Source organism: Panulirus ornatus, chromosome 17 (assembly GCF_036320965.1).
Source record: "Panulirus ornatus isolate Po-2019 chromosome 17, ASM3632096v1, whole genome shotgun sequence".
Taxonomy (NCBI): domain Eukaryota; kingdom Metazoa; phylum Arthropoda; class Malacostraca; order Decapoda; family Palinuridae; genus Panulirus; species Panulirus ornatus.
This window is the reverse complement of record NC_092240.1, coordinates 24,227,589-24,371,767: the sequence shown is the minus strand read 5'-3', so window position 1 is coordinate 24,371,767 and position 144,179 is coordinate 24,227,589. Positions and strand designations below refer to the sequence as shown.

At 40.4% G+C, this 144,179-nt stretch overlaps 2 protein-coding genes across 9 annotated transcripts in view; one reads left to right on the top strand and one right to left on the bottom strand.

Moving 5' to 3' along the window:
- LOC139754641 (transmembrane ascorbate-dependent reductase CYB561-like) overlaps positions 1–22,877 on the top strand; it is a 316,316-nt gene extending 293,439 nt beyond the window's left edge. For all 8 annotated transcript variants that reach the window (XM_071672153.1, XM_071672155.1, XM_071672157.1 and 5 more), the window contains 3 exons: positions 1–143; positions 8,059–8,213; positions 22,496–22,877. The exon at positions 1–143 is cut by the window's left edge and continues 60 nt beyond it. In XM_071672153.1, coding sequence (XP_071528254.1) covers positions 1–143; positions 8,059–8,213; positions 22,496–22,658 — 461 coding nt within the window. In that variant the 3' untranslated portion in view covers positions 22,659–22,877. The remainder of the gene's footprint in view (positions 144–8,058; positions 8,214–22,495) is intronic.
- Positions 22,878–43,708: 20,831 nt separating this feature from the next.
- Positions 43,709–117,583, bottom strand: LOC139754640 (piRNA biogenesis protein EXD1-like). Its single transcript, XM_071672149.1, has 9 exons — positions 117,564–117,583; positions 105,880–106,249; positions 105,517–105,630; positions 91,799–91,915; positions 83,957–84,205; positions 58,019–58,294; positions 53,860–54,003; positions 46,812–46,997; positions 43,709–45,778 (listed from the first exon to the last, which is right to left on the bottom strand). Exons 2-9 carry the CDS (start codon positions 106,024–106,026, stop codon positions 45,635–45,637), a joined length of 1,377 nt encoding a protein of 458 aa, XP_071528250.1. The 5' UTR covers positions 106,027–106,249; positions 117,564–117,583; the 3' UTR covers positions 43,709–45,634.
- Between the last annotated feature and the right edge of the window lie 26,596 nt (positions 117,584–144,179).

Genomic DNA, 144,179 nt, shown 5'->3' with positions numbered 1-144,179 from the left:
TGGTGATGCAACTGGGTGCCTTCATCCTCTCCATTGTTGGATTGGTGGCTGTGTTTGACTTTCACAATAGGAGTGACATTCCCAACATGTACAGTTTGCACTCCTGGATTGGCCTTTCTACAGTTATATTATTTGCATGTCAGGTTAGTTATTTGGTTATTTGGTTACATTGAAAGGATTTGCTCATTATGTAGCATGTTATGGCAGCTTTTGTATCTACCTTTTGTGATTCATAGGATGATACTAGATTAATATGAATTATGCTGCTGCACACTCTGGAACAAGTATATTTTAGGTATTGTCAACTTGTATTTCATGGAGTTGTCATATTTTCTAAGTCTGGGAGGGTGATGAAGTTGTAGCAGTTTCCATATCATGCTCAAGCAGTAACTGATTGTGACCCATGAACTTAGAATGTATAGATAATTTCATCAAATGTTAAGGCTGAGTGTGACCATATGATTAGTACAAAATCTCCAAATGATTGATCCCTGATATCTTGCTTTTAAAGATCAAAATGAATACACAGTATTCCATTATAGGATCGTGTATCTTAACATGGCATTGATTTCACTTATATTGGCAATCATCATTTTTATCTCGGGCTTTGTTTTGTTCATGTACATCATGGCTCAAATCATGAGCCTTCATTAACTAGTCAGACTCCCAGAACCCTTACTTATATCCAGTAGACATGAATTCCAGTGTACTGTCCCTCCAAATTGGACCAGCTTCATACAGAAAGGCTTGTTAGCTGGCAGTGCAGCTCTCACCCCATACCTTTACCGTAATTTTGAGGCAGTTAGGCATGATGGTTAGTCAAATACTTGTTTTAGAATTTTTTAGATTTTGGATCAGGCCATAGACGAATTTCAGTGATCCCATACTTATGTATTGGTGTTGAATGTTTCGTTTATTTATTTACTTATTGTACTTAGTTGCTGTCTCCCGCATTAGTGAGGTAGCACAAGCAAACAAACAAAAGAATGGCCCAACCTACCCACATACACCTGCATTTACATAAATACCCACACACGCACATATACATACGTATACATTTCAACGTATACATACATATACATACACAGACATATACATATATACACGTACATATACATACTTGCTGCCTTCATCCATTCCCGTCGCCACCCGCCACACATGAAACAGCATCCCCTTCCCCCTGTGCGTGCACGAGGTAGCATTAGAAAAAGACAACAAAGGCCACATTCGTTCACACTCAGCCTCTAGCTATTATGTGTAATGCACTGAAACCACAGCTCCCTTTCCACATCCAGGCCCCATAAAACTTTCCATGGTTCACCCCAGACACTTCATATGCCCTGGTTCAATCCATTGACAGCACATCCACCCTTGTATACCACATCGTTCCAGTTCACTCTATTCCTAACATGCCTTTCACCCTCCTGTATGTTCAGGCCCCTATCGCTCAAAATCTTTTTCTTTCCATCCTTCCACCTCCAATTTAGTCTCCCACTTCTCGTTCACTCCACCTCTGACACATATATCCTCTGTCAATCTTTCCTCACTCATTCTCTCCATGTGACATTTCAATACACCCTCTTCTGCTCTCTCGACCACACTCTTTTTATTACCACACATCTCTCTCAACCTTTCATTACTTACTCGATCAAACCACCTCACACCACATATTGTCCTCAAGCATCTCATTTCCAACACATCCACCCTCCTCTGCACAACCTTATCTATAGCCCATGCCTTGCAACCATATAACATTGTTGGAACCCCTATTCTTCAAACATATCCATTTTTGCTCCGAGATTACGTTCTTGCCTTCCACACATTCTTCAATGCTCCCAGAACCTTCACCCCCTCTCCCACCCTGTGACTCATTTCCATTTCCATGGTTCCATCTGCTAAATCCACTCCCAGATATCTAAAACACTTTACTTCCTCCAGTTTTTCTCCATTCAAACTTACCTCTCAATATACTTGTCCCTCTACCCTCCTGAACCTAATAACCTTGCTCTTATTCACAATTACTCCCAGCTTTCTCCTTTCACAGACTTTCCCAAACTCAGTCACCAATTTCTGCAGTTTCTCACCCAAATCGGCCACCAGCACTGTATCATCAGTGAACAACAACTGATTCACTTCCCAAGCCCTCTTATTCACAACAGACTGCTTGCTCCTCTCTCCAAAACTCTTGCATTCACCTCCCTAACAACCCCATCCATAAACAAATTAAACAACCATGAAGACATCACACACCCTTGCCGCAAACCGACATTCACTGGGAACCAATCGCTTTCCTCTCTTCCTACTTGTACATATGCCTTATATCCTTGATAAAAACTTTTCACTGCTTCTAGCAACTTACCTCCCACACCATATTCTTAATACTTACCACAAAGCATCTCTATCAACTCATCATATCCCCTCTCCAAATCCATAAATGCTCCATACAAATCCATGTGTTTTTCCATGTATTTTTCACATACATTCTTCAGAGTAAACACCTGATCCTCACATCCTCTACCACTTCTGAAACCACACTGCTCTTCCCCAGTCTGAATGTTTGGTATGGCTCATTAACTGAAAATACTGTTTGGTTGTATTGTTTAGTTTTAGCTGATAAATGTGGTTTAATGAAAGAATTTATGGTAGTTTTCATGGATCATTACTTGTCATAGTATTATAAGACCACACTTCTCTACATCTAGTTTAATACTTTTACTTTTCTTGGTACAATACTAATTGAACTTCATTGACTTGGATACATATACACCTCAACAAAATTGTATATATTAGTAAAGGTTACTGTTATTTGAGAACCTATGCAAAGCTTTGCTTTACCCATTGCACTTATCTTTAATATTTGGGCCTCTGAGCTTAGAGTGAATACTTCTATTCACGATACCCGTGGGGTGGTTTGAAATTAAGTCTGCATTGTACCTTATACCAGGTACTTTTTCATAGACCAGGTACCTATTCGTAGACCAGCTCCAGTACAAGAGGATAACAGTGATCCTCATGGAATGACAGGGTTATATTTCCTGCGTTCTGTCATTATAGCGGATTGTTGCTGCATGAGTAATTGAAATCCTTTTATAAAGGGGTTTATGTTCCAGACAAAAAATTTCCTCATTGAATCCCATATATGAACTATATCCAAAACAGCTTACCAGCAATATACTTCACTCTTTCATGATTTAAAGTAGACTGATACAGCAGCTGTTGCCATTACACTTTTAAATCAGTTGATCTTTAATGATTCTTACTGGTAATGCTGGTGATGAGGAATAAAGGTAGGTGGTGGTTGAGTGGGATGAGGGTGAAATGAACAGTTTGTCAAGCCTTCCAGAGTAAGATTTTCCATTACAGTATGCGATATTTATGTTTGTTGATGTATTTGGCCATTATAGTACCTATGTTAATGTTTAGTGATGGGTAGATCTCACTTGTATGGCTCGTTAAGAATATGAAAACTTGGTGTTCCATTTAAGGTGAAAATTTGTGACAAGTACAGTAAGACTTCATTTTTTTTTTCTTTTTCTTTGATACCATTATGAAAGACGTTATAATTGAAAAATCTTACAATGTATTTGAATATTTCATTAGTTATTGAAAAAGATAGTAAAAAGAATATGAATTTTCTTCAAATCTGCTTTGGAAGTTTGATGTTCTGTGAATTTGTACCCAAATTTTTGGATATTGATATCATGAAGTTTCACTCTTTGAACCATTGTTCAACGTGGGTTACTTGAAATAGCTAGATTAGCTCAGCTGCTTAGCATTCCTCTTTGGCATTTGAGCGTAAATGGATAAGTGACATAGGCTGTAGAAGGTAAATTGCTGACCCGAAAAGTGACATAGGCTGTAGAAGGTAAATTGCAGACCCTTTTTACACAGCCCTAGTCTTACATAATTTCAGGGGAGATAGAAACATCACAAGAGTAGAGGCAACTACAGATTACAGAAGTTTCTTACATTAGTCTAGTCATTGCTATGGTATTGCTTTCATTTCTTTAAGGGGACAGTCAGAGAAACAGTTGCCATGAGAAGAAACGTTCATAAGAATGTGATCAGATGAACTAGGGTTGAAATTTCATTACTGTAGTGCAAGGGATTGCAGATAGCAAATGCATCTGGGGTGCTTGATAATTTGTTTCAGATCATGTATCAGTTAAGAATGGAATATGTAAGGACTTCTCTCCTTTTAGTGTACATTGAAGTGTCCTCAGTAGAGATTAAACCTCCTATCTAACAGTCAAATGAATACTACTGAACTCATCCTCATTTAGATTATATTTTGATTAAGGATGAATATGAGGAGGTATTTTATTAAGTGAAATAATTGTAATGCATGATTTATAAGTTTAGACTTATTGTAAATGAATTTTATGGAGATTTAGCTTTCATCCTGCTCACATATTTTTATGAAATGGTTTGTGGTAAATAACTGCTTCCACATTGGCATAGTGCACCAACATTGTTAAGTATACAGATATTGTTAGATAGGGATGTATTTTTTGAGCTAATGCCTAGTATGTCTATATGAATCTCCATAGTATGGTGGTTAGTATAGCAGCTCATAAGTTTAATAAGCTGGGGTTTGAATTCTGGGCAGGGAGCTGGCTAACAACCAATTCAGATGTTCATCCCCTTCTTTACAGCTGATTGATGAATAGGTACTTGGCATGAGCTGGGATGCATATTTGTTTCTGTATACAGCAGAGTATCAGGCTGAGAAGGAGCAGTTTGGTTTTAGGAGTGGTAGAGGATGTGGATCAGGTGTTCGTACCGAAGAATGTGTGTGAGAAATATTTAGAGAAAGAGAAGCATTTGAAGATGGCATTGATGGATCTGGAAAAAGCATAAGTTAGGGTTGGCTGAGATGCTTTCTGGAAGGTATTACAAATACATCGTGTGGGAGAAAAGCTATTAGAAGCATTGAGGAAGAGTTCTCAAGAAAGCAAGGCATTTTTTCAGGATTGTAAAGAGGAAGGTGAGTGGTTCCAGGTGAAGATGGGTCTCTGGAAGGTTTGTATGATGTCACCATGGCTGTTTGATTTGTTTATAGATAGGGTGGTGAGGGAGGTAAAAGAGAGAGGGTCTTGGAGAGAGAGAGAGAGAGAGAGAGAGAGAGAGAGAGAGAGAGACAGACAGACAGACAGACAGACAGACAGACAGACATGCGTTCTGTTAGGGGTAAGGAGGGTCTGGAAAGTGAGCAGTTGTTTGTTGCTGACATGGCAATGGTGGGAGAATCAAGCAGAAAACTGCAGAGGTTGTTGCCTGAGTTTTAGGGAGAAAATGTGAACAAAAGCATGTTTTTTAGGTTGAGCAGTGCAAAGAGACAGATTAGTTCATGATGTAAGTTTGAATGAAGAAAAAATGGAGAAAGTAGCATGTTGTAGATACCTGGGAGTGCACATAGTAACAAATGGAACCTTGGAAGTGGAGATAGTCACAGCATGGATGAAAAGGGGGAAATAGTTCTGTGAACATTGAGGAATATGTGAAAAGAGAGTTCACTATCTGGGATGTTGAAAATGGTTTTGTTTGAAGATATAGGAATCCCAATGATGTTTAGATGTGAGACAACTGCTATAGATGAAAATATACTTAAAGAGGGTGAATGTGTCAGGAAATGAAATGTTTGAGGACTAGATCTGATGAGGTGGGTTGATCAAGTAAGTAATGGTAATTAAGAGAGAGACAGGCAATATGAAGAGTGTGTTTGAGGGAGCTGAAGTGGGTGTACTGAAATGGTTTGGTCATATGGAGAGAATGAGGGGGAAGAGATTGACAAAGAGGTTATATGTGTCAGAAGTTTGGGGAACAAGGAGAGTGAGGAGATCAAATTGGAGATCCAAGGATGGAGTGAATGAGATTTCAAGTGATTGGAACCTGAGCATGCAGGAGGGTGAAAGGGATGCAGGGTGAATTAGAGTGAATTGGAGTGATGTGGTATGAAGGAGTCAATGTGTTTTCAGTGCTCTGAACCAGGGTATATGAAGCAGCCGGGGGAAACCATGGGAAGATCTGCTAGAATTTGGTTTTGGTGCTTTACACGACAGGTAGCGAATGGATGTGAGTGAATGGGGTCCTTTCTTCATCTGTTCCTCATGCAGGAAACAGTGAACAGAGAAAGTATTTTTTTTTCATAGCGTTTGTTTACCTCTCATTTTGAAGATGATGCTTTTTGTGTTATTACGTTGCATGCCCAGTTGGATTACTCATTTCTGAGACATCCTGTATTACTTTCTTCTTATTCTTAACTCGCCTTCTGTATTTCCTTTCTTTTTTCTGTAAGCCTTTTGGCTTGTTAAAGATCTAAAGCTTGCAGACTCATTTTGTTAGGAATGGTGCAATTAGAAAAAAAAGTGAAAAGGATAGCATTTGGAAAGCAGTTATGGATTTATATTTTAGTGTAGATGATGGGAATAACTAGTTGGGTTTTAGGAGGGAAGAAAGTGTGTAGATCAATTTTTGCACTTAGACAAGTATTGGAGAAAGTTGTAGAGGGAAGAAGTTGTATGCACCTTTTATGTATTTAGAAATTAATTGGAAGGATATTTCAAAAGTTCTGACTTCACATGGTGTGCACGGAAGATTACTTAATGAAGTTAAGATATTTTACAGTAGGAGTGTGTCTTTAAGAGAGTAATTGGATTGATTTGAATTAAGAGGAAGTGCAACAGGGTTTTGCAATAGCATTGTAATTATTAAAGGAAAATTTGATGGGGCATTGCATTAGATAAGAATAAGGAAGTGTGATTGTAATGTTGTCTTAACTGTGGAGAAACAAATCGGAAGTTGCCGCAGATGTTGTATGAGGATGCTGCTTCATTGTTTTGTAAATCAGAGGAAGAGATGGGTAGAATGGTAGTCTGGTTTGAGGTGTTTAGTAGGAGGGTGCTTAGAGTGAATGCAAGTAAAACAGGAAAGCAAGTTTTTGAAAAACAAAGAAGGTCGGTCAGATTGCAGGTCACCTTGAGCAGTTAAGGAATGGATGTTGTGGATGTATTAAGTTATTTGGGAGTGAAGTTTAGTTAGAGTGGTTGTGGGAAAGCTGTATATGGAGGTAGAGCCATGCATGGAAATAGAATTGAGGATGCTTCAAAAGCTTTGATGAATGGAAAAATTTTAAGCATAAAGTGTTCAAGAAGCTGTCATGAAGGAGTAAAAATCCTGACATTGATTTAGGGATGTGAGACTTTAGTGTAATTAGGTCTGGATAGAGAAAAGATTGGAGCAGTAGAAATGGATGATTTGCATAGGATAGTTGAAATGATTAAGAATAAAGATAAGAAGATTATGTAGTGTGAAGAAGTTGCTAGACAGGCAGAAAAAGTCTTTTTAGATAATACATCATATAGGATGCATGGTAGATGATAGATAGGCTGGCCAAGAAGGTATATTGTAGCACATGAGAGAGTACATGGAAGCAAGATAAACCTTGAAAGAGATGAATAGTCACAGTGAGAAATTTGATTATGGTTGAAGATATTTTAGTTGATGTTGGAGGAGTGATTGGGAATGAAATGCAGCTTAAGCATTTTGTTTATGAATGGGGACCATTGTCTCAGTTGACAAATCACCTTATTGTCTATGGTGATAAAGTTAGAAGGAATTATTAAAGTTTAGAAGCTCAAGTTTCACACTAATACATTAGATATGGGTTTATTTGAAGAAAAAAAAAAAGATGCAGGCTGAGCAATAGTGAGGAAACTATGTTCCTGATCCACCCCATTTAGTTGGGAATGGAGTTATGATAATAGACAGATATAAAACTTAACATGTGCTCCTGAATCAGATAATTTGAAATTGTAGTTTTGGTATAGTCCACAATGTGGAAGCTTGACATTGCATTAATCTTGGCCTATGTTTCTCTCCTTGTATATATAGTAACTGCAGTTTCTATGTTTAAAAGATTATGACTGTGCTCTACATGCTAGCTGCAGCCATTTTTTTCGTACAGGGTATATTGTATTATTGTGCACAGGATTCAGGTTAACATTGTAACAAGGAGAAAGCAGTTAATTAGGAATTAAACACATTTCTCTTTTTCAGTGGCTGGCAGGCCTTTTGACATTTCTCTTTCCTGGTTTACGTCCATCCGTACGAGCTGCATATCTACCTGTGCATCAGTTCTTTGGACTTTTCATCTTTGTCGGAGCTGTCGTTTCTTGTCTCCTAGGTCTCACCGAGAAAATCATTTTTGTGAAGTAAGTACTTTCAATTGCTTGTAGTAATGAATACTGATAACTCTGATCAACAACCAAAATGTTTCAAAAATGAAAGTACCGTATCCTTGTTACTTTTGGGTTGCTAAACATGAAAATTAAGCAAAATTTCTTGAATTAGCTTAGTTTTGGAGATAAGGGCTTGATTCCAATATGTACGATTTGCACTGGTTATAGCAGTGTGTGACTTTAGGGAAGACCTAACAGCTATAAGCTCAGGAAGTGGATCATGCAATCAGCACCCGGGTAGAGCATCACCCTACTTGTTGCATATCATTTCCTTTTGAGAAGTTGCCCAGTGCATAAGTGTCGTACTCATTTCCTCAGTCTTTTTTCATACCCTGATGTTTCTATTAGTTCTAGTTGTTGTTTCATATCCCCAAGTTTGAGTTGCAGTTGCTTAACTATTGTAATTAAAGGGCAAGCCAATTTCTTTTCACAAAAGTGATACCTTATAATACTTGCTGCTTCTTGCAGTGCCATGTACTGGTTTTCTGTAATTGCTAAATTGTACTTTTTGTTGTGTTTGTGATGTTGACTTTTGCATCACCAAAGCATGCCACAATCTTGATAATTAAGAAAGCTTACAATCTTTATTTTGGTGGTAAGGTTGGAGACCAGGAAAAGAGTTTGGCCCTACGTATGCTGTAATGCTTGTGCAGCAAACCTTTGCAGCTGATTCATGAATCACAAAAGTTGATTGATGCCTTTTGCTGTGCTCATGGTTTGGAGGGAACCAATGGATCATGTAAGTGACTTACTTCTGCTTGGTGCCTCCTTACAGTAAGGCATGGTATTTCCAGGAAAAAAGTGGACCTTAAGCAAGCTGAATGTACCATTTGCTATGTGCCTAGTGCCCCATTGTGAAGGACTTTCCATTCTGGAACCCCGAGACTGATTTTTTCCGGAATTGGAGGATGAAAAGGATCCTTAAATTTGAAAACGGGAGCCATTAAAGTCAAGAGATCTTGATTTCACACCTAATGTGATGTCAGCTAAACCATTCAGGATCCCAGAGAATAAATTAAGCAACTTTATCTTTCTGAGATTTGGAACTGTTGGAGGGTAAGACAGAACTTCTGGGCTTGAGATTGCATCAGTGGAATCTTCTTGATGAAAATGTGACAGTTTCTGTGTCTTATGCCTGGCAGAAAGATTTCAACTATAATCTTTAAGATAACTTCATTGTCTGCAGTGACGTAGATGGCCTGATGGCAGCCTTCATAATTAATCAAAAGCTTGAACAGTGGAGGTTGCTGAAAGACTCATCAGAGTTGAGTGGAAAAGCTGTTCTGCTGCACAATGGTATTGTGTTGTCAATTCCAGTTGGTCATGTAGTTCATGACAAGGAATCACATAACATGAAGCATCTTTAGACTGCTTAAACTCTAAGAAAAAAAAAAAAATATCAGCTTTGTGTTGACTTAAGAGTTGTTGCTATCTTGCTTGGACTACTAGAGGGTTACACAAGGTTTTACTGTTTCCTATGTGAATGGAACACTTGAGCATAGACTTCCCATTACAGCAATAGGGACTGGGCTTCTTGACACTTGTTGGAATCAGGAACAAAGAACATACAGTGCTTATCACTGGTAGAATCCAGCAAGATCTTGTTTGTGCCTTTATACATCAAACTGGACTTCGTGAAGAACTTTGTTAAAGCTGTGAGAGAAATTGACCTGCATTTACAGACTGCATTGAGAAATTCTGAAGGTTCAGGGAGGTTAAAATCACGGAGGGTCTTTTCATTAGTCCACAGATTGATCCATGAGCAGTGTGACCACTTTCTCAATGGTGGCAAGAAGACAGAATGGAATGCTTTCTGGCTGGAAGCAACCCAGTTTGTAGGAAATATCAAGGTTGACAACTACAAGGAACTTATGGAAAAACCTGTTGTCATCCTCTCAGAAAACAGATAGCAAAATATCTATAAAGATACATTTTCCCCATTCTCACCTATTTTTTTTTTCATTTTGGTTAAATGTGGCACAGTGAGCAATGAGCACCGCAAATTTTTTCATCAAGACATCTTGTTGGTAGAGAATTGGTACCATGGGAAATGAAGTTCAGCAATGGTAACAGATTATTGCTAGACAGTAACAAGAGACTCTTCAGGGCTTGGGTACAAGTGAAAGGCAGAGGTGTTGCATTTAATCGGGGTAAGCGAGTGACTGTACCATGTCACTAATATAGTGTTTAATACATGTAGGATGTAAAGTAGTGCTCTTTTCATGAAAGCAGTGGCCAGCTGAGTATTTTTATGGTCATTTTCAGCATCCCAAAATCTAACATAGGAAACACATCTAATTTGCAAAATCTAAAATAAGTCAAAATTTCTTGAAACAGATTTTTACTCCTTTTATAAATGCTACTGATTACAGAAAATGGCATTGATTTTTTACTTAAGCATTCTGATGGAAGAAATATACAACATAATTGCTGAAAGGGAGTTCTCTCACCAGAAATGGTTCACATCATCAAATGCTACTTTATGCCTTTTAAATACAATCAAGGAATTTTCACACAGGCAAAGCTTTTCTCCATGCTCATGTTTTTCTTGACTCATGTAACTTAGTGTTTTATTTTTTATTGTTATACTTTGTTGCTGTCTCCTGCATTAGCAAGGTAGTGTAAGGAAACTGACGAAAGAATGGCCCAACCCACCCACATACACATGTATATACATAAACGCCCACACATGCACATATACATACCTAGACAATTTAACATTTATTTTTTATTTTATATATTATTATACTTTGTTGCTGTCTCCCGCGTTAGCGAGGTAGTGCAAGGAAACAGACGAAAGAATAGCCCAACCCACCCACATACATACATATATATATATATATATATATATATATATATATATATATATATATATATATATATACATACATACATATCCACATACGCACATATACTTACCTATACATCTCAGCGTATACATATATATACACACACAGACATATACATACATATGTACACATGTACATAATTCATACTGTCTGCCCTTATTCATTCCCGTCACCACCCTGCCACACATGAAATGACGACCCCCTCCCCCCGCATGTGCGTGAGGTATCACTAGGAAAAGACAACAAAGGAAACATTCGTTTACACTCAGTCTCTAGCTGTCATTTATAATGCACCAAAACCACTGCTCCTTTTCCACATCTAGGCCCCACAAAACTTTCCATGGTTTACCCCAGATGCTTCACATGCCCTGGTTCAATCCATTGACAGCACGTCGACCCCGGTATACCACATTGTTCCAATTCACTCTATGCCTTGCGTGCCTTTCACCCTCCTGCATGTTCAGGGCCCGATCACTCAAAATCTTTTTCACTCCATCTTTTCACCTCCAATTTGGTCTCCCACTTCTCCTTGTTCCCTCCACCTCTGACACATATATCCTCTTTGTCAGTCTTTCCTCACTCATTCTCTCCATGTGACCAAGCCATTTCAAAACACCCTTTTCTGCTCTCTTAACCACACTCTTTTTATTAGCACACATCTCTCTTACCCTTTCATTACTTACTTAATCAAACCACCTCACACCACATACTGTCCTCAAACATCTCATTTCCAGCACATCCACCCTCCTCCACACAACTCTATCTATAGCCCACGCCTCGCAACCATATAACATTGTTGGAACCACTATTCCTTCAAACATACCCATTTTTGCTTTCCGAGATAACGTTCTCGCCTTCCACACATTTTTCAGTGCTCCCAGAGCTTGCACCCCCTCCATCATCATATGACTCACTTCCACTTCCATGGTTCCATCTGCTGCCAAATCCACTCCAAGATATCTAAAACACCTCACTTTCTCCAGTTTTTCTCCATTCAGACTTACGTCCCAATTGACTTGTCCCTCAACCCTTGCATTCACCTCCCTAACCACCCCATCCATAAACATTCACTTGGAACTAATCACTTCCCTATCCTCCTGCTCGTACACATGATTTACATCCTTGGTAAAAACTTTTCTATTGCTTCTAGCAACTTACCTCCCACACCATATACTCTTAAAGCCTTCCACAAAGCATCTCTATCAACCCTATCATATGCCTTCTCCAGATCCATAAATGCTACATACAAATCCATTTGTTTTTCTAATTATTTCTCACATACATTCTTCAAAGCAAACACCTGATCCACACATCCTCTACTACTTATGAAACCACACTGCTCTTCCCCAGTCTGATACTCTGTACATGCCTTTACCCTCTTAATCAATACTCTTCCTTATAATTTCCCAGGAACACTCAACAAACATATGCCTATATAATTTGAACACTCACCTTTACCCCCTTGGCCTTTGTACAGTGGCACTATACATGCATTCTGCCAATCCTCAGGCACTTTACCATGATCCATACATACATTGAATATGCTTACCAACCAGTGAACAACACAGTCACCCCATTTTTTATAAGTTCCACTGCAATACCATCCAAACCCTCCGCCTTGCCAGCTTTCATCATCCGCAAAGCTTTCACTACCTCTTGTCTGTTCACCAAACCATTCTCCCTGACCCTCTCACTTAGCACACCACCCCAACCAAAACACTATACCTGCCACTCCATCATCAAACATTCAACAGTCCTTCAAAATATTCATTCTGTCTCCTCCTTTCATCACTTGTTATTACCTCAGCATTTGCCACCTTCACCAATGTTCCCATTTGTTCTCTTGTCTTATGCACTTTATTTACCTCCTTTCAAAACATCTTTTTATTCTCCAACTCTCATTTGTCCTCTGTTTTTTCACCTCTTTCACCTTTCTCTTGACCTCCTGCCACTTTCTCTTTTACATCTCCCAGTCATTCGTACTACTTCCCTGCAAATATCGTCCAAATACCTCTCTCTTCTCTTTCACTAACAATTTAATTGTTGCATTTTAAGAGTCTTTATTATTCGCCTCATTCTTAATGGGTATTTGTCAGCTAGGGGAAAAGTATTATGAGATATTTTTAAAGGCTATTCCAGGTATATAAGTGTTTCTATATGTTATACAACAACAACAACAACAAAAAGTCTGTAAATTTTGGTATTTTCTAAGGAGTAAATACTTACTTGAGAACCTCAGTGTAAAGACTATTTCTCAGGCTGAATACAAGTAAAGGATTGAAATAATATTTGATGGTCATTAAAGTCTGATATTAAATGATTACACTATTAAAACAATTTGTCATAATTTTCCTTGTACTTACTGGGTATGTATAGGCTAAGGAAAGCATTGTTAGATATTTTCCTTGAGTATTTGAAGTGTTTCATTATGTTTTATAACTTCAAAACAAAAAGTTTCATTTGCTATTTCTGAGGATAATGGATTTGTTTGAAAACCTCAGTATAAGTACTATTGCTGATGCTGGACATGAATCTGGGTTCAAAGTATTGTTTAGAGGGCAGTCAGGCCTATAACTACATTATGTTATTTTATAAACTATTTATCATTAATTGCTATATATATGTAGGATATCTCTCAGGAAGGGAAGGCATTATGAGACATTTCTCTTGATTACAAAGGGTGAGTGTTTTGTCATACCTTGAACTATTACGTCTGATTTTTGGTATTTTTTAAGGAGATAGGTTTGCTTGAAAACTTCAATATATGGACTATTTCTGATGCTGAATATGAATCTGGGGTTGTAAAATTTTGTCAGGGTCATTAAGGCCTGTAATAAATTGTATCCATGTATCTGTATCTTTGATGCCTGTTCCCTTTGGAAACTCCCTTGAGGGTGTGGCCATGGCAAAAGTTTCTCCATAACCATTGAACTCCAGTACCACTTCTTATACTTTTGTGCCTAACCCTTAGTGGACCTCTGAAAGAGGGCAACTCTTGCTCACTGTTTTCACTGGCTCCAATTTAATATTCCCACCAACTACTATTACCAAATGTGTCTACCTAATGGACCAAGTTGACTATTCCTCCCTACTACTTCTGCATAATGTTTATAGCTAGTGCTCCTTACTAATGTTCCTACCTGCTACTTCCATCAGTGTTGCTCCTACCATTTTGCCAAAGGGTAGGATTCGTGCATTTCACTCACCACAGAAAAGTCTAGTTAGGAGGAATGAGTTGTATGTTGTTTGTCATGTGTTATGTGTGACAAGGGGAGATTGTCTGTGTGTGGATAGAATACAAGCAGTCTATGTGTGAGTGAGACAGAAAGAAAAGACAGCTGTTCAGGTCAGGAGTACAGCATGACAACCATTGAAGTTCTGGTTTACTATGCAGTTGTGATTACATTTTAAAAATCTTCATTATTTGCCATGTCAGTATTGGATGTGTCAGCTAGGGGAAGCATTTCAAGTGTTGAAGTGTTTCGTAATCTTAAGTGACCTGCAACTTATATTTTCCTTAGGGTTATAGATTTAATGAAAAACTTTAGTATTTTTTATATTTTTTGTTTTACTTAATCACTGTTTCCCGCATCAGCGAGGTAGTGCAAGTAAACAGACGAAGAATGGCCCAAGCACCCACAAACATATTTTTTTTTTTTTTTTATTATACTTTGTCGCTGTCTCCCGCGTTTGCGAGGTAGCGCAAGGAAACAGACGAAAGAAATGGCCCAACCCCCTCCCATACACATGTATATACATACGTCCACACACGCAAATATACATACCTACACAGCTTTCCATGGTTTACCCCAGACGCTTCACATGCCTTGATTCAATCCACTGACAGCACGTCAACCCCGGTATACCACATCGCTCCAATTTACTCTATTCCTTGCCCTCCTTTCACCCTCCTGCATATTCAGGCCCTGATCACACAAAATCTTTTTCACTCCATCTTTCCACCTCCAATTTGGTCTCCCTCTTCTCCTCGTTCCCTCCACCTCCGACACATATATCCTCTTGGTCAATCTTTCCTCACTCATTCTCTCCATGTGCCCAAACCACTTCAAAACACCCTCTTCTGCTCTCTCAACCACGCTCTTTTTATTTCCACACATCTCTCTTACCCTTACGTTACTCACTCGATCAAACCACCTCACACCACACATTGTCCTCAAACATCTCATTTCCAGCACATCCATCCTCCTGCGCACAACTCTATCCATAGCCCACGCCTCGCAACCATACAACATTGTTGGAACCACTATTCTTTCAAACATACCCATTTTTGCTTTCCGAGATAATGTTCTCGACTTCCACACATTCTTCAAGGCCCCCAGAATTTTCACCCCCTCCTCCACCCTATGATCCACTTCCGCTTCCATGGTTCCATCCGCTGCCAGATCCACTCCCAGATATCTAAAACACTTCACTTCCTCCAGTTTTTCTCCATTCAAACTCACCTCCCACTTGACTTGACCCTCAATCCTACAAACATTTTTTTTTTTTTTAATTTTCCAAAAGAAGGTACAGAGAAGAGGGCCAGGTGAGGATATTCCCTCAAAGGCCCAGTCCTCTGTTCTTAACGCTACCTCGCTATCGCGGGAAATGGCGAATAGTATGAAAAAAAAAAAAAAAAAAAAAATATATATATATATATATATATATATATATATATATATATATATATATATATTATCCCTGGGGATAGGGGAGAAAGAATACTTCCCACGTATTCCCTGCGTGTCGTAGAAGGCGACTAAAAGGGAAGGGAGCGGGGGGCTGGAAATCCTCCCCTCTCAATTTTTTTTTCTTTTTTATTTTCCAAAAGAAGGAACAGAGAAGGGGGCCTGGTGAGGATATTCCCTAAAAGGCCCAGTCCTCTGTTCTTAACGCTACCTCGCTAATGCGGGAAATGGCGAATAGTATGAAAGAAAAGAAAAGAAATATATATATATATATATGATATATATATATATATATATATATATATATATATATATATATATATATATATATACATAAACGCCCATATGCGTACAGTGGTAGAGGATGTGTGGATCAGGTGTTTGCTTTGAAGAATGTATGTGAGAAATACTTAGAAAAGCAAATGGATTTGTATGTAGCATTTATGGATCTGGAGAAGGCATATGATAGAGTTGATAGAGATGCTCTGTGGAAGGTATTAAGAATATATGGTGTGGGAGGCAAGTTGTTGGAAGCAGTGAAAAGTTTTTATCGAGGATGTAAGGCATGTGTACGTGTAGGAAGAGAGGAAAGTGATTGGTTCTCAGTGAATGTAGGTTTGCGGCAGGGGTGTGTGATGTCTCCATGGTTGTTTAATTTGTTTATGGATGGGGTTGTTAGGGAGGTAAATGCAAGAGTCTTGGAAAGAGGGGCAAGTATGAAGTCTGTTGGGGATGAGAGAGCTTGGGAAGTGAGTCAGTTGTTGTTCGCTGACGATACAGCGCTGGTGGCGGATTCATGTGAGAAACTGCAGAAGCTGGTGACGGAGTTTGGTAAAGTGTGTGGAAGAAGAAAGTTAAGAGTAAATGTGAATAAGAGCAAGGTTATTAGGTACAGTAGGGTTGAGGGTCAAGTCAATTGGGAGGTGAGTTTGAATGGAGAAAAACTGGAGGAAGTGAAGTGTTTTAGATATCTGGGAGTGGATCTGTCAGCGGATGGAACCATGGAAGCGGAAGTGGATCATAGGGTGGGGGAGGGGGCGAAAATTTTGGGAGCCTTGAAAAATGTGTGGAAGTCGAGAACATTATCTCGGAAAGCAAAAATGGGTATGTTTGAAGGAATAGTGGTTCCAACAATGTTGTATGGTTGCGAGGCGTGGGCTATGGATAGAGTTGTGCGCAGGAGGATGGATGTGCTGGAAATGAGATGTTTGAGGACAATGTGTGGTGTGAGGTGGTTTGATCGAGTAAGTAACGTAAGGGTAAGAGAGATGTGTGGAAATAAAAAGAGCGTGGTTGAGAGAGCAGAAGAGGGTGTTTTGAAATGCTTTGGGCACATGGAGAGAATGAGTGAGGAAAGATTGACCAAGAGGATATATGTGTCGGAGGTGGAGGGAACGAGGAGAAGAGGGAGACCAAATTGGAGGTGGAAAGATGGAGTGAAAAGGATTTTGTGTGATCGGGGCCTGAACATGCAGGAGGGTGAAAGGAGGGCAAGGAATAGAGTGAATTGGAGCGATGTGGTATACAGGGGTTGACGTGCTGTCAGTGGATTGAATCAAGGCATGTGAAGCGTCCGGGGTAAACCATGGAAAGCTGTGTAGGTATGTATATTTGCGTGTGTGGACGTGTGTATGTACATGTGTATGGGGGGGGTTGGGCCATTTCTTTCGTCTGTTTCCTTGCGCTACCTCGCAACCGCGGGAGACAGCGACGAGGTATAAAAAAAAAAAAAAAAAAACATTTCAGTGAATACATACATATACATACACAGGCATATACATATATTCACATGTACATATTCATACTTACTGCTTTCATCCATTCCCATCACCACCCTGCCACACATGAAATACATGAAATAGCCACACACACACACACACACACACACACACACACACACACACACACACACCTCCAGAGAGGTAGTGCCAGGAAAAGACAAAAAAGACCATATTCATTCACACTCAGTCTCTCGCTGTCATGTGTAATGCACCAAAACCACAGCTTAATTTATTCTCATGCTGAATATGAATCTCGTTGAAATATTTTGGATGGATCATTAAGGCCCAAAATTACATGATTACATTTTAAAAACATTTTATCATTTGCTCTGTATCAGTTGGGTATCTGTCAGCAAGAGGAACCATTATATATTTTCCATAATTTCTTCAAGGGTAGAAGTGTTTTGTTTTATCATATTACAACTGAGGGTGGGGGCAAAACATTCCCTGAAGCATTATCTATAATTTGTGGATTTTTTTTGGACAATAGATTTGATTGAAAGCCTCAGTATAAAGACTATTTCTCGTGGTGAATACAAATCTGGGACTGATGTTTAGGTGTCATTAAGGCCTGTAATGAAATGATTATATTTTTAAAATATTTTGTAATTATTCGCCTCGTCCCTATATTGAATGTGTCAGCTAGGGAAAGTATTATGAAATAATTTCAAAGATTAATTCGAGTACAGAAGCATTTCCTTAAGTTAGGTAACAGCTTTAAAACTGTTTTGGGGGGCTACAAATGCCTAGAATGATTATTACCCACAATTTTCAGTATTTTTCAGAGAACAGATTTGCTTGAAAGCCTCTCTAGAAGGACTATTTCTCATGCTGATTATGAATATAGGGTTGAAATGTTGTTTGCGGATCATTAAAGCCTGTTTTTAAATGATTATAAAAAAAAGCTCAAGGGTAAAGGGGAAGAGTGGTTTGGAATGTCTTGGGAGTAAAGTCAGGGGTTAGTGAGAGGATAAGAGCAAGGGGAGTAGCACTACTCCTGAAACAGGAGTTGTGGGAGTATGTGATAGAGTGTAAGAAAGTAAATTCTAGATTGATATGGGTAAAACTGAAAGTTGATGGAGAGAGATGGGTGATTATTGGTGCATATGCACCTGGGCATGAGAAGAAAGATCATAAGAGGCAAGTGTTTTGGGAGCAGCTGAATGAGTGTGTTAGTGGTTTTGATGCACAAGACCAGGTTATAGTGATGGGTGATTTGAATGCAAAGGTGGGTAATGTGGCAGTTGAGGGAATAATTGGTATACATGGGGTGTTCAGTGTCGTAAATGGAAATGGTGAAGAGCTTGTAGATTTATGTGCTGAAAAAGGATTGGTGATTGGGAATACCTGGTTGAAAAAGCGAGATATACATAAGTATACGTATGTAAGTAGGAGAGATGGCCAGAGAGCATTATTGGATTACTTGTTAATTGATAGGCGTGCAAAAGAGAGACTTTTGGATGTTAATGTGCTGAGAGATACAACTGGAGGGATGTCTGATCATTATCTTGTGGAGGCGAAGGTGAAGATTTTTAGGGGTTTTCAGAAAAGAAGAGAGAATGTTGGGGTGAAGAGAGTGGTGAGAGTAAGTGAGCGTGGGAAGGAGACTTGTGTGAGGAAGTACCAGGAGAGACTGAATACAGAATGGAAAAAGGTGAGAACAAAGGAGGTAAGGGGAGTTGGGGAGGAATGGGATGTATTTAGGGAAGCAGTGATGGCTTGCGCAAAAGATGCTCGTGGCATGGGAAGTGTGGGAGGTGGGTTGATTAGAAAGGGTAGTGAGTGGTGGGATAAAGAAGTAAGATTATTAGTAAAAGAGAAGAGAGAGGCGTTTGGATGATTTTTGCTGGGAAAAAATGCAAATGAGTGGGAGATGTATAAAAGAAAGAGGCAGGAGGTCAAGAGAAAGGTGCAAGAGGTGAAAAATAGGGCAAATGAGAGTTGGGGTGAGAGAGTATCATTAAATTTTAGGGAGAATAAAAAGATGTTTTGGAAGGAGGTAAATAAAGTGCGTAAGACAAGGGAGCAAATGGGAACTTCAGTGAAGGGGGCTAATGGGGAGGTGATAACAAGTAGTGGTGATGTGAGGAGATGGAGTGAGTATTTTGAAGGTTTGTTGAATGTGTTTGATGATAGAGTGGCAGATATAGGGTGTTTTGGTTGAGGCGGTGTGCAAATTGAGAGGGTTTGGGAAAATGATTTGGTAAACAGAGAAGAGGTAGTAAAAGCTTTGCGGAAGATGAAAGCCGGCAAGGCAGCAGGTTTGGATGGTATTGCAGTGGAATGTATTAAAAAAGGGGTGACTGTATTGTTGACTGGTTGGTAAGGTTATTTGATGTTTGTATGACTCATGGTGAGGTGCCTGAAGATTGGCGGAATGCGTGCATAGTGCCATTGTACAAAGGCAAAGGGGATAAGAGTGAGTGCTCAAATTACAGAGGTATAAGTTTGTTGAGTATTCCTGGTAAATTATATGGGAGGGTATTGATTGAGAGGGTGAAGGCATGTACAGAGCATCAGATTGGAGAAGAGCAGTGTGGTTTCAGAAGTGGTAGAGGATGTGTGGATCAGGTGTTTGCTTTGAAGAATGTATATGAGAAATTCTTAGAAAAGCAAATGGATTTGTATGTAGCATTTATGGATCTGGAGAAGGCATATGATAGAGTTGATAGAGATGCTCTGTGGAAGGTATTAAGAATATATGGTGTGGGAGGCAAGTTGTTAGAAGCAGCGAAAAGTTTTTATCGAGGATGTAAGGCATGTGTACGTGTAGGAAGAGAGGAAAGTGATTAATTCTCAGTGAATGTAGGTTTGCGGCAGGGGTGTGTGATGTCTCCATGGTTGTTTAGTTTGTTTATGGATGGGGTTGTTAGGGAGGTGAATGCAAGAGTTTTGGAAAGAGGGGCAAGTATGCAGTCTGTTGTGGATGAGAGAGCTTGGGAAGTGAGTCAGTTGTTTTTCGCTGATGATACAGCGCTGGTGGCTGATTCATGTAAGAAACTGCAGAAGCTGGTGACTGAGTTTGGTAAAGTGTGTGAAAGAAGAAAGTTAAGAGTAAATGTGAATAAGAGCAAGATTATTAGGTACAGTAGGGTTGAGGGTCAAGTCAATTGGGAGGTAAGTTTGAATGGAGAAAAACTGGAGGAAGTAAAGTGTTTTAGATATCTGGGAGTGGATCTGGCAGCAGATGGAACCATGGAAGCGGAAATGAGTCATAGGGTGGGGGAGGGGGCGAAAATTCTGGGAGCCTTGAAGAATGTGTGGAAGTCGAGAACATTATCTCGGAAAGCAAAAATAGGTATGTTTGAAGGAATAGTGGTTCCAACAATGTTGTATGGTTGCGAGGCGTGGGCTGTGGATAGAGTTGTGCGCAGAAGGGTGGATGTGCTGGAAATGAGATGTTTGGGGACAATATGTGGAGTGAGGTGGTTTGATCGAGTAAGTAATATAAGGGTAAGAGAGATGTGTGGAAAAAAAAGAGTGTGGTTGAGAGAGCAGAAGAGGGTGTTTTAAAATGGTTTGGTCACATGGAGAGAATGAGTGAGGAAAGATTGACCAAGAGGATGTATGTGTCAGAGGTGGAGGGAATGAGGAGAAGTGGGAGACCAAATTGGAGGTGGAAAGATGGAGTGAAAAAGATTTTGAGTGATCGGGGCCTTAACATGCAGGAGGGTGAAAGGCGTGCAAGGAATAGAGTGAATTGGAACGATGTGGTATACCGGGGTCGACGTGCTGTCAATGGATTGAACCAGGGCATGTGTAGCGTCTGGGGTAAACCATGGAAAGTTCTGTGGGGCCTGGATGTGGAAAGGGAGCTGTGGTTTCAGTGCATTATTACATGACAGCTAGAGACTGAATGTGAACGAATGGGGCCTTTGTTGTCTTTTCCTAGCGCAACCTTGCACACATGAGGGGGGAGGGCATTGTTATTTCATGTGTGGCGAGATGGCGATGGGAATGAATAAAGGCAGACAGTATGAATTATGTACATGTGTATATATGTATATGTCTGTATGTGTATATATATGTATACGTTGAGATGTATAGGTATGTATATTTGCATGTGTAGACGTGTATGTATGTATATGTGTATGTGGGTGAGTTGGGCCATTCTTTCGTCTGTTCCCTTGCGCTACCTCTCTAACGCGGGAGACAGCGACAAAGTAAAATAAATAAAATAAATATATAAAAAATAACTTTGTATTGATAGAGTATCTGTTAGCAAGGGGAAGCATTATGAGATATTTTTCATGATTATGTAGAGCATAGAAGTGTTTTATTACGTCAAATTACAATTGTAAAAAAGGTTTTTGATAAAAAAAAACTACAAGTTTTGGAATTTTGTTAAGAGAAATAGGTTTGCTTGAAAACCTCATTATAAGTACTATTCCTGGTGCTGAATAAGAATCTAGGGTTGAAATATTGTTTTGGGGTCACTAAAGCCAATGATTAAATGATTATGCTTTAAAAATCTAGTTATTATTCGCCTTGTCATTATTTTGTGTCAGCTAGCAGAAACATTGAGATTATTCAGTGGTTATTTTAAATATAGAAACATTTCATTATGTTATTTAACAACTTTGAAAGTTAAAGGTTTTTGGGCTAAAAAGTGCCCTGAATTATGAAATGTGATTTTTGGAATTTTGGGGGGGAGTAATTTATTTGCTTGAAAACCTCAAACTTAAGGATGATAGGTATTTAGTAGGGACTGAGGAATGAGGGAAGTATAATGCAGTTTTTAGAGTAATTTCTTGTGAGTATACAGGAAAATGCAGGACTGCCATTTGTTTACCTTTTAAGAATTAATGAATTGAGTAAGCAAGTCCAGTTTACACTCCATTTTATAATCAGTTACTTTTCTTCGGTTTCATTTTTGTATTGTGTGAGAATACTTTGGAATAATTGAAACTTAATATCTATTTCATTTTCCTTTACAGAATTGGTTATTCATCACTTCCCCCAGAAGGTATACTAGTGAATGTGATAGGCATGGTGCTTGTCATCTTTGGTGGACTGGTGGTTTACTTAACATCAAATCCAAAGTTCCGCCGTCAGACCACAGAGGATGAGGTCTTGCTCACGGATACTGTTCTTGAATAAGTCAGTAAGACTGATAGTTGATAAATTCAGTTATTCTCTCTGAATACATGTTAATGTACCAAGGTAAAAAAGGGCTCTGTAGGGCATGTTGTCTGTAAGCATAATAATCCATGGTTGTATACCTATTACAGTATTCAAATCTTTATTTTGTAAGGTTCTTCAGACTAAATACTCTAATGTATATAGAAAAAGACAAGAAATAAATTGCATTTGATTGCACATACCATCTCTTCTTAGTCACTGGTAGTAAATGTTTTTCCTTCACAACAAAGCATGCTTGTAGCTATCTATACATAAGAAAAAGAAAATTATATATTTTTTTACTAATTTTAATGTAAACTTCAATTTTAGTTCAAATAATATTCTTGGGTTTATTAGATTTAGTTTAAGAAAAGAAAGGCCTTAGCTTTCTGATTGTTTCTTCAGAATTTACATAATTTAGCAGTATATATGGGAGATGTAAGTATTATCTGTGTTTGAAAGGGAGAGGAAATAACATAGCCCACAACATATGGATTCAGAGAGAGTACAGTCAGTGCCAAAAGTAAAGGCTAGATCTCAAACTGATAAATTTTTTATGGTTGAGTTGCCAAAAAAGTAATGAACACTTACCATAATTAATACATTTAACCAATCTGTAGCTTGTTGAGAATGCTGTTAGCAAGATTCTTGAGTAGTCAAGAGGAAAAAATAACCCCACAGCTTCTTAATTACTGCCTCAAGCTTTGGCGTAGATGTGTCCATATCACTTAGTCGCTGCTTCACTATGGACCACAGGTTTTCACGTAGGTTTAGGTTGGGGCTATTTCCTGGCCTATCCTTGAAATAATTCATTCAGCCACAATGTGGCAGACTTAACAGTATGGCTGGGAACTCCAACCTACATAAAAAATTTGCTTTTGCACTTTCAAATTAATCACTACCATTTTTTAGTTTGACATTCTAGGATGAGCTTACTAAATCACCATCATCATAGTAGCTGAAACAGCCCCTAACCTTATGAGAAGGAGGGTGTTTTATAGCCTTTTCTGTGAACTGTTGCAGGTGCAGGTCCCTCTGATGTTTCCAGTCACATTAAATGTCAATTCGTCACTCCACAACACGGTTCTCCATGTTTCCTAGTCCCAAACGCTGTATTTCTTGCAAAATTTGTCTCGTTTATCCTTCTAGGTAGCAGTCACTACAGGTTTACACTGGACATAAAAACTGCGAAATCCCAAGTCAATGTGAGGTAACTTATGAACACTCCTTAGCAAGATGTTCAAGCAAGCTAAGATTTTTGTACTTGATTTCACATACTGTCAGGGATGGGCAAGCTTGTCTTACAATCATTTTATGGGTCCCAAATGTTAATCCTAGCCATCCAGACTTGGGAAGCAATCATTTTATGGGTTCCAAATGTTAATCCTAGCCTTACAGACTTGGGAATAGGAGCTGGTAAAATGGACTCCTCAAACTGCTTGACCGACCTTTGGGCACTTCAGTGGCAGATTCCTGTTTTCTTAGCAATATATTTTACATTATGCTCTGCTTTATATAAAACTATCACAGCAGTTATGTTCCCCTTTGTTGTAACTCTCCTTGGAATAATGGGATAGCAAAAGACCAAGGTAATTGCAGACCTATATGGAGAAAAAATACTCATCACTTAGAGACAAAGAAAACAGACTTAAGTCTCATAATTGCTAGACCCAAACATGATTATGACACATTATCACATTATTGCTAAACATATGATTAGCGTTGTCGATGCACAGCATACCGTATTACACTTGCCATGGTCTCTACAAGTGGCATGAATTGATTTCCACAATAAATAAAGCCAATGCACATATCACGCCTTAACGTTTGGCACAGAATGTATATCAGCCAGCGTGTTGTTGGTATATGCTGTTGGTTTTTAACAAAGTATATCGGATTGAAGAGTTCAGAGTGTAGATTACATAAGAAACTATAATTACTGAATTGGAAGAACAATTAATATTTGTATGAGAGCTGAGGAGAACATGGTTTGGACATAAAGAAAGGATTACTAAGAGTTATATATCTTGGGAGTGGAAGGAGCATGGAAAAAGAGGAACCAAGGAGAAAGTGAAAGGAGGGCGTAAGGCATACAAGGGATAGACTGAATTAGTTCATGTTGTTGTTTGAGATTAAACCTCCCTACAACTCAGGAGGTGTGGGCCATATGCTCTATGGCAGCCCACTGGTGGTGAGGGACCTAAGCACTGGGCCTAGGGGCTTTGACTTATCCCACCCAGCCCCCATGAGAGCCAGGCTCCCTCTGACTTAGAGCAGTGTGTTACACAGGGACCAATGTGCTGTCAGAGTGCTCAGTTAGGGAATAAGAAGCAGGGAGGGGAAAACTGCAGAAAGATATATGAGGCTTCATTGTGGTAGGGGGATCTGCTTTCAGTGCATTATACATGACAGCTAGGGAGTGGATGTGAGCAGAAGCTGGAGAGTGGATATGAGCAAATTAGGCCATCTTTTTGTCTGTTCTCAGTGCTTAACACTATTATGGTAAACAGCGATCAAGTGTGAATAAGGGGAGGATGAATACTTCCCACTTATTCCTTGCGTGTTGAAGGCAACTAAAAGGGAAGAGAGCATGAAATTCTCCCCTTCCATTATCTACTTTTCCAAAAAAAGGAACAGAGTAGGGGGCCAAGTGCCAGGTGAGGGTATTCCTAAGGCTCAGTCCACTGTTCTTAATGTTACCTTGCAAATATGGGAAATGGCAAATATGCCTGGTTTCCTGACGCTACCTTGCTGAAGCGGGAGGGGGACGATGCTGCTTCCAGTTGGTTGGGGTAGCATTAGGAATGGATGAAGGCAAGCAAGTATGAATATTTATTTATTTATTTTATGTATTTTGCTTTGTCTCTGTCTCCCGCGTTAGCGAGGTAGCGCAAGGAAACAGACGAAAGAATGGCCCAACCCGCCCACATACACATGTATATACATACATGTCCACAAACACACAATATACATACCTATACATCTCAATGTACAAATATATTTACACACACAGACATATACATATATACACATGTACATAATTCATACTGTCTGCCTTTATTTGTTCCCATCGCCACCCCGCCACACATGGAATAACAACCCCCTCCCCCCTCATGTGTGCGAGGTAGCGCTAGAAAAAACACCAAAGGCCCCATTTGTTCACACTCAGTCTCTAGCTGTCATGTAATAATGCACCGAAACCACAGCTCCCTTTCCACATCCAGGCCCCACACACTTTGCATGGTTTACCCCAGAAGCTTCACATGCCCTGGTTCAATCCATTGACAGCATGTCGACCCCGGTATACCAAATCATTCCAATTCACTCTATTCCTTGCACGCCTTTCACCCTCCTGCATGTTCAGGCCCCGATCACTCAAAATCTTTTTCACTCCATCTTTCCACCTCCAATTTGGTCTCCCACTTCTCCTCATTCCCTCCACCTCTGACACATATATCCTCTTGGTCAATCTTTCCCCACTCATTCTCTCCATGTGACCAAACCATTTCAAAACACCCTCTTCTGCTCTCTCAACCACACTCTTTTTATTTCCACACATCTCTCTCACCCTTACATTACTTGCTCGATCAAACCACCTCACACCACATATTGTCCTCAAACATCTCATTTCCAGCACATCCACCCTCCTGCGCACAACTCTATCCATAGCCCACGCCTCGCACCCATACAACATTGTTGGAGCCACTATTCCTTCAAACATACCCATTTTTGCTTTCCGAGATAATGTTCTCGACTTCCAAACATTCTTCAAGGCTCCCAGAATTTTCACCCCCTCCCCCACCCTATGGTTCACTTCCGCTTCCATGGTTCCATCCGCCGCCAGACCAACTCCCAGATATCTAAAACACTTCACTTCCTCCAGCTTTTCTCCATTCAAACTCACCTCCCAATTGACTTGACCCTCAACCCTACTGTACCTAATAACCTTGCTCTTATTCACATTTACTCTTAACTTTCTTCTTTCACACACTTTACCAAACTCAGTCACCAGCTTCTGCAGTTTCTTACATGAATCAGCCACCAGCGCTGTATCATCAGCGAACAACAACTGACTCACTTCTCAAGCTCTCTCATCCACAACAGACTGCATACTTGCCCCTCTTTCCAAAACTCTTGCATTCACCTCCCTAACAACCCCATCCATAAACAAATTAAACAACCATGGAGACATCACACACCCCTGCCGCAAACCTACATTCACTGAGAACCAATCACTTTCCTCTCTTCCTACACGTACCCATGCCTTACATCCTCGATAAAAACTTTTCACTGCTTCTAACAACTTGCCTCCCGCACCATATATTCTTAAAACCTTCCACAGAGCATCTCTATCAACTCTATCATATGCCTTCTCCAGATCCATAAATGCTACATACAAATCCATTTGTTTTTCTAAGTATTTCTTGCATACATTCTTCAAAGCAAACACCTGATATGTATATCTATATATATTACAAATAAAGTGCATATGAATGCACACCTTCATAGAATAGGGCCCATAGCCAGGCGGTTAGCATTTTCATTTTCGCCTCTTGTACAGGGGTGCCGGGTTTGATCCTGGCTGTTGGAGGTTTGTATGATCTATATATATATATATATATATATATATAGTGATGGGTGATTTGAATGCAAAGGTGAGTAATGTGGCAGTTGAGGGAATAATTGGTATACATGGGGTGTTCAGTGTTGTAAATGGAAATGGTGAAGAGCTTGTAGATTTATGTGCTGAAAAAGGACTGGTGATTGGGAATACCTGGTTTAAAAAGCGAGATATACATAAGTATACGTATGTAAGAAGGAGAGATGGCCAGAGAGCGTTATTGGATTACGTGTTAATTGACAGGCGCGCGAAAGAGAGACTTTTGGATGTTAATGTGCTGAGAGGTGCAACTGGAGGGATGTCTGATCATTATCTTGTGGAGACTAAGGTGAAGATTTGTATGGGTTTTCAGAAAAGAAGAGTGAATGTTGGGGTGAAGAGGGTGGTGAGAGTAAGTGAGCTTGGGAAGGAGACGTGTGAGGAAGTACCAGGAAATAATGAGTACAGAATGGAAAAAGGTGAGAACAATGGAAGTAAGGGGAGTGGGGGAGGAATGGGATGTATTTAGGGAATCAGTGATGGATTGTGCAAAAGATGCTTGTGGCATGAGAAGAGTGGGAGATGGGTTGATTAGAAAGGGTAGTGAGTGGTGGGATGAAGAAGTAAGATTATTAGTGAAAGAGAAGAGAGAGGCATTTGGACGATTTTTGCAGGGAAAAAATGCAATTGAGTGGGAGATGTATAAAAGAAAGAGACAGGAGGTCAAGAGAAAGGTGCAAGAGGTGAAAAAGAGGGCAAATGAGAGTTGGGGTGAGAGAGTATCATTAAATTTTAGGGAGAATAAAAAGATGTTCTGGAAGGAGGTAAAGAAAGTGTGTAAGACAAAGGAGCAAATGGGAACTTCAGTGAAGGGCGCAAATGGGGAGGTGATAACAAGTAGTGGTGATGTGAGAAGGAGATGGAGTGAGTATTTTGAAGGTTGTTGAATGTGTTTGATGATAGAGTGGCAGATATAGGGTGTTTTGGTCGAGGTGGTGTGCAAAGTGAGAGGGTTAGGGAAAATGATTTGGTAAACAGAGAAGAGGTAGTAAAAGCTTTGCGGAAGATAAAAGCCGGCAAGGCAGCAGGTTTGGATGGTATTGCAGTGGAATTTATTAAAAAAGGGGGTGACTGTATTGTTGACTGGTTGGTAAGGTTATTTAATGTATGTATGACTCATGGTGAGGTGTCTGAGGATTGGCGGAATGCGTGCATAGTGCCATTGTACAAAGGCAAAGGGGATAAGAGTGAGTGCTCAAATTACAGAGGTATAAGTTTGTTGAATATTCCTGGTAAATTATATGGGAGGGTATTGATTGAGAGGGTGAAGGCATGTACAGAGCATCAGATTGGGGAAGAGCAGTGTGGTTTCAGAAGTGGTAGAAGATGTGTGGATCAGGTGTTTGCTTTGAAGAATGTATGTGAGAAATACTCAGAAAAGCAAATGGCTTTGTATGTAGCATTTATGGATCTGGAGAAGGCATATGATAGAGTTGATAGAGATGCTCTGTGGAAGGTATTAAGAATATATGGTGTGGGAGGCAAGTTGTTAGAAGCAGTGAAAAGTTTTTATCGAGGATGTAAGGCATGTGTGCGTGTAGGAAGAGAGGAAAGTGATTGGTTCTCAGTGAATGTAGGTTTGCGGCAGGGGTGTGTGATGTCTCCATGGTTGTTTAATTTGTTTATGGATGGGGTTGTTAGGGAGGTGAATGCAAGAGTTTTGGAAAGAGGGGCAAGTATGAAGTCTGTTGTGGATGAGAGAACTTGGGAAGTGAGTCAGTTGTTGTTCGCTGATGATACAGCACTGGTGGCTGATTCATGTGAGAAACTGCAGAAGCTGGTGTCTGAGTTTGGTAAAGTGTGTGAAAGAAGAAAGTTCAGAGTAAATGTGAATAAGAGCAAGGTAATAATATTAGGTACAGTAGGGTTGAGGGTCAAGTCAATTGGGAGGTAAGTTTGAATGGAGAAAAACTGGAGGAAGTAAAGTGTTTTAGATACCTGGAGTGGATCTGGCAGCGGATGGAACCATGGAAGCAGGAAGTGAATCATAGGGTGGGGGAGGGGGTGAAAATCCTGGGAGCCTTGAAGAATGTGTGGAAGTTGAGAACATTATCTCGGAAAGCAAAAATGGGTATGTTTGAAGGAATAGTGGTTCCAACAATGTTGTATGGTTGCGAGGCGTGGGCTATGGATAAAGTTGTGCGCAGGAGGGTGGATGTGCTGGAAATGAGATGTTTGAGGACAGTGTGTGGTGTGAGAAGGTTTGATCGAGTAAGTCATGTAAGGGTAAGAGAGATGTGTGGAAATAAAAAGAGCGTGGTTGAGAGAGCAGAAGAGGAAAGATTGACCAAGAGGATATATGTGTCGGAGGTGGAGGGAACGAGGAGAAGTGGGAGACCAAATTGGAGGTGGAAAGATGGAGTGAAAAAGATTTTGTGTGATCGGGGCCTGAACATGCAGGAGGGCAACGAATAGAGTGAATTGGATCGATGTGGTATACCGGGGTTGACATGCTGTCAGTGGATTGAATCAGGGCATGTGAAGCATCTGGGGTAAACCATGGAAAGTTGTGTGGGGCCTGGATGTGGAAAGGGAGCTGTGGTTTCGGCCATTATTGCATGACAGCTAGAGACTGAGTGTGAACGAATGGGGCCTTCATTGTCTTTTCCTAGTGCTACCTCGCACACATGAGGGGGGAGGGGGATGGTATTCCATGTGTGGCGACGTGGCGATGGGAATGAATAAAGGCAGACAGTGTGAATTGTGTGCATGGGTATATATGTATGTGTCTGTATATATATGTGTACATTGAGATTTATAGGTATATATATTTGCGTGTGTGGACGTGTATGTATATACATTGTGTATGGGAGTGGATTGGGCCATTTCTTTCATCTGTTTCCTTGCGCTACCTCGCAAACGCGAGAGAAAGCGACAAAGCAAAATAATAAATAAATAAATAATAAATAAATAATAAAGTGTGTGAAAGAAGAAAGTTAAGAGTAAATGTGAATAAGAGCAAGGTTATTAGGTACAGTAGGGTTGAGGGTCAAGTCAATTGGGAGGTGAGTTTGAATGGAGAAAAACTGGAGGAAGTGAAGTGTTTTAGATATCTGGGAGTGGATCTGGCAGCGGATGGAAACATGGAAGCGGAAGTGGATCATAGGGTGGGGGAGGGGGCAAAAATTCTGGGAGCCTTGAAGAATGTGTGGAAGTCGAGAACATTATCTCGGAAAGCAAAAATGGGTATGTTTGAAGGAATAGTGGTTCCAACAATGTTGTATGGTTGCGAGGCGTGGACTATGGATAGAGTTGTGCGCAGGAGGGTGGATGTGCTGGAAATGAGATGTTTGAGGACAATGTGTGGTGTGAGGTGGTTTGATCGAGTAAGTAACGTAAGGGTAAGAGAGATGTGTGGAAATAAAAAGAGCGTGGTTGAGAGAGCAGAAGAGGGTGTTTTGAAATGGTTTGGTCACATGGAGAGAATGAGTGAGGAAAGATTGACCAAGAGGATATATGTGTCGGAGGTGGAGGGAACGAGGAGAAGAGGGAGACCAAATTGGAGGTGGAAAGATGGAGTGAAAAAGATTTTGTGTGATCGGGGCCTGAACATGCAGGAGGGTGAAAGGAGGGCAAGGAATAGAGTGAATTGGAGCGATGTGGTATACCGGGGTTGACGTGCTGTCAGTGGATTGAATCAAGGCATGTGAAGCGTCTGGGGTAAACCATGGAAAGCTGTGTAGGTATGTATATTTGCGTGTGTGGACGTATGTATATACATGTGTATGGGGGTGGGTTGGGCCATTTCTTTCGGCTGTTTCCTTGCGCTACCTCGCAAACGCGGGAGACAGCGACAAAGCAAAAAATAAAAATAAAAAAAAATATATATATATATATATATATATATATATATATATATAAATGTGTGTGGATGTAACCAAGATGTGAAAAAAGGAGAGATAGGTAGTATGTTTGAGGAAAGGAACCTGGATGTTTTGGCTCTTAGTGAAACGAAGCTCAAGGGTAAAGGGGAAGAGTGGTTTGGGAATGTCTTGGGAGTAAAGTCAGGGGTTAGTGAGAGGACAAGAGCAAGGAAAGGAGTAGCAGTACTCCTGAAACAGGAGTTGTGGGAGTATGTGATAGAATGTAAGAAAGTAAATTCTCGATTAATATGGGTAAAACTGAAAGTTGATGGAGGGAGATGGGTGTTTATTGGTGCATATGCACCTGGGCATGAGAAGAAAGATCATGAGAGGCAAGTGTTTTGGGAGCAGCTGAATGAGTGTGTTAGTGGTTTTGATGCACGAGACCGGGTTATAGTGGTGGGTGATTTGAATGCAAAGGTGAGTAACGTGGCAGTTGAGGGAATAATTGGTATACATGGGGTGTTCAGTGTTGTAAATGGAAATGGTGAAGAGCTTGTAGATTTATGTGCTGAAAAAGGACTGGTGATTGGGAATACCTGGTTTAAAAAGCGAGATATACATAAGTATACGTATGTAAGTAGGAGAGATGGCCAGAGAGCGTTATTGAATTACGTGTTAATTGACAGGCGCGCGAAAGAGAGACTTTTGGATGTTAATGTGCTGAGAGGTGCAACTGGAGGGATGTCTGATCATTATCTTGTGGAGGCTAAGGTGAAGACTTGTATGGGTTTTCAGAAAAGAAGAGTGAATGTTGGGGTGAAGAGGGTGGTGAGAGTAAGTGAGCTTGGGAAGGAGACTTGTGTGAGGAAGTACCAGGAGAGACTGAGTACAGAATGGAAAAAGGTGAGAACAATGGAAGTAAGGGGAGTGGGGGAGGAATGGGATGTATTTAGGGAATCAGTGATGGATTGCGCAAAAGATGCTTGTGGCATGAGAAGAGTGGGAGGTGGGTTGATTAGAAAGGGTAGTGAGTGGTGGGATGAAGAAGTAAGCTTATTAGTGAAAGAGAAGAGAGAGGCATTTGGACGATTTTTGCAGGGAAAAAATGCAATTGAGTGGGAGATGTATAAAAGAAAGAGACAGGAGGTCAAGAGAAAGGTGCAAGAGGTGAAAAAGAGGGCAAATGAGAGTTGGGGTGAGAGAGTATCATTAAATTTTAGGGAGGATAAAAAGATGTTCTGGAAGGAGGTAAATAAAGTGCGTAAGACAAGGGAACAAATGGGAACTTCAGTGAAGGGCTTAAATGGGGAGGTGATAACAAGTAGTGGTGATGTGAGAAGGAGATGGAGTGAGTATTTTGAAGGTTTGTTGAATGTGTTTGATGATAGAGTGGCAGATATAGGGTGTTTTGGTCGAGGTGGTGTGCAAAGTGAGAGGGTTAGGGTAAATGATTTGGTAAACAGAGAAGAGGTAGTGGGAGCTTTGCAGAAGATGAAAGCCGGCAAGGCAGCAGGTTTGGATGGTATTGCAGTGGAATTTATTAAAAAAGGGGGTGACTGTATTGTTGACTGGTTGGTAAGGTTATTTAATGTATGTATGACTCATGGTGAGGTGCCTGAGGGTTGGTGGAATGCGTGCATAGTGCCATTGTACAAAGGCAAAGGGGATAAGAGTGAGTGCTCAAATTACAGAGGTATAAGTTTGTTGAGTATTCCTGGTAAATTATATGGGAGGGTATTGATTGAGAGGGTGAAGGCATGTACAGAGCATCAGATTGGGGAAGAGCAGTGTGGTTTCAGAAGTAGTAGAGGATGTGTGGATCAGGTGTTTGCTTTGAAGAATGTATGTGAGAAATACTTAGAAAAGCAAATGGATTTGTATGTAGCATTTATGGATCTGGAGAAGGCATATGATAGAGTTGATAGAGATGCTCTGTGGAAGGTATTAAGAATACATGGTGTGGGAGGCAAGTTGTTAGAAGCAGTGAAAAGTTTTTATCGAGGATGTAAGGCATGTGTAGGTGTAGGAATAGAGGAAAGTGATTGGTTCTCAGTGAATGTAGGTTTGCAGCAGGGGTGTGTGATGTCTCCATGGTTGTTTAATTTGTTTATGGATGGGGTTGTGAGGGAGGTGAATGCAAGAATTTTGGAAAGAGGGGCAAGTATGAAGTCTGTTGGGGATGAGAGAGCTTGGGAAGTGAGTCAGTTGTTGTTCGCTGATGATACAGCGCTGGTGGCGGATTCATGTGAGAAACTGCAGAAGCTGGTGACTGAGTTTGGTAAAGTGTGTGAAAGAAGAAAGTTAAGAGTAAATATGAATAAGAGCAAGGTTATTAGGTACAGTAGGGTTGAGGGTCAAGTCAATTGGGAGGTAAGTTTGAATGGAGAAAAACTGGAGGAAGTAAAGTGTTTTAGATATCTGGGAGTGGATCTGGCAGCGGATGGAACCATGGAAGCGGAAGTGGATCATAGGGTGGGGGAGGGGGCGAAAATCCTGGGAGCCTTGAAGAATGTGTGGAAGTCGAGAACATTATCTCGGAAAGCAAAAATGGGTATGTTTGAAGGAATAGTGGTTCCAACAATGTTGTATGGTTGCGAGGCGTGGGCTATGGATAGAGTTGTGTGCAGGAGGATGGATGTGCTGGAAATGAGATGTTTGAGGTCAATGTGTGGTGTGAGGTGGTTTGATCGAGTAAGTAACGTAAGGGTAAGAGAGATGTGTGGAAATAAAAAGAGCATGGTTGAGAGAGCAGAAGAGGGTGTTTTGAAATGGTTTGGGCACATGGAGAGAATGAGTGAGGAAAGATTGACCAAGAGGATATATGTGTCGGAGGTGGAGGGAATGAGGAGAAGTGGGAGACCAAATTGGAGGTGGAAAGATGGAGTGAAAAAGATTTTGTGTGATCGGGGCCTGAACATGCAGGAGGGTGAAAGGAGGGCAAGGAATAGAGTGAATTGGATCGATGTGGTATACCGGGGTTGACGTGCTGTCAGTGGATTGAATCAGGGCATGTGAAGCGTCTGGGGTAAACCATGGAAAGCTGTGTAGGTATGTATATTTGCGTGTGTGGACATATGTATATACATGTGTATGGGGGTGGGTTGGGCCATTTCTTTCGTCTGTTTCCTTGCGCTACCTCGCAAACGCGGGAGACAGCCACAAAGCAAAAAAAAAAAAAAAAATTATATATGTGTGTGTGCGTGTTTGGGTGTTTATGCATGTGTGTATACAAGTGGATGGACCATTCTTTGTCTGTTTCCTGGCACTACCTCGCTGACGCAGGAAACAGTGATAAAGTATTAGGAATGCACATATATTTTCCCTCCTTCCTCTGTTCTTAATGCTACCTTGCTAACACGGGAAATGGCGATTATGTATGAAAAAAGTATATATTTTCATACATATTCGCCATTTCCTACGTTAGTGAGGTAGTGTTAAGGACAGAGGACTGAGCCTAAGAGGGAAAATCCTGACTTGGCTCCCTTCGTTCTTTCTTTTGGAAAAGTTAACCCCCCCCCCCCCCTTTTCCCCTTTTAGTTGCCTTTTACGACATGTAGGGAATACATGGAAAGTATCCTTCTACCCTGTTCCCAGGGATAATATGGTTTCAGAAGTGGTGGAGGATGTGTGGATCAGGTGTTTGCTTTGAAGAATGTATGAGAGAAAAACTTAGAAAAACAGATTGATTTGTATGTAGCATTTATGGATCTGGAAAAGGCATATGATAGGATTGATAGAGATGCTTTGTGAAAGATTTTAAGAGTACATGGTGTGGGAGGTAAGTTGCTAGAAGCAGTGAAAAGTTTTTACCAAGGATGCAAGGCATGTGTACGAGTAGGAAGAGAGGAAAGTGATTGGTTTTCATTGAATGTCAGTTTGTGGCAGGGGTGCATGAAGTCTCCATAGTTGTTTAATTTTTTTATGGTTGGGGTAGGTTGGTTAGGGAGGTGAATGCAAGAGTTTTGGAGAGAGAGAGAGAGAGAGAGAGAGAGAGAGGCAAGTATGCAGTCTGTTGTGGATGAGAGGGCTTGGGTAGTTGATGTTCACTGATGTTACAGTGCTGATGGTTGATTCGGGTGAGAAACTTCAGAGGTTGGTGACTGAGTGTGGTAAAGTGTGTGAAAGAAGAAAGTTGAGAGAAAATGTGAATAAGAGCAAGTTTATTAGGTTCATTAGGGTCGAGGGACAAGTTAATTGGGAGGTAAGTTTGAATGGAGAAAACTGGAGGAAGAAGTGTTTTAGATATTTGGGAGTGGACTTAGCAACAGATGGAACCATGGAAGCAGAAGTGAGTCACAGGGTGGGGGGGGAGGTGAAGTTCTGGTAGTGTTGAAGAATGTGTGGAAGGTGAGAACATTATCTCGGAAAGCTAAAATGGGTATGTTTGAAGGATAAACGGTCCAAAAACGTTATATGGTTGTAAGGCTTGGGTTGTGCGGAGGAGGGTGGATGTGCTGGAAATGAAATGTTTGAGGACAGTATGTGGTGTGAGGTGGCTTGATTGAGTAAGTAATGAAAGGGAAAGAGAGATGTGTGATAATAAAATGAGTGTGGTTGAGAGAGCAGAAGAGGGTGTGTTGAAATGGTTTGGACACGTGGAGAGAATGAGTGAGGAAAGATTGACAAAAAAAGAGGATATATGTTTCAAAGATTGAGGAAGTATGGAGAAGCAGGAGACCAAATTGGAGGTGGAATGATGGAGTGAAAAAGATTTTGAGCGATTTGGGCCTGAACATAAGGGTGTGCAAGGAATAGAGTAAATTGGAACAATGTGATATACTAGGGTTGACGTGCTGTCACTGGATTGAACCAAGGCATGTGAAGCGTCTGGGATAAACCATGGAAAGGTCTGTGGAGCCTGGATGTGGAAAGGGAACTTTGGTTTTGGTGCATTACACATGGTAGCTAGAGACTGAGTATGAATGAATGTGGCCTTTTTTGTCTTTTCTTGGTGCTACCTCACTGAAAGGAGGGTTGCTATTTTATGATGGTGACAGGAATGGATGAAGGCAGCAGGTATGAATATGTACATGTGTATATATGTATAAGTCTGTGTATGTATGCATACACTGAGATGTAGGAATGGATGAAGGCAAGCAAGTATGAATATGTACATGTGTATATATGTATATGTCTGTGTATGTATATGTATATGAGCATGTATTGGGTATATATGTATATATATGTGTATGAGTGGATGGGCCATTCTTCATCTGTTTCCTAGCACTACCTCACTGATGCGAGAAACATATATATATATATATATGGACTGAGTATTTTGAAGGTTTGTTGAATGTGTTTGATGATAGAGTGGCAGATATAGGGTTTTTTGGTCGAGGTGGTGTGCGAAGTGAGAGAGTCAGGGAGGGTGGTTTGGTAAACAGAGAAGAGGTAATGAAAGCTTTGTGGAAGATGAAAGCCGGCAAGGTGGTAGGTTGACAAAGAGGATATATGTGTCAGAAGTATGGGGGACAAGGAGAGTGAGGAGATCAAATTGGAGAACCAAGGATGGAGTGAATGAGATTTCAAGTAATTGGAACCTGAGCATGCAGGAGGGTGAAAGGGATGCAGGGTGAATTAGAGTGATGTGGTATGAAGGAGTCAATGTGTTTTCAGTGCTCTGAACCAGGGTATATGAAGCAGCCGGGGGAAACCATGGGAAGGTCTGCTAGAATTTGGTTTTGGTGCTTTACACGACAGGTAGCGAATGGATGTGAGTGAATGGGGTCCTTTCTTCATCTGTTCCTCATGCAGGAAACAGTGAACAGAGAAAGTATTTTTGTGATAGCATTTGTTTACCTCTCATTTTGAAGATGATGCTTTTTGTGTTACTACATTGCATGCCCAGTTGGATTACTCGTTTCTGAGACATCCTGTATTACTTTCTTCTTATTCTTAACTCACCTTCTGTATTTCCTTTCTTTTTTCTATAAGCCTTTTGGCTTTTTAAAGATCTAAAGCTTGCAGACTCATTTTGTTAGGAATGGTGCAATTAGAAAAAAGTGAAAAGGATAGCATTTGGAAAGCAGTTATGGATTTATATTTTAATGTAGATGATGGGAATAACAAGGTGGGTTTTAGAAGGGAAGAAAGTGTGTAGATCAATTTTTGCACTTAGACAAGTATTGGAGAAAGTTGTAGAGGGAAGAAGTTGTATGCACCTTTTATGTATTTAGAAATTAATTGGAAGGATATTTCAAAAGTTCTGACTTCATATGGTGTGCACAGAAGATTACTTAATGAAGTTAAGATATTTTACAGAAGAAGTGTGTCTTTGAGAGAGTAATTGGATTGATTTGAATAAAGAGGAAGTGCAACAGGGTTTTGCGATAGCATTGTAATTATTAAAGAAAAATTTGATGGGGCATTTGCATTTGTAAGAATAAGGAAGTGTGATTGTAATGTAGTCTTAACTGTGGAGAAACAAATCGGAAGTTGCCGCAGGTGTTGTATGAGGATGCTGCTTCATTGTTTTGTAAATCAGAGGAAGAGATGGGTAGAATGGTAGTCTGGTTTAAGGTGTTTAGTAGGAGGGTGCTGAGAGTGAATGCAAGTAAAACAAGAATGCAAGTTTTAGAAAAACAAGGAAGGTCGATCAGATTGCAGGTCACCTTGAGCAGTTAAGGAATGGATGTTGTGGATGTATTAAGTTATTTGGGAGTGAAGTTTAGTTAGAATGGTTGTGGGAAAGCTGTATATGAAGGTAGAGCCATGCATGGAAATAGAATTGAGGATGCTTCAAAAGCTTTGATGAATGGAAAAAATTTTAAGCATAAAGTGTTCAAGAAGCTGTCACGAAGGAGTAAAAATCCCAACATTGATTTAGGGATGTGAGACTTTAGTGTACGTAGGTCTGGATAGAGAAAAGATTGGAGCAGTAGAAATGGATGATTTGCATAGGATAGTTGAAATGATTAAGAATAAAGATGAGAAGATTATGTGGTGTGAAGAAGTTGCTAGACAGGCAGAAAAAGTATTTTTAGATAATACATCATATATGATGCATGGTAGATAATAGGCTGGACAAGAAGGTATATTGTAGCACATGAGAGAGTACATGGAAGCAAGATAAACCTTGAAATAGATGAATAGTCACAGTGAGAAATTTTATTATAGTTGAAGATATTTCAGTTGATGTTGGAGGAGTGGTTGGGAATGAAATGCAGCTTAAGCATTTTGTTTATATATGGGAACCATTGTCTCAGTTGACAAATCACCTTATTGTCTATGGTGATAAAGTTAGAAGCAATTATTAAAGTTTAGAAGCTCAAGTTTCACACTAATACATTAGATATGGGTTTATTTGAAGAAAAAAAAAAAGATGCAGGCTGAGCAATAGTGAGGAAACTATGTTCCTAATCCACCCCATTTAGTTTGGAATGGAGTTATGATAATAGACAGATATAAAACGTAACGTGCTCCTGAATCAGATAATTGGAAATTGTAATTTTGGTATAGTCCACAATGTGGAAGCTTGACATTGTATTAATCTTGGCCTATGTTTCTCTCCTTGTATATATACAACCAATTCAGATGTTCATCCCCTTCTTTACAGCTGGTTGATGGATAGGTACTTGGCATGAGCTGGAATGCATATTTGTGCCTCTATACAGCAGAGTATCAGGCTGAGGAGGAGCAGTTTGGTTTTAGGAGTGGTAGAGGATGTGGATCAGGTGTTTGTACTGAAGAATGTGTGTGAGAAATATTAGGTTTAGATGGTATTGCAGTGGAATTTATAAAAAAAAAAAAAAAAAGGGAGTGACTGTGTTGTTGATTGGTTGGCAAGGATATTCAGTGTAAGTATGGTTCATGGTGAAGTGCCAAAGGATTGGTGAAATGCATGCATAGTGCCATTGTACAAAGGCAAAGGGAATTAAAGGTGAATGTTCAAATTACAGAGGTATAAGTTTGTTGAGTATTCCTGGGAAATGGGAGAGTGGCAGGGTGGCAACGGGAATGGATCAAGGCAGCAAGTATGAAAATGTACGTGTATATATGTATATGTCCCAATGAGTCCACGAGGATAATGAAACACGATAAGTTCCCAAGTGCATTTTTGTGTAATAATCACATCATCAGGGGAGACACAAGAGAGAAATATAACAGTCAGTTGACATACATCAAAGAAACGACGCTAGGATGCCATTTGTAGCTTCGTCTCTTCGATGTATATCAACTGACATATTTCTCTCGTGTCTCCCCTGATGATGCGATTATTACACGAAAGTGCATTTGGGAACTTAATGTGTTTCATTTTCCCTGTGGACTCGTAGGAATATCTTGATCATGAGCAAAATTGTGATCCTTTCCAATATGTATATTTATGTATACATTGAAATGTATAGGTATGTATATATGCATGTGTGGGTATTTATGTATATAATGTGTATGTGGGTGGGTTGGGCCATGCTTTCATCTGTTTCCTTGCACTACCTCGCTAATGCAGGAGACGATGGTTAAGTATAATAAAGAAATATTATATATATATGTATAGATGATATGTTTTATTATACTTAATTGCTGTTTTCCTGCGTCAGCAAGGTAGCGCCAGAAAACAGACAAAGAATGGTCCATCCACACATATATACGTAAGAGCCCATACACACACATATACATATCAACATATACACTTGTACATATTCGTACTTGCTCGCCTTCATCCATTCCTGGCACGACCCAACCCAACAGGAAACAGCATTGCTACCCCCTGCTTCAGTGAGGTAGCGCCCAGAAAACAGATTAAAAAAGGCCATTTCCATTCACACTCAGTCTCCTGCTGTCATGTGTAATGCACCAAAACCACAGCTCCCATTTATATATATATATATATATATATATATATATATATATATATATATATATATATATATATATATATATATTATTTTATTTTATTTTACTTTGTCGCTGTCTCCCGCATTAGCGAGGTAGCGCAAGGAAACAGACGAAAGAAATGGCCCAACCCACCCACATACACATGTATATACATACACGTCCACACACGCAAATATACATACCTATACATCTCAATGTACACATATATATATACACACACAGACATATACAAATATACACATGTACATAATTCATACTGTCTGCCTTTATTTATTCCCAGCGCCACCTCGCCACACATGGAATAACAACCCCCTCCCCCCTCAGGTGTGCGAGGTAGTGCTAGGAAAAGACAACAAAGGCCCCATTCGTTCACACTCAGTCTCTAGCTGTCATGTAATAATGCACCGAAACCACAGCTCCCTTTCCACATCCAGGCCCACAAAACTTTCCATGGTTTACCCCAGACGCTTCACATGCCCTGGTTCAATCCATTGACAGCACGTCGACCCCTGTATACCACATCGTCCAATTCACTCTATTCCTTGCACGCCTTTCACCCTCCTGCATGTTCAGGCCCCGATCACTCAAAATCTTTTTCACTCCATCTTTCCACCTCCAATTTGGTCTCCCACTTCTCCTCGTTCCCTCCACCTCTGACACATATATCCTCTTGGTCAATCTTTCCTCACTCATTCTCTCCATGTGACCAAACCATTTCAAAACACCCTCTTCTGCTCTCTCAACTACACTCTTTTTATTACCATACATCTCTCTTACCCTGTTATTACTTACTCGATCAAACCACCTCACACCACATATTGTCCTCAAACATCTCATTTCCAGCACATCCACCCTCCTGCGCACAACTCTATCCATAGCCCACGCCTTGCAACCATACAACATTGTTGGAACCACTATTCCTTCAAACATACCCATTTTTGCTTTCCGAGATAATGTTCTCGACTTCCAAACATTCTTCAAAGCTCCCAAAATTTTCGCCTCCTCCCCCACCCTATGATTCACTTCCGCTGCCAGATCCACTTACAGATATATAAAACACTTTACTTCCTCCAGTTTTTCTCCATTCAAACTTACCTCCCAGTTGACTTAACCCTCAACCCTACTGTACCTAATAACCTTGCTCTTATTCACATTTACTCTTAACTTTCTTTCACACACTTTACCAAACTCAGTCACCAGCTTCTGCAGTTTCTCACATGAATCAGCCACCAGCGCTGTATCATCAGCGAACAACTGACTCACTTTTGAAACTCTCTCATCCACAACAGACTGCATACTTGCCCCTCTTTCCAAAACTCTTGCATTCACCTCCCTAACAACCCCATCCATAAACAAATTAAACAACCATGGAGATATCACACACCCCTGCCGCAAACCTACATTCACTGAGAACCAATCACTTTCCTCTCTTCCTACACGTACGCATGCCTTACATCCTCGATTAAAACTTTTCACTGCTTCTAACAACTTGTCTCCCACACCATATATTCTTAATACCTTCCACAGAGCAACTCTATCATATGTCTTCTCCAGATCCATAAATGCTACATACAAATCCATTTGTTTTTCTAAGTATTTCTCACATACATTCTTAAAAGCAAACACCTGATCCACACATCCTCTACCACTTCTGAAACCACACTGCTCTTCCCCAATCTGATGCTCTGTACATGCCTTCACCCTCTCAATCAATACCCTCCCATATAATTTACCAGGATTACTCAACAAACTTATACCTCTGTAATTTGAGCACTCACTCTTATCCCCTTTGCCTTTGTACAATGGCACTATGCAAGCATTCCGCCAATCCTCAGGCACCTCACCATGAATCATACATACATTAAATAACCTTACCAACCAGTCAACAATACAGTCACCCTCTTTTTTAATAGATTCCACTGCAATACCATCCAAACCCACTGCCTTGCCGGCTTTCATCTTCCACAAAGCTTTTACTACCTCTTCTCTGTTTACCAAATCATTTTCCCTAACCCTCTCACTTTGCACACCACCTCGACCAAAACACCCTATATCTGCCACTTTATCATCAAACACATTCAAGAAACCTTCAAAATACTCACTCCATCTCCTCACATCACCACTACTTGTTATCACCTCCCCATTAGCCCCTTTCACTGAAGTTCCCATTTGTTCCCTTGTCTTACGCACTTTATTTACCTCTTTCCAAAACATCTTTTTATTCTCCCTAAAATTTATTGATACTCTCTCACCCCAACTCTCATTTCACCTCTTGCACCTTTCTCTTGACCTCCTGCTTCTTTCTTTTATACACCTCCCACTCATTTGCATTATTTCCCTGCAAAAAACCTCTGTGTCAGAGTTGGAGGGAACGAGAAGTGGGAGACCAAATCGGAGGTGGAAAGATGGAGTGAAAAAGATTTTGAGTGATCGGGCCGAACATGCAGGAGGGTGAAAGGCGTGCAAGGAATAGAGTGAATTGGAACAATGTGGTATACCGGGGTCGACGTGCTGTCAGTGGATTGAACCAGGGCATGAGAAGCGTCTGGGGTAAACCATGGAAAGTTCTGTGGGGCCTGGATGTGGAAAGGGAGCTGTGGTTTCACTGCATTATTACATGACAGCTAGAGACTGAGTGTGAACGAATGGGGCCTTTGTTGTCTTTTCCTAGCGCTACCTTGCACACATGAGGGGGAGGGGGTTTTTATTCCATGTGTGGCGAGGTGGCAATGGGAATAAATAAAGGCAGACTATGAATTATGTACATGTGTATATATGTATATGTCTGTGTGTGTATATATATATATGTATACATTGAGATGTATAGGTATTTATATTTGCGTGTGTGGGTGGGTTGGGCCATTCTTTCGTCTGTTTCCTTGCGATACCTCACTAACGCGGGTGACAGCGACAAAGCAAAATAAATAAATACTAATGTATATTAGAAAGGATGGATTGCTATAGGTTATTATAAATTATTTTAAGCTTTTACTGGTGCTCATTTAAAGAAGTTATCAATGCAGTCAGTGTTGTAACTGCTGGAATACTGTGATGCGATGTAAGTACAGGTATTAGATATGTACCTAGTTTTATCTAAGTCATTACTCATTGTAAGTGAATAGGTAAATGCATCCATGTCTTTTGCAAGGAATATAATTTGAAAATATTTACTGGATATGTATTTCAATGGACTAACTTTTAGCAATTGCCCACAAATGTATTTGCCCTTACGGAAACTGCAAACCACTATCAGTATACCAGAAAAGATTCACCCTTATGTTATGTGAAAAGACAAATGTGAATAAGAGCAAGGTTATTAGGGACAGTAGGGATGAGGGACAAGTTAATTGGGAGGTAAGGTTGAATGGAGAAAAACTAGAAGACCAGGCAGGTGAGGCATAGTTTAAAAAGAATTACTATTTGTATAAAACATCAAGGGATTCTTTTTCTTGTCTGAGTGTGGTTCAGTATAATGACATATATGAAGGTTTGATGTATGGAAAAAGGATATGACACTTTTTCTGACTGGGCTTGCCAAATATTAATTGACCATATTTCCTTTATTGGTTTTCTATGTAATATAAAACTACAATAATTAGTTTTGTAATCCATATCATCTCTTACTGGAACTTACTATGCCATGTGTCACTGTTCATAAGGTTTAAACTTGATGGTTGGTTGGTTGGTTGGTTGGATCACCCCTTTGAACTGGATACACTTAGGAAAAAGAAATTTGCAATTTTTATTACATAGGAAATTCTATAGATTGTATTACATATTACCCCAATCAAATGTTTCACACCAGAAATTTGCAATTTTTATTACGTAGGAAATTCTATAGATTGTATTACATATTACCCCAATCAAATGTTTAACACCACATGGAACAACATTTAAGTAATCAGACTAGAGGGAAACAAAGCAAATTTCACAACATAAGTACTAGCTATACTATGTTTATTTGGGCCTGTTAAAAATTGAGTGGTAGTACAGTGTTTTGTTCAAAATCCAAAGGATTATGTCTGATATTATAAAACAAAAATGTCAAAATGTAAAAATTACATAGAAAGTATACTTCTATGAAAAACAAAAAAATGTGATTATGACTAAGTAATACCATTGGTGTTTTTGGACAATACACTGCTTCCAGGGCCCCATTCTGAGTGTAGCCATCAACTGTCACCTGTTGTTCAACTTTCACTAGACATTAGCCAACTAATTTTTCCCAGAAGTAAACAACAGTTTTTGTTTACCCTTGCTTCATAGCAATGGCTCTGATTTTACAAATAACTTCAACTTTTACAAACATACCACTCGCTATTTCTTAAGAATAATAATTAAAAAGCGAATTGTGCATGTACAAGATATTTTTGTGATGCTATTCCCAAACCTGATACACTATTTTTCACAAGCTGAGTAATTTCTACATTTGTTTCCTTGTCAATAATTACAATTTTGGCTCATGAGGATTGGCACCCCCCCTCCCCCCTAATAATCTTAACAGAGAGTTGAGACTGTTTCATGAGCAGTGGGCTCTATGCTCAGGGCCCAGTATAGAGCAAACAAGGAGTAAACGATAATGATTGTTGATTTTTAACTGTAGGCCTGAATAAACAGAGAAGAGTCATGATTACACTTCTAACAATTATATAAACCACATCCAAAGGACAACTCAGACTCTTTCAACACATATCTATATACAAATTGCAAATGTATCAAACAAAATATTTTTATTACTATCATAACTGTTTGTGTCCATTCAAATATTGTTTTTCTTAAACATATGAAATGGATGTAATTACCTTATATATATATATATATATATATGAATAAAGTGCATATGAACGCACACCTTCATAGAACATACAAACCTCCAACAGCCAGGATCGAACCTGGGACCCCTGTGCAAGAGGCAGGCATGCTAATCGCTAGGCAATGGGACTGTATAATAGGAAACAACTATTCGAAATACTGAGTACTCGAATACCCTTCGTCTCACAATGGTGAGCAACGGGGTCTATACTTGGTTGTTTCCGAACAGACGCACATAGCCAGCTGATAGCGTTTTACCGAACCTAACTGTACAACGCAGGGGTATATGAATACGAAGTTGTATATGATTACACTTCTAACAATTCTATAAACCAAATCCAAAGGACAACTCAGACTCTTTCAACACATATCTATATACAACAACTTCGTATTCATATACCTCCGCGTTGTACAGTTAGGTTCGGTAAAACGCTATCAGCTGGCTATGTGCGTCTGTTCGGAAACAACCAAGTATAGACCCCGTTGCTCACCATTGTGAGACGAAGGGTATTCGAGTACTCAGTATTTCGAATAGTTGTTTCCTATTATACAGTCCCATAGCCTAGCGGTTAGCATGTCTGCCTCTTGCACAGGGGTACCAGGTTCGATCCTGGCTGTTGGAGGTTTGTATGTTCTATGATATATATATATATATATATATATATATATATATATCCACTAAAGCGAGATGTAACATTATCTCATGTATATCCACTGAAGACAATTATTAAACTATATTACAGGTAAATAGATTTCAAGATTTTTTTTATTTTCTCCATTTTTCAGACAAAACTGGTTTGTAAAGTACTGAAATGTGAAACAGAGCTCACTTTAAAATATAATCATAAAAAGTTTTTCTTCGTGTGCGAAGCTAACTTGTATGCATTTCTTGAATAGAAAAAATGTGGATCATGTACACCAACACTATTGATAACAGAGCGGTGACCTAGCCTCTGAACTTCTGTTGGTACAACATGAGGCTCAAGCTAAAAAGGAGAGAGAGACTTTTTGAATTTCATTTAATCATCAAAAATTCATTAATTATCTAGCTATCTATCTATCTATCCCTCTGTTGCCCTCAAAGGGGTGGCCATGGCAAAAGAGGGCAACTATAGTGCAGTTTTCAGAGGCTCCTACCATCTACTTCTACTTTATGTTTCTACCTAATGCTCCAGCCTAAATGTTCCTCCTACTACTTTTATCTATTGCTCCTACCATTTTGCCATAATTCAGGGCTAGTGCATAGTCCTCACCTCAAGAAAATCTAGTTACAAAGAATGAGCTGTACAAGCTTAAGTGTTGTCGAATGTTATTTATGACAAAGAGAGATTGTATGTTTGCATAAAGAATGCCAGTAATCCACATGTGGGTGAGGCAGAAAGAAAAGACAGCTAACTGAATCAGAAGAGTGCAACCTGACAATTACTGAAGTGTTGGCTCACTAAGCTTTCCAATACCCAGGTGGGTAGTACTGGTAATACAACTCCTTGGTCACTGGCTGCATACAAACTACAGTTCTACCTTCATGTACAAGTAAGCAGCCAACCATGAAAAATGGCAACAACTACCACACCTTTTTATCCTTCACCACCATTCTTTACAAGTAATACACAAAAACATTGTTTATATAATGCCTACAGAGCTACCTAATATATTGTACATGGTTACTCGAGACAGTTCAAGGACCACTATACTATGTCTTTGGGCTTTCCATATGCTTCAAAGCATACTGCCCAGACTCCAAAAACTTTCCTACCTTTGTAACAAGCCCTAAATCTGAGTATTGAGTTAAAATTGACCAGCTAAGCTTACACCGCAGAACTAAACATACAATTAATCCTGCCTAGCAGAACGTTCTAACCAATATCTCACAGATTATAATCTGAGTATGTTATCCTTGTGCCAAACATTAATTTCTTTCTCATATCTAATGTCGTCTTAAAGATCAAAACTAATTAAACTGTTGAATGAATGTAAATTTAAATTCCAGTTTTTATATAACAAACACTCAAGACTTACATTGTTGGCAGTAATGGAGTCTTTGTCTCGTAAAGCACCTAGATATAAATTGGTGACCTGAACCAAGTCCACTAGCATCAGGTCAAGTAGCTCTAGACGTAGCTCCCGTAGATACATAACACTTCGAGCCAAGCCTTCACACAAATGAGTTGGAAGAGGACGCTCCAACCACACTGATTCATCATTCTATTGATATAATTGCTGAGGTTAATTATGGTTCTTGCATGAAAGCATTAATAATAAAAGTTGATAAGATAAAGGAAAACTACAAAAAATCAATAAACAAAAACTTATTGTGGACAAATAGTTCCAACTGCTTTACTACCAATTTTGTCTTTTACCACTGCCATTTCCTGCTTTTGTGAGGTAGTATCAGAAATAGACATACAATGGTTTCATTTGCTTACTGAAACTAGAGATCACCATACAGTCAAGCCCCAAAGACCACTCCAGGTTTTCCTTCATCACTTAATTTACCCTAGTTTAGCCTACTGAAAACACATTGCCCCTTGTGTACCACACTGCTCCTTAATGTTTAGGTCTTCTTAAGCCACCTTGGTCTCCCTCTCTCCTTTGCTTCCTACACTTCTGACATACAGATCCCTGTAATCTCTCTTTTTCACTTATCCTCTCCTACTGTCCAAACCATTTCAGGAAACCTGGTTATGTCTGTCAATCAGGATGTGCTTACTATTACATTTCACTCTTATACTGTCATTCCTTACAAAAACAACCAACCAGACACCACACCATATGTAGTCTCTCAAGTGTTTCATTTCCAACACATCCACCCCTTTCCCTGTTTTACAATCAGGGCCTAAGACTCGCATCCTATGCACCACCATCAGGACTACTATACCTTCAAACATACTTTTACCTTAACAGACACTAACCTCTCCTCCCTACATTCCTCATGGTATCTGAGCAAAGTGTAGATATCAAGGACTAAGCAAATTAAATGGTATCTGAGCAAAGTGTAGATATCAAGGACTAAGCAAATTAAAGTATAGCTAGAAAAGGAAACCAGATGTTGTTGACCATAAGTTACCTCTTTCCTCTCCAGGGTTGGGCCCCACATGGGTTTTGTGTCCTCAGCACAGCAAACAGCCTATAATCAACCCAAACGTTTATCATCCCTTCAGAGCAGGTGGATAAGTGGGTAACTGGCTTAGGCAGAGGTGTGTGCGTGTAAATACATGTAAGAGTGAAGACATGGTACATTTCTACAAGGTTAAGAGATGAGGCAACATGAGACTTAAACTATCTTCACATAACAAACAAATAGTAACCACATACATGCCAAGTGAGTATTCTGTAAGATGATACGATGAAGCAAATAATGTTCACTTTCTTAAACACCAATTATTATATTATTATTATCTTACTGTGTCGGTGTCTCCCGCGTTAGCGAGGAAGCGCAAGGAAACAGACGAAAGAATGGCCCAACCCACCCATATACACATGTATATACATACATGTCCACACACGCACATATACATACCTATACATCTCAACAAATACATATATAGACACACAAACATATACATATATACACATGTACATAATTCATACTGTCTGCCCTTATTTATTTCCATCGCCACCCTGCCACACAAAGGCCTCATTCGCTCACATTCAGTCTCTAGCTGTCATGTATAATGCACCAAAACCACAGCTCCCTTTCCACATCTAGGCCCCACAGAACTTTCCATGGTTTACCCCAGATGCTTCACATGCCCTGGTTCAATCCACTGACAGCACGCAGACCCCGGTATACCACATCGTTCCAATTCACTCTGTTCCTTGCACACCTTTCACCCTCCTGCATGTTCAGGCCCCAATCACTCAAAATCTTTTTCACTCCATCTTTCCACCTCCAATTTGGTCTCCCACTTCTCCTCGTTCCCTCCACCTCTGGCACATATATCCTCTTCGTCAATCTCTCCTCACTCATTCTCTTCATGTGACCAAACCATTTCAAAACCCTCTTCTGCTCTCTCAACCACACTCTTTTTATTACCACACATCTCTCTTACCCTTTCATTACTTACTTGATCAAATCACCTCACACTACATATTGTCCTCAAACATCTCATTTCCAACACATCCACCCTCCTTCATACAACTCTATCTATAGCCCACGCCTCGCAACCATATAACAGTTGAAACCACTATTCCTTCAAACATACCCATTTTTGCTTTTCAAGATAACGTTCTCCCCTTTCACACATTTTTCAACGCTCCCAGAACTTTCATCCCCCCCCCCATCCTATGACTCACTTCTGCTTCCATGGTTCCATCCGCTGCCAAATCCACTCCCAGATATCTAAAACACTTCACTTCCTCCAGTTTTTCTCCATTCAAAAGTACCTCCCAATTGACTTGTCCCTCAACCCTACTGTCCTAATAACCTTGCTCTTATTCACATTTACTCTCAGCTTTCTTCTTTCACACACTTTACCAATTCAGTCACCAGCTTCTGCAGTTTCTCACCTAAATCAGCCACCTGCGCTATATCATCAGCGAACAACAACTGACTCACTTCCCAAGCCCTCTCATCCACAACAGACTGCATACTTGCCCCTCTCTCCAAAACTGTTGTATTCACCTCCCTAACAACCCCATCCATAAACAAATTAAACACATCACGCACCCCTGCCGCAAACCGACATTCACTGAGAACCAATCACTTTCCTCTCTTCCTACTCGTACACATGCCTTACATCCTTGATAAAAACTTTTCACTGCTTCTAACTACTTGCCTCCCACACCATATATTCTTAATACCTTCCACAGAGCATCTCTATCAACTCTTATCAAATGCCTTCTCCAGATCCATAAATGCTACATACAAATCCATTTGCTTTTCTAAGTACTTCTCACATACATTCTTCAAAGCAAACACCTGATCCACACATCCTCTACCACTAATGAAACCACACTGCTCTTCCCCAATCTGATGTTCTGTACATGCCTTACCCTCTCAATCAATACCCTCCCATATGATTTCGAAAGAATACTCAACAAACTTATACCTCTGTAGTTTTAGCACTCACCTTTATCCCTTTTGCCTTTGTACAATGGCATTATGCAAGCATTCCGCCAATCCTCAGGCACCTCACCATGAGTCATACATACATTAAAAAACCTTACCAACCAATCAACAACACAATCACCCCCTTTTTTAATCAATTCCACTGCAATACCATCCAAACCCACTGCCTTGCCGGCTTTCATCTTCTGCAAAGCTTTTACTATCTCTTCTCTGTTTACCAAATCATTCTCCCTAACCCTCTCACTTTGCACACCACCTCGACCAAAACACCCTATATCTGCCACTCTATCATCAAACACATTCAACAAACATTCAAAATACTCACTTCATCTCCTTCTCACATCACCACTACTTGTTATCACCTCCCCATTAGCCCCCTTCACTGATGTTCACATTTGTTCCCTTGTCTTACGCACTTTATTTACCTCCTTCCAAAATATCTTTTTATTCTCCCTAAAATTTAATGATACTCTCTCACCCCAACTCTCATTTGCCCTCTTTTTCACCTTTTGCACGTTTCTGTTGACCTCCTGCCTCTTTCTTTTATACATCTCCCAGTCATTTGCATTATTTCCCTGCAAAAATCTTCCAAATGCCTCTCTCTTCTCTTTCACTATTAATCTTACTTCATCCCATCACTCACTACCCTTTCTAATCTCCCCATCTCCCACGCTTCTCATGCCAAAATCATCTTTTACGCATGCCATCACTACTTCCCTAAATACATCCCATTCCTCCCCCACTCCCCTTACGTCCTCTGTTCTCACCTTTTTCCATTCTGAACTCAGTCTCTCCTGGTACTTCCTCACACAAGTCTCCTTCCCAAGCTCACTTACTCTCACCACTCTCTTCACCCCAACATTCTCTCTTCTTTTCTGAAAACCTCTACAAATCTTCACCTTCGCCTCCACAAGATAATGATCAGACATCCCTCCAGTTGCACCTCTCAGCACACGAACATCCAAAAGTCTCTCTTTCACGCGCCTATCAATTAACACGTAATCCAATAATGCTCTCTGGCCATCTCTCCTACTAAAATACATATACTTATGTATATCTCTCTTTTTAAACCAGGTATTCCCGATCACCAGTCCTTTTTCAGTGCACAAATCTACAAGCTCTTCACCATTTCCATTTACAACAATGAACACCCCATGTACACCAATTATTCCCTCAACTGCCACATTACTCACCTTTGCATTCAAATCATCCATCACTATAACACCAATACACTACCTAATATTCTTGGGCTAAACACCATATTACAGCTTACTATTCAACACAGATATATCAGTTTTGTCATTTTTCACCTTCCCAAACACATTCAACTGTTATACAGACATAAATTGTTCATCAACCTTGTGATATCAAGCCAAACAACCAGCAAAATTAATATTTCTTACTAGTAAGGTTATCTAGTTATGAATATACTTCACTCATTAAAAAACTGAGACATGTCAAGTGAACTAAAGAGAAGAACTATGCAACCTGCAAACCTGTCAGCTCCCATGAAGCTGGCTGTGCCAGTGTTCCCTCACCGTCAATGTAACAGATTCAAACTTACCTTTGAAGGATTTGAAGGAGGGGAAGGCATTTTGAAGGAAGGCTTGAAGGACTTAGGAGATCCTACATTTATCCTAATTTCAATCCAGTGACATGGTGACACTTTGTGCCAAATTTTACCGAAAGCAAATTTATCAGTGTGTTGCCAAAAGATATGTCAAAATCAAAGCTCAGGCTCATCCATTGTAAAAGCCAAAGGTAGCAATTATGCACTTGCCCAACTTCAACTCCTTAACCAACAGGATCAATATAATTATTTCTTATTATGCCTGGACAAGGCAGACAATTTAGGAATGATAAATGAAATGGGAGCAGAACAATGACATCATATTGCTGGATGACTTAGCACATGCAGTTAATGAGCACTGCTTGCTTGCATAGTGCCATTGTACAAATGCAAAGGGGATAAGAGTGAGTGCTCAAATTACAGAGGTATAAGTTTGTTGAGTATTCCTGGGAAATTATATGGGAGGGTATTGATTGAGAGGGTGAAAGCATGTACAGAGCATCAGATTGGGGAAGAGCAGTGTGGTTTCAGAAGTGGTAGAGGATGTGTGGATCAGGTGTTTGCTTTGGAGAATGTACGTGAGAAATACTTAGAAAAACAAATGGATTTGTATGTAGCATTTATGGATCTGGAGAAGGCATATGATAGAGTTGATAGAGACGCTCTGTGGAAGGTATTAAGGATATATGGTGTGGGAGGCAAGTTGTTAGAAGCAGTGAAAAGTTTTTATCGAGGATGTAAGGCATGTCTATGTGTAGGAAGAGAGGAAAGTGATTGGTTCTCAGTGAATGTAGGTTTGCGGCAGGGGCATGTGATGTCTCCATGGTTGTTTAATTTGTTTATGGATGGGGTTGTTAGGGAGGTGAATGCAAGAGTTTTGGAAAGAGGGGCAAGTATGAAGTCTGTTGTGGATGAGAGAGCTTGGGAAGTGAGTCAGTTGTTGTTCGCTGATGATACAGCGCTGGTGGCTGATTCATGTGAGAAACTGCAGAAGCTGGTGACTGAGTTTGGTAAAGTGTGTGAAAGAAGAAAGTTGAGAGTAAATGTGAATAAGAGTAAGGTTATTAGGTACAGTAGGGTTGAGGGCAAGTCATTTGGGAGGTAAGTTTGAATGGAGAGTGGAGTGGATTTGGCAGCGGATGGAACCATGGAAGCGGAAGTGAATCATAGGGAGGGAGCGAAAATTCTGGGAGCCTTGAAGAATGTGTGGAAGTCGAGAACATTATCTCGGAAAGTAAAAATGGGTATGTTTGAAGGAATAGTGGTTCCAACAATGTTGTATGGTTGCAAGGCGTGGGCTATGGACAGAGTTGTGCGCAGGAGGGTGGATGTGCTGGAAATGAGATGTTTGAGGACAATATGTGGTGTGAGGTGGTTTGATCGAGTAAGTAATAACAGAGTAAGAGAGATGTATGGTAATAAAAAGAGTGTAGTTGAGAGAGCAGAAGAGGGTGTTTTGAAATGGTTTGGTCACATGGAGAGAATGAGTGAGGAAAGATTGACCAAGAGGATATATGTGGAGGGAACGAGGAGAAGTGGGAGACCAAATCGGAGGTGGAAAGATGGAGTGAAAAAGATTTTGAGTGATCGGGGCCTGAACATGCAGGAGGGTGAAAGGCGTGCAAGGAATAAAGTGAACTGGAACGATGTGGTATACCAGGGTCGACGTGCTGTCAATGGATTGAACCAGGGCATGTGAAGCGTCTGGGGTAAACCATGGAAAGTTCTGTGGGGCCTGGATGTGGAAAGGGAGCTGTGGTTTCAGTGCATTATTACATGACAGCTAGAGACTGAGTGTGAACGAATGGGGCCTTTGTTGTCTTTTCCTGGTGCTACCGCGCACACATGAGGGAGGAGGGTGTTGTTATTCAATGTATGGCGGGGTGGCAATGGGAATGAATAAAGGTAGACAGTATGAATTATGTACATGGGTATATATGTATATGTCTGTGTGGGTATATATATATGTATACATTGAGATGTATAGGTATGTATATTTGCGGGTGTGGACGTGTATGTATATACATGTGTATGTGGGTGGGTTGGGCCTTTCTTTCGTCTGTTTCCTTGTGCTACCTTGCTAATGCGGGAGACAGCGACAAAGCAAATAGTTTTAATTACTGTATGAAGACATGTTTATCTGTCTTGGCATCAACATGAACAAAAATGTCAAAATTTCTTGCTGGTCGTTCTGAACTAGGACTGAAAACAAAAGCCTTAAGCCCACAGTTCACTACATTGCTCAAAATTTTTTATTACTATATTGATATGGAATATGTTATATTCTGCAAAGGCTGTGAGATAATACCTTGTCCTGCTCTTTCTTGTTTCCACTCATTCAAATAACATTAGAAATCAACACAAGCTTATCATACTTACAAACTGAAGCTGAAAAGTTCAAGCATACAGAATAATGGTAAACCAACCTCTGAACATTCCTGACGGACATGAGGAAAAAACAGATGATGAGGTGACAATCCCAAATAGCGGATCAGCAAAGATGGTAACCCTGACACAAATGAAGGTACAGCACCACGATGATTCAACATGTAAATGTAAATTTCAGCAGCCTGAAAGATAAATGCTGTTTACTTCACAAAATCCGTGCATCTACAAAGGAACCTGCACAACAACAACAGAAAAATTGAATACATAGCAAGAACACTAAATTTGTACACTTCAGCAAGAAATGGAGAAAGATCTCAGGAAATGTGACAAACTGTATGCATCATTTCAATGATTTAAAATAGAAATATGTTAAAAGTTGACAAAAGGACTTCACTCTGCTTTAACAGTATGCTTGGAAAACTTCTACATACTGTTCAAAACTATCAAAAAGCATGTCATCCTCATGTGAGGGTAGATGTTGGTACAAACAAATGGAGTGATCTAAACGTTGGAGAGTACCAGAGCTGTGTAATGTCAAAATCAATGTTTCAGGTTTCTATGTATGGGGCACTTTTTGAAGTTGCTGGTGATCATGAGAGGTGAACCAAGGTGGAACACATGGAAGTAACTGCAGTTACTGTATGTGAAAAAGATATTCTTTTAGATTAATAAGGATTTTCCATGTGCATATTATGAAGTACCTCTCCCACCTGTACCCCAAAAAGTAAATTCATAAATAATGTATAAGGCCAGCAAAACCATGAAAATATCTATAAGCATTTTTGAACTTCTATATTCTGCCTGCCTTGAAGGTGTTAGCCCACAACAGTATTCTAACTGGGTGGGTATATGTGCCATGATGAACATTATCATTAGCAATGCCCCTCTTGTCTTGCATATGTATGAAATCCAGTGTGTCACTTTTCTGAAGAAGCAAAGGTTTCTCTCTCCCATGAACACTAAGATATCAAGCCATTATTACTTGAAAATCTTTTACACTGCTCATCCATTATCTGATGTGGTGTTTGTTTCTGTGTAGTACTGACTGCTGGCTTTTATTTCCAATTTCCACAAAACTTACAACTGTCATTGATACATGTTCATTAAAAAGCATTATTTTCAGTGGTACTAAAGTGTAGTTTGTGTCAGCATGTCAGAAATGAGAATCCGAAAAACTTCCTTTTGAAACAAGGCTTTTCAAAGAAAAGTGCATGATTTACATCTAATCATCACTGGTATAAATCAATCTTTCATTTTCCAATCATTCCTATTTCACACATTATGTGTGATATAAGAATGTCACAATGTCAAAGGCTTCTGCATGTTGTACGTTGCATCATATCCTCCACTTTGTCCTGGAAACCCCACATTATCAACATTACAAAGTCTGCTTCACAAAAGCTGGAGGTGTTGTAAAGATGCCATAATCATTTTTCTTGTGAACAGGGGTTTTACTTGGCAAAGTATGGAAAACTGTTCACACATCAGGAGTAGCTCATCCTCCACCTCTCTATTAATTTGAGTGGCATCAAAAGCCTTCCATCTCATTAATTCTCCTGGGATCACCTCTCTTCAGTTTTTCATTTTGTACACTGCAATGTTGCAGTACTCTTAGGATACATAAGTGGACAATGGAATGCTAAACGAAACGGCTTACATTTGCATGTAAGGAGATGCATTCGTGATGACATTTTTTTTAATTACTTCATTTATTATACTTGATTGCTATTTCTTGTGTTGGCTAGGTAGTGCCAGGAAACAGATAAAGAAAGACCTGTCCACTCATATACACATGCATATATCTTATTACTTCTTTATATTGTACCTGATCGCCATTTCTTGCATCAGCGAGGTGGCACTAGGAATAGGGGAGAAAGAATACTTCCTATGTATTCCCTGTGTGTTGTACAAGGCAATTTTTTTTTTTTTTGGGGGGGGGAGGATCCTCCCCTTCTATTTTACTTTTCCAAAAGAAGGAACAGAGATGTGGGACAAGTGAGGTAGTGCCAGGAAACAAGGGAAGAAAGGCCACATCACAGCTCACTATCCACATCCAGGCCCCCTCAAGACCTTTCGATGGTTTACCTTGGACATTTCACATATCTTAGCTCAGTCCATTGACAGCATGTTGACCCTAGTATACAACATCAGTGTATGCCTTTCACCCTCCAGCATGTTCAGGCAAAGATTGCTCTAAATCTTTTTCACTCCATCCTTCCAACTCCAATTTGGTCTCCCACTTCTCTTTGTTCCCTACTCCTACAATACATATATCCTCTTTGTCAACCTTTCCTTGCTCATTCTCTTCATATGTCCAAACCATTTCAATACATCCTCTTCTACTCTCTCCAACACACTCATTTCATCTCTCTTACCCTTTCATTACTTACTCGATCAAACCACCTCACACTACATATTGTCCTTAAACATTTCATTTCCAACACATCCTCTCTCCTCCACACAACCCTATCTATAGCCCATGCCTCACACCCATATAAATTACTGGAACTACCACTCCATCAAACATACCCATTTTTGCTCCCCAAGATAACATTCTCTCCTTCCAAACATTCTTCATCGCTCCCAGAACCTTTGACTCCTCCCCCACCCTATGACTCACTTCTGCTTCCATTGTTCCATTTGTTGCCATTCCCACTCCCACATATCGAAAACACTTCACTTTCTCCAATTTTTCTCCATTCAAAATTACATATCAACTATCTTGTTCCTAAGCCCTGCTGAACCTAACAGCCTTGCTTTTATTCACATTTACTCACACCTTTCTCCTTTCACACACTTCCAAACTCAGTCACCAACTTCTGCAGTTTCTCACTCAAATCAGCCACCAGTGCTGCATCATCAGTGAACAACAATTGAATCACTTCTCAAGCCCTCTCATCCCCAACAGACTGCATACTCACCTCTCTCCAAAACTCTTGCATTTACTTCCCTAACCACCTCATTCATAAACTAATCAAACAACCATGGGGACATCACACACCCCTGCCCCAGACCGACCTTCACTGGAACCAATCACTTTTCTCTCTTCCTCCTTGTAAACATATATGCCTTACACCCTTTATAAAAACTCACTGCTTCTAGCAGCTTACCTCCTACACCATACATTCTTAATACCTTCCACAAAGTATCTCTACCAACCTTATGATACACCTTCTCCAGAGCCACAAGTGCCACATACAAATCCATCTCTTCTAAGTATTTCATAAACATATTCTTCAAAGCAATCACCTGATCCACAAATCCTCAACCACTTCTTAAACCATGCTGCTCCTCCCTAATCTGATGATCTGTCCTTCCCCTCACCCTCTCATACCCTCTCATACAACTTACCAGGTACACTCAACAAACTTACACCTCTGTAGTTTGAATGGGTACCCATTCCATATGCCAGTCTCTGGAATAGGGAACCCTACTTTGGCAAATATATTCTTACAAAAAGGTGCAAGACAATATGCATGTGTTCAGCAGTAAGTACATACATGAAAATCAACATATGTGATTTATCCCATGTCCTCATGTGATTAGAATACCTAGATTTCACCCAAAAGGCCCGAGTTCAATTTCAAGGAATGTTATTACTTTCTAACCCTGGAGACATGGGAGAAAGAATTTTGTCCAAATATCTCCACCACTTCAGTCAAGGAGATGAGGATGGGAGGGAGAAGGAAGCTGGATGTCCTTCCTTCAAATGTTCTCACTTTCTAAAAGAAAGAAAAAAGTGGTGGCCAAGCTTGGATTTTTCCTTGAAGTACTGGAGGGAGAGAAAGGGGGAAGAATGTTGTATGCAAGGGAAGCAGGTATGGACAGGGGTAAGTAAAGACTCTTTTGCCGTGACCACTCCCTTGATGGGGATTTCCAGAAGGAACAGGTATCACATATATAAACTGATAGACTCTGTCATCTGTTCCTGATACTAATCCTTAAAGTAAGGAAAAGTGAGCAGATAAAAAGAAAGAAAAAAAAGACTGAGGTTAAGATGAAGAGATAAGCAGAACAGACTAAATAAAACAATCAAATGTACAAATTTTGAGTTAAATGGAACAAACATGCAAAAATATATCAAATGAAAGAATCAAATTCAATTCTTTATAGATACACATGACAGCTTACACAAAAATGATATACAGGATGATACACAAATGAAACACACTTTTCAAAAGAGCAAATGGAACTGACCTGAGTATCAAAGACATTGTTGAAGTTTATTTTGAACTGGTGATGCAGGAGGTCCTCAACTGCTCGGCAGTCATGTACAACTTTCATGATGGTGCTGTTCTGTATAATGTCACCTAATCCTTCTTGAAATACCTCTGAAGCTCCCATCTTGGCCATATCAAATAAGAAAATCATGGTGGAAGTAGCAACACTGATCCATGCCAATGTTCCAGTGCGACCAAGCTTCTTGCCTTCCATTCCCATTGCAATGACATTTTCAGAACAGATGAAAGATAGCTGTAATAGTAAACAATATAGAGATATAATCCTAAAAGGAGGGAAATTATGATTTACATGATATACCATTTCCCCTCCATGAAGCATGAATCAGGCACAATATTTCCTCCATGCATTCCTATCCTTCTTAACTTCTATTCACAATTCCATAGCTACACCTGTCCCTGTAACAAACTCCCAATCTTCACACCTTATTCTAAATCTATTTTCTCAGCTTCTTTTTACCTCATTCTTGTCAATTTTCTGAAGTCATCATTCCTGCATCCATTTTCTTTGTATGAAAAACCTACCTCCTAACTCCACTCAGTCAATATCTAATCATAATGTCTTTCAACAATATCAATTTCAACTCTAAATACTCTTTAGCATGCAAGACTTAATACTTCTACTCCCAGAAAGTAAATCTCCATATAATGATCTCCATACTTCTGTTATGGTAAAGACATTTTCAAGCCTGTACAGTCCAAAAAAAAATTATCTTCATGACAGGGTTTGGTGGATTTTGAAATGAACACTATGACTCCAGTTGTTTTGGTAGGGTTAGTATTAAAGATTGTGAGACAAATTTCTTAGAAATTACATTACTGTGTGAGTTTGATATAACAAAATGAAAGTAAAGAACATGATACATTTTTTAAGAAATTTATATAAATCTATATTTTAATTACAATTACCTCATGACAAATTTCTATGAAAGACTCCTGGTGTGACCCATGACCTTCCTAAAGGCTCCTGTAACCAAGGCTGCACTACTCCAAGTAGCAGGGAAATATAAACTCCTCTGGAGTGATAAGCTCTTTGATAAGATTGTACTCCCAATGATACAGCCTCAAAAAAGGTGACTTTTCATTTGTGGTGTAATCCTCTTGCTGGCACAGCCCGGTAAAACCATATATATATATATATATATATATATATATATATATATATATATATATATATATATATATATATATTATTTATTTATTTCGCTTTGTCGCTGTCTCCCGCATTTGCGAGGTAGCGCAAGGAAACAGACGAAAGAAATGGCCCAACCCACCCCCATACACATGTATATACATACACGTCCACACATGCAAATATACATACCCATACATCTCAATGTACACATATCTATACACACACAGACACATACATATATACCCATGCACACAATTCACACTGTCTGCCTTTATTCATTCCCATCGCCACCTCGCCACACATGGAATACCATCCCCCTCCCCCCTCATGTGTGCGAGGTAGCGCTAGGAAAAGACAACAAAGGCCCCATTCGTTCACACTCAGTCTCTAGCTGTCATGCAATAATGGCCGAAACCACAGCTCCCTTTCCACATCCAGGCCCCACACAACTTTCCATGGTTTACCCCAGATGCTTCACATGCCCTGATTCAATCCACTGACAGCACGTCAATCCCGGTATACCACATCGATCAAATTCACTCTCTTCCTTGCCCACCTTTCACCCTCATGCATGTTCAGGCCCCGATCACTCAAAATCATTTTCACTCCACCTTTCCACCTCCAATTTGGTCTCCCACTTCTCCTCGTTCCCTCCACCTCTGACACATATATCCTCTTGGTCAATCTTTCCTCACTCATTCTCTCCATGTGACCAAACCATTTCAAAACACCCTCTTCTGCTCTCTCAACCATACTCTTTTTATTTCCCCACATCTCTCTTACCCTTACATTACTTACTTGATCAAACCACCTCACACCACACATTGTCCTCAAACATCTCATTTCCAGCACATCCACCCTCCTGCGCACAACTCTATCCATAGCCCACGCCTCGCAACCATACAACATTGTTGGAACCACTATTCCTTCAAACATACCCATTTTTGCTTTCCGAGATAATGTTCTCGACTTCCACACATTCTTCAAGGCTCCCAGGATTTTCGCCCCCTCCCCCACCCTATGATTCACTTCCACTTCCATGGTTCCATCCGCTGCCAGATCCACTCCCAGATATCTAAAACACTTTACTTCCTCCAATTTTTCTCCATTCAAACTTACCTCCCAATTGACTTGACCCTCAACCCTACTGTACCTAATAACCTTGCTCTTATTCACATTTACTCTTAACTTTCTTCTTTCACACACTTTACCAAACTCAGTCACCAGCTTCTGCAGTTTCTCACATGAATCAGCCACCAGCGCTGTATCATCAGCGAACAATAACTGACTCACTTCCCAAGCTCTCTCATCCACAACAGACTTCATACTTGCCCCTCTTTCCAAAACTCTTGCATTCACCTCCCTAACAACCCCATCCATAAACAAATTAAACAACCATGGAGACATCACACACCCCTGCCGCAAACCTACATTCACTGAGACCCAATCACTTTCCTCTCTTCCTACACGTACACATGCCTTACATCCTCGATAAAAACTTTTCACTGCTTCTAACAACTTGCCTCCCACACCATATATTCTTAATACCTTCCACAGAGCATCTCTATCAACTCTATCATATGCCTTCTCCAGATCCATAAATGCTACATACAAATCCTTTGCTTTTCTAGGTATTTCTCACATACATTCTTCAAAGCAAACACCTGATCCACACATCCTCTACCACGTCTGAAACCACACTGCTCTTCCCCAATCTGATGCTCTGTACATGCCTTCACCCTCTCAATCTATACCCTCCCATATAATTTACCAGGAATAGTCAACAAACTTATACCTCTGTAATTTGAGCACTCACTCTTATCCCCTTTGCCTTTGTACAATGGCACTATGCACGCATTCCGCCAATCCTCAGGCACCTCACCATGAGTCATACATAAATTAAATAACCTTACCAACCAGTCAACAATACAGTCACCCCCTTTTTTAATAGATTCCACTGCAATACCATCCAAACCTGCTGCCTTGCCGGCTTTCATCTTCTGCAAAGCTCCCACTACCTCTTCTCTGTTTACCAAATCATTTTCCCTAACCCTCTCACTTTGCACACCACCTCGACCAAAACACCCTATATCTGCCACTCTATCATCAAACACATTCAACAAACCTTCAAAATACTCACTCCATCTCCTTCTCACATCACCACTACTTGTTATCACCTCCCCATTAGTGCCCTTCACTGAAGTTCCCATTTGCGCCCTTATCTTACGCACTTTATTTACCTCCTTCCAGAACATCTTTTTATTCTCCCTAAAATTTAATGATACTCTCTCACCCCAACTCTCATATATATATATATATATATATATATATATCCCTGGGGATAGGGGAGAAAGAATACTTCCCACGCATTCCTCACGTGACATAGAAGGCGACTAAAGGGGACGGGAGCGGGGGGCCAGAAGCCCTCCCCTCCTTGAATTTTAACTTTCTAAAAGGGGAAACAGAAGAAGGAGTCACGCGGAGTGCTCATCCTCCTCGAAGGCTCAGATTGGGGTGACTAAATGTGTGTGCATGTAATCAAGATGAGAAAAAAGGAGAAATAGGTAGTATGTTTGAGGAAAGTAACCTGGATGTTTTGGCTCTGAGTGAAACGAAGCTCAAGGGTAAAGGGGAAGAGTGGTTTGGGAATGTCTTGGGAGTAAGTCAGGGGTTAGTGAGAGGACAAGAGAAAGGGAAGGAGTAGCACTACTCCTGAATCAGGAGTTGTGGGAGTATGTGGTAGAGTGTAAGAAAGTAAATTCTAGATTGATATGGGTAAAACTGAAAGTTGATGGACAGAGATGGGTGATTATTGGTGCATATGCACCTAGGCATGAGAAGAAAGATCATGAGAGGCAAGTGTTCTGGGAGCAACTGAATGAGTGTGTTAGTGGTTTTGATGCACAAGACCGGGTTATAGTGATGGGTGATTTGAATGCAAAGGTGAGTAATGTATTCCTGGTAAATTATATAGGAGGGTATTGATTGAGAGAGTGAAGGCATGTACAGAGCATCAGATTGGGGAAGAGCAGTGTGGTTTCAGAAGTGGTAGAGGATGTGTGGATCAGGTGTTTGCTTTGAAGAATGTATGTGAGAAATACTTAGAAAAACAAATGGATTTGTATGTAGCATTTATGGATCTGGAGAAGGCATATGATAGAGTTGATAGAGATGCTCTGTGGAAGGTACTAAGAATATATGGTGTGGGAGGTAAGTTGTTAGAAGCAGTGAAAAGTTTTTATCGAGGATGTAAGGCATGTGTACCTGTAGGAAGATAGGAAAGTGATTGGTTCTCAGTGAATGTAGGTTTGCGGCAGGGGTGTGTGATGTCTCCATGGTTGTTTAATTTGTTTATGGATGGGGTTGTTAGGGAGGTGAATGCAAGAGTTTTGGATAGAGGGGCAAGTATGCAGTTGGTTGTGGATGAGAGAGCTTGGGAAGTGAGTCAGTTGTTGTTCGCTGATGATACAGCGCTAGTGGCTGATTCATGTAAGAAACTGCAGAAGCTGGTGACTGAGTTTGGTAAAGTGTGTGAAAGAAGAAAGTTAAGAGTAAATGTGAATAAGAGCAAGGTTATTAGGTACAGTAGGGTTGAGGGTCAAGTCAATTGGGAGGTAAGTTTGAATGGAGAAAACTGGAGGAAGTAAAGTGTTTTAGATATCTGGGAGTGGATCTGGCAGCGGATGGAACCATGGAAGCGGAAGTGAATCATAGGGTGGGGGAGGGGGCGAAAATTCTGGGAGCCTTGAAGAATGTCTGGAAGTCGAGAACATTATCTCGGAAAGCAAAAATGGGTATGTTTGAAGGAATAGTGGTCCCAACAATGTTGTATGGTTGCGAGGCGTGGGCTATGGATAGAGTTGTGCGCAGGAGGGTGGATGTGCTGGAAATGAGATGTTTGAGGACAATATGTGGTGTGAGGTGGTTTGATCGAGTAAGTAATGTAAGGGTAAGAGAGATGTGTGGAAATAAAAAGAGCGTGGTTGAGAGAGCAGAAAAGGGTGTTTTGAAATGGTTTGTGGAGAGAATGAGTGAGGAAAGATTGACCAAGAGGATATATGTGTCGGAGGTGGAGGGAACGAGGAGAAGTGGGAGACCAAATTGGAGGTGAAAAGATGGAGTGAAAAAGATTTTGTGTGATCGGGGCCTGAACATGCAGGAGGGTGAAAGGCGTTCAAGGAATAGAGTGAATTGGATCGATGTGGTATACCGGGGTTGACGCGCTGTCAGTGGATTGAATCAGGGCATGTGAAGCGTCTGGGGTAAACCATGGAAAGCTGTGATGGTATGTATATTTGCGTGTGTGGACGTATGTATATACATGTGTATGGGGGTGGGTTGGGCCATTTCTTTCGTCTGTTTCCTTGCTCTACCTCGCAAACGCGGGAGACAGCGACAAAGCAAAAATACTCATGTGTATATATATATATATATATATATTTTTTTTTTTTTTTTTTATACTTTGTCGCTGTCTCCCGCGTTTGCGAGGTAGCGCAAGGAAACAGACGAAAGAAATGGCCCAACCCCCCCCCCCCCATACACATGTACATACACACGTCCACACACGCAAATATACATACCTACACAGCTTTCCATGGTTTACCCCAGACGCTTCACATGCCTTGCTTCAATCCACTGACAGCACGTCAACCCCTGTATACCACATGACTCCAATTCACTCTATTTCCTTGCCCTCCTTTCACCCTCCTGCATGTTCAGGCCCCGATCACACAAAATCTTTTTCACTCCATCTTTCCACCTCCAATTTGGTCTCCCTCTTCTCCTCGTTCCCTCCACCTCCGACACATATATCCTCTTGGTCAATCTCTCCTCACTCATTCTCTCCATGTGCCCAAACCATTTCAAAACACCCTCTTCTGCTCTCTCGACCACGCTCTTTTTATTTCCACACATCTCTCTTACCCTTACGTTACTTACTCGATCAAACCACCTCACACCACACATTGTCCTCAAACATCTCATTTCCAGCACATCCATCCTCCTGCGCACATCTCTATCCATAGCCCACGCCTCGCAACCATACAGCATTGTTGGAACCACTATTCCCTCAAACATACCCATTTTTGCTTTCCGAGATAATGTTCTCGACTTCCACGCATTTTTCAAGGCTCCCAAAATTTTCGCCCCCTCCCCCACCCTATGATCCACTTCCGCTTCCATGGTTCCATCCGCTGACAGATCCACTCCCAGATATCTAAAACACTTCACTTCCTCCAGTTTTTCTCCATTCAAACTCACCTCCCAATTGACTTGACCCTCACCCCTACTGTACCTAATAACCTTGCTCTTATTCACATTTACTCTCAACTTTCTTCTTCCACACACTTTACCAAACTCAGTCACCAGCTTCTGCAGTTTCTCACATGAATCAGCCACCAGCGCTGTATCATCAGCGAACAACAATTGACTCACTTCCCAAGCTCTCTCATCCCCAACAGACTTCATACTTGCCCCTCTTTCCAGGACTCTTGCATTTACCTCCTTACAACCCCATCCATAAACAAATTAAACAACCATGGAGACATCACACACCCCTGCCGCAAACCTACATTCACTGAGAACCAATCACTTTCCTCTCTTCCTACACGTACACATGCCTTACATCCTCGATAAAAACTTTTCACTGCTTCTAACAACTTGCCTCCCACACCATATATTCTTAATACCTTCCACAGAGCATCTCTATCAACTCTATCATATGCCTTCTCCAGATCCATAAATGCTACATACAAATCCATTTGCTTTTCTAAGTATTTCTCACATACATTCTTCAAAGCAAACACCTGATCCACACATCCTCTACCACTTCTGAAACCGCACTGCTCTTCCCCAATCTGATGCTCTGTACATGCCTTCACCCTCTCAATCAATACCCTCCCATATAATTTACCAGGAATACTCAACAAACTTATACCTCTGTAATTTGAGCACTCACTCTTATCCCCTTTGCCTTTGTACAATGGCACTATGCACGCATTCCGCCAATCCTCAGGCACCTCACCATGAGTCATACATACATTAAATAACCTTACCAACCAGTCAACAATACAGTCACCCCCTTTCTTAATAAATTCCACTGCAATACCATCCAAACCTGCTGCCTTGCTGGCTTTCATCTTCCGCAAAGCTTTTACTACCTCTTCTCTGTTTACCAAATCATTTTCCCTAACCCTCTCACTTTGCACACCACCTCGACCAAAACACCCTATATCTGCCACTCTGTCATCAGACACATTCAACAAACCTTCAAAATACTCATTCCATCTCCTTCTCACATCACCGCTACTTGTTATCACCTCCCCATTTACGCCCTTCACTGAAGTTCCCATTTGCTCCCTTGTCTTACGCACCCTATTTACCTCCTTCCAGAACATCTTTTTATTCTCCCTAAAATTTACTGATAGTCTCTCACCCCAACTCTCATTTGCCCTTTTTTTCACCTCTTGCACCTTTCTCTTGACCTCCTGTCTCTTTCTTTTATACTTCTCCCACTCAATTGCATTTTTTCCCAGCAAAAATCGTCCAAATGCCTCTCTCTTCTCTTTCACTAATACTCTTACTTCTTCATCCCACCACTCACTACCCTTTCTAAACAGCCCACCTCCCACTCTTCTCATGCCACAAGCATCTTTTGCGCAATCCATCACTGATTCCCTAAATACATCCCATTCCTCCCCGACTCCCCTTACTTCCATTGTTCTCACCTTTTTCCATTCTGTACACAGTCTCTCCTGGTACTTCCCCACACAGGTCTCCTTCCCAAGCTCACTTACTCTCACCACCTTCTTCACCCCAACATTCACTCCTCTTTTCTGAAAACCCATACTAATCTTCACCTTAGCCTCCACAAGATAATGATCAGACATCCCTCCAGTTGCACCTCTCAGCACATTAACATCCATATATATATATATTTCTTTTTTTTTTTTTTTTTCAAACTATTCGCCATTTCTCGCGTTAGCGAGGTAGCGTTAAGAACAGAGGACTGGGCCTTTTTTGGAATATCCTCACCTGGCCCCCTCTGTTCCTTCTTTTGGAAAATTAAAAAAAAAAACGAGAGGGGAGGATTTCCAGCCCCCCGCTCCCTCCCCTTTTAGTCGCCTTCTACGACACGCAGGGAATACGTGGGAAGTATTCTTAATCCCCCATCCCCAGGGATATATATATATATATATATATATATATATATATATATATATATATATATATATATATATATATATATATATATATATATATATATATATATTCTTTTCTTTCTTTTTCTTTTAAACTATTCACCATTTCCTGCGTTAGCGAGGTAGCGTTAAGAACAGAGGACTGGGCCTTTTTTGGAATATCCTCACCTGGCCCCCTCTGTTCCTTCTTTTGGAAAATTAAAAAAAAAAACGAGAGGGGAGGATTTCCAGCCCCCCGCTCCCTCCCCTTTTAGTCGCCTTCTACGACACGCAGGGAATACGTGGGAAGTATTCTTAATCCCCCATCCCCAGGGATATATATATATATATATATATATATATATATATATATATATATATATATATATATTTTCTTTCTTCTTTTCTTTTAAACTATTCACCATTTCCTGCGTTAGCGAGGTAGCGTTAAGAACAGAGGACTGGGCCTTTTTTGGAATATCCTCACCTGGCCCCCTCTGTTCCTTCTTTTGGAAAATAAAAAAAAAAAAAAAACGAGAGAGGAGGATTTCCAGCCCCCCGCTCCCTCCCCTTTTAGTCGCCTTCTACGACATGCAGGGAATACGTGGGAAGTATTCTTAATCCCCTATCCCCAGGGATAATATATATATATATATATATATATATATATATATATATATATATATATATATATATATATATACATATATATATTATTTTTTATTTTATTATACTTTGTCGCTGTCTCCCGCGTTTGCGAGGTAGCGCAAGGAAGCAGACGAAAGAAATGGCCCAACCCCCCCCCAATACACATGTATATACATACGTCCACACACGCAAATATACATACCTACACAGCTTTCCATGGTTTACCCCAGACGCTTCACATGCCCTGATTCAATCCATTGACAGCACGTCAACCCTGGTATACCACATCGATCCAATTCATTCTATTCCTTGCCCTCCTTTCATCCTCCTGCATGTTCAGGCCTCGATCACACAAAATCTTTTTCACTCCATCTTTCCACCTCCAATTTGGTCTCCCACTTCTCCTTGTTCCCTCCACCTCCGATACATATATCCTCTTGGTCAATCTTTCCTCACTCATTCTCTCCATGTGCCCAAACCATTTCAAAACACCCTCTTCTGCTCTCTCAACCATGCACTTTTTATTTCCACACATCTCTCTTACCCTTACGTTACTTACTCGATCAAACCACCTCACACCACACACTGTCCTCAAACATCTCATTTCCAGCACATCCATCCTCCTGTGCACAACTCTATCCATAGCCCACGCCTCGCAACCATACAACATTGTTGGTACCACTATTCCTTCAAACATACCCATTTATATATATATATATATATATATATATATAGGGGATAGGGGATTAAGAATACTTCCCACGTATTCCCTGCGTGTCGTAGAAGGCGACTAAAAGGGGAGGGAGCGGGGGGGCTGGAAATCCTCCCCTCTCGTTTTTTTTTTTTTTTTTTTTTTTCAATTTTTCCAAAAGAAGGAACAGAGAATTGGGCCAGTTGAGGGTATTCCCTCAAAGGCCCAGTCCTCTGTTCTTAACGCTACCTCGCTAATGCGGGAAATGGCGAATAGTTTGAAAGAAAAAGAAAAAATATGTATATATATATATATATATATATATATATATATATATATATATATATATATATATTTTTTTTTTTTTCTTTTTTTTTGCTTTGTCGCTGTCTCCCGCGTTTGCGAGGTAGCGCAAGGAAACAGACGAAAGAAATGGCCCAACCCCCCCCATACACATGTACATACACACGTCCACACACGCAAATATACATACCTACACCGCTTTCCATGGTTTACCCCAGACGCTTCACATGCCCTGGTTCAATCCACTGACAGCACGTCAACCCCTGTATACCACATCGCTCCAATTCACTCTATTCCTTGCCCTCCTTTCACCCTCCTGCATGTTCAGGCCCCGATCACACAAAATCTTTTTCACTCCATCTTTCCACCTCCAATTTGGTCTCCCACTTCTCCTCGTTCCCTCCACCTCCGACACATATATCCTCTTGGTCAATCTTTCCTCACTCATTCTCTCCATGTGCCCAAACCATTTCAAAACACCCTCTTCTGCTCTCTCAACCACGCTCTTTTTATTTCCACACATCTCTCTTACCCTTACGTTACTTACTCGATCAAACCACCTCACACCACACATTGTCCTCAAACATCTCATTTCCAGCACATCCATCCTCCTGCGCACAACTCTATCCATAGCCCACGCCTCGCAACCATACAGCATTGTTGGAACCACTATTCCTTCAAACATACCCATTTTTGCTTTCCGAGATAATGTTCTCGACTTCCACACATTTTTCAAGGCTCCCAAAATTTTCGCCCCCTCCCCCACCCTATGATCCACTTCCGCTTCCATGGTTCCATCCGCTGACAGATCCACTCCCAGATATCTAAAACACTTCACTTCCTCCAGTTTTTCTCCATTCAAACTCACCTCCCAATTGACTTGACCCTCAACCCTACTGTACCTAATATATATAAATTACTTATATAATCATTTTATTCACAAGAAAATTTTCCAGCTTACAAGATGAACTGCCATGCAGGAATATACAATATAATGAAAACCAAGGTTAAAATGGATTGGCTAGTTTCATATATTTATCAGTCTTCCAATTCATATGGTTTAGGGTTCACTATCTTAGGTTAAACTGTTTAAACTGCTATTGAAGACCTAAAGTCCTGACACTGAAGCATGCTATTTCCCTTTACCTAAGTTCTCAAAGCATGTCATTTAAAACATAAAACGAAAACAGACAATGCTGTTAATTCCTGTTAAAGTTGTGTCATTCAATATGAAGAGTTAACATGCAACTTGTGGTTCTATTATCTCCTTTCATGATGTGGGTCCAAGCAATGAAGAAATAGCACAGTGACTTGACATATCTAAACATATCACTTCCTTGTAGATTATAAGCTTTGAAGAATCTGGCACCATTACAACATGCCCTGGAGCATCCATCTTTGCTGCAATACACCTGAGAAGGATGGGGCCATAAGGACTGTCACAGCAAATGATCCATTTGCCATTGCCACCACCATCTGAGATAACCATGGGATTAGGTAAGTTTTGGGGATAGAAACAGGATGAAAAGATACATAACTAATGTGAGTTTATGTGCCTTTCTTATGATTTATGTTACTATCTGATGTTGAAGTCTTAAGTAATTCATTTATTACTTTTGTTCTTGTTCAGCTGCACATCCCAACCAAAATACAGCAGGCAGCATTTCATACAATTGCATGGCTATCAGCCATCGAAAAAGCCAGCTCTAGGTGAAAATAATATGGAAAAGCAGTTAGAGTATGCATTAAAGCAACCTGATGTTATGTGATGAAAAGATGTCATGCGCACATGATGTCAGGACCACCAGTGTTCAGCACAAGCAAAACACAAGGTAGTATTTCTCTTTCACACATTTACCCTCTCCCTCTGTTTTTCATGGAACAGTTCTAGCTGCAATAGTCTATGTAATCATGATCTCAGATATAGATAAAAAGCAAGAAGGATTGTAGTCAGATGTTTCACAGATGACATGAGAATAATAAAGCAAGAGTGTGTGGAGGATTAAGAAAAAATTCAGAGAGATCTGAATACTATCTAAAAATGGGCAGATGAGAACTTAAGAGAATCTAATAAAGAGAAAGTTAAATATATTAGTCACAGTAAAGCTAACATTATTGCAATACCTACATAAAGAGGCCCTACAGGAAAAGAAATAGTGAAGAACACATCCAAGTTTTGGGAATAACTGTCAGTGAAAACCTTGAATTCAAGGAACAATTTGAAAGCAAAATAATTAGTGGAATGCTAGTGAGAATATTTACAAGAGACAAAAAATTATGAAAATGTTTAATGAATAGTATATAGGAAGTAAACAAGCATACTGCTTTGCTGTATGGTCACCAGTACAGCAGACTGAATTAAACAAGATGGACATAATACAGAAAAATTTCACAAGCAAGAAAAATGGATTGAAGCATATGAATCAGTATGAACAATGAAAAGAGCAGGGGCTTTACAATCTCAAATGGCAGAGGGAAATATATGACAATTTATGCTAAGCAACAGAGAGAATAAAGGACTATGTTTTGAACCTCAAAACAACCTGGTAAGTCAAAAATAATTCCTGGAAACATACCAAAAAGCATAAGACAGAAACATGAATGTTCAGCAAAGTTGGAACAATTATTTAATGTGATAGCAGGTGATTTAAGAAATTAAAATGAATCACTTGAAAAACACTCAAATGATTAGACTTGTGGTTGAAGACAATACTGGATGAACCTACAATAGATAACTATGCCAGAGAAATAGCTGCAGAAATAAATATCATTATACAACAAGCAAGACAAGTGATGATGAACCTATAATTGATAACTATGCTAAACAAATAGTTTATGAAATAAACAGTAATACACAAAAAGCAAGAAAAGTGATAGGAAGCGGGCAGGCAGTCCAGAGAAATGTCATTTGTCAATATACAAACATACAAATTGAGTGGCAAGCACAATAAGATAACCCTGCTCTGATGGTAAACTCTTCTCATAGGTGTATTTGTAGATAGGTGGGTACATTCTCTCTCTCTCTCTCTCTCTCTCTCTCTCTCTCTCTCTCTCTCTCTCTCTCTCTCTCTCTCTCTCTCTCTCTAATAATGATATCAGATACCTGATGACACTAGAATAAGCAAAATGATTGGAACAGAAACTTATCAGATGGGGATGCAAAAAGACTTACGGCACAATTTACAAAGTGGCAAAAGTGAATTGAATGATATTCAATGAAAATGAATTTGAGCAAGGTTATTAGGTACAGTAGGGTTGAGGGACAAATCAATTGGGAGGTAAGTTTGAATGGAGAAAAACTGGAGGAAGTGAAGTGTTTTAGATATCTGGGAGTGGATTTGGCAGCGGATGGAGCCATGGAAGCAGAAGTGAGTCACAGGGTGAGGGAGGGGGCGAAGGTTCTGGGAGCATTGAAGAATTTGTGGAAGGCGAGAACATTATCTCTGAAAACAAAAATGGGTATGTTTAAAGGAAGAGTGGTTCCAATATCATATGGTTGTGAGGCATGGGCTATAGATAGGGTTGTGCGGAGGAGGGTGGATGTGTTGGAAATGAACCTTCGCCCCCTCCCCCACCCTGTGACATCCATACGCTTCTAAATCCACTCCTAGATACCTAAAACACTTCGTTTCAAGTTTTTCTCCACTCAAACTTACCTCCCAGTTAACTTGTCCCTCAACCCTACTGAACCTAATTATCTTGCTCTTATTCACATTTACTTCCAGCTTTCTTCTTTCTCACACTTTACTAAACTATCACCAACTTCTGCAGTTTCCCACCCTGAATCAGCCACCAGCACTGTATTATTAGTGAACAACAACTGACTCACTTCCCAAGCCCTTTAATCCACAACAGACTGCATACTTGCCCCCTCTCCAAAACTCTTGCATTCACCTCCCTAACAACCCCATCCATAAACAAATTAAACAACCAGAGAGACATCACACACCCCTGCCGTGAACTGACGTTTACTGGGAACCAATCTCTTTCCTCTCTCCCTACTCATACACATGCCTTACATCCTTGATAAAAACTTTTCATTGCTTCTAGCAACTTGCCTCCCACACCATATATTCCATATACCTTCCACAAAGCATCTCTATCAACTCTATCATATGCCTTCTCCAGATCCATAAATGCTACATACAAATCCATCTGTTTTTCTAAGTATTTCTCATACATTCTTCAAAGCAAACACCTGATCCACACATCCTCTGCCACTTCTGAAACCACACTGCTCTTCCCCATGCTTGTGCTCCATACATGCCTTTACCCTCTCAATCAATACCCTCCCATATAATTTCCCAGGAATACTCAACAAACTTATACCTCTGTAATTTGAACACTCACCTTTATCCCCTTTGCCTTTGTACAATGGCACTATGCATGCATTCCGCCAATCCTCAGGCACTCCACCATGAACCATACACACACTGAATATCCTTACCAACCAATCAAAAATACAGTCACCCCTTTTTTAATAAATTCCAATGAAATACCATCCAAACCCGCCGCCTTGCCTGCTTTCATCTTCCGCAAAGCTTTCACTACCTCCTCTCTGTTTACCAAACTGTTTTCACTGACCCTTTCACTTCGCACACCACCAAAACACCCTATATCTGCCACTCTATCATCAAACACATATAACAAATCTTCAAAATACTCACTCCATCTCCTCACTTCACCACTACTTATCATCACCCCATTTGCCCCCTTCACCAATATTCCCATTTGTTCTCTTGTCTTATGCACTTTATTTACCTCCTTCCAAAACATCTTTTTATTCTCAATAAAATCTAATGATACTCTCTCACCTCATTTGCCCTTTTTCACCTCCTGCACCTTTCTTTCGACTTCTTGCCTCTTTCTTTTATACATCTCCCAGTCACTTGCACTACTTCCCTGCAAAAATCGTCCAAACGCCTCTCTCTTCTCTTTCACTAACAATCTTACTTCTTCATCCCACCACCCGCTACCCTTTCTAATCTGCCCACCTCCCACCTTTCTCATGCCACATGCATCTTTTGCACAAGCCATCACTGCTTCCCTATACATCCAATTCCTCCCCCACTCCCCCTTACGTCATTTGCAATCACCTTTTTCCATTCTTCACTCAATCTCTCCTGGTACTCCCTAACACAAGTCTCCTTTCCAAGTTCACTTACTCTCACCACTCTCTTCACCTCAACATTCTCTCTTCTTTTCTCAAAACCTCTACAAATCTTCACCTTCGCCTCCACAAGATAATGATCAGACATCCCTCCAGTTGCCCCGCTCAGCAACATTAACTTTTAAAAGCCTCTCTTTCACGCGCCTATCAATTAACACAAAATCCAATAATGCTCTCTGGGCATCTCTCCTACTTACATACATCTCTCTTTTTAAACCAGGTATTCCCAATCATCAGTCCCCTTTTCAGCACATAAATCTGCAAGCTCCCCACCATTTCCATTTACAAAACTGAACACCCCATGTACACCAATTATACCCTCATTACTGCCACGTTACTCACCATTGCATTCAAATCACCCATCACTATAACCCAGTCTCTTGAATCAAAGCTGCTAACACACTCACTCAGCTGCTCCCAAAACACTTGCCTCTAATGATCTTTCTTCTCATGACCCATATCACTCTAGAGTTTACTTTCTTATACTCTATCACATACTCCCATCATTCCTACTTCAGGAGTAGTGCTACTCCTTCCTTTGTTCTTGTCCCCTCAGCAACCCTTGACTTTACTCCCAAGACATTCCCAAACCACTCTTCCCCTTTACCCTTAAGCTTCGTTTCACTCAGAGCCAAAACATCAAGGTTCCTTTCCGCAAACATACTATCTATCTCTCCTTTTTTCTCATCTTGGTTACATCCACACACATTTAAACACCCCAATCTGAGCCTTCAAGGAGGATGAGCACTCCCCTCATGACTCCTTCTGTTTCCTCTTTTAAAAAGTTAAAATACAAGGAGGGGAGGGTTTCTAGCCCCCTGCCCCATCCCCTTTAGTCGCCGTTTACAACATGTGGGGAAAGCATGGGAAGGATTCTTTCTCCCCTATCCCCAGGGATAAAACCAACAAAACAATAAGTAATTCAAACATGTTATAAGACAGAATTCAGAGGCACTTCACAAGGGGATGGAACATATGGAATACCACAAATGGCTGAAAGAACTGCAACTAGATAGCCTAAAAAAAGATATATAAAAATCCCTGGGGATAGGGGATTAAGAATACTTCCCACGTTTTCCCTGCGTGTCGTAGAAGGCGACTAAAAGGGGAGGGAGCGGGGGGCTGGAAATCCTCCCCTCTCTTTTTTTTTAAATTTTCCAAAAGAAGGAACAGAGGGGGCCAGGTGAGGATATTCCAAAAAAGGCCCACTCCTCTGTTCCTAACGCTACCTCGCTACCGCGGGAAATGGCGAATAGTTTAAAAAAAAAAAAAAAAAAAAAAAAAAAAATCTATGCATGGCAAATAATAAGGTATAGAAGAAAATGTGTTAAACTTTCAAGCCTCTTGACAGGGGAAAACAGAGTTGTTAGTCTTCAAGAATACTATGGAACATACCAAAAATAAATCTGACAAAAATATATACTGCCCAGCCAGGAAGCTTGAATAATCATTCAGTGTACTGATAGGAGAAATAAGAAACATATATGGAACAACTGCTGATTAAAACTTGGCATATGGTTAAAATATGGGGATGGGAGAAAAAATATTATCCATGTATCTCCTGCACATTGTAGAAGGTGATTAAGAAGGTCAGGAGCCAGGGGCTCAAAATCTTCCCATCCCATATTACTTTCCACAAGAAGGAAGTGAGGAAAGAGCCATATGAAGATTATTTATTCTCTAAGGCTCAGTCTCTGTTCTGTGCTCTATCTCACTCATGTAGAAATGTATGTATGGCAAAAATGTATTTATGGAATGATTGAAAACAATCCAAGATAAACCAAAAATTGACAATCGTGATGCATGTGGCAGCTGGAGAAGAACAGTCTTATATATCAAGCAAGATGTTTGGTAAGCACTTCACATTAGCCATGCCATTCTGGCTAAATCTTGTCATAAGTAAACATAGGAAGCTGCTCTCTCTCCTAACTTTTTTCTGATGTTAACTTAAGAAGAAACTAGATACATCAAGCAATTGATTCCCTTAGTTTTCATGCTCTATCATAAACATATCAGAGCATATGGTGGGCAAAAAAAGCATTTATTTAAAACCTCTTTGAAAGGAATTAAAAAAATTTCAAAAACCTGTCAAATTACTAACATCAAAGGAATAATAAATATAACATGATGAATAGTTTGAGCTAAGATATCTACATTAAACAAAGAGATGAGGAAGGTAGGAACCCTCCTGCTAAACGAATGAGCATTTATCTTAAATTTTTATGAAAATGATGAAAGGAAAGATTAAAAAGTCTGATAAATTGCTAATACTAAAAAATAAACAAAGCAAAAATGGGTATGTTTGAAGGAATAGTGGTTCCAACAATGTTGTATGGTTGCGAGGCGTGGACTATGGATAGAGTTGTGCGCAGGAGGATGGATGTGCTGGAAATGAGATGTTTGAGGACAATGTGTGGTGTGAGGTGGTTTGATCGAGTAAGTAACGTAAGGGTAAGAGAGATGTGTGGAAATAAAAAGAGCGTGGTTGAGAGAGCAGAAGAGGGTGTTTTGAAATGGTTTGGTCACATGGAGAGAATGAGTGAGGAAAGATTGACCAAGAGGATATATGTGTCGGAGGTGGAGGGAACGAGGAGAAGAGGGAGACCAAATTGGAGGTGGAAAGATGGAGTGAAAAAGATTTTGTGTGATTGGGGCCTGAACATGCAGGAGGGTGAAAGGAGGGCAAGGAATAGAGTGAATTGGAGCGATGTGGTATACCGGGGTTGACGTGCTGTCAGTGGATTGAATCAAGGCATGTGAAGCGTCTGGGGTAAACCATGGAAAGCTGTGTAGGTATGTATATTTGCGTGTGTGGACGTATGTATATACATGTGTATGGGGGTGGGTTGGGCCATTTCTTTCGTCTGTTTCCTTGCGCTACCTCGCAAATGCGTGAGACAGCGACAATAAAAAAAAGAAAAAAAAAAAAAATGGTGCACAATTAGAGCTGACTACAGCAAAGAAAGAAATGTGGAAAGTGAAAGCCCCCTGACCATATGTTTGATAATAGCAAGCATTTGTTTTCCACTTGCATGAAAGTGATGAAAAATCACTGGAACCCTGTCAAATTACTATTAATAAAATAATAAATAAAACATAGTCATCAATGACTGTTAAGGTAATACAATAAAGGAAGAAAAAAAAGACAGGTGTTGGGCCCAGCAGCAAGCCTTCCTAGGAAGGAGGAGTAGACCCACCGCCTGATTCCCAGGCCTTCTACCTAACTTCTGCCTTCCTCATGCATTCCTTCACTGTATTTATCTTTGCTCTACATGTTTATCATGATTTCCTTATTTCTGTAATAACATCAGTAATTTAGCAAGACTTTTATCCAAAGCTTTTGCATCATTTTCACAAGAGAATAAAATATTTTTTTTCTTTTAAGTATGTGTAGAGAGGGGTTTCCCATTTAAATTTACATTCATATCATCCTGTCACACAATCATATTCATAATACTAATACTAATACTGAAAATAATAATAATAATAATGTTCCTACGTGTTCTGTTGTTTTTCTCACACCATTAACCTTCTTCTAAAACATTATCCATGAAGTTTACAGATACTCACTCACCTATCTCATTAGCCCCCATTTCTAACCCCTGCACCTTCCTCTTGACCTACTGCCACTCTCTTTTGTACTTCGAATTATTTGCACTTCTTCCCTGTAGGTAGTGCCCCATACACTTCTCTTTCCTCTTTCACTAACAACTTCTCTTTATCATCCCACCACACAATACCCTTTCTCACCTGCCCAACTCCTATCTTCTGCATGCCAGCACTGCTTCCATAAACATCTTCCATCCATTGCATGAAATAAAATATAGCAAGGCAGCTGGAGAAGATGGTAATGCACTCGAATTCTTAAGAAAAGGGATGACTGTATTGATGACTGGTTGGTTAGGATTTCCAAAGTATGTAAGGATCATGGTGAGGTGCCTAAGGATTGGCAGAATGCATGTATAGTGCCACTGCATAGAGGCAAAGGGTACACAGGCGTGTATTTGAATTACAGAGATTTAAGTCTGATGAGTGTACCTGGTAAGTTGTCTGAGAAAATGGTGAAGAAAGGGTGAAGGTAGGAACAATGTGATTTCAGAGGTAGTAAGGTGTGTGCAGAATAGATGTTTGCTTTAATGATTGTGTGATAAATACTTACAGAAACAAAAGGATTTGTACATGGTATCTAAAGATCTAGAGAGAACATATGATAAGGTTAACTGAGATGTCTTGTGGAAGGTTTTATGAATATATGATGTAGGAGGAAAGCTACTAAAAGCAATGAAAAGTTTTCATGTGGTATGGCATGTATGCGAGTAGGTAAAGGGGAGGGTGAGTGGTTCTATTTGAAGGTGGGTCTGCGGCAGGGGTGTGTGATGTCACAATGGCTGTTTAATTTGCTTATGGATGGGGTCATAAGGGAAATAAATACAAGGGACATGGAGAGAGGTTTGAGTATTTAGTCTGTAGGGGGGGTGAGGGGCACTGGGAATTTAGTCAGCTCTTATTTGCTGACGACACAGCGTTGGTGGCAGATTCGAGTGAGAAGCTTCAGAAGTTGGTAACTGAGTTTAGGAAAGTGCGTGAAAGGAGAAGGTTGAGGGTAAATTTGAATAAAATCAAGGTTTAAGAGTGTAGAGAGGTTAGTTGGGGTGTGAGTGAGAATGGAGAAATTTTAGAGGAAGTGGAATGTTTTAGATACCTTGGGGTGGATGCAGCAGTAAATGGAACCATGAACGTGAAAGTGTATCATAGGATGGGAAAAGGCTCTGGGAACAGCAAGGGATGTGTGGAAAAAGATATATTTATCTGGGAGGGCAAAAATGAGTATTTTCAAAAGTAATGTTTGAATGGGAAGTATGGACTATAGATAAGAATGTGCAAAAGGAGGGTGGATGTGATGGAAATGAAGTGTTTGAGGACATTACATAACATGAGGTCTGATCGAGCATATAATAAAAAGGTAGGAGAGAGGTGTGCTTTAAAGAAAAGCGTCACCGAGAGAACCAATGAGGGTGTGCTGAAATGGTTGGGACATACGGAGAGAAAGGATGAGGAGACCAAATTGGAGATGGAAGGATGAAGTGAAAAAGATTTTGAGTGCTAGAGCATATGACACAGGCAGAGAAAACCATGAAAAAGTCTGTGGGGCCTGGTTGTAGACAGAGGGCTGTCCTTTTGGTACATTACACATGAGAGATAGAGAATGGATATAAGGAATGAGGCCTTTCCTTCATCTGTTCCTGGCATTTCCTTGCCACCATGGGAAACAGCAAACTAATATAAAAAAAATCAACAATAATGATCATAATAATAATCTTTTTTCTTTCATACTTTATTGCCATTTCCCATGTTACTGAAGTAGTACCAGAAACATACAAAGAATTACCTCAATTGCTCACTTCCATTCTCTAACTGTCATCTGTAATGTACCCACACCACAGCCCTCAACAATAATAATAATAATGATCAGGAGTTGTGGGAGTATGTGATAGAGTGTAAGAAAGTAAATTCTAGATTGATATGAGTAAAACTGAAAGTTGATGGAGAGAGATGGGTGATTATTGGTGCATATGCACCTGGACATGAGAAGAAAGATCATGAGAGGCAAGTGTTTTGGAAGCACCTGAATGAGTGTGTTAGTGGTTTTGGTGCACAAGACCGGGTTATAGTGATGGGTGATTTGAATGCAAAGGTGAGTAATGTGGCAGTTGAGGGAATAATTGGTATACATGGAGTGTTCAGTGTTGTAAATGGAAATGGTGAAGAGCTTGTAGATTTATGTGCTGAAAAAGGACTGGTGATTGGGAATACCTGGTTTAAAAAGCGATATACATAAGTATACGTATGTAAGTAGGAGAGATGGCCAGAGAGCGTTATTGGATTACGTGTTAATTGATAGACGCACGAAAGAGAGACTTTTGGATGTTAATGTGCTGAGAGGTGCAGCTGGAGGGATGTCTGATCATTATCTTGTGGAGGCGAAGGTGAAGATTTGTGGGGGTTTTCAGAAAAGAATAGAGAATGTTGGGGTGAAGAGAGTAGTGAGAGTAAGTGAGCTTGGGAAGGAGACTTGTGGGAGGAAGTACCAGGAAATAATGAGTACAGAATGGAAAAAGGTGAGAACAAAGGAGGTAAGGGGAGTGGGGGAGGAATGGGATGTATTTAGGGAAGCAGTGATGGCTTGCGCAAAAGATGCTTGTGGCATGAGAAGCATGGGAGGTGGGTTGATTAGAAAAGGTAGTGAGTGGTGGGATGAAGAAGTAAGATTATTAGTGAAAGAGAAGAGAGAGGCATTTGGATGATTTTTGCTGGGAAAAAATGCAAATGAGTGGGAGAGGTATAAAAGAAAGAGGCAGAAGGTCAAGAGAAAGGTGCAAGAGGTGAAAAAGAGGGCAAATGAGAGTTGGGGTGAGAGAGTATCATAAAATTTCCGGGAGAATAAAAAGATGTTTTGGAAGGAGGTAAATAAAGTGCGTAAGACAAGGGAGCAAGTGGGAACTTCAGTGAAGGGGGCTAATGGGGAGGTGATAACAAGTAGTGGTGATATGAGGAGGAGATGGAGTGAGTACTTTGAAGGTTTGTTGAATGTGTTTGATGATAGAGTGGCAGATATAGGGTGTTTGGTCGAGGTGGTGTGCAAAGTGAGAGGGTTAGGGAAAATGATTTAGTAAATAGAGAAGAGGTAGTAAAAGCTTTACAGAAGATGAAAGCCGGCAAGGCAGCAGGTTTGGATGGTATTGCAGTGGAATTTATTAAAAAAGGGGTGACTGTATTGTTGACTGGTTTGTAAGGTTATTTGATGTATGTATGATTCATGGTGAGGTGCCTGAGGATTGGCGGAATGCTTGCATAGTGCCGTTGTACAAAGGCAAAGGGGATAAGAGTGAGTGCTCAAATTACAGAGGTATAAGTTTGTTGAGTATTCCTGGTAAATCATATGGAAGGGTATTGATTGAGAGGGTGAAGGCATGTACAGAGCATCAGATTGGGGAAGAGCAGTGTGGTTTCAGAAGTGGTAGAGGATGTGTGGATCAGGTGTTTGCTTTGAAGAATGTATGTGAGAAATACTTAGAAAAACAGATGGATTTGTATGTAGCATTTATGAATCTGGAGAAGGCATATGATAGAGTTGATAGAGATGCTCTGTGTAAGGTTTTAAGAATATATGGTGTGGGAGGCAAGTTGTTAGAAGCAGTGAAAAGTTTTTATCGAGGATGTAAGGCATGTGTACGTGTAGGAAGAGAGGAAAGTGATTGGTTCTCAGTGAATGTAGGTTTGCGGCAGGGGTGTGTGATGTCTCCATGGTTGTTTAATTTGTTTATGGATGGGGTTGTTAGGGAGGTGAATGCAAGAGTTTTGGAAAGAGGGGCAAGTATGAAGTCTGTTGTGGATGAGAGAGCTTGGGAAGTGAGTCAGTTGTTGTTCGCTGATGATACAGCACTGGTGGCTGATTCATGTAAGAAACTGCAGAAGCTGGTGACTGAGTTTGGTAAAGCGTGTGAAAGAAGAAAGTTAAGAGTAAATGTGAATAAGAGCAAGGTTATTAGGTACAGTTGGGTTGAGGGTCAAGTCAACTGGGAGGTAAGTTTGAATGGAGAAAAACTGGAGGAAGTAAAGTGTTTAAGATATCTGGGAGTGGATCTGGCAGCAGATGGAACCATGGAAGCAGAAGTGAATCATAGGGTGGGGGAGGGGGCGAAAATTCTGGGAGCCTTGAAGAATGTTTGGAAGTCGAGAACATTATCTCGGAAAGCAAAAATGTTTGAAGGAATAGTGGTTCCAACAATGTTGTATGGTTGCGAGGCGTGGGCTATGGATAGAGTTGTGCGCAGGAGGGTGGATGTGCTGGAAATGAGATGTTTGAGGACAATATGTGGTGTGAGGTGGTTTGATTGAGTAAGTAATGTAAGGGTAAGAGAGATGTGTGGAAATAAAAAGAGTGTGGTTGACAGAGCAGAAGAGGGTGTTTTGAAATGGTTTGGTCACATGGAAAGAATGAGTGAGGAAAGACTGACCAAGAGGATATATGTGGAGGGAACGAGGAGAAGTGGGAGACCAAATTGGAGGTGGAAAGATGGAGTGAAAAAGATTTTGAGTGATCGGGGCCTGAACATGCAGGAGGGTGAAAGGCGTGCAAGGAATAGAGTGAATTGGAACGATGTGGTATACCGGGGTGGACGTGCTGTCAATGGATTGAACCAGGGCATGTGAAGCGTCTGGGGTAAACCACGGAAAGTTCTGTGGGGCCTGGATGTGGAAGGGGAGCTGTGGTTTCGGTGCATTATTACATGACAGCTAGAGACTGAGTGTGAATGAATGGGGCCTTTGGTGTCCTTTCCTAGCGCTATCTCGCACACATGAGGGGGGAGGGGGTTGTTATTCCATGTGTGGTGAGGTGGCGATGGGAACAAATAAAGGCAGACAGTATGAATTATGTGCATGTGTATATATGTATATGTCTGTGTGTGTATATATATGTGTACACTGAGATGTATAGGTATGTATATTTGCGTGTGTGGACGTGTATGTATATACATGAGTATGTGGGCGGGTTGGGCCATTCTTTCGTCTGTTTCCTTGCGCTACCTCACTAACGCGGGAGACAGCGACAAAGCAAAATAATAAATAACTAAATAAATAAATAATAATAATAATAATAATAATAATAATAATAATAATAATAATAACAATAATAATAATCCTGGGAGCCTTGAAGAATGTTTGGAAGTCGAGAACATTATCTCGGAAAGCAAAAATGGGTATGTTTGAAGGAATAGTGGTTCCAACAATGTTGTATGGTTGCGAGGCGTGGGCTATGGATAGAGTTGTGCGCAGGAGGGTGGATGTGCTGGAAATGAGATGTTTGAGGACAATATGTGGTGTGAGGTGGTTTGATCGAGTAAGTAATGTAAGGGTAAGAGAGATGTGTGGAAATAAAAAGAGTGTGGTTGACAGAGCAGAAGAGGGTGTTTTGAAATGGTTTGGTCACATGGAGAGAATGAGTGAGGAAAGATTGACCAAGAGGATATATGTGGAGGGAACGAAGAGAAGTGGGAGACCAAATTGGAGGTGGAAAGATGGAGTGAAAAAGATTTTGAGTGATCGGGGCCTGAACATGCAGGAGGGTGAAAGGCGTTCAAGGAATAGAGTGAATTGGAACGATGTGGTATATCGGGGTCGACGAGCTGTCAATGGATTGAACCAGGGGATGTGAAGCATCTGGGGTAAACCAAGGAAAGTTCTGTGGGGCCTGGATGTGGAAGGGGAGCTGTGGTTTCGGTGCATTATTACATGACAGCTAGAGACTGAGTGTGAATGAATGGGGCCTTTGGTGTCCTTTCCTAGCGCTATCTTGCACACATGAGGGGGGAGGGGGTTGTTATTCCATGTGTGGTGAGGTGGCGATGGGAACAAATAAAGACAGACAGTATGAATTATGTACATGTGTATATATGTATATGTCTGCGTGTGTATATATATGTGTACATTGAGATGTATAGGTATGTATATTTGCGTGTGTGGACGTGTATGTATATACATGTGTATGTGGGCAGGTTGGGCCATTCTTTCGTCTGTTTCCTTGCACTACCTCGCTAACGCGGGAGACAGCGACAAAGCAAAATAATAAATAACTGAATAAATAATAATAATAATAATAATAATAATAATAATAATAACAATAATAATAATCCTGGGAGCCTTGAAGAATGTTTGGAAGTCGAGAACATTATCTCGGAAAGCAAAAATGGGTATGTTTGAAGGAATAGTGGTTCCAACAATGTTGTATGGTTGCAAGGCGTGGGCTATGGATAGAGTTGTGCGCAGGAGGGTGGATGTGCTGGAAATGAGATGTTTGAGGACAATATGTGGTGTGAGGTGGTTTGATCGAGTAAGTAATATAAGGGTAAGAGAGATGTGTGGAAATAAAAAGAGTGTGGTTGACAGAGCAGAAGAGGGTGTTTTGAAATGGTTTGGTCACATGGAGAGAATGCGTGAGGAAAGATTGACCAAGAGGATATATGTGGAGGGAACGAGGAGAAGTGGGAGACCAAATTGGAGGTGGAAAGATGGAGTGAAAAAGATTTTGAGTGATTGGGGCCTGAACATGCAGGAGGGTGAAAGGAGGGCAAGGAATAGAGTGAATTGGATCGATGTGGCATACCGGGGTCGACGTGCTGTCAATGGATTGAATCAGGGCATGTGAAGCGTCTGGGGTAAACCATGGAAAGTTTTGTGGGGCCTGGATGTGGAAAGGGAGCTGTGGTTTCGGGCATTATTACATGACAGCTAGAGACTGAGTGTTAACGAATGGGGCCTTTGTTGTCTTTTCCTAGCGCTACCTCGCACACATGAGGGGGAGGGGGACGTTATTCCATGTGTGGTGAGGTGGCGATGGGAATAAATAAAGGCAGACAGTATGAATTAGGTACATGTGTATATATGTATATGTCTCTGTGTGTATATATATGTGTACATTGAGATGTATAGGTATGTATATTTGCGTGTGTGGACGTGTATGTACATACATGTGTATGGGGGTGGGTTGGGCCATTTCTTTCGTCTGTTTCCTTGCGCTTCCTCACAAACATGGGAGACAGCGACAAAGCAAAATAATAATAAAAAAAAAAAAATAATAATAATAATAATAATAACAATAAATAATAATACTGAATAAATGCTGAAACCATTTCAAACAAGAGAATTGCTAATATCCACACCAGAAATTATTATATGAAGGAAATAATACTACTATAGCAACATAAACTTACTGCTTTTTTCATGGCATCATCAAGTGTATCAATCACAACCCACTTGGATGGTCGTGGAATCCTAGCTGGAGGAGGTGTTTCCTTCCTGTTATTGAGACTACTGCTATTTACAGAGATTTTTTGCTCAACTCTACCAAGAAGTACATCTTCATCCATTTCACCCTCTTCCTCGTTATGGATAACCAAGTGTGGGGGCACAATCTTCTTCATCAAAAGCTGTTTACCCCTCTGATCTTCATGGTACACATCCTTGGGAAGATAAGTTAATATAAATGAAACACAAATGGTACATTTCAGTGCATTACACATGACAACATGAGACTGAGTGTGAACGAATGTGACCTTTTTTTATCTGTTTCCCTGGCACTACCTTGCTGAAGCAGGGGGTAGAGATGCTGTTTCTTGTGGGACAGGGCAGTGCCAGGCAAGCATGAATATGTATATGTGTATATGTCTGTGTATGTGTATGTATATATATATATGTAAGCATATATCCCTGGGGATGGGAGAGAAAGAATACTACCCACGTATTCCCTGTGTGTCCTAGAAGGCGACTAAAAGGGAAGGGAGGGGGAGGGGGGCCTGGAAATCCTCCCCTCTCTTTTTAATTTTCCAAGGGAAGAAACAGAGAAGGGGGCCAAGGGAGGATATTCCCTCAAAGGCTCAGTCCTCTGTTCTTAACGCTACCTCGCTAATGCGGGAAATGGTGAATAGTATGAGAAAAAAAATATGCATATGTGTGAGTTTGGTTGTTTATGTGTGGTTTGGGAATGTCTTGGGAGTAAAGTCTGGGGTTAGTGAGAGGACAAGAACAAGGGAAGGAGTACCACTACTCCTGAAACAGGAGTGGTGGGAGTATGTGATACAGTGTAAGAAAGCAAACTCTAGATTGATATGGGTAAAACTGAAAGTGGATGGAGAGAGATGGGTAATTATTGGTGCATATGCACCTGGGCATGAGAAGAAAGATCATGAGAGGAAAGCATTTTGGGAGCAGCTGAGTGAGTGTTAGTAGTTTTGAAGAACAAGACTGGGTTATAGTGATGGGTGATTTGAATGAAAAGGTGAGTAATGTGGCACTTGAGGGAATAATTGGTATACATGGGGTGTTCAATGTTGTAAATGGTAATGGTGAAGAGCTTGTAGATTTATGTGCTGAAAACGGACTGGTGATTGGGAATACCTGGTTGAAAAAGAGAGATATACATAAGTATACGTATGGAAGAAGGAGAGATGGCCAGAGAGCGTTATTGGATTACGTGTTAATTGATAGGCGTGTGAAAGGGAGACTTTTGGATGTTAATGTGCTGAGAGGTGCAACTGGAGGGATGTCTGATCATTATCTTAAGGAGGCAAAGGTGAGGATTTGTAGAGGTTTTCAGAAAAGAAGAGAGAATATTGGGGTGAAGAGAGTGGTGAGAGTAAGTGAGCTTGGGAAGGAGACTTGTTTGAGGAAATACCAGGAGAGACTGAGAACAAAATGGAAAAAGGTGAGAACAAAGAATGCAAAGGGAGTGGGGGAGGAATGAGATGTATTTAGCGAAGCAGTGATGGCTTGTACAAAAGATGCTTGTGGTATGAGAAGCATGGGAGGTGGAGAGATTAGAAAGGGTAGTGAGTGGTGGGATGAAGAAGTAAGATTATTAGTGAAAGAGAAGAGAGAGGCATCTGGATGATTTTTGCAGGGAAATAATGCAAATGAGTGGGAGACGTATAAAAGAAAGAGGCAGAAGGTCAAGAGAAAGGTGGAAGAGGTGAAAAAGAAGGCAAATGAGAGCTGGGTGAGAGAGTATCACTAAATTTTAGGGAGAATAAAAAGACGTTTTGGAAGGAGGTAAATAAAGTGCAAAAGACAAGGGAGCAAATGAGAACATCAGTGAAGGGGGCTAATGGGGAGGTGATAACAAGTAGTGTTGATGTGAGGAGATGGAGTGAGTATTTTGAAGGTTTGTTGAATGTTTGATGATAGAGTGGAAGATATAGGGTGTTTTGGTCGAGGTGGTGTGCAAAGTGAGAGGGTTAGGGAGAATGATTTGGTAAACAGAGAAGAGGTGGTAAAACCTTTGCGGAAGCTGAAAGCCAGCAAGGCAGCGGGTTTGGATGGTATTGCAGTGTTATCTATTAAAAAAGGGGGTGACTGTATTGTTGACTGGTTGGTAAGGTTATTTAATGTATGTATGACTCATGGCGAGGTGCCTGAGGACTGGCGGAATGCTTGCATAATGCCATTGTACAAAGGCAAAGGGGATAAGAGTGAATGCTCAAATTACAGAGGTATAAGTTTGTTGAGTATTCCGGGAAATTATATGGGAGGGTATTGATTGAGAAGGTGAAGGCATGTACAGAGCATCAGACTGGGGAAGAGCAGTGTGGTTTCAGAAGTGGTAGAGGATGTGTGGACCAGGTTTTTGCTTTGAAGAATGTATGAGAAATACTTACAAAAGCAAATGGATTTGTATGTAGCATTTATGGATCTGGAGAAGGCATATGATAAGAGTTGATAGAGATGCTCTGTGGAAGGTATCAAGAATATACGGTGTGGGAGGTAAGTTGTTAGAAGCAGCGAAAAGTTTTTATCAAGGAAGTAAGGCATGTATATGTGTAGGAAGAGAGGAAAGTGGTTGGTTCTCAGTGAATGTTGGTTTGCGGCAGGGGTGCGTGATGTCTCCATGGTTTGTTTATGGATGGGATTGTTAGGGAGGTGAATGCAAGAGTTTTGGAATGAGGGGCAAGTATACAGTCTGTTGTGGATGAGAGAGCTTGGGAGGTGAGTCAGTTGTTGTTTGCTGATGATACAGCGCTGGTGGCTGATTTGGGTGAGAAACTGCAGAAGCTGGTGACTGAGTTTGGTAAAGTGTGTGAAAGAAGAAAGCTGAGAGTAAATGTGAATAAGAGCAAGGCTATTAGGTACAAGTCAATTGGGAGGTAAGTTTGAATGGAGAAAAACTGTAGGAAGTGAAGTGTATTAGATATCTGGGAGTAGATTTGGCAGCAGATGGAACCATGGAAGCGGAAGTGAATCATACGGTGGGGGAGGGGGCAAAAGTTCTGGGAGTATTGAAAAATGTGTGGAAGTCGAGAACTTCTATTAGAACCATTTGGGACCACTATTCCTTCAAACATACCCATTTTTCCTTTCCAAGATAACGTTCTTGACTTCCACACATTTTTCATCGCTCCCAGAACTTTCGCCCCCTCCCCCACCCTATGATTCACTTCCGCTTCCATGGTTCCATCTGCTGCCAAGTCCACTCCCAGGTATCTAAAGCATTTTACTTCCTCCAGTTTTTCTCCATTCAAACTTACCTCCCAATTGACTTGTCCCTCAACCCTACTGTACCTAATAACCTTTCTCTTATTCACATTTATTCTCAACTTTCTTCTTTCACACACTTTAACATACTCAGCTACCAGCTTCTGCAGTTTCTCACCCAATTCAGCCACCAGTGCTGTATCATCAGCAAACAACAACTGACTCACTTCCCAAGCTCTCTCATCCACAAAAGAATGCACACTTGCCCCTCTATTCAAAATTCTTGCATTCACCTCCCTAACAATCCCATCCATACACAAATTAAACAACCATGGAGACATCACACACCCCTACCGCAAACCAACATTCACTGAGAACCAATCACTTTCCTCTCTTCCTACACGTACACATGCCTTACATCCTCGATAAAAACTTTTCACTGCTTCTAACAACTTACCTCCCACACCATATATTCTTAATACCTTCCACAGAGCATCTTTATCAACTCTATCATATGCCTTCTCCAGATCCATAAATGCTACATATAAATCCATTTACTTTTCTAAGTATTTCTCACATACATTTTTCAAAGCAAACACCTGATCCACACATCCTCTACCACTTCTGAAACCACACCACTCTTCCCCAATCTGATGCTCTGTGCATGCCTTCACCCTCTCAATCAATACTCTCCCATATAATTTCCCAGAATACTCAACAAACTTATACCTCTGTAATTTGATCATTCACTCTTATCCCCTCTGCCTTTGTACAATGGCATTATGCAAGCATTCCGCCAGTCCTCAGACACCTCGCCATGAGTCATACATACATTAAATAACCTTACCAACCAGTCAACAATACAGTCACGCCCTTTTTTAATAAATTCCCCTGCAATACCATCTAATCCTGCTGCCTTGCTGGCTTTCATCTTCTACAAAGCTTTTACAACCTCTTTTCTGTTTACCAAATCATTCTCCCTAACCCTCTCACTTTGCACACCACCTCGACCAAAACACCCTATATCTGCCACTCTATCATCAAACGCACTCAAAAAACCTTCAAAATACTCCATTTCCTTCTCACATCCCCACTGCTTGTTATCATCTCCCCATTTGTTCCCTTCACTGATGTTCCCATTCGTTCCCTTGTCTTATGCACTCCTTCCAAAACATCTTATTATTCTCCCTAAAATTTAATGATACTCTCTAACCCAACTCTCATTTGCCCTCTTTATCACCTCTTGCACCTTTCTCTTGACCTCCTGCCTCTTTCTTTTATACATCTCCCAGTCATTTGCATTTTTTCCCTGCAAAAATCGTCCAAATGCCTCTCTCTTCTCTTTCACTAATAATCTTACTTCTTCATCCCACCACTCACTACCCTTTCTAATCTCCCCACCTCCCACACTTCTCATGCCACAAGCATCTTTTGCACAAGCCATCACTGCTTCCCTAAATACATCCCATTTCTCCCCCACTACCCTTACGTCCTTTGTTCTCACCTTTTTCCATTCTGTACTCAGTCTCTCCTGGTACTTCCTCACACAAGTCTCCTTCCCAAGCTCACTTACTCTCACCACTCTTCACCCCAGCAGTCTCTTCTTTTCTGAACACCTCTACAAATCTTCACCTTTGCCTCCTCAAGATAATGATCAGACATCCCTCCAGTTGCACCTCTCAGCACATTAACATCCAAAAGTCTCTCTTTTGTGCGCCTATCAATTAACACGTAATCCAATAATGCTCTCTGGCCATCTCTCCTTCTTCCATATGTATACTTACGTATATCTCTCTTTTTAAACCAGGTATTCCCTATCACCAGTCCTTTTTCAGCACATAAATCTACAAGCTCTTCACCATTTCAATTTACAACATTGAAACACCCCATGTATACCAATTATTCCCTCATCTGCCACATTACTCACCTTTTCATTCAAATCACCCATCACTATAACCCGGTCTTGTGCATCAAAACTACTAACACACTCACTCAACTGCTCCCAAAACACTTGCCCCTCATGATCTTTCTTCTCATGCCCAGGTGCATATGCACCAATAATCACCCATCTCTCTCCATCCACTTTCAGTTTTACCCATATCAGTCTAGAATTTACTTTCTTACACTCTATCACATACTCCCACAACTCCTGTTTCAGGAGTGGTGGTACTCCTTCCCTTGTTCTTGTCCTCTCACTAACCCCTGACTTTACTCCCAAGACATTCCAAAACACTCTTCCCCCTTACCCTTGAGCTTTGTTTCACTCAAAGCCAAAACATCCAGGTTCCTTTCCTCAAACATAGTACCTATCTCTCCTTTTTTCTCATCTTGGTTACATCCACACACATTTAGACACCCCAATCTGAGCCTTCGAGGAGGACGAGCACTCCCTGCGTGACTCCTTCTTCTGTTTCCCTCTTTAGAAAGTTAAAATACAAGGAAGGGAGGGTTTCTAGCCCCCCTCTCCCGTCCTCTTTAGTCACCTTCTACGACACGTGAGGAATGCGTGGGAAGTACTCTTTCTCCCCTATCCTCAGGGATATATATATATATATATATATATATATATATATATATATATATATATATATATATATCCCTGGGGATAGGGGAGAAAGAATACTTCCCACGTATTCCCTGCGTGTCGTAGAAGGCGACTAAAAGGGGAGGGAGCGGGTGGCTGGAAATCCTCCCCTCTCGTTTTTTTTTTAATTTTCCAAAAGAAGGAACAGAGAAGGGGGTCAGGTGAGGATATTCCCTCTAAGGCCCAGTCCTCTGTTCTTAACGCTACCTCGTTAATGCGGGAAATGGCGAATAGTATGAAAGAAAAAAAAAAAAATATATATATATATATATATATATATATATATATATATATATATATATATATATATATATATTTTTTTTTTTCATACTATTCGCTATTTCCCGCAATAGCGAGGTAGCGTTAAGAACAGAGGACTGGGCCTTTGAGGGAATATCCTCACCTGGACCTCTCCTCTGTTCCTTCTTTTGGAAAAAAAAAAAAAAAAAAAAAAAAAAAAAAACGAGAGGGGAGGATTTCCAGCCCCCCGCTCCCTTCCCTTTTAGTCGCCTTCTACGACACGCAGGGAATACGTGGGAAGTATTCTTTCTCCCCTATCCCCAGGGAAATATATATATATATATATATATATATATATATATATATGTGTATAGTGTGTGTGTGTGTGTGTGTGTGTGTGTGTGTGTGCATGGATGGGCCATTCTTCGTCTGTTTCCTGGCACTACCTCGCTGATGCAGGAAATGGCGATGAAGTATAATGAAAAATGTATGCAATGCTTCCCTAAATACCTTCCATTACTTACCTACTTTCCAAGTATCATTTATTCTCACCTTATGGCATTCCTCACACAAGATATCTTGGTATCTCTGCAAACAAATCTCTTTTCCAAGGTCACTCACTTTCACCAACCTCTTCCCATCCATGTACCTTCCTCTTCCTAAAGCCACTAAAAACTTGCCGCCACCAAAATGTGATCAAACATTCTATAAGCTGCCCCCCTCAGCACATTCACATCTAACAGCTTGTCCTCTGCATGCCTATCAATGTTAAATAATCCAGTACTAACTGTCTCACCTCTAACTCCATTCACCTAATAATAATTATATTTACGCTTCTTTTTAACCAAGCATTCTTAATCACGATTCATTGGACCATCTGCTTCCTTTTTATGTGGTTCAAGGGACTGACCCTTTTATGAAGAATAATGCCCTCTGCCATTAGGCTAGAAAGGTGATGAATTGGTTATCGGAGAAAAACATTCAACCGCTGAAGTTACCTGGAAACTCCCCAGAACTTAACCCAATCAAGAACTGCTGGAACCAAATGAAAGTTAAGCTTGCTTCCTGCAACACCTTATAAGTGCCTCACCTCATTCAGAAAAATGAAAGGGTAAGCTTGCTCCCTACAACATCTTATAAGAGCTTCACCTTATTCAGGAGATTAAGACCCTATGGATCCAAAGCATGAACCTAAAATACTTCAGGAACCTTGCCAATTCCATGCCCAGACATCAGCAGATGGTAATCAACGATAAAAAGATATAACAAAGCACTAAAATGTAAGTGTAATATCACCTTTGAAAATATATGGGGGTGGACAAGGATTTGTGCAGACAGGGTACTTACAAAATCAAATTAAGACATTCCTTTACCCGAAACCAACATCTGGGGATGTCTGTGATATGTAATGATACAGTGAAAGAGTTACTGTGCAAATGAACTACAATCATGATGTTTTATGATTATTTTAAGATTACGCATGAACCATAAAATATAAAATGATATGAAATAAGTTACTGGATAAAAAAAGATGGAGATCTCAAACATGTTATATAACTTGGCTGCATACATGTGAGGAACAAAAATTTGCAAGTAATGCATCATATATGCTGAAGGTGCCATGGCAATAAATATGACAAGGGAACTCAAGCAAAATGGAAACTGCTCAAAAGTTATAAACTGCCAAGTTTATTGGAATTTCCAAAATTTTCCTAACTTTCAGTCATCGACACCTGCAAATACAAAGTGTTGTATAAAGACAAACCTTTAACAGTCTCTGCCGGGCCTCCTTGTCTTCTCCAATCACAGAAATGTTTAGGATGTTGTGGAAGAAAACAGTCAGTAAACCAATCCTCTTTTTTCCTGTCTTTGGATTACATACCTACAAAAGAAAATATTTATCATTACTATAAAAGAAAAGTTCTTCAATTATGCAGGCGACATAAAACCGTCTCATCTTTCCATATAGTGTTTGTATTATCTATTGCATTAAAGTTTACCCCTAAACACTCCAATCACTGGTCATCACATCTGCAACTGTGCAGAAGTAAAACTAACACTCAATCAATAGATGAACTTTACAGAGTTTAATAAACATAACCGCTAACTATAGGAGGTATATGTGCTCTAATCACTGGTCATCACACCTGCAGCTGTCCAAAAGTAAAAGTAACACTCAATCAATTGATGATCAATTTTACAGAGTTTAATTAACACAAATGCTTACTATAAGAGTTATATTATCATCATACTTTGTCGCTGTCTCCCGCGTTAGTGAGGTAGCGCAAGGAAACAGATGAAAGAATGGTCCAACCCACATACACATGTATATACATACACGTCCACACACAGCACATATACATACCTATACCTCTCAACGTATACATATATATACACACACAGACATATACATATAAATACACATGTATATAATTCATTCTGTCTGCCCCTATTCATTCCCACCGCCACCCCGCCACACATGAAATGATAACCCCCTCCCCCTCCATGTGTGCGAGGCAGTGCTAGAAAAAGACAACAAAGGCTACATTTGTTCACACTCAGTCTCTAGCTGTCATGTATAATGCACCGAAACCACAGCTCCCTTTCCACATCCAGGCCCCACAAAACTTTCCAAGGTTTACCCAAGACGCTTCACATGCCCTGGTTCAATCCATTGACAGCATCTTGACCCCAGTATACCAAGATGCCTTTCACCCTCCTGCATGTTCAGGACCCGATCACTTAAAATCTTTTCCCCTCCACCTTTCCACCTCCAATTTGGTCTCCCACTTCTCCTCGTTCCCTCCACCTGACACATATATCCTCTTTGTCAATCACTCCTCACTCATTCTCTCCATGTATCTAAACCATTTCAACACACCCTCTTCTGCTCTCTCAACCACACTCATTTCATTACCAGACATCTCTCTTACCCTTTCATTACTTACTCGATCAAACCACCTTACACCACATACTGTCCTCAAACATTTCATTTCCAATACATCCACCTTCCTCCGCACAACCCTATCTATAGCCCATACCTCTTAACTATATAACATTGTTGAAACCACTATTCTTTCAAACACACCCAATTTTCCCCTCCAAGATAATGTTCTTGTCTTCCACACATTCTTCAATGCTCCCAGGACCTTCACCCTCTCTCCCACCCTGTAACTCACTTCCACTTCCATGGTTCCATCCACTGCTAATTCCACTCCCAGATATCTAAAACACTTCACTGCCTACAGTTTTTCTCCATTCAAACTTGCCTCCCAATTAACCTGCCTCTCAACCCTACTGAGCCTAGCTAGTAACTTTGCTCTTATTCACGTTTACTCTCAGCTTTCTTCTTTCACACACTTTACCAAACTCAGTCACCAACTTCAGCTGTTTCTCACCTGAATCAGCCACCAGCGCTGTATAATCAGCAAACAACAAATAACTCACTTCCCAAGCCCTCTCATCCACAACAGACTGCATACTTGCCCCTCTCTCCAAAACGTTTGCAACTTACCTCCCACACCATATACTCTTAAAACCTTCCACAAAGCATCTCTATTGACACTATCATATGTCTACTCCAGATCCATAAATGCTACATACATATTTTTCAAAGAAAACACCTGATCCACACATCCTCTACTACTTCTGAAGCCAAACTGCTCTTCCCCAATTTGATGCTCAGTACATGCCTTTACCCTCTCAATCAATACCCTCTCACATAATTGCCCAGAAATACTCAACAAACTTATACCTCTGTAATTTGAACACTCACCTTTATCCCCTTTGCCTTTGTACAATGGCACTATGCATGCATTCCACCAATCCTCAGGCACTTCACCATGATCCATACATACAATGAATATCCTTACCAACCAATCAACAACAGTCACCCCATTTTTTAATAAATTTCACTGCAATACCATCCAAACCGGCCGCCTTGCCTGCTTTCATCTCCCGCAAAGCTTTCACCACCTCTTCTCTGTTTACCAAACCATTCTCCCTGACCCTCTCACTTCACACACCACTCCACCCAACACCCTACATCTGCCACTCTATCATCAAACACATTCAACAAACCTTCAAAATTGCTCATTCCATCTCCTCTCTTCATCACTACTTGTTATTACCTCCCCATTTGCCCTTTAACCAATGTTTCCATTTTTTCTCTTGTCTTAAGCACTTTATTTACCTCCTTCCAAAACATCTTTTTATTCTCACTAAAATTCAATGATACTCTCTCACCCCAACTCTCATTTGCCCTCTTTATCACCTCTTGCACCTTTCTCTTGACCTCATGCCTCTTTCTTTTATACATCTCCCAGTCATTTGCACTACTTTCCTGCAAAAACTGTTCAAACGCCTCTCTCTTCTCTTTCACTAACAATCTTACTTCATCCCACCACTCACTACCCTTTCTAATCTGCCCACCTTTCTCATGCCACATGCATCTTTAGCATAAGCCATCACTTCTTCCCTAAATACATCCCATTCCTGCCCAACTCCCCTTACATCATTTGCTCTCACCTTTTTTCCATTCTGCACTCTATCTCTCCTGGTACTTCCTTATACAAGTCTCCTTTCCAAGTTCACTTACTCTCACCACTCTCTTCTCCCCAACATTCTCTCTTCTTTTCTGAAAACCTCTACAAATCTTCACCTTCGCCTCCACAAGATAGTGATCATACATCCCTCCAGTTGCCCCTCTCAGCACATTAACATTCAAAAGTCTCTCTATCACACACCTATCAATTAACACATAATCCAATAATGCTCTCTGGCCACCTCTCGTACTCATACAGGTATACTTATGTATATTTCTCTTTTTCAACCAGGTACTCCTATCACCAGTCCTTTTTCAGCACACAAATCCAAAAGATCTTCACCATTTCCATTTACAACACTGAACACCCCATGTACACCAATTATATCCTCAACTGCCACGTTACTCACCTTTGCATTCAAATCACCCATCACTATAACCTGGTCTCATGCATCAAAGCTGCTAACACACTTACTCAGCTGCTCCAAAAACACTTGCCTCTCATGATCTTTCTTCTCATGACCAGGTGCATAGGCCCCAATAATCACCCATCTCACTCCATTCACTTTCAGTTTTACCCATATAAATCTTGAGTTTACTTTCTTACACTCTATCACATTCCCACAACTCCTGCTTCAGGAGGAGCGCTACTCCTTCCTTTGCTCTTGTTCTCTCACCAACCCCTGACTTTACTCCCGAGACATTCCCAAACCACTCTTCCCCTTTACCCTTGAGCTTCGTTTCAATCAGAGCCAAAACATCCAGGTTCCTTTCCTCAAAAATACTACCTATCTCTCCTTTTTTCTCATCTTGGTTACATCCACACATATTCAGACACCCTAATCTGAGCCTTCGAGGAGGTTGAGCACTCCCTGCATGAGTCCTTCTTCTCTTTCCCCTTTTAATAATTTAAATAATGGGAGGGGGGTCCAGCCCCCTCTGCTCCCACCCCCTTCAGTCACTTTCTACGACACACGGAGAATACAAGGGAAGTAGTCTTTCTCCCCTATCCCCGGGGATATGTACATAAATGCCAATACACACACATACACATACATTTACATATCAAAATATACAGACATATACATATACACACCTGTACATATTCATATTTGCTTGCCTTCCTCCTCTCCTAGCACTACCCCACCACACAAGAAACAGCATCGCTACTGCCTGCTTCAGCAAGGAGGCACCAGGAAAAAAGATAAAAAGGGCCATGTTCATTCACACTCAGTCTCTAGCTTTCATGTGTAATGCAACGAAACCACAGCTCCCTATCCACATCCAGGCTCCACATACCTTTCCATGAATTATCCCAGATGTTTCACATGTCCTGGTTCAGTCCATTGACAGCACATCGACCCCAGTATACCATATCGTTTCAACTCAATCTATTCCTTGCATACCTCTCACCCTCCTGTATATTACGGCCCCGATTGCACAAAATTTTTTTCACTCCATCCTTCCACCTCCAATTTGGTCTTCCGCTTCTTGTTCCCTCCACCTCTGACACTTTGTCATCCTTTCCTCACTCATTCTCTCCATATGTCCAAAAAATATCAACAAACCCTCTTCTGCTCTCTCAACCACACTCTTTATTTCCATACATCTCTCTTAACCTTTCATTACTTACTCAATCAAACATTTTACAACACATACTGTCCTAAAACATTTCATTTCAAACACATCCACTCTTCTCCATACAGCCCTATCTACAGCCCATGCCTTGCAACCATATAATACTGTTGGAACTACTATTCTTTCAAACATACCCATTTTTACTCTCCAAGATAACATTCTCTCCTTCCACACATTCTTCATAGCTCCAAGAACATTCGCTCCCTCTCCACTCTATGACTCACTTCCGCTTCCATGGTTCCAATTGTTGCTAAATCCACTTCCAAGATACCTAAAACACTTCACTTCCTCCAATTTTGCTCCATTCAACCTTTCAACCCAATTAACTTGTCCTTCAACCCTTCTGAGCCTAATAACATTGCTCTTATTCACATTTACACTCAACTTTCTCTTTTCACACACTTTTCCAAACTCAGTCACCAACTTCTGTACTTTCTCACTTGAATCAGCCAACACCAGTGCTGTATCATCAGCAAACAACAACCGACTCACTTCCCAGGCCTTCTAATCTTTAACAGACTGCATACTTGCCCCTCTTTCCAAAACTCTTGCATTTATCTCCCTTACCATCCTCTCCATAAACAAATTAAACAACCATGGGGACATCACACACCCTGGCCTCAGACAGGCCTTCACTGGGAACCAATCACTCTCCTTTCTTCCTAATCGTACCCATACCTTACATCCTTAGTAAAAACTTTTCACTGCTTCTAGCAGCTTACCCTCCACACCATATACTCTTAAGACCCTCCACAAAGCATCTCTATCAACTCTATCATATGCCTTCTCCAGATCCATAAATGCTATATACAAATCCATCTGTTTTTCTAAGTATTTCTCACACACATTCTTCAAAGCAAACAACTGATCCACACATCCTCTACCACTTCTGAAACCACACTGCTCCTCCCCAGTATGATGCTCAGTACATGCTTTCACCCTCTCAATCAATACCCTCCCATACAATTTCCCAGGAATATTCAACAAACTTATGCCTGTGTAGTTTGAACACTCACCTTTATCCCCTTTGCCTTTGTACAACGGCACTATGCATGCATTCTGCCAATACTCATGCACTTCATCATGATCCATACATACATGGACTATCCTTACCAACCAATCAACAACACAGTCACCCCCTCTCTTACTAAATTCAACTGCAATACCATACAAACTCGCCACCTTGCCGGATTTCATCTTCCACACAGATTTCACAACTTCTCTCTTAACCAAACCATTCTCCCTGACCCTCTCACTTTGCTTACAAACCCAACCAATACACTCCACATCTGCCATTCTATCTTCAAACATATTCAACAAACCTTCAGAATACTCACTCCATTTCCTCAATTCATCAGTACCTGTTATCACCTCACCTTGCTCCGTTCACCAATGTTCCCATTTGTTCTCGTCTTATGCACATTATGTTCGTTCTAAAACATCTTTTCATTCTCCTTAAAGTTTAATGATACTCTTTCACCCCATTTGCCCTCTTTTTCAACCCTTGCATGTTCCTCTTGACCTCTTGCCACTTTCTTTTATACATCTCCCAGTCATTTGCACCCCTTTTTTGTAAGATTCATCCAAACGCCTCTCTTTTCTCTATAACTAACAGCTTTACTTCTTCATCCCATACTCACTATCCTTTCTAATCTAAATTCATCCCATTCCTCACCCACTCCCCCTCATGTCATTTGCTCTCACCTTTTGCCATTCTACACTCAATCTCTTCTGGTTCTTTTTCACACAAGTGTCCTTTCCAAGCTCACTTACTCTCACTACTCTCTTCTTCCCAACACTCTCTCTTCATTTTTGAAAACCTCTACGAATCTTCACCTCTACCACCAAAAGATAATGATCAGATCCCTCCAATTGCCCCTCTCAGCACATTAACATCCAAAAATCTCTCTTTCACATGCCTATCAATTAACACATGATCCAATAATGCCTTTTGACCATCTCTCCTCCTCGCACATGTATACTTATGTATATCTCTCTTTTTAAACCAGGTATTCCCAATCACCAGTTTTTTTCAGCACACAAATCCACAAGCTCTTCATCATTTCCATGCAAAACACTGAATACCCCATGTACACCAATCATACCCTCAAACTGCCACATTACTCACCTTTTCATTTAAATCACCCATCACTAATACCCGGCCTCATGCATCAAAGCTGCTAACACACTTGCTCAGCAGCTCCCATAGCACTTGCCTCTCATGCTCTTTCTTCTCATGACCAGGTGCATATGCATCAATAATCACCCATCTCTCTCCATGCACTTTCAGTTTTACCCACATCAATCTAGAATTTACTTTCTTACACTTTATCACACACTGCCACAACTGCTTCAGGAGTAGTGCTACTCCTTCCTTGGCTCTTGTCCTCTCAACAACCCGACTTTACTCCTAAGACTTTTCCAAGCCATTCTTCCCCTTTACCCTTGAGCTTCAATTCACTCAGAGCCAGACCATCATTTCTTTCCTCAAACATACTACGTATCTCTCCTTTCTTCTCATCTTAGTTACATCCACACACATTCAGACATCCTAATCTGAGTCTTCGAGGAGGAGCACTCCCCACTTGAGTCCTTCTTCTGCTTCCCCTTTTAGAAATTGAAATACAAGGATGAGAGGGGTTTCCAGCCCTCTGCTCCCGCCCCCTTTAGTCACCTTTTACGACACCCATGAAATATGTGGGAAATATTCTTTCTCCCCTATCCCCAGGAATAAGGGGGAGCAATATACATACAGTATTACAAAGATCAGCTTAAAAAGACAAGAACTGTCTTCCTTGCCAAACTCCATGATACTAAGCAGGATGAAAACTAAAGATTTATATTCCCTGGCTAGCATACATGAAAAAAATGGAATCAAGTACTAATGATATGTCAGCACATCAAACCCTTGTGTTCAATTTTTCTTAACATATTTCAAGAATTCATCACCATATACTCTTTTCCCATTACAACTCAAGTGCTTCCAGTCAACTTTTTTGTGGTTAATATTCTGATTGTCCAAATTTACATATCCAAGTAGGGATTGTCTTACAATCTCCCGCATCCTTCTCAATGTGTCTTTCTGATTTTGATTAAGAGTCTAATTCAATTCATAATATCTTTTCACTCATTCAAAAGTTTATTCTCAAGAGATAAATTGCCCCATTCACAATAGGATAAGGTGCCTACATAATAACTTTTCAGAAGACTGCAGTATATCAAACCAGTTATGTTATTTTTCTTATTTTTTCTCTACCTAATCACGTCTCCCACCTTAGGAAGGCACCACCGAACAAATGAGAAACAGCCTCATTTACACACATCCAGTCTCTACCTGTCATGGATAATGGACCTTAAACTGAAGCCTAACATCCACAGATAACTACATGGATTACCATGACTTCTTCATATGCCAAGATTCAGCCACTGAAAATGTGTGCCCCCATGTACCACTTCAATCCAGTTCATTCTATCTCATGCATTCCTCATGCTCCCTGAACATTCAGAGCCAAATACCCAAACCACCTTTACTGTACGTTTCCATCTCCTCAGTCTTCCACTTTCCTTTCTTCTTCCACTTCTAACTCATCTATTGTCTTAGTTAGTCTTTTTGTGCTAATCCTCTCAATATGTTTGAACCATTTCAGCACATCCTAGTTGACATTCTTTCTTTCTTTCCTGGAAGATCCAATCATGGACAAAAGCCCACACTGAGCCCACAATTTAAGTGAAATTTGATGAGGGTTAATGAGACAAGGGAAACAAGAAAAAAGGAAAAACATTTGAACAAGTCTGAAAGGATACAGAAAACCTGCCTTTTAAAATGGATCAGGTTATAGTGGTTACTAAAGACATGAGAGGCAAGGAGTTCTAAATCTTTAAAGTGTATGGCAAGAATTGAGCTTGCTACCAAAGCAAATGTGCTTCCAACTACATCTCCCTCTTATGCTGTCATTCCATGCACAATAAACCCACTTCACATCATATCTCATCCTCAGGCATTTAATTTCCAATATGTACACCCACTTCCTTTCTTCTGCATTCAGGGCCCAAGACTTACATCCATATAACACTGTATTGACTACTACACCTTCAAATATACCCACCTTTGCCCTAAATAACACTAACCTTGTGGAAGGAGAGGATTATATGAGTTTACATGAGAACTCATGTAAACCTCTCCTTCCACAAGCATCTTCACCCATTCACTGTTTTTGTTGGCTATACATGACAGCCAGTTTCTAACACCCCATGACAGAATCAGCTATACATGACACTGGATTCTCTCATATCCTCTAACACATTCAGTATGCAGGGCATACTTACTGTTCTCCATGAAAGTGCTGTCATCACTTACGGTAATCTGCATTTCATCTAACAGACTAAGTCTTCACAATACATCAGAAATACTGAGAAAGTATGAAGAGGCAGGGGTAGTGATAATTAAACAGTCTACCAGCCCTCTTTATCACACGAAAGAAATCTTTTTAGAGTCTGATGAAAAATTTTTTGGATTCCTATACTATCAACTGCCTTGGACTCTCAGATCCACAACCTGGTACAAGCAGAGGAGCTAAGAAAAGCAATTAGACAAAAAGTACAAGTGAAAAAATCAATGCAGAAAATGAAAATTAAAATTTGTGAAGTTGAGTGAATTATGGGCTAGCCCTGAGGTGATACTACCCTTCACTGGACCATACATGACCAGCCAGAGAACAACTAACCTCAACAGTAAGGACGTCCATCATCATTTCTCTCTCCAAAACTTATACATCTCAATGTATACATATATATACACACACAGACATATACATATATACACATACTAATAAAGTGCATATGAACGCGCACCTTCATAGAACATACAAACCTCCAACAGCCAGGATCGAACCTGGGACCCCTGTGCAAGAGGCAGGCATGCTAACTGCTAGGCTATGGGACTGTATGATTGGAAACAACTATTCGAAATACTAAGTACTCGAACACCCTTCGTCTCACAATGGTGAGCAATGGGGTCTATACCGGTTATTTCTGAACAGACGCACATAGCCAGCTGATAGCGTTTTACCGAACCTAACTGTACAACGTGGAGGTATATGAATACGAATAAAGTGCATATGAACGCGCACCTTCATAGAACATACAAACCTCCAACAGCCAGGATCGAACCCGGGACCCCTGTGCAAGAGGCAGGCATGCTAACCGCTAGGCTATGGGACTGTATAATTGGAAACAACTATTTGAAATACTAAGTACTCGAACACCCTTCGTCTCGCAATGGTGAGCAACGGGGTCTATACCGGTTATTTCCGAACAGACGCACATAGCCAGCTGATAGCGTTTTACCGAACCTAACTGTACAACGTGGAGGTATATGAATATGAATAAAGTGCATATGAACGCGCACCTTCATAGAACATACAAACCTCCAACAGCCAGGATCGAACCCGGGACCCCTGTGCAAGAGGCAGGCATGCTAACCGCTTAGCATTTCGAATAGTTGTTTCATATCATACAGTCCCATAGTCCTGCATAGAGTTGATAGAGATGCTCTGTGGAAGGTATTAAGAATATATGGTGTGGGAGGCAAGTTGTTAGAAGCAGGGAAAAGTTTTTATCGAGGATGTAAGGCATGTATACGTGTAGGAAGAGAGGAAAGTGATTGGTTCTCAGTGAATGTAGGTTTGCGGCAGGGGTGTGTGATGACTCCATGGTTGTTTAATTTGTTTATGGATGGGGTTGTTAGGGAGGTGAATGTAAGAGTTTTGGAAAGAGGGGCAAGTATGAAGTCTGTTGTGGATGAGAGAGCTTGGGAAGTGAGTCAGTTGTTGTTCACTGATGATACAGCGCTGGTGGCTGATTCATGTGAGAAACTGCAGAAGCTGGTGACTGAGTTTGGTAAAGTGTGTGAAAGAAGAAAGTTAAGAGTAAATGTGAATAAGAGCAAGGTTATTAGGTACAGTAGGGTTGAGGGTCAAGTCAATTGGGAGGTAAGTTTGAATGGAGAAAAACTGGAGGAAGTAAAGTGTTTTAGATATCTGGGAGTGGATCTGGCAGCGGATGGAACCATGGAAGCGGAAGTGGATCATACGGTGGGGGAGGGGGCGAAAATCTTGGGAGCCTTGAAGAATGTGTGGAAGTCGAGAACATTATCTCGGAAAGCAAAAATGGGTATGTTTGAAGGAATAGTGGTTCCAACAATGTTGTATGGTTGTGAGGCGTGGGCTATGGATAGAGTTGTGCGCAGGAGGGTGGATGTGCTGGAAACGAGATGTTTGAGGACAATGTGTGGTGTGAGGTGGTTTGATCGAGTAAGTAACGTAAGGGTAAGAGAGATGTGTGGAAATAAAAAGAGCATGGTTGAGAGAGCAGAAGAGGGTGTTTTGAAATGGTTTGGGCACATGGAGAGAATGAGTGAGAAAAGATTGACCAAGAGGATGTATGTGTCGGAGGTGGAGGGAACGAGGAGAAGTGGGAGACCAAATTGGAGGTGGAAAGATGGAGTGAAAAAGATTTTGTGTGATCGGGGCCTGAACATGCAGGAGGGTGAAAGGAGGGCAAGGAATAGAGTGAACTGGATCGATGTGGTATACCGGGGTTGACGTGCTGTCAGTGGATTGAATCAGGGCATGTGAAGCGTCTGGGGTAAACCATGGAAAGCTGTGTAGGTATGTATATTTGCGTGTGTGGACGTGTATGTATATACATGTGTATGGGGGTGGGTTGGGCCATTTCTTTCGTCTGTTTCCTTGCGCTACCTCGCAAACGCGGGAGACAGCGGCAAAAAAAAAAAATATATATATATATATATATATATTTTTTTTTTTTTTTTTTTTTTTTTTACTTTGTCGCTGTCTCCCGCATTTGCGAGGTAGCGCAAGGAAACAGACGAAAGAAATGGCCCAACCCCCCTCCCATACACATGTACATACACACGTCCACACACGCAAATATACATACCTACACAGCTTTCCATGGTTTACCCCAGATGCTTCACATGCCTTGATTCAATCCACTGACAGCACGTCAACCCCTGTATACCACATCGCTCCAGTTCACTCTATTCCTTGCCCTCCTTTCACCCTCCTGCATGTTCAGGCCCCGATCACACAAAATCTTTTTCACTCCATCTTTCCACCTCCAATTTGGTCTCCCTCTTCTCCTCGTTCCCTCCACCTCCGACACGTATATCCTCTTGGTCAATCTTTCCTCACTCATTCTCTCCATGTGCCCAAACCATTTCAAAACACCCTCTTCTGCTCTCTCAACCACGCTCTTTTTATTTCCACACATCTCTCTTACCCTTACGTTACTTACTCGATCAAACCACCTCACACCACACATTGTCCTCAAACATCTCATTTCCAGCACATCCACCCTCCTGCGCACAACTCTATCCATAGCCCACGCCTTGCAACCATATATATATGTGTGTGTGTGTGTGTGTGTGTGTGTGTGTGTGTGTGTGTGTGTGTATGAGTGGGTGGACCATTCTTCGTCTGTTTCCTTGCACTACCTCACTGACGCGGGAAACAGCTATTAAGTATAACAAATAACAATTATATAAATCATATATTTACATGTATAAAGTTGCTCAGCCAATCCTATGGTCTCTAAGAAATATGGGAGAGACAGTCAAGTAGATATATGTCTGTTATTTTCTATATGCATTGCATATTATTTTCACTGCTTAAATAATGCTTTGGGTCCAATTTGGCATACTATTTCCTTTTATGTAATATTTTGAATGTAATTTTGTTTTCTTATTATTTTGGCCTATAGTCCCTACCCCTTATTTACAAGGAAACGTGTCACGATATAGTGTGATTTCATACCACAAACTTACTTGGTTCCACCTCCTGCTATATCCCAACCCAATTGTATCAGTTTAACTGGAGAAGAACTTTAAGCTGTGAATGAGTTCAGGTATTTGGGAGTGAACTTCAGTTAAGATGGTAACAGATAAGCTTAGCTGGGAGTATAGTCCTGCAATGGATAAAAATGAATTTGCACCAAAAGCTTTGGTCACATTGAAAAGTTTGAAGTACTAGAAGCACATTAAGCTTGCATGAGGAATCACTTATTCCATTAGTGATGTATAAGAGTAAAACATGCTTATGGCTCACAAGAGGTAAAAACATAAAAGCAGTAAAGATTAATAACAAATGAATTAAAAAAATTAATCAAAAACTATGTGGTGAAAAGGAATCATCTGAAAGGCACACGGCCAAGTTTTAAGAGGGTGTGCTCTTCCAGAACACTTAGTAGATACTTAATAAGCCAAGAAGATATATGAAAGTATAGCCTGAGGGTATAAAATGAGGTAGAGAAGAGATGGGCATATGTGATGACAGAGCTGACTAAGATAAGATATTTTCTATGAAGATGCCATACAAATGTTATGGGATAGGGTGCAATGGAGCCATTTTCCATGTAAAGGTGGTGTGGACTTTGGTCTTGAGACAAATCATTTTCATGTACAAAGTTCAAGTTTAATATGAGATCACCAGAAACTGATTAAAGATGTGTATGAATGAACTGTGAGGTGGTATGCACCTGAACCAACACAAGTAGACAGGAATGGAGTTAAAGATAATAGACAGATGGATAGAGAGAGGAATGGATAGATTACCAAACAGAAAGATGGCAAACACATGGGATTTTCTTATTTCATCTCTGCTGAATAACTAGTACCCAGGATCAGTTTCTATGAAAGTCCTGGAGTTATCCAGAACCTCTCTAAAGGCTCCTGCAGCTTAAGGCTGCACTGCTTCCAGGAGCAATTAAAAGCAAACTACCTTGGAGTGAGAAATTGTTTGACAATAACACTGTACTTTTCACTCGCAGTGTAACCTAGAGCAGGTCGAGTCCTATAACACCCACATATCTATAGATGGACAAATAGACAAATAAATTGATAAGCTTAGACAGAAAAAAAAAAGATACACATACTAATAAATGCTCATAATCCAATTATGCACCTGAGTAACAAAAGTATCTGGCCTTATTCTTCTGAAATGGTAAGAATCAATCACAGCAAATAATCACTTTTCCAAGCTGCCATGCACACTTCTCATAGCCATTCAACTATGGCTTCATCTCCACTCTTTTCCATCTAATTCCCCATATCATTCATTTCCACTTCTTTTTTCAATAACAGCCCATATTTTCTTGCTAATATCTTCCTCTTCCACATACTATTTGCCAATCTAAACTGGACATGTAACAAACAGAATGAAACCACATCCATGAAAATAATGTTTTTTACCCTTTCAATCCATAACACTCATATATAGCCCTACCTTTTCTAAAGCCAGTCTTCTGCTTGATGGTAGAATATAATTGATGACACCCATGTAAGAAGCTTCTCTAGCAGTCAGCAGAATTTTCAAGCCAAGGCAATCATCTCCAAACTCCTAGATAACCATATATTATATAAATATATATATATATATATATATATATATATATATATACACACACATAAGAATTATTAACTATGAAAGCAATTACAGTAAGTTCAAAAGAAATACTAAATTTAGACCACATAAATTTCCATAAACCAATTTATTACAATTTTCACATACAATATACACAAATTCTTAAAACCACAGACAAAAAATTTAAGAGATCAACTCTTCACATACTTTAAAAATGCTACTTACTAAAATTTCTTCAATGCTAAAATTATTCTCTTCGCCTTCATTTACAGGTGTGGTAACCACTGGATGTCTAGCTGACTCTACTTTAGAGCCAAACGAGATTTGTTTTGCTGGTGAACCCTTTACAGATGACTTTGTTCTTGTAGACATAATAAGTAGCTCTGCTTAAATCTTTGATACAAATGATCTTGCCAGAGATTTTCAAGTCAGAAGATTTTCTACTAAAACTGTTGCAACTAGTTTTGGTAATATATCTTCCTTTGATGAAATAATTTGTTAACCAACTATTGGAGGTTTTTCTGACTCTAAATTTCAAAACTACGACGATGATTTCTAACTTTGTGCAGGCCTTAATTCTAGAATGAAAAAAAATCTGAAAGACAAGTTATAAAAACATTAATTACTTGATAATTATACACATCCAACAGTTTACTTATCATTATCATACATAACCTTAGGACCCCTTTTTAGGGCTCCCAAAGCTTTGAGGCTACACTACAATCAGAAGCAGGTAAATGATGGTCTCCATTCTAGTAAAAAGTTCCTTGCCTCTGCACTACTCCCTCTTTTCAACTGATAATGACAACACTGAAGGTGACTAGATCTTCCATGTAACTGAAAGCAATATTCTTTCTCCCCTTGTGGATTTGTGCTAAAAAAAAAGATTGATGGTTGGGAATAACTGGTTTAACAAGAGAGATATACATAAGTATATGTATGTGAGTAAGAGAGATGATCAAAGGGCATTATTAGATTACAGGTAAATTGATAGACATGTAAGAAAAAAGAGTCTTTTGGATGATAATGTGCTGAGAGGAGCAACTGGTGGGATGTCTGATCACTATCTTGTGCAGGAAAAGGTGAAGATTTGAAGAGGATTTCGAAAAAGAAGAGAGAATGTTTGGAGAAGAGACTGGTGAGAGTAACTGAGCCTGGAAAGGAGACTCAGGTGAGGACATACCAGGAGAGATTGAGCGTAGAATAGCAAAAGGTGAGAGCAAATGACGTGAGGGGAGTGGGTGAGGAATAATATGTATTTAGAGAAGCAGTGATGACACGTACAAGAGATGCATGTGGCATGAGAAAGATGGAAGGAGGGCAGATTTAAAAGGGTAGCCAGTGGTGAGATGAAGAAATTATGTTGTTAGTGAAAGATTGTTGTTGGGATGATACTTACAAGGAAGGAGTGCAAATGACTGGGAGATGTATAAAAGAAAGTGGCAGGAGGTCAAGAGAAAGGTACAAGGGTTTAAAAAGAGGGTAAATGAGAGTTGGGGTGAGAGAGTATCATTAAGGTTTCTGGAAGATAAAAAGATGTTTTTGACGGAGGTAAATAATGCACGTAGGAGAAGAGGACAAATGGGAACACCAGTGAAGGGGCAAGGGGGGAAGTAATAACAGGTAGTGATGAAGTAGGAAGGAGATGGGGCGAGTATTTTGAGGGTTTGTTGAATATGTTTGATGTGGTAGATGTAGGGTGTTTTGGTCAGGGTGGTTTGTGAAGCGAGAGGGTCAGGGAGAATGGTTTGGTTAAGAGAGAAGAGGTGGTGAAAGCCCTGTGGAAAATGAAATCTGGCAAGGCAGCAGGTTTGCATAGTAATAAATATGAATTCATTAAGAAATGGGGTGGCTGTGTTGCTGATTGGTTGGTAAGGACATTCAATGTATGTACGGATCATGGTGAAGTGCCTGAGGGTTGGTGGGATGCATGTATAATGCCAGTGTACAAAGGCAAAGGGGATAAAAATGAATGTTTAAACTACAGAGGCATAAGTTTGTTGAGTGTTCCCGGAAAATTGAATGGGAGGGTATTGATTGAAAGGGTGAAGATATGTACAGAGCATCAGATTGAGAAGGAGAAGTGTGGTTTCAGAAGTGGTACAGGATGTGTGGATCAGGTGTTTGCTGTGAAGAATGTGTGCGAGAAATATGTAGAAAAACATTTATGGATCTGGAATAGGCATATGATAAAGATAACAGATACTTTGTGGAAGGTCTAAAAAGCATATGGTGTGGGAGATAAGCTGCTAAAAGCAGTGAAAAGTTTCTAACAAGGACGTGATGCACGTGTACAAGTAGGAAGAGAGGAGAGTGATTAGTTCCCAGTGAAGGTCAGTTTGTGGCAGGGGTGTGTGATGTCCCCATGGTTGTTTGATTTGTTAATGGATGGGGTGGTTAGGGAGGTGAATGCAAGAGTTTTAAAGAGAGGGGCAAGTATGCAGTCTGTTGAAGACAAAAGGGCCTGGGAAGTGAGTCAGTTGTTGTTAGCCGATGATACAGCACTGGTGGCTGATTCAAGTGAGAAACTGCATAAGTTGGTGACAGAGTTTGGAAAAGTGCGTGAAAGGACAAAGCTGAGAGAAAATGTGAATAAGAGCAAAGTTACTAGGTTCAGCAGGGTTGAGAGATGAAAGTTTGAATGGAGAAAAATTGGAGGAAATACAGAGTTTTAGATATCTGGGAGTGGACTTAGCAGTGAATGGAATCATGCAAGTGGAAGTGAGTCATACGGGTGGGGGAGGGAATGAAGGTTCTGGGAGTGATGAAGAATGTGTGGAAAGAAAGAACGTTATCTCGGAAAACAAAAATGGGATGTTTGAAGGAATAGTAGTTCCAACAACACTATAAGGTTGCCAGGCATGGGCTGTAGATAGGGTTGTACTAAGGAGAATGGATGTTTTGGAAATGAAATTTTTGAAGACAATATGTGGTGTGGTGTGAGGTGGTTTGATCGAGTAAGGAATGAAAGGGTTAGAGAGATGTATGGTAACAAAAAAAAAAAAAAAGGTGTGGGTGAGACAGCTGAAGGTGTGATGAGATGTTATGGACATCAGGAGAGAATCTGTGAGGAAAGATTGACAAAGAGGATATATGTCAGAGATGGAGGGAAGAAGAAGTGGGAGACCAAACTGGAGGTGGAAGGATGTAGTGCGAGAGGCATGCAAGGAACAGAGTGAACTAGAACAATGTGATATACCAGGGTCGACATACTGTCAATGGACTGACCCAGGGCCTGTGAAACGTCTGGTGTAAACACCGGAAAGATCTGTGGGGCCTGGATGTGGACAGGGAGCTATGGTTTCAGTGTATTATTCATGAAAGCTAGAGATGGAGTCTAAATGAATGTGGCCTTTTTTGTCTGTCTTCCTGGCACTATCTCAGTGACACGGGGTGGTGACGCTGTTTCCTGTGGGGCACGGTGGCATTGAGAAAGGATGAAGGCAAGCAAATATGAACACGTACATGTGTATATATGTGTGTATGGGCATTCATGTATATATATGTGTATATGAGTGGATGGGCTGTTCTTCGTCCGCTTCTTGGCACTACCTTGCTGAAGCCGGAAATGGCTAACTAGTATAATAAATATACAGAAATCCTCCCTCCAACTTTTACTTTTCCAAAATAAGAAATAGAGAAGGGGTCAAGTGAGAATTTTCTCTATTAAGCTCAGTCCTCTGTTCTTAGTGCTTCCTCACTAACCTTGGTAATGGCGAATAGGAATGAAAATGAATATATCTTTTTTTTTGTACTTAATTGCTGTTTCCCGCGTCAGTGAGGTAGCACCAGGAAACAGACGAAGAATGGCCCAACCACCCACATACACATATGTATATAAAAATGCCCATACATGCATATATACATACATATACATTTCAATGTATACATACACAGGCATATACACATGTACATATTCATACTTGCTGCCTTCATCCATCCCAGTCACCACCCCACCCAACAGGAAAACAGCATTGCTACCTTCAGTGAGGTAGTGCAAGGAAAACAGGCAAAAAAGGCCACATTCACTCACACTCAGTCTCTAGCTATCATGTGTAATGCACTGAAACCATAGCTCCCTATCCACATCCAGGCCCAACACACATAAGTATATGTTTGCGAGTAGGAGAAATGGTTAAAGGGCATTATTAGATTGTATTAATTGACAAGCACGTAAAAAGGAGACTTGGATGTTAATGTGCTGAGAGGGGCAGCTGGTGGGATGCCTGATCACTATTCTGTGAAGGCAAAGTGAAGATTTGTAGAGGCTTTCAAAAAAGAGGAGAGAAAGTTGGGGAAAAGAAAGTGGTGAAAGTAAATGAGCCTGGAAAGGAGACTTGTGTGAAGAAATACATGAAAGATTGAGTGTAAATGGCAAAAGGTGAGAGCAAATGAAGAGAGGAGTGGGTGAGGAAAGAGATGTATTTTGGGGAGATGTATTTTGGGAAGTTATGATGGCATTTGTAAGAGATGCATGTGGCATGAGACAGGTGGGAGGTGGGCAGACTAGAAAGGGTAGTAAGTGGTGGGATGAAAAAGGAGAGTTGATAGTGAAAGAGAAAAGAGAGGCATTTGGGCAATACTTACAAAAGAGGAGTGCAAATGACTGGAAGACACATAGGAGAAAGTGGCGGAAGGTCAAGAGGCAGGTGCAAGGGTTGAAAAGGAGGGCAAATGAGAGATGGGGTGAGAGAGCATCATTACACTTCAGGGAGAATAAAAAGATGTTTTGGAAGGAGATATAACAGGCAGTGATGAAGTGAGGAAGAGATGAAGTGAGTAATTTGAAGGATTGGTGAATGTGTATGATGACAGAGAGGCAGACATAGAGTGTATTAGTTGGGGTGGTGTGCAAAGTGAGAGTTAGGGACAGTGGATTGGTGAAAAGAGAAGAGGTGGTGAAAGCCTTGGAGAAAATGAAATATGGCAAGGCGGCTGGATTAAATAACCATGGAAAAATATCTCATAATGCATCCCCTATCCGCCATACACTTGATAAATTTTTTTTTTTTTTTCATACGATTCGCCATTTCCCGCATTTGCGAGGTAGCATTAAGAACAGAGGACTGGGCCTTAGAGGGAAAATCCTCACCTGGCCCCCTTCTCTGTTCCTTCTTTTGGAAAATTAAAAAAAAACGAGAGGGGAGGATTTCCAGCCACCCGCTCCCTCCCCTTTTAGTCGCCTTCTACGACACGCAGGGAATACGTGGGAAGTATTCTTTCTCCCCTATCCCCAGGGATAACTTGATAAATACGAAACAGAAAACACGATCTTAAAATCTAATCATTAATTACTGGTCTTAATGACTCCCACACAACATTTCAACCCCAGATTTGTAATCAACATGTAAAATAGTCCTTATAGTGAGGTTTTCAAGCAAATCTACTACCCTCCAAAAAATACCCAAAATTGCAGGATAACTATTTTACTCAAAAAAACAAATCATCATCTTAAGATGTAATATAAGATAATGAAATGGTTCTATACTTGATATAAGTATAGAAAACATGTCATAATGCTTCCCCGAGCCAAAAAAACCCGATAAATATGAAAAGAATAATGAACGAATCTTCACATACTTATTTATTTCATTACACTTTGTCGCTATCTCCCACGTTAGCGAGGTAGTGCAAGGAAACAGATGAAAGAATGGCCCAACCCACCCACATACACATGTATATACATACACATCCACACACGCACATAAACATACCTATACATCTCAACGTATACATAAATATACACACATAGACATACATGTATACACATGTACATAATTCATACTGTCTGCCCTTGTTCATTCCCAGTGCCACCTCACCAGACATGAAATGACAACCACCTCCCCCTGCATGTGCGCAAGGTAGCGCTAGGAAAAGACAACAAAGGCCACATTCGTTCACACTTAGTCCCTAGCTGTCATGTATAATGCACCAAACCACAGCTCCCTTTACACATCCAGGCCCCACAAAACTTTCCATGGTTTGCCTGGCACTTCACATGCCCTGGTTCAATCCATTGACAACACATCGACCCCAGGTATAACCACATCGTTCCAATTCACTCTATTCCTTGCACGCCTTTCACCCTCCCGCATGTTCAGGCCCCGATCACTCAAAATCTTTTACGCTCCATCTTTCCACCTCCAATTTGGTCTCCCACTTCTCCTCGTTCCCTCCACCTCTGACACATATATCCTCTTGGTCAATCTTTCCTCACTCATTCTCTTCATGTGACTAAACCATTTCAAAACACCCTCTTCTGCTCTCTCAACCACACTTTTTATTACCACACATCTCTTTTACCCTTTCATTACTTACTTGATCAAACCTTCTCACACCACATATTGTCTTCAAACATCTTATTTCCAGCACATCCACCCTCCTCCACACAACTCCATCTATAGCCCATGCCTCACAACCATATAACATTGTTGGAACCACTATTCCTTCAAACATACCCATTTTTGCTTTCCAAGTTAACATTCTCGACTTCCATACATTTTTCAACGCTTCCAGAACTTTCGCCCCCTCCCCCACCCTATGATTCACTTCCGCTTCTATGGTTCCATCCGCTGCCAAATCCACTCCCAGATATCTAAAGCACTTCACTTCCTCCTGTTTTTCTCCATTCAAACTCACCTCCAAATTGACTTGTCCCTCAGCCCTACTGTACCTAATAACCTTGCTCTTAGTCACATTTACTCTCAGCTTTCTTCTTTCACACACTTTACCAAACTCATCACCAGCTTCTGCAGTTTCTCATCCAAATCAGCCACCAGCGCTGTATCATCAGCAAACAACAACTGACTCACTTCCCAAGCTCTCTCATCCACAACAGACTGCATACTTGCCCCTCTTTCCAAAACTCCTGCATTCACCTCCCTAACAACCCCATCCATAAGCAAATTAAACAGCGAAATTGACATCACGCACCCCTGTCGCAAACCAACATTCACTGAGAACCAATCACTTTCCTCTCTTCCTACTCGTTCACATACCTTACATCCTCGATAAAAACTTTTCACTGCTTCTACCAACATGCCTCCCACACCATATATTCTTAATACCTTCCACAGAGCATCTCTATCAACTTTATCATATGCCTTCTCCAGATCCATAAATGCTACATACAAATCTATTTGCTTTTCTAAGTATTTCTCACATACTTTCTTCAAAGCAAACACCTGATCCACACATCCTCTACCACTTCTGAAATCACACTGCTCTTCCCCAGTCTGATGCTCTGTAAATGCCTTCACCCTCTCAATCAACACCCTCCCATATAATTTTCCAGGAATACTCAACAAACTTATACCTCTGTAATTTGAGCACTCACTTTTATCCCCTTCACATACTATATCATTAAATTTTTGGGAGAATAAAAAGATGTTTTGGAAGGAGGTAAATAACGTGCGTAAGACAAGTGAACAAATGGGTACATCGGTGAAGGGGGCTAATGGGGAGGGAATAACAAGTGATGGTGAAGTGAGGAGACGGAGTGAGTATTTTGAAGGTTTGTTGAATGTGTGTGATGATAGAATGACAGATAGAGGGTGTTTTGGTCGACGTGGTGTACAAAGTGAAAGGGTCAGGGAGAATGGTTTGGTGAAAGAGAAGAGGTAATAAAAGCTTTGTGGAAGATGAAAGCCAGCAAGCCGGCGGGTTTGGTTGGTATTGCAGTAAAATATATTAAAAAAGGGAGTGACTGTGTTGTTGATTGGTTGGTAAGGATAGTCAATGTATGTATGGTTCATTGTGAAGTGCCTGAGAATTGGCAGAATGCATGTGTAATGCCATTGTAAAAAGGCAAAGGGGATAAAGATGAGTGTTCAAATTACAGAGGTATAAGTTTGTTGAGTATTCCTGGGAAATTATATGGGAAGGTATTGATTTAGAGGACGAAGGCATGCACAGAGCATCAGATTGGGGAAGAACAGTGTGGTTTCAGAAGTGGTAGAGGATGTGTGGATCAGGTGTTTGCTTTGAAGAATGTATGTGAGAAATACTTAGAAAAACAAATGGATTTCTTTTAGCATTTATGGATCTATAGAATGCATATGATAAGAGCTGATAGAGATGTTCTGTGGAAGGTATTCAGAGTATATGGTGTGGGAGGTAAGTTGCTAGAAGCAGTGAAAAGTTTTTATCGAGGAAGTAAGGCATGTGTATGAGTAGGAAGAGGGGAAAGTGATTGGTTCCCAGTGAATGTCGGTTTGCGGCAGGGGTGCGTGATGTTACCATGGTTGTTTAATTTGTTTATGGATGGGGTTGTTTGGGAGGTGAATGCGAGAGTTTTGGAAAGAGGGGCAAGTATGCAGTCTGTTGTGGATGAGAGGGCTTGGGAAGTCAGTCAGTTGTTGTTAGCTGATGATACAGCACTGGTGGCTGATTCAGATGAGAAACTGTAGAAGTTGGTGACTTAGTCTGGTAAAGTGGATGAAGGAAGAAAGCTGAGAGTAAATGTGAATAAGAGCAAGGTTATTAGTTCAGTAGGGTAGAGGGACAGGTCAACTGGGAGGTAAGTTAGAATGGAGAAAACTGGAAGTGAAGGGAAGTGTTTTAGATATCTGGGAGTGGATTTAGCAGCAGATGGAACCATGGAAGCAGAAGTGAGTCACAGGGTGGGGGGAGGGGGTGAAGGTTCTGGGAGCGTTGAAGAATGTGTGGAAGGCAAGAACGTTATCTCGGAGAGCAAAAATGGGTGTTTGAAGGAATAGTGGTTCCAACAATGTTATATGGTTGCGAGGCATAGGCTATAGATAGAGTTGTGTGGTGGAGGGCGGATGTGTTGGAAATGAGATGTCTGAGGACAATATATGGTGTGAGGTGGTTTAATCAAGTAAGTAATGAAAGGGTAAGAGAGATGTGTGCTAATAAAAAGTGTGTGGTTACGAGAGCAGAAGAGGGTGTATTGAAATGGTTTGGTCACATGGAGAGAATGAGTGAGGAAAGATTGACAAAGACGATATATGTGTCAAAGGTGGAGGGAACGAGGAGAAGTGGGAGACCAAATTGGAGGTGGAAGGATGGAGTGAAAAAGGTTTTAAGTGATCAGGGCCTGAACTTACAGGAGGGTGAAAGGCGTGCAAGGAATAGAATAAACTGGAATGATGTGTTATACCGGGGTTGACGTGCTGTCAATGGATTGAACCAGGGAATGTGAAGCTTCAGGGATAAACCATGGAAAGTTTTGTGGGGCCTGGATGTGGAAAGGGAGCTGTGGTTTTGGTGCATTATACATGACAACTAGAGACTGAGTGTGAACGAATGTGGCCTCTGTTGTCTTTTCCTAGCGCTACCTCGCATGCGTGTGGGATTAGTGGGGTGCCCTTTCATGTGTGGCAGGGTGATGACGGGAATGGATGAAGGCAGCAAGTATGAATATGTACATGTGTATATATGTATATGTCTCTATGTGGATAAGTTGAAACGTATAAGTATGTATATGTGCGTGTGTGGGAGTGTATGTATATACATGCATATGTGGGTGGATTGGGCCATTCTTTCATCTGTTTCCTTGCACTACCTGGCTAATGTGGGAGACAGCAACAAAGTATAATAATGAATAAAATAACATAATCATCAATTACAGGACTTAATGACCCTCAGAAAACACTTCAACCCACATGTACAGGATATAGGGAACTGGAACAATGTGCTCTCAATGTACAGAACCAAAGCCACAGGAAACCACAGAAGGTCCATGGGGTCTGATTGTGGACAGTGGGCTATGTTTTTAGTAACACCTGACAGTTAGGGAATGAATGCGAGTGAATAAGGCCTTTTCTTTATTTGTTCCAAGTGCTACCTTACTTGAATAAGGCCTTTTCTTTATTTGTTCCAAGTGCTACCTTACTAACACATGAAACAGCAAACTAGTAAAAGAAAAAGAAAAGACAGATTATACAGGCAGTGATTACTGATTTTTGGATTTTCAATACTCCTGTTTTTTTCTATCTGTTATGACCTGGTCAACTGGATAATAGTTTACTGTCTTGACAACATAATGATTGGCTGTGAATTATTAATACTGAAACCCAATCTCCTTTTTTTTTTTTCTTTTTTTGCCGCTGTCTCCCGCGTTTGCGAGGTAGCGCAAGGAAACAGACGAAAGAAATGGCCCAACCCACCCCCATACACATGTATATACATACGTCCACACACGCAAATATACGTACCTACACAGCTTTCCATGGTTCACCCCAGACGCTTCACAAGCCCTGATTCAATCCACTGACAGCACGTCAACCCCGGTATACCACATCGATCCAATTCACTCTATTCCTTGCCCTCCTTTCACCCTCCTGCATGTTCAGGCCCCAATCACACAAAATCTTTTTCACTCCATCTTTCCACCTCCAATTTGGTCTCCCACTTCTCCTCGTTCCCTTCACCTCCGACACATATATCCTCTTGGTCAATCTTTCCTCACTCATTCTCTCCATGTGCCCAAACCATTTCAAAACACCCTCTTCTGCTCTCTCAACCACGCTCTTTTTATTTCCAAACATCTCTCTTACCCTTACGTTACTTACTCGATCAAACCACCTCACACCACACATTGTCCTCAAACATCTCATTTCCAGCACATCCATCCTCCTGTGCACGACTCTATCCATAGCCCACGCCTCCCAACCATACAACATTGTTGGAACCACTATTCCTTCAAACATACCCATTTTTGCTTTCCGAGATAATGTTCTCGACTTCCACACATTCTTCAAGGCTCCCAGGATTTTCGCCCCTTCCTCCACCCTATGATCCACTTCCGCTTCCATGGTTCCATCCGCTGCCAGATCCACTCCCAGATATCTAAAACACTTTACTTCCTCCAGTTTTTCTCCATTCAAACTTACCTCCCAATTGACTTGACCCTCAACCCTACTGTACCTAATTACCTTGCTCTTATTCACATTTACTCTTAACTTTCTTCTTTCACACATTTTACCAAACTCAGTCACCAGCTTCTGCAGTTTCTCACATGAATCAGCCACCAGCGCTGTATCATCAGCAAACAACAACTGACTCACTTCCCAAGCTCTCTCATCCCAACAGACTTCATACTTGCCCCTCTTTCCAAAACTCTTGCATTTACCTCCCTAACAACCCCATCCATAAACAAATTAAACAACCATGGAGACATCACACACCCCTGCCGCAAACCTACATTCACTGAGAACCAATCACTTTCCTCTCTTCCTACACGTACACATGCCTTACATCCTCGATAAAAACTTTTCACTGCTTCTAACAACTTGCCTCCCACACCATATATTCTTAATACCTTCCACAGAGCATCTCTATCAACTCTATCATATGCCTTCTCCAGATCCACAAATGCTACATACAAATCCATTTGCTTTTCAAAGTATTTCTCACATACATTCTTCAAAGCAAACACCTGATCCATACATCCTCTACCACTTCTGAAACCACTTATGTTTTTCTAATCAGACTTCTTACCTAATGTTCAATTCCATCACAGATATCAAACAATTATGTAAGTTTCCAGTCTGTCCAATCTAGAAGATTGTGGTGCCTGAAAAACTTTACCAGGCAACAAGATAAATGATCAATACCAGAACAACATTTCTGGAAACTTTATTTCCTTAACCATATTTTTCAGCTGAATGAACAAGAAACTTTTTCACCTATATAACAGCCAAACCAAAATTCATATGCTGTACATATTTGAACATATTTTTGTGCACCACACAAGTTCTCAGCACTAGAATGTCTTGAAATGTACTTCGACCAGTGAATAAGGAAAACTAAGCATGCATTATCCTAATGTAAGCTATAGTGTACACAATTTGGAATCAGTGTATGTACATAAATGTAAACAAACACATCATACCATAGCAATATATTGACAAGCAATAACAGTGTATCTTCATCACCCAACTTACAATATTTAATCTTGCTTAGATCCTTTCACAGATGACTCTTGGAAGGCTTTGAGAATGAATAAAGCTAAAAGAATGTGTAGCAATATTACAGAAAAAATGGCACCATAAACGTTGGCTGTGGTTTCACTGTAGGAGAGGAGATCTGCAAAGATCAAAAGTTGAGCATTAATTCCCTTCCTCTTACATATTTGAATGGAAGACCAAAATATAAATGACAACTCTGACCACAAATGCATGTTCAGAAAGTGGATTATGAGAGGAGGCTGACTATTAATAAATTTGCATCTGCTGGCAACTGAAGAGAGGAAGAGAGGCAAGAGTTCAGGGAGAAGGTGAGTATGACTAATTATAATGAGGGGGCTTGAATAACAGCACATGGTGATTTGAAGACGAGAGTGAGTGATGTGGTAGTTGATGGTTTACCTTGGGAAGAAGGGTGGACAGGGTACTCACAGTGAATGAAAATGAATATGGTGAACAGCTAGTGGAATTGCATGTTAAAAAATGACCGGGCATTGTTAACACCAAGTTTAAGAAGACATACATACGTTCACTTGACTACATGGGTTACTGTTAGTGGGCACTACTGGCTTATGTACTAATTGATAAAAATCTCAAACTGGAACATACCTAAGTACACATGGTGAGTGAGCATTACTGGATCGTACTAACTGATACAAGTGCTAAAAGAGTGACTTTTAAACGTAAATGTGCTAATGGATGATAGGATGTCTGATGACTTCTTGATGGAGGTGAGAATGAAATGTTAAAAAGGCTTTAAGAAACATGGGTAGAAGGAGGGCGGTGAAAGTACACAAGTTTGGAAAAGTGGCTTAAGCAAAAAGATATCAAAAGAGATTGGTTAAAGAATAGCAAAAGGTGAAAGTAAACAAAACTACAGGAGTGGGCAACAAATAGGAGGTATTTAGGGATGCAGGGTTTAAATGTGCAAGTGAAGTGGGGGCATGCAGTAAGATGGGGGGGGGGGGGGGGGGGGGGTGAGGACATGAAATTTTTAGGAAAAAGAATGGTTTATGGGTGCTACCTACATGAAAAGAAAGAAAATAACTAGATGTAAAAGTAGAAGCAGCAGGAGGCCATGAGGAAGGTGTGGGGGATGAAAAAGGGTAAATTAGAGAAAGGGTGAGACAGAATCATCAAACTTCAGGAATAATTGAAAATGTTTTGGATGTATATGAATCATGAAGTGAACAAGAGAACAAATAGAAGCATCAGTAAAGGGAGCAAGTGGGGAAGCAGTAACAGGCAAAGATGAGGTGAAGAGGAAATGGAGTGATTATTCTGAATGTGTTAAAAGATTGTATAACATATGCAGGACACTTGGGATGTAAGTGTATGTAAAGCAGGAGTCATGGAATTGGTTTGGTAAAAGAAGAGAGGTGGTGAAAGCTTTGCAGAAGATAAATTATGGCAAAGTAGCTGGAGTGGATGTGATTACAATTCAATTTATCAAGAAAGGAGGTGTATGTATGTATTGTTGTCTGGCTAGATAACATTTTTGCTTCAAGTAATTCTCAAGGTGAAGTGCCTGAAGACTGGCAAAATGCCAGTATAGTGCCATTATATAAAGACAAAGGGAACAAAAGTGAATGTCTAAATTACAGAAATTGTAAGAAAAAGAGGCGACTGAGAGGTTGGTGAAATGAACAGAGCATCAGATTGGGAAGGAAAACTGTGGCTTCAGGAGAGGCAGAAATATGTGGAATTGGTGTCTGCTCTGCAGATTCTGCGTTGTAAAAAGATAAGAATTTGTAAATGACACTTCTGGATCTCGAGAAAGCATATGACAGGGCTGACAAAGATGTTTTGTGGATGGCGTTCCAAATATAATGTGAATGAGAAAAGCTACTAGATGCAGTAGAGTAAGGCAAGCATAAGAGAAGGAAATGAGAAAGGTGAATGGTTCCAAAAGAATATGTGACTGCAGTAATCATGTGTAACATTAACATAGCTGTTTAATGTGTAAATGGATTGGATGGTGAAGGTAAATGTGGGAGTCTTGGAGAGGGGGATGCATCTGTAGTTTGCTTAGGGTGAAGGGACCTGTGAAGCGAGTCAATCAATGTTTGCAAATGGCAAGGTTCTTCTGGTATACTCAAGTGAGAAACTGGTGTTCGAGTTTGGGAGAGTATGCGACAGGAGAAATTCCAGAGTTCATGTGAATAAAAGTAAGGTTATCAAGTTTAGCAGAGGAGACAGATTGGTTGGAAAGTGAGTTTGAATGGAGAGAAACTGATAGAAGTGGTGTTTTAGATACCTGGGAATGGACATGCTCACAGCAATTCTCATTTGCCCTCTTTTTCAATCCCTGTACCTTCCTTTTGACCTACCACTTTCTCTTGTACACCTTCCATTCACTTGCACTCTTTCTCTGTAAGTACCACCCACACACCTCTCTTTCCTCTTTCACAAGCACCTTTACTTCATCAACCCACCAGGTTTTTGGAAAAGAGGAAAGAAAAGCAGTGAGATGGGAATGGTGTACGTGAGCTTGGAAAAGTCACTTGTGTGAAGAAATACCAGGAGAGATTGAATGTAGAATGACAAAAGGTGACAGCAAATAAAAGATAAAGGAGTGAGTGAGGAATGGGAGGTACTTAAGGAAGGAGAGCTGGCATGTGCAAGAGGTCCATGGGGCATGCAAAAGGTAGGAGGTGGGCAGATTAGAAAGGGTAGAGAGTGGTGGGATGAATATGTAAAGCCGCTAGTGAAAAAGAAAATAGAGGCATTTGGGTGGCATTTATATGAAAGGACTGCAAATGATTGGGGGATGTATATAAGCAAGTGTCAGGAAGTCATAAGGAAGGTATAGGGGGTGAAAAAGAGGGCAAAAGCAAATTGGGGAGAGTGAGCATTGCTAAACTTTTGGAAGAATGAGATGTTTTAGGAGGTGATCAATAAAGTGCAACAACCAAAAAACAGCAATACTGGTGAAGGGGACAAAAAAAGAAAGTGGTAACAAGTAGTTATGAAATAAAGATATGTAATGAGTATTCTGAAAGACTGCTGAATGTGTTTGATGACAGGGTGGCAGATGTAGGGTGTTTGAGATAGGGTGGTACACAAAATGAGGGAATCATGGAGAGTGGTTTGGAGAGATGAAATAGTGAAAGCCCTTTGTAAGATGAGATGTGGCTAGGATGCTGGAGTGGATGGTATGGTAGTTGAACTTATATGGAAAAGGGGTGACTGTAACGAATTGGTTAGTAAGTTAGTTGCCTGAGGATAGGCAAAATGTATGTACAGCACTACTGTATGAAGGCAAGGGAGATAAATGTGCGTTCAAACTACAGAGGTAAAAGTCTGTTGACTGTGCCTGGTAAATTATACAAGAGGGTATTGACTGACAGTGTGAAGGTAGGTACAGTGCATCAGATTGAAGAGGAGCAGTATGGTTTCAGGAGTGGTAGGGCATGTGCAAATCAGGTGTTTGCTTTAAAGAATGTGTGCCAGAAATACCTAAAGAAACAGACTGATTTGTGTGTGGTATTTATGGATCTGGAGAAAGCATATGACAGGGTTGATAGAGATGCCATGCAGAAGGCTGTAAGAATATACGGTGTGGGAAGAAAGACACAATGCGAATGGACTCCAAGTCAAGACATACAGCCCAATAGGCACCATGTCAAGACACTGAGCCAAATAGACTCCATGACAAGACAGGAAACCAATGAACTCCATGTTAAGTTTTGGAGACCCATGGAATCTGTAGCAAAATATCTAGTCCAATGGCCTCCATGTCTTGACATGGAGTCTTATTTCACTCAACGTCTTGACACAGTGTCTAATGGACCATATGTCTTGACTTGGAGTTTGAAGTTTTATTAAGAGTGTAAGGCATGTGTACAAGTAAGAAGAAAAAAAGAGTGAATGATTCTAAGAGCATGGTTGGTCTGCAGTAGGGGTGTGCGATGTCACTATGGTTGTTCAATTTGTTATGGATGGGGAGGTGAGGGAGTTAAATGCAAGAATCTTGGAGAGAGGGGTGAGAATGCAGTCTGTAGGGATGAAAGGGTCTGGGTAGTGAGACAAACAGCACAACATGAATTACGTGAAAAAAAAAATTTTCATTTACAATAAACAGAAAATGATCTTGCAGTTAATAATCCAATCATAAAATCAACTTGCATAAATAAATTTATAAATACAATTCACTAGCATACATGCATTACGATTAAGAGCAAACAGTGCTGCTAATCACTGCTACACAAACATCTTAAATCATTTTGGGGTCACACACAAAGAGCTCCAAGTGCATATGTACTTGATATGTGAACAGCAAAACAATGGGTGTAATGGGAATTTTTTTTTTTTCTTTTTTTCTTTTTTTTTTTTAATTTTCCAGAAGAAGGAACAGAGAAGAGGTCCAGGTGAGGATATTCCCTCAAAGGCCCAGTCCTCTGTTCTTAACGCTACCTCGCTATCGCGGGAAACAGCGAATAGTATGAAAAAAAAAAAAAAAAAAAATATATATATAAAGTGTGTGGAAGAAGAAAGTTAAGAGTAAATGTGAATAAGAGCAAGGTTATTAGGTACAGTAGGGGTGAGGGTCAAGTCAATTGGGAGGTGAGTTTGAATGGAGAAAAACTGGAGGAAGTGAAGTGTTTTAGATATCTGGGAGTGGATCTGGCAGCGGATGGAACCATGGAAGCGGAAGTGGATCATAGGGTGGGGGAGGGGGCGAAAATTTTGGGAGCCTTGAAAAATGTGTGGAAGTCGAGAACATTATCTCGGAAAGCAAAAATGGGTATGTTTGAAGGAATAGTGGTTCCAACAATGTTGTATGGTTGCGAGGCGTGGGCTATGGATAGAGATGTGCGCAGGAGGATGGATGTGCTGGAAATGAGATGTTTGAGGACAATGTGTGGTGTGAGGTGGTTTGATCGAGTAAGTAACGTAAGGGTAAGAGAGATGTGTGGAAATAAAAAGAGCGTGGTTGAGAGAGCAGAAGAGGGTGTTTTGAAATGGTTTGGGCACATGGAGAGAATGAGTGAGGAAAGATTGACCAAGAGGATATATGTGTCGGAGGTGGAGGGAACGAGGAGAAGAGGGAGACCAAATTGGAGGTGGAAAGATGGAGTGAAAAAGATTTTGTGTGATCGGGGCCTGAACATGCAGGAGGGTGAAAGGAGGGCAAGGAATAGAGTGAATTGGAGCGATGTGGTATACAGGGGTTGACGTGCTGTCAGTGGATTGAATCAAGGCATGTGAAGCGTCTGGGGTAAACCATGGAAAGCTGTGTAGGTATGTGTGTTTGCGTGTGTGGACGTATGTACATGTGTATGGGGGGGGGGGCCATTTCTTTCGTCTGTTTCCTTGCGCTACCTCGCAAACGCGGGAGACAGCGACAAAGTATAAAAAAAAAAAAAATATATATATATATATTTTTTTTCATACTATTCGCCATTTCCAACGATAGCGAGGTAGCATTAAGAACAGAGGACTGGGCCTTTTTTGGAATATCCTCACCTGGCCCCCTCTGTTCCTTCTTTTGGAAAATTAAAAAAAAAACGAGAGGGGAGGATTTCCAGCCCCTTGCTCCCTCCCCTTTTAGTCGCCTTCTACGACACACAGGGAATACGTGGGAAGTATTCTTAATCCCCTATCCCAGGGATAATATATATATATATATATATATATATATATATATATATATATATATATATATATATATATATATTCTTTTTTTTTTTGCTTTGTCGCTGTCTCCCGCATTTGCAAGGTAGCGCAAGGAAACAGACGAAAGAAATGGCCCAACCCACCCCCATACACATGTATATACATACGTACACACAAGCAAATATACATACCTACACAGCTTTCCATGGTTTACCCCAGACGCTTCACATGCCCTGATTCAATCCACTGACAGCACGTCAACCCCGGTATACCACATCGATCCAATTCACTCTATTCCTTGCCCTCCTTTCATCCTCCTGCATGTTCAGGCCCCGATCACACAAAATCTTTTTCACTCCATCTTTCCACCTCCAATTTGGTCTCCCACTTCTCCTCGTTCCCTCCACCTCCGACACATATATCCTCTTGGTCAATCTTTCCTCACTCATTCTCTCCATGTGCCCAAACCATTTCAAAACACCCTCTTCTGCTCTCTCAACCACGCTCTTTTTATTTCCACACATCTCTCTTACCCTTACATTACTTACTCGATCAAACCACCTCACACCACATATTGTTCTCAAACATCTCATTTCCAGCACATCCACCCTCCTGCGCACAACTCTATCCATAGCCCACGCCTCGTAACCATACAACATTGTTGGAACCACTATTCCTTCAAACATACCCATTTTTGCTTTCCGAGATAATGTTCTCGACTTCCACACATTCTTCAAGGCTCCCAGGATTTTCGCCCCCTTCCCCACCCTATGATTCACTTCCGCTTCCATGGTTCCATCCGCTGCCAGATCCACTCCCAGATATCTAAAACACTTCACTTCCTCCAGCTTTTTTCCATTCAAACTTACCTCCCAATTGACTTGACCCTCAACCCTGCTGTACCTAATACCCTTGCTCTTATTCACATTTACTCTTAACTTTCTTCTTTCACACACTTTACCAAACTCAGTCACCAGCTTCTCCAGTTTCTTACATGAATAACATTGATTGCAACGCTCCCAGAACCTCTGCCCCCCACCCATCCTGTGACTCACTACTGCTTCCATGGTTTCATCTGCCATAAGTCCACTCCCAGGTATCTAAAACACTTCACTTCCTCCAGTTTTTCTCCATTCAAACTTACCCCCCAATTGACTTGTCCCTCAACTGTACTGAATCTAGTAACCTTGCTCTTATTCACATTTACTCTCAACTTTCTTCTTTCTTACACTTTACCAAACTCAGTCACCAACTTCTGCAGTTTCTCACTCGAATCAGCCACCAGCGCTGTATCATCAGCGAACAAAAACTGACTCACTTCCCAGGCCCTCTCATCCACAACAGACTTCATACTTGCTCCTCTCTCCTAAACTCTTGCATTCACCTCCCTAACCACCTCATCCATAATCAAATTAAACAACCATGGAGACATCATGCACCCCTGCCACAAACTGACATTCAATGAGAACCAATCACTTTCCTCTCTTCCTGCTCATACACATGCCTTACATCCTTGGTAAAAGATTTTCACTGCTTCTTGCAACTTACCTCCCACGCCATATACTCTTAAAACCTTCTACAAAGCATCTCTATCAACTCTATCATATGCCTTCTCCAGATCCATAAATGCTACATACAAATCCATCTGTTTTTCTAAGTATTTCTCACATACATTCTTCAAAGCAAACATCAGAGCAAAACATCCTCTACCACTTCTGAAACCACACTGCTCTTCCCCAGTCTGATGCTCTGTGCATACCATTATCCTCTCAATCAATACCCTCCCATACAATTTCCCAGGAATACTCAACAAACTTATGCCTCTGTAATTCGAACACTCACTTTTATCCCCTTTGTCTATGTACAATGGCACTATGCATGCATTCCGCCAATCCTCAGGCACTTCACCACACTTCATACACACATTAAATATTCTTACCAACCCATCAACAACAGTCACCCCCCTTTTTTTTAATAAATTCCACTGCAAAGCTTTCACTACCTCTTCTCTGTTTACCAAACCATTCTCCCTGACCCTTTCACTATGCGCATCACCCCGACCAAAACACCCTATATCTGCCACTCTATCATCAAACACATTCAACAAACCTTGAAAATACTCACTCCATTTCCTTCTCACTTCATCACTACTTGTTATTACCTCCCCATTTGCCCCCTTCACTGATGTTCCCATTTGTTCTCCTGTCTTATGCACTTTATTTACCGCCTTCCAAAACATCTTTTTATTCTCCCAAAAATTTAATGATACTCTCTCACCCCAACTCATTTGCCCTCTTTTTCACCTCTTGCACCTTTCTCTTGACCTCCTGCCACTTTCTTTTACATCTCCCAATCATTTGCACTATAGCTTTAATAGAATGGCCTTGATTAGGGCCTCAGTTGACTGTGCCATCTCAGCTTAAAAAAAAGAAAAAAAAAAAATAGTTACTAAATACCATATTTGAGAATTTTACAGTTCATCCCTAATGCCTTCCCTAGGACAGTAGCTGCCTCATTCTTAGCCCAACAATTTGCAGCTGGAGACAACTCAAGTTGGAAGCAGTCCCTTTATGCACCACATAATAAGACAGAGAGGATATATCTGTAACAGTGTGAAGGAACCTTTCCAGGTGTTTGCTGAAAGTTTCAGCTGAAATTCCCATATGATTATCACTGTGCTTTGGCAGGTAAGTGAAGACTTTTAACCAAGAGAAGCCAAAGCTGTCCTTTTCTATGGGGACATAATAGCTAAATCATATAAGGCTGCAAAATGCAACATACAGATATTTCACCTTGAAAATATCCATATCCACATTTCGTTCAAACTCATCAGCAATGCATTCTACTAACCTTCAAAGATGATTGACTTGGTGAAGAAGAAGCTACCAATGGGCAGGAACACTATCATAATCACATAAGGGAGAACTGCAGCCAGTAGTGAGCCCTCAGTTGGACCCTGTCAAAAAGGTATAAACTAGATACTCACAATGACAGGAGTACTGACAAAAATTATATTGATAAGAACTATATCTACAAGTGAAACAGATATGGATAATATAATCTACTGTATCTTATTTTAAATCCTGCTCATCATCTCAATAACCTGAATTAGGCCACAATTTTAACTTCTCCACCAATCTATCTATTCAAGCAAAGGAGCAATAAACTTTTCTATCCAAACCTGATGTCACGATGAAATATGCTTAACTGAATTAAATAAAAAATGAGATATAATTAAGCAGATACTCAATTAATAACTTTAAATATATACATTTCTCTACACATGATTAATCAAATTTCCTGCATTTCCTCAATCATACATAAAATTGGGTTTAACTGAATGTTTTTCACTATCGTCCACTGGGAAAGTGAATAAGGAAGATCAGCTGTTCAGTCAGGGAACATTTGATTTCAATTCCTGAATCACTAATCAGCAGTGGGGTTTCTATTTTCTGTCAATAAACACAATGAGGAAACTGCCTGACACATAACCCCCATAATAGTTGCTGAAAATTCACCCATTTCCTTGGCAGAAAAGCAAATACTGGTCATTAGAATATATTTTGGAAAAACATCACACTGTACCATATACAATTGGAGGTCGATCTCGTCTGTCTTCTGTCTGTAGACATGCCAAGACAGTTGCCAAAAGCATAATGACTAACCTTTATAAAAAAAAGCTGCCAATATCCATTTCCTTGGCAGGAGAGAAACTGCTGGTTGGAGGGGTGATACCATACAGTTTTGGAGAAAAACATTAGAACTGAGCAGGAAGGTTGCCTTAGCAATCAGGGAGGTATGAAGAAAAACAAAAAAGGCAGGTGGTGAACAGATATACCACTGAGCCATATAATTCAAGTATTCTCAGCCCTCCACAGGAGCAAGCAGTCAAGGGCCCATAGAGCTTAAGTCTGTTTGCTTGTCTAATACGCCACAGGCACGAAACCTTTCTAGGCATCAATAATTAAAAACTGACCATTAAAGGAACTAATGCCATGAAGTACTTTATGATCTGGACAAGCCAAATCTGAAAAAAATCAACTGGTCTATATGAGATTTCCCCTTGAATAGTTTAAGTTAGCTGGCAAACAGCTTTTCTAAACACCAAAATATACAACATATTATTGAAGAAAGGGAGCGTGCTAAATTATTGGAAAGTAGCAAATGTAACACCAATTACAAACAATACTTCAAAGTACCATCCCAAAAGCCTTACCTCAATTCTAAGACAATGCTTCAATGATATAATTAGACAAAAAACTGTTAAATTCCTATAAATGGCTCACAATCAAACATGAATAGTTTTTTAAAGGAAAGATCAGGTTTAATGAATCTAACTGAATTCTTTAGTTATATACACTGGTATAATATCTGGAATTCCAAAATACCCTCTGATATCAAACAACCACTTAGATTTTTTTTTTTAACTTTGATACAGTACCAAATCAAAGATTGCTAAGTAAAAACAGCGAACTGGCTCTCAAAAAGGAACTTGGCTTCATGTGACAAGCAGAATTCCACAAAGCTCAGTCCTAGGTCCACATTTTTGTCATCTGCATCACCAACTCAGAACCTTGAAATATGCTACTGACACGAAATTTGATAATAAAGCCCAGTCAAAGGAGTCTTTAGATTCACAAGCATTATGACAAACAGTTAGAGTGGTCAGTGACATGCAAAAGTGAGTTCAGTAATGACAAATACAAAGTTATGTACTTTGGGGTCAACAACATAAATCAGGAACACAAAATCCTTGGTAAACCATTATTAGAAGTTACAGATGAAAAGGTTGGAGATTCTTTTTCCTGTCCACTTTTCCCATAAAATTAACATGACAGTATATTTCCTCATTATTACATTTTTTCTCATCTTTTTCCTGCCAGCACTTGAGCCAGAGGAAGAGGTGAGAAGGGACACGCCTTTTTTACTATCCTGTTTCTACCACTATGTTAGGCCTAATTCTTAGCAGATATGAACCATTAGGTCTCCTGTTATCTATCATTCCCATGTTCTCCTATGTACTAGCCTGCCATATCCCACATACCAAAAGTAATGCCCCCCATACACAGACCTTTCTATGGTTTCCCCTGACCACTTCTGATGTTCTTGTTCAGCTCACTGACACCAAATTACCCCCTGCAATGTTCCAATGCACACCCTCACAACCTTCAGATAACTCAAACCCTTTCTCACTTCAGCATACTACCATACTTTTATTCTTATGCTATCATTCCTTCAATGATTAACCATCCTCTCACCAAACATTGTCCTCAAACTTTTCATTTCTAAAACATCCACCCTCTTCTATTCTTCAATTTACTGCCCATAACTTGCACCCATACAGCACCACTGGGACAACCAAACATCAGTCATACCCATCTTTGCCCTCATAGACAAGGACCTCTCACTCCACACACTCATTTATGAATTCAAGATATTTGTCACTCACTCTACCTACAATTCACTTCATCTCACATAGTTGCATCAGCTAACATGTCTGATCCTTGGTGTTTTTTTTTTATCACACTCCACTTCCTACTAGTTCTCTCTACTTAACCAGCCTGTTTCTACACCCTACTAAACTTAACCCCTAAACTCCTAAACGTAGTATAAACTTATGAGGCAAACAACTTCTCTACACACATATATGTATATGCAACATAATTTCATGTCTGTATTTGAAGGCTGCCCACCAGACTGTGTGGCTGCCAAATTAACAGTGCACCTCTCAGGGTAACATGATAAAATTCTTTGTTTGGATTGCTCAACAAAAACACACAGATCGAAGGGGTGCAAATAAACAAGATACTGTTGATGTATAAGACATTCCTTTGTTCCTAATTCCCTGCTCCAATGTATTCATCAGCCTCCCAGAAGTATATATGTGTATGTCTATATCGGCCATTAGGCTGGGAAGTATTCTTTCTCCCCTATCCCTGGGGATAGGGGAGAAAGAATAATTCCTACGCATTCCTCACATGTCATAGAAGGCGACTAAAGGGGATGGGAGTGGGAGGCCAGAAACCCTCCCCTCCTTGTATTTTAACTTTCTAAAAGGGGAAACAGAAGAAGGAGTCACACGGGAAGTGCTCATCCTCCTCGAAGGCTTACATTGGGGTGCCTAAATGTGTGTGGATGTAACCAAGATGAGAAAAAAGGAGAGATAGGTAGTATGTTTGAGGAAAGGAACCTGGATGTTTTGGCTTTTAGTGAAACGAAGCTCAAGGGTAAAGGGGAAGAGTGCTTTGGGAATGTCTTGGGAGTAAAGTCAGGGGTTAGTGAGAGGACAAGAACAAGGGAAGGAGTAGCACTACTCCTGAAACAGGAGTTGTGGGAGTGTGTGATAGAGTGTAAGAAAGTAAATTCTAGATTGATATGGGTAAAACTGAAAGTTGATGGAGAGAGATGTATGATTATTGGTGCATATGCACTTGGGCATGAGAAGAAAGATCATTAGGCAAGTGTTTTGGGAGCAGCTGAATGAGTGTGTTAGTGGTTTTGATGCACAAGACCAGGTTATAGTGATGGGTGATTTGAATGCAAAGGTGAGTAATGTGGCATATGAGGGAATAATTGGTATACATGGGGTGTTCAATGTTGTAAATGGGAATGGTGAAGAGCTTGTAGATTTATGTGCTGAAAAAGGACTGGTGATCGGGAATACCTGGTTTAAAAAGAGAGATATACATAAGTATACGTATGTAAGTAGGAGAGATGGCCAGAGAGCATTATTGGATTACGTGTTAATTGATAGATGCGCGAAAGAGAGACTTTTGGATGTTAATGTGGTGAGAGGTGCAACTGGAGGGATGTCTGATCATTATCTTGTGGAGGCGAAGGTGAAGATTTGTAGGGGTTTTCAGAAAAGAAGAGAGAATGTTGGGGTGAAGAGAGTGGTGAGAGTAAGGGAGCTTGGGAAGGAGACTTGTGTGAGGAAGTACCAGGAGAGACTGAATACAGAATTGAAAAAGGTGAGAACAAAGGAGGTAAGGGGAGTGGGGGAGGAATGGGATGTATTTAGGGAAGCAGTGATGGCTTGTGCAAAAGATGCTTGTGGCATGAGAAGCGTAGGAGGTGGGTTGATTAGAAAGGGTAGTGAGTGGTGGGATGAAGAAGTAAGATTATTAGTGAAAGAGAGGAGAGAGGCATTTGGATGATTTTTGCAGGGAAAAAATGCAAATGAGTGGGAGATGTATAAAAGAAAGAGGCAGGAGGTCAAGAGAAAGGTGCAAGAGGTGAAAAAGAGGGCAAATGAAAGTTGGGGTGAGAGAGTATCATTAAATTTTAGGGAGAATAAATAGATGTTTGAGAAGGAGATAAATAAAGTGAGTAAGACAAGGGAGCAAATGGGAATTTCAGTGAAGGGGGCTAATGGGGAGGTGATAACAAGTAGTGGTGATGTGAGATGGAGTGAGTATTTTGAAGGTTTGTTGAATGTGTTTGATGATAGAGTGGCAGATATAGGGTGTTTTGGTCGAGGGGGTGTGCAAAGTAAGGAGGTTAGGGAAAATGATTTGGTAAATAGAGAAGAGGTAGTAAAAGCTTTATGGAAGATGAAAGCCAGCAAGGCAGCAGGTTTGGATGGTATTGCAGTGGAATTTATTAAAAAAGGGGGTGACTGTATTGTTGACTGGTTGGTAAGGTTATTTAATGTATGTATGATTCATGGTGAGGTGCCTGAGGATTGGCGGAATGCGTGCATAGTGCCATTGTACAAAGGCAAAGGGGATAAGAGTGAGTGCTCAAATCATAGAGGTATAAGTTTGTTGAGTATTCCTGGGAAATTATATGGGAAGGTATTGATTGAGAGGGTGAAGGTATGTACAGAGCATCAGATTGGGGAAGGGCAGTGTGGTTTCAGAAGTGGTAGAGGATGTGTGGATCAGGTGTTTGCTTTGAAAAATGTATGTGAGAAATACTTATAAAAGCAAATGGATTTGTATGTAGCATTTATGGATCTGGAGAAGGCATATGATTTAGTTGACAGAGAAGCAGTGAAAAGTTTTATCGAGGATGTATGGCATGTGTATGTGTAGGAAGAGAGGAAAGTGATTATGTGTACGTGTAGGAAGAGAGGAAAGTGATTGGTTCTCAGTGAATGTAGGTTTGCGGCAGGGGTGTGTGATGTCTCCATGGTTGTTTAATTTGTTTATGGATGGGGTTGTTAGTGAGGTGAATGCAAGAGTTTTGGAAAGAGGGGCAAGTATGCAGTCTGTTGTGGATGAGAGAGCTTGGGAAGTGAGTCAGTTGTTGTTCGCTGATGATACAGCACTGGTGGCTGATTCGTGTGAGAAACTGCAGAAGCTGGTGACTGAGTTTGGTAAAGTGTGTGAAAGAAGAAAGTTAAGAGTAAATGTGAATAAGAGCAAGGTTATTAGGTACAGTAGAGTTGAGGGTCAAGTCAATTGGGAGGTAAGTTTGAATGGAAAAAAACTGGAGGAAGTAAAGTGTTTTAGATATCTGGGAGTGGATCTGGGAGTGGATGGAACCATGGAAGCAGAATTGAATCATAGGGTGGGGGAGGAGGCGAAAGTTCTGGGAGCCTTGAAGAATGTTTGGAAGTCGAGAACATTATCTCGGAAACCTAAAATGGGTATGTTTGAAGGAATTGTGGTTCCAACAATGTTGTACGGTTGCAAGGCATGGGCTATGGATAGAGTTGTGCGCAGAAGGGTGGATGTGCTGGGAATGAGATGTTTGAGGACAATATGTGGAGTGAGGTGGTTTGATCGAGTAAGTAATGTAAGGGTAAGAGAGATGTGTGGAAATAAGGAGTGTGGTTGAGAGAGCAGAAGAGGGTGTTTTGTAATGGTTTGGTCACATGGAGAGAATGAGTGAGGAAAGATTGACCAAGAGGATATATGTGTCAGAGGTGGAGGGAACGAAGAGAAGTGGGAGACCAAATTGGAGGTGGAAACATGGAGTGAAAAAGATTTTGAGTGATCGGGGCCTGAACATGCAGGAGGGTGAAAGGCATGCAAGGAATAGAGTGAATTGGAAAGATGTGGTATACTGGGGTCGACGTGCTGTCAATGGATTGAACCAGGGCATGTGAAGCGTCTGGGGTAAACCATGGAAAGTTCTGTGGGGCCCGGATGTGGAAAGGGAGCTGTGGTTTCGGTGCATTATTACATAACAGCTACAGACTGAGTGTGAATGAATGGGGCCTTTGTTGTCTTTTCCTAGCGCTACCTCGCACACATGAGGGGGGAGGGGGTTGTTATTCCATGTGTGGCGAGGTGGCGATGGGAATAAATAAAGGCAGACAGTATGAATTATGTACATGTGTATATATGTATATGTCTGTGTGTGGATATATATGTGTACAATGAGATGTATAGGTATGTATATTTGCGTGTGTGGACGTGTATGTATATACATGTGTATGTGGGTGGGTTGGGCCATTCTTTCGTCGGTTTCCTTGCGCTATCTCGCTAACGTGGGAGACAGCGACAAAGCAAAATAAATATAAATAAATGTGTATATCAGAATGTAAGAGAGAAGAAAGGAAGACAAGATGAGGTATTACGTTATGACTAATAATTATAAATTACCTCGGGGTATTCGAGAACTGGTTTGTTCATTTTTTCATTGCTTTGATATCATTTGTTTTACTGTTTACTTCTTTAATAATAAATTTCAGATGATCATATTCCCGTGTTTCATATTTACCTCTCTAATGTTAAATAAAAAATGATTTTTATTCCTATGTTTCAATGTCTCATTATTACGTAATCAATTATGTATCATGTACACACCCAGCAGAATCACTGTGGGAATAAATTTCATTCACAGATTCACTGCCTCATCTGTCAGTCATAAATACTACACTAATTAAAAATGGATGGTGTGGATGTGTTTTGGTAAGTGTGGTTTGGAGAATCCAGATGAAAACAGGGGAAAATGTAAATACATGATGCAAACTAAACATCAGCATATCATTCTAAACATCCTCCATTTGCTGTTATGTAAAAATATTTTTTTTTCAGGTTTGAATGAATTTTATGGTTTGCAAATAAATGAAAATAGTTACTTTTGCAATAAAAAGGAACAAATTAATCAACTCAAATTATAAACAAAGAAAAAGAATTATAAAAAAAAATGGGATGGCAGTCCACATCACATGTACCTAGAACCTGACAGCATAAGAAAAACTTTAGATCAAACCTGAACATCCCAACTTCTGAGTTTTTAAGACAGGGAAAGGGAATTAAGCACAAAAGATTAAGAGGTCAATAACCCTGCTTTCATTCACATTAACTTTCAATTTCTTCCTTTCATGAATTCTCTCATATTTAGACACCAGCTTTGGCAGTTTCTCATCCACGTCTGACACCATACCACCTCATCACCACCAAAAAGTAATCAAACATCCCATATGATGCCTCTCTCTCAGTAAATTCCCATCCAACTGTTTCTCCTCCACAAACTCCTTGCTCTGTTCCATCTTTTGAAGCATTAAAGGAGAGGACAATATTTAGCCATCCACTGCCATCTCTCTAAGTCACCTTCTACAACATGCAAGGAATATGTGAGCAGCATTCTTTCTCCCCTATCCCCATGTATAACAAATATGTACTTGTATATGCATTTTTTCTACATCAGGTATTCCTACTCAAAAGTCCTTTGTTTGACACACAAATTACGAGAAGTTCACTATTTTCATTTACATTAGGTACCCCATCCCTAAATCATACCCCAAAATGCCATATCACCCACTCTCACATCCAAAGCCCCTGCCAATAATACTTGATCCCTTGCACCAAAATTGCTGACATATTCAATTAGTTCCCCCTAAGACACTCATCTTTCTCCCTCACTCCTCTCATTACCAAGCGCATAAGCACTGGCAATCACCCACCTCTCGTTCTCCAAGTGTATAGGCACTGATGATCAACTTCTTTTAATCTACCTTCCTTCTCAACTACATAAGTCTGGAAATGACTTCCTTATTATTCTTAAGCATATGCCCACAACTCTTTCAGAAGTGTCACCACCCCCACTTCTTTGCTCTTACATTCACAAAGCCTAAACTTTACACCAAAGAGGTTCCAAATATATTTTCTTTTTACTTAAACAAATTGAGTTCATTTGTAATGTTTACACACCTTGCATTTTTCTCATCTATACACTGTGGAGCTATCATACAGAGTAAGAAACCCAAATGTGCGAAATATTTCTTTTTCTATGAAGCCTAAACACACAAATAAATTTTTTTTCTATGGTACACAAATATGAATTGTACCATCACTTACAATCATATTTCCTACAAACATTTAAGTATAAAAAGAAGCTTATAAAAGATATACTTTTACATATTCACTCCCACAATACCTCTGTACTTCATAACCTTCCTCACTAACAAGTAATACAGACCGAAGGGTAAGATAAAACTGTCTTCAGCGGGTATTTCTCTAGTCACAACTCACTACAGGGTATGTTAATAATCCAAAACATAAGTGGTCATTTTCCAAAGCTAGTTCCAGTGGAAAGCTGTTAATGCCAGAACTCAACTATGTAAATATTGGTATGAATGTAGACAACAAAATAAAATGTGACCCACTGGTAATGACTGGCCAGTAAATGACCAATCCCATCTTAATAACCATCACACAGAATATATCTTAATAACCATCACACAGAATATACGACAAGGTTGTATGCATTAAAGTAGAAAGGATTAAAGACCCTAATGTCTCCATTAAAAAAATCCCATTATCAATAAAAGTGTAAAAATACTTAACTACATGACCACATTACTATGTACTCTTGAAATCCGGCAGAACACTAAGACTGCCATTATGCAGCAGTGCTGCACGATATCTTCCCTTCCTATAAAATCCCAGCATCTGGTAAAATACATAAATGTAATCTCAATACCTGTCTATATATATGTCAAAATGTCATCAACACATAGAGTGCATTAAGTGTATAATTCGAACATGTCAACAGTGGAATTTGTTCGGGAAGGATAATATATTAACATATACCTCTCAGTATCAGTAATTCATCTACATAGCATCATTAAGCTTCTGAATGGAAAGATATATATATATATATATATATATATATATATATATATATATATATATATATATATATATATATATATATGGCGATGGGGACTACCCTTGTTGGTTGTAAGTTTTGCTGGCTAGACTCACCAAAAACCCCTATGGCTTCACCTAACCTGGTCTCACCTGAAGATATGTTTAGTACAAGCACCCAAACACTTTTCTGACTTCGAAGCCGCTTATCCACTGTGGCAATAAAATCATGCAAAATTCCAACTCAACGGTATTACATTAAAACAATAAGAATACTAACATTATCTCCAAGGAAGCTATTACCACCAGGCACGGATGAAACAGTTTTATAATCCATTAGACAAGCGAGTATGAAAAAGACCTTTCAGGATAGCCAAGCCGAAGTCTTGTGACAACAATGAGCGTCCCACCAGCTGGTCTGATGCCGATACTAAGACCCGCAACTACGACACGTCAGTCTGACATCAATACTTCCAACTCTAAAACATAGATGGCGTTAAGTAGTAAAATAATAGTTTAAAAAAGAATTCAGACGATGAGGATTAAATGTACATTTAGTTGAGGAATGCCCAAGGAATAAAGCTTTCTTGATAACTCCAAACTAGAAACATTTTCAAACCAAATTCTGATTATAGAGGGAAGACAAAAATTTTCCTCTAGATATGAAGCCAAATGAATATACATTATGAATCGTCGCCAATAATGCAAGATTCCTCTTTGGCCGTCAAAGAGCGTTAGTTACATTACGAATAAGAATTAGGGGATGTAGTTAGATAAAAGCAGTCTATTACGCTACAAAATTATCTTTAGAAACTGGCTATCTTTGGAAGTTCATCAAACCCTTTGCGTTTAACAAGTGTAAGGCTATCAATTATCCTGAACAAGACATGCCTATTGTTCTTATACAATATTGTATCTTCTCTTCCTGACAGTCATATTCCCACATTATCTTTCTTCTCGAGGCATTTCCATCTTCAGCCAAACGGTAACTTTCACCTACCATACCAGTCGCGTTCCCCTCTATGGCCAAAGTTTCTGTTTTCCATTCAGCCTTATAAATATATATATATATATATATATATATATATATATATATATATATATATATATATATATATATATATATATATATAACAATCCACAGACATGAACTTTCCATCACACATCTGAAAACACGCAATTCACGTAATTCCATGTATAGATTTGCAATTACATTCTTTTATCACGTCTTATGTTGCGACTAACGAGGCAGGAGGGGTACAAACATTTCCTCTCCTTTGGTACTCAACTAACGAAAGACAGGAGGAGAAGGAGCCACGAAAGATATACTGTCTTCAGAGAGCGAAAATTGGATATTCTGGCTACGAATGAATTAGATTTGAAGGAGAAGGTGGAAGAATCGTTCGGGAACGTCAAAGGAAAGGGGTGAGGTCTAGGTTTAGTGAAAATATGCACGAAAAATGAGGTGGAACACCTTTAAAACGAGCTGTGGGACTGTGAATGAGTGGAAAGTATGTTCGAGATTGCTGTGAGTTAAAATCAGAGGTATTTTGATGAATTTTGATGCCCTGAAGTTGGCCCACCTTCTTGGAACGGGGAAGGGGCATTTTTAGGGCTCAAACCATTGGGACCTGGGACAAACTAAGGAAAGTCAGAATATCTCATTCCTAAGGTCTGCCAGGCTACTGCGCTCTGGAGTATTTCAAAGTTGGATCTTTCCATTTTCAGGGCCGGCAAAATATTGGGCCTAGGATTGATAATTCAAGGAATATAGGATTTCATTTTCATGGTATACGAATTGCTTCATTTCTTATCTATAGGTATGACATTCAATTAACTTTTTAACGGAAACTTGCATACTTTTGTCTTGACAGTTATGTGATATGTTCCCAAGCATTATTGCCGACATGGTAATTCTTTATTTCCTTGTTTCGCTACTCTAATAGTAAGTTAAATGCTATTAATATGATGACACACACATAGAGATACTTCATTGGATGTCAAATTTTACTGCTTTGCCCTAGATAGCTGTCTTTTCTTTCTACCTCACCCACACTTGGACTACAGGTATTTTGTCCTTAAAAATAGTCTCCCCTTGTCACATATAACACTTGACAACACTTACTGACAAAATCCTTCTTCCTAACTCCCTAGATTTTTCTGCAGTGAGCGGTAAGCACTAGCGCTGCCTTTTAGCATGATAATAGGAACGATAGATAGAAGTAGGTAGAAAGTAGGTAGAAACATTAGACAAAGGCATTAGGTACACGTAATACGTAGGAACATTATTAGCTGGGAGCCCTGGGTAGTAGTAGGTTGGAGCATTATGTAGACACATTTGGTGATAGCAGGTGGTGGGAACATAAGTAGACACATTAGGTAATAGTTAGCGGGAAAGTTAAGAGCCAAAAAACACAGTGCTATTGTTGGTCCATGACAGTGGCCTATTAAAAGTGTAAGACACTAAAGGGTAAGTGGCACTGGAGTTCACCAGTTATGGAGACTTTTGCCAAGGCCATCCACTCGAAGGTGATCCGAGAGGGAATGGGCTTCTCATATATAGAGATAGATGAATAAAGTATCTGCAAATTACAGGGTGAACAAGACGTTACTGAAGGAAGTTAATAAGGTGAAAAAAACAAAAGGACAGACAGTAACATCAGTGAAGGGGGCAGATGTGGAAGTAGTAATGGTTAGTGAAGAGCGAGCATTTTGAAGGTTAGTTGGACGTGGCAGAAGGGGTTTTGGTTCAGGGTAGTATGTGGAGTCATGGTAAGTCGCTTGGTGAAGACAAGAGGCGGTGAAAGCCTTGTGTAGGATGAAATATGACAAAGCAACTGAAGTACATGGCATAGCAATTGAATTTCTTAAGAAAGTAGATATTGTTAATTGTCCATCACGACTTTCAATCCAAATATAAAGGCAAGGGGGTTAAAGGTGAGTAATCAAACTACAGAGGTTTAAAATTTGTCGAATGTGCCAGATAAGTTGCAAGGTAGAGTGGTGATTGAGAGGGATAAAGACATGTATAGAGCATCAGACTTAGGAGGAACAAAGTGGTCGGAGTAGTAAAGATAAATGGATCAAGTGTTAGTTTTTAAGGAGATTCAAAGGGATTTGTAAGCAGCAGTTATTGATCTGGATAAAGCATATGATTGGGTTAAGAGAGATGCCTTGTAGAAGATCTTAAGAATATATGGTGTAAAATCTGCTATAAACAGAGTTCTTCGCAAGGCATGTGTACAGAAGGAAGAGAGGAGAGTGAGAGGTTCCAAGGGAAGGTTGGTTGCAGGGGTATGTGATGTCACCATGGCTATTTAATTTGTTTATGAATTGGGTAGCGGTGAAAGTAAATGCAAATCTTGTAGAAAGGGGAGTGTATGCAGTGTGTAGGGGATGATGGGGCTTACGAAGTGTCATGTTGCTGGCTAATGACACAGCACTGGTGGCATATCCAAGTGAAAACTATAGAAGCTGGTGACTGAGTTTGGAGGGTATGTGAAAGGAGAAAGTTAAGGGTACATATGAATAAAAGTAAGGTTATTATGTTTAGCATGGTAAAGGGACAGGTTAATTGGGGTGCGAGTTTGAATGGGGAAAATTTGGAGAGTGAAGTGTTTTAGATACCTGGGAGCGAACATGGCAAAGAATGGAAACTTGTTATTGGAAGCGAGTCATAGGGTAGGCGAGATGATGCAGGTTCTGGGAACGTTGTGGAAAGGGCCAAAGCCATCATGTGCATCTGGTGGTAGCATGTTTACTGTCATTTAAGCCCACACGCTCAGCTAAGGCAAAAGTGTTTTCTCTTAATGTGTTCTGCCTATTAATAATGATCAAGTGTTCACTGTGGAACAGCCATAAGGATTACAAATCATAGGAAGATAATCTTAACGTTCAATCTGTGATGAAAGGAAACATGCAGAATGAGTATCAAGTGACTGCATGAGAAGTCAGCATGGCAAGAATGGTCATCCGGACTTTTTGCATGTGGCCATCCATCATCAGTTAGCGCAACACTCAGTCATGGTTGTGACTGGGGTATTTCAATTAGAATAAAGAATATATGGATAACATTATCAGATACTAGTTTGAAAGCATGGTGCCACACCCAAATACCACAAACCAGAAACGCTTGTGTGCTTACAGCATCTTACCTTAAGCTTTCCTCTTTCCTGCATATATATATATATATATATATATATATATATATATATATATATATATATATATATATATATATATATATATATATATATATATATAATGACTTGCAAGTCTTCTATCTCATTCATGTGTCTCCACCTATGACATGATTATACACGAGTGCACTTGGGAATTGATTGCTGTTTCCTGAGTTTGCCACATTCGTTCACACTCAGTCTCTAGCTGTCATGTATAATGCACATACATGTACATATTCATATTTATAAATTCTTATTCATTTATCATACTTGATCGCCATTTCCCACGTCATAAGTAGTTCCAGGAAACAGATGAAAAAAGATCTATCCACTCATATATATATATATATATATATATATATATATATATATATATATATATATATATATATATATATATATATAAACACACATACATGTACATATACATAACATATATCAACATATACATAAATACATACACATACATTTTTTCATACATATTTGCCATTTCCCTCTATCCCCATGGTTATAAACATATACATATTCATACTTGCTTGCCTTCATCCTTTCCCAGCACCACCCCACCCAAAGGAATCAGCATGACCACCGTGTGTCAGCAAGGTAGCACCAGAAAACACACGAAAAAAGGCCACACCTATTCACACTCAGTCTCTAGCAAGGTAGCGCAAGGAAACAGACGAGGAGTGGCCCAACCCACCCACATACACATGTATACATAAACACCCATACATTCACATATACATTTCAATGTATACTTATATAAACATGTACATATTTATACTTGCTGCCTTCATCCATTCCAGTTGCCACCCTGCCACATATGAAATAGCTTCCTACCACCCCCCCATTGAGGTAGCGCCAGGAAGAGACAAAAAGGGCCACATTCATTCACACTCAGTCTCTAGCTGTCATGTGTAGTGCACCAAAACCACAGCTCCCTTTCCACATCCAGGCCCCACAGACCTTTCCATGGTTTACCCCAGATGCTTCACATGTTCTGGTTCAATCCATTGACAGCATATCAACCCCGGTATATCACATCGTTCCAATTCTTTCTATTCCTTGCACACCTTTCACCCTCCTAAATGTTCAGGCCCCGATCGCTCAAAATCTTTTTCACTAGTGATCTTCCCACTTCCAATTTGGTCTCCCACTTCTCTCCACCTCTGACACCTTTGTCAATCTTTCCTCACTCATTCTCTCCATTATCCAAACCATTACAACACACCCTCTTCTGCACTCTCCGCCACATTCTTTTTATTATCACATATCTCTCTTACCCTTTCATTACTTACTCGATCAAACCACCTCACACCACACATTGTCCTCAAACATTTTATTTCCAACACATCCACTCACCTCCGCACAACCCTATCTATAGCCCATGCCTCACAACCATATAACATTGTTGGAACCACTATTCCTTCAAATATACCCATTTTTGCTCTCTGAGTTAACGTTCTTGCCTTACACATATCATTCAACGCTCCCAGAACCTTCGCCCCCTCCCCCACCCTGTGACTTACTTCTGCTTCCATGGTTACATCCGCTGTTAAGTTCACTCCCAGATATTTAAAACACTTCACTTCCTCCAGTTTTTCTCCATTCTAACTTACCCCCAATTAACTTGTCCCTGAACCCTACTGAATCTAATAACGTTGCTCTTATTCACATTTACTCTCAATTTTTTTCACACACTTTACCAAACCCAGTCACCAACTTCTGCAGTTTCTCACCCGAATCAGCCACCAGCGCTGTATCATTAGCAAACAATGACTGACTCACTTCCCAAGCCCTCTCATCCAAAACAAACTACATACTTGCCCTTCCCTCCAAAAATTCTTGCATTCACCTTCCTAACAACCCCATCCATAAACAAAATAAACAACCATGGAGACATCATGCACCCCTGTCGTAAACCAACATTCACAGGGAAACAATCATTTTCCTCTCTTCCTACTCGTTCACATGCCTTACATCCTTGGTAAAAACATTTCACTGCTTCTAGCAACTTACCTCCTACATCATATACTCTTAAAAATTTCCACAAAGCATCCCTATCAACTCTATCATATGCCTTCTCCAGATCCATAAATGCTACAAACAAATCCATCTGTTTTTCAAAGTATTTCTCGCATACATTCTTCTAAGCAAACACCTGATCCACACATCCTCTACCACCTCTGAAACCACACTGCTCTTCCCCAATCTGATGCTCTGAACATGCCTTTACTCTCTCAATCAACACCCTCTCATATAATTTTCCAGGAATACTCAACAAACTTTTGCCTCTGTAATTTGAACCCTCACCTGTATCCCCTTTGCCTTTGTACAGTGGCACTATGAATGCATTCTGCCAATCCTCAGGCTTCACTATGACCCATACATACACTGAATATCCTTACCAACCAGTCAACAGTCATCCCCTTTTTTAATAAAAATCACTGCAATACCATCCAAACCTGCCACCTTGCCAGCTTTCATCTTCCACAAAGCTTTCACTACCTCTTCTCTGTTTACCAAAACATTCTCCCTGACCCTCTCACTTCACACACCACCCTGACCAAAACACCCTATATCTGCCACTCTATCATCAACTACATTCAACAAACCTTCAAAATACTCACACCACCTCCTCACTTCACGACCAGTTGTTATTACCTCCCCATTTGCCCCTTCACTGATGTTCCCATTTGTTCTCTTGTCTTATGCACTTTACTCATCTCCTTCCAAAACTTATTTTTATTCTTCCTAAAATTTAATGATACTCTCTCAACCTAACTCATTTGCCCTCTTTTTCACCTCTTGCACCTTTTGCTTGACCTCCTGCTGCTTTCTTTTATACATCTCCCAGTCACTTGCACTACTTCTCTTCAAAAACTGTCCAAATACCTCTATCTTCTCTTTAAATAACAATCTTACTTGTTCATCCCACCACTCACTACCCTTTCTAATCAGCCCATCTCCCACCTTTCTCATGCCACAAGCACCTTTAGCCCAAGCCATAATTGCTTCCCTAAATATATCCCATTCCTCCCCATGCCCCTTACATCATTTGCTCTCACTTTTTACCATTCTGCACTCAATCTCTCCTGGTACTTCCTTACACAAGTCTCCTTTCCAAGCTCACTTACTCTCACCACTCTCTTCTTTTCCGAAAACCTCTACATATCTTCACTTTCACCTCTACAAGATAGTGATCAGACATCCCTCCAGCTGCCGCTGTCAGCACATTAACATCCAAAAGTCTCTCTTTTACAAGCTTATCAATTAACACGTAATCCAATAACACCCTCTGGCCATCTCTCCTACTCACATTCGTATACTTATGTATTCCCAATCACCAGTCCTTTTCCAGCACACGAATCCACAAGCTCTTCACCATTTCCATTTACAACACTGAACACCCCATGTACACTAATTATACCCTCAACTGCCACATTACTCACCTTTGCATTTAAATCACCCATCACTATGATCCAGCCTCGTGCATCAAAGCTGCTAACACACTCACTCAGCTGCTCCCAAAATACTTGCTTCTCATGATCTTTCTTCTCATGACCAGGTGCATAGGCACCAATAATCGCCCATCTCTCTCCATGCACTTTGTTTTACCCATATCAATCTAGTTTACTTTCTTACACTCCAACACATACTCCCACAACTCCTGCTTCAGGAGTGCTACCAAATATCCACAGCAGAAAGGAGAAAGATAACATTATATTTCATTATTATTCATTCATCATTTAGTTATCTTATCATACTTTGTTGCTGTCTCCCGCGTCAGCGAGGTAGTGCAAGAAAACAGAGGAAAAAATGGCCCAACCCACCCACATACACATGTATATACATAAACACCCACACACGCACATATATATACCTATACATTTCAACTTATACATACATATACATATATACACATGTACATATTCATACTTGCTGCTTTCATCCATTCTTATCACCACCCCGCCACACATGAAATGGCACCTCCTCCCCCAGCATGCACATGAGGTAGTGTTAGGAAACGATAACAAAGGCCACATTCGTTCACACTTAGTCTCTAGCTGTCACGTGTAATGCACTGAAACCACAGCTCCCTTTCCACATCCAAGCCCCACAAAATTTCCATGGTTTACCCCAGACACTTCACATGCCCTGGTTCAATCCATTGACAGCATGTCGACTCCGGTATAGCACATCGTTCCAATTCACTCTATTCCTTGCATGCCTTTCACCCTTCTCTATGATCGGGCGCCTACTGCTCAAAATCTTTTTCACTCCTTCCACCTCCAATCTGGCCTCCTATTTCTCGTTCTCTCCATCTCTGACACACATATATCCTTTGTCAATCTTTCATTCCCTCCATCTCTGACACACATATATCCTTTGTCAATCTTTCCTCACTCATTCTCTCCATGTGACCAAACCATTTCAACACACCCTCTTCTGCTCTCTTAACCACACTCTTTTTATTACCACACATCTCTTACCCTTTCATTACTTTCTCGATCAAACCATCTCACACCACATATTGTCCTCAAACATCTCATTTCCAACACATCCATCCTCTTCCGCACAACCCTATCTATAGCCCATGCCTCGCGATCATATAATATTGTTGGAACCACTATTCCTTCAGACATACCCATTTTTGCTCTCCAAGATAACATTCTCACCTTCCACACATTCTTCAACTCTCCCAAAACCTTTGACCCCTCCCCCAACCTGTGACTCACTTTCGCTTC

Coding starts and splice junctions, on each gene's coding strand:
- LOC139754640 (XM_071672149.1), bottom strand. CDS start 106,026: ATGTCTACAAGAACAAAGTCATCTGTAAAGGGTTCACCAGCAAAACAA. Junction 54,004..58,018: donor ACAATGTCTTTGATACTCAG/GTCAGTTCCATT, acceptor TTTATCTTTCAG/GCTGCTGAAATTTACATTTA. Junction 45,779..46,811: donor ACTCCATTACTGCCAACAAT/GTAAGTCTTGAG, acceptor TCTCCTTTTTAG/CTTGAGCCTCATGTTGTACC.